Raw genomic sequence first — 121,896 nt, forward strand, 5'->3', positions numbered from 1 at the left:
ATCAAAGCCTCGCCTTTTTTTTTGTCCATTCAGACTGGGGTACATGGTGACCACGTAACGGCTGTGACATGGCGTTATTTATATTTCAGCATGCATGTTAAAGGGGACATATATATTTACCCTTTTGAGACAAGTTTATTTTGGTCTCAGAGGTCTCCAAAACATGCCTGTGAAGTTTGTTGCTGTAAAAACACTCCAGTATTGGATTTTTGCACGTCTAAAAACCCCTCTGTTTCAGCCCTGCTTAGAACGAGCTGTCTCTGTGTCTTTAAATGTTACTGAGCTGTCTGACTCCGCCCCTGACCACACCCCTCTCAGGAAATGGATATGGCTTAAGGGATGATCCTCCTCTCAGCTGACATCTGAGAGGAGGACCAGGAGAGGAGGGTGGAACTTTCTGCCAAAGGGGAAGGGCCAACTAAACTTTGGGGCGGGGCTTAATCCCCACATGACATCATGAGGGGAAAATCTGGGAATGGCTTGTTTCAGCACACATTTTCTGAAAGGTGGAGAAAGAGAGGGTGGAAGGTAACGGATTTTCTGGCATTTGAGGGGATTGTGGACAGACCAATGGGAACATTTTTTATTAGAAAAGCCTGAAAAGGTGATTTTTGCATTGTGTCTCCTGTAAAGACTTTCAGACTTCCTGTGTGAGCGACATCTCGACTCGCTTCAAGAGCTGATAATCTAGAAAGTTAAAGTCAACTTTTACCAGGAGCCATTCCTCTCTCAGCCAATCACAGACAGGAACTAGAGGCCATATTTACCCTGTTTAACAGATACAGCCATGGACGAAATGGTACCCCTGGAATTTTTTTCCAGAAAATACACCATTTCTCCTAGAAATTGTTGCAATTACAAATGTTTTTGGTATACACATGTTTATTTCCTTCATGTGCATTGGAGCAACACAAAAAAATCCGAAGAAAAAAGACAAAGTTGACATAATTTTACACAAAACTCAAAAAATGGGCCGGACAAAATGATTGTCCCCCTTTTAAAACTGTGGGTAAATCATTTTATTTCCAGCATGTGATGCTCATTTAAACTCACCTGTGGCAGTAACAGGTGCTGGTGATCTAGAAATCACACCTGAAGCCAGTTAGAATGAATAAAAGTTAAACTCAGCCTTTGTGTTGTGTGCCTGTGTGTGTCACACCAAGCATGGAGAAGAGAAAGAAGAGTCCAGAATTGTCTGAGGACTTAAGAAGCAAAATTGTGGAAAAATATGAACAATCTCAAGGTTTCAAGACCATCTCCAGAGATCTAGAAATTCCTTTGTCCACTGTGTGTAATATAATCAAGAAGTTTATAACCATGGAGCTGTGGCTAATCTCCCTGGATGTGGACAGAAGAGAAAAACTGACAAAAGAATGCAACGCAGGATAGTTGGAATGGTGGATAAACATCCTCAGTCAACTTCCACACAAATTCAGGCTGTCCTGCAGACTCAGGGTGCAAAAGTGTCAGCTGGGACCATACGTGGTCATCTGAATGAGATGAAGCGCTATGGCAGGAGACCCAGGAGAACCCCACTGCTGACAAAGAGACATAAAAAAGCCAGACTGGAGTTTGCAAAAATGTACCTGAGTAAGCCTCAATCCTTCTGGGAGAACATTTTGTGGACAGATGAGACTAAGGTAGAGCTTTTTGGAAAAGCACGTCATTCTAATGTTTACAGAAAACAGAATGAGGCCTACAACGAAAAGAACACAGTACCTACAGTCAGACATGGTGGAGCTTCAAGGATGTTTTGGGGTTGTTTTGCTGCCTCTGGCACTGGGTGCCTTGACTGTCTGCAAGGAATCATGAAATCTGGAGACTAGCAAAAAATTTTGGGCCGCAATGTAGGGCCTAGTGTCAGAAAGCTGGGTCTGTGTCAGAGGTCATGGGTGTTCCAGCAGGACAATGACCCCAAACATACCTCAAAATGCACCAAGAAATGGTTGGAGACAAAGCTGGAGAGTTCTGAAGTGGCCAGCAATGAGTCCGGATCTAAATCCCATTGAACACCTATGAAGAGATCTCAAAACTGCTGTTGAAGAAGGAACCCTTCAAATCTGAGAGACCTGGAGCAGTTTGCAAAAGAAGAGTGGTCCAAAAATCCAGTAGAGAGATGTAAGAAGCTTGTTGATGGTTATAGGAAGTGATTGGTTTCAGTTATTTTTTTACGAGGGTGTGCAACCAAATATTAAGTTGAGGGTGCCAATAATTTTGTCCAGCCCATTTTTTTTGAGTTTTGTGTAAAATTATGTCAATTTTGTCTTTTTTCTTCTGATTTTTTGTGTTGTTCCAATGAACATAAAGGAAATAAACACATGTATACCAAAAACATTTGTAATTGCAACAAATTCTGGGAGAAATGGTGTATTTTCTGGAAGAATTCCAGGGGTACCAATACTTTCGTCCATGACTGTATGTGTGTCTACATCAGTAGAGTATGTCACAGGGAGGATAAACACGGTACAGGGATGCTTCATGTTTGTGCTTTTCAAAGTAAAAGCCTCTTTTGGGATTTCTGTGGAGTAACTCTCCTCGTTTGTACACAATACTTTTATTTTGAAGTTCTCCAGCTCAGTTCAACCATGAATCAGGTCACCTGACTGAACGGGTGTCAGACTCGCACAACAGCCTTAAGAAGGGCAAAGCATTGTGGGTAATGTAGGCCTCAGGATTTCTCTGGTTCTGGATCTTTATTAAACCAAGATGTCTGATCCCTTCTGAAGCTTCCATACAACTGTACTAGAGGGCTATAAAGAGTTCAGCTGGATCATTTCCCCAACAAGTCCTGAGAATATTAACACAGGCTGATATCTGACGGTTAGAGAAAGGAGAGAAAACTCTGTAACATTTTCTCCACATGGGAAAGAAAAATATGGGAGTAAATTCAAGTTAAAAACAGATTTTAGTATGGAGTCAGTATTGTTACAAAACTCAACCCACCAATAGCAAACAGGAAGAGCATGGACCAATCATGTTAGTTCTGCCTGTTGTTGCTATGCTGTTCCCTTTTGATCTCCCCAACATAGTCCAAACATTCTATCACACACACACTCATGGTAAAAGCCCCGGAGCCAAAAATCATCATCAAACTTTAACAGGAATTATTAAAAACCTGTCAACGATAGAACAACAGTGAATCCAGTGTAAATATCTGAATAATAATTTTACTTTTTAAAGCCTAATTGAAGTCTGTAGGAGGAGCTGAGGTGGAGTTTTAGGGTTTGGCTGAGATAATGTGTGTGTATGTGACAGAATGTTGGGACTATCTTAGTTAGATCAAAGCTAATGCGTCTGTTAGAGCACAGAGGCAGGTTTGGAGAAAAATCAGTCTAAAATCAAAGAAAAGTAAAATGTTCTCTTGAGTTTTGTGGCAATCCTGACTCCATATATTTTCCCACAGGTGTTAAATAAAGATAGATTGGTTTATATTAAAGTTCATAATGGTTCGCTGTTACATATTCAGACATAACATCATGTTTTATCATCAGCTGACTCATCAGAATCCATCACCTCTAACCAATCAGCTGTTTGTTTAAAAGAAAAGCCGGTGCTGGAGGGCGTGTCTGTCAGAGTTCTGGTTCTCCATCAGATCAGCTCATCGACTCAGAAACAGGATAAATCTAGTCTGAAGGAGACCCTGGTCTCAGCCGTGTTGGTCTAGTATGACGTTTCACCACCAGAGGGCACCAAACAAACAACATAAGACACTGATCTGGTAGCCACACAGCAGAAAGTGTCCATGAGAAACTCTCAGTGGATTCTGACAGTTATGAGGAGTTCATGAGCTGATGTATCTCCACAGTCTCAGACTGACATGGTGAGGAACCCCTCAGTCACTGGAGGATGATTCACATTTCTTCTTCTTCAGAGTTAATCATTCCTGTCCTCTCAGACATCATATGGCCTCTCCTCCTCCTCCTGCCCCTCCTGGTTCTGCTCCCCCCCTGTCTCCCCCTCCTCCCCCTCCGTCCTCTTGTTAAAAGCAGACGACAGCTCCTGCAGCAGCAGCTCCTGTGACGGCGTGCAGACCACAGTCCTCCTCCTTGCCGCGAGCAGCTGTCGGTCTGCTCCACCATCACCTCCCCCTCCTCCTCCCCTCTGCTCCTCAGGATCCACGACGCCTGCCTCTGACCGAACCACATCGGGGACTATGATGTGATCTCCGTTTCCAGTTTCCACAGGAACCAGTCTGAGCGGCGGTTGATCCACGACTTCCTGCGTCTCGGCCGTGCTGCTGGACAGGAAGCTGGTCTCCAGAGACTTCAGCACCTGCAGGCCGAAGTCGCCGACCTCCTCGTAGAGCGGCTCGGGGAGGTCCAGGGACTCGGGGAGGTCTGGGGACTCAGGGCGCTCCTCTAGTGAGTCCTGCTGCACCTTCATGGGCTGGAGACAAAAATCAGAGGGACAGGTTTTTCTCCAGGGGAGTTAAAGTAGGGTTAGAGAAAGGAACGCTAGGACCATAACATTGTTTTCTGTCCCCATTAGTGTGACCTGGGGCAGGCATGAAATAAAGAATGTTATAGCCTACATTTTCTGTTCTGTAATTTGCCTTTTTTGATCTAAAAATAGAAACAATTAATGAAAGATAAACTGTTTTTTATTTTGGAAAACAAAAAAAAAAAAGAAAAATGAAAACCGGAAAACAAAGAACAGACTTTTATTTTTGATTTTCTTTTTCTTCATTCTCAGTTTAAAAGTAAAACGTAATGGATCTTATTTTCCATGTTTTATTTTCATACCATAAACAGAAATTTAAGAAAAATGCTTCTTGACTTTGATTTAAAATTTAAAATCTGTGGGACATTACACTGACCAGGCAGTTCATATCAAATTCACAATCAAAAAATGGAAAAAACAAACAGTTGTTTGCTTTTAATTTCCTTTTTTTTTTTCAAAAAGAAATGAAAAATGACTACGTAATGCACGCACCCCTTTGCTCTATTTATACCTGAAAATGGCGTGTTGAATGGAGAAGGCTGCTTCCGTGAGTAAACGACCGGCTAGCTCAGCCCAAACACCCACACAAAAGCCGTGAAAACATAAAAAACTAAGACAGTTTTATCTGCTGAAGCTCGTGAAGCTAAAAGAGAGTGAGACCGACGCAGGGGGAAATCAAGGATAAATATCGGTGGAGCGTTTGAGAAATGGAGGGAGCTTCGCTCAGGATAAATATCGATCCAGAGATCTTTCTGTTGAAAAGGTAAGGCATCACTACAGACCACGAAATACAATGTAGTGTTTTATGTTGTATAAACCATATGCTACATCACGTTAGCTTGCTAATGAAGATGCTATCCAAACAACGAGAATGTCATGTTGCTCATTTAGTGTTTTCCAGATAATACTGCATCTTTTTCTTGCTTCCTGGCACTGGACTCAACGTACTGAGTTTATTTTTTGATACTTAGTTCGTAAAATATCTTCAACACATAATGTCAGCTATCGAGGCACCATTATCAGAGCTAAGCAATGTTAGCCCTGTTGCTTCTGCTCTAAAACGCATCCCATTACACTTTTCACACTACACACGTAAAAAGACAATGAAATTGGTCAATGCTGCACTAAGTAGCGAAGCTGTTCATTCATAGAAATGCTTGCGAAAATATCGTCCTTTTTTAAGCGCCTCATATGAACCAATATCTAATTTTGTGCCATGTCTGCGCGGTTCAAATATACTTTATTCATTTTCGTTTTTAGTTTGTGGAACTTTTAAGCGTTACTTCACTCACCTCCTCTGTATACTTGATGCTGGTAAATCACCTTGGTCTGTGGATGTATCAGCAGATAAACTGGAGGCTCATTCATGGAGTGCGCCGTCGTGGACGAGCAACGCAATGTTGTTGAAGTTCGCCTAATGGCCAGCGGTGTTGCTACACTGATATTTTTCTAAATCTTGCACAGAGCCCCTTTAAAGTGTTTTTTTTTTTTTTGTTTAGTTTCAATTTCCCAGTTTAAAGTGGCCTGCCTGAATTAACAGAGTTTTTCCCTGTTGTTTTTTCCTTTTTCACTCAGAAGCTGAGGAACAGCTTGTTTCTTGAGTTCATAAATCCGTCGTCCATTTGTTGTACTGTTGTTTCTCTTGTCCCTCTTCCTGCCTCCCTCCAACCAAACAGTGAAATAAAATGAAGGTAAAAGTCCATCATACTCACAAAGTACATGGAGAGAGTCCTCCTGTCGTGTAACTTCCTCTGCAGACATGAAAAGATTTATTATTTAAATATTTACAGTATTATTTATATAAAAGTTGTTATTGAACAGCAGTTTTTGTGAGTTTTAGAGAGATTATTAGAACATCAGATGAATCAGACTGCTTTTCTTGGATGAATTAAATAAAAATCTCATAGGGTGGAGCCAAACGCCAGATAATATCCTACAGTGAACCATACCAGCGTCTGATTGGCTGACAGCAGGCTGCTATTGCTCTCGTCTCCTCTGATTGGTACGAGCGGCATCGTTCCAAATTTCTGCTTGGAGATATCGGCGGAGGAGTGGCGCCTCAGCACCGGAGGAGCCGGGTCGTCATTCTGCAAAACAACCACAGAAGAAGAGAGACTATGAGCAGGCGTCCTGCTGAGACTAGAGGATTCTGGGAACTGGAGTTTAACTGCTGTTTTCAATAATGGGCACTGATGAACCAGATTAGCATCAGTATCAGCTGGTGGGGTCAGGTCTAAAAGGGTCTAGTTCTGGTGGGTTGGGACCAGACTTTGTGCTGCAGAACTGTTTCAAGTAGATCAGAAAAAAACTATGGAAGCCCAGAGCTGACAAAACGAATTTTTTGCCATGGTAACAAGTACATTTTGGTTGTTTCCTTGAGAACTCAATTTAATTCTCCATCAGGATCATAAAACAGATTTTGACAGGATCATATATGAATTTATAGTTTTACAATAACAGTGAGTTCATGCACGTCTAAGGGCTTCAGTCATGATGGGCTTCTTTAATATGCTTTTTTAGTCTTCTCTCCATTTAAATAGATGTTCCATCTGAGGCCTAAAGGCCGACAGGTGAGCTCACCTGGGCTTTAAGGAAGCTGGTGATCCAGTCCCACAGGTCTGTCTCACAGCTGCAGCACAGAAAGCTGGAGACCAGGAGACATAACTGTTAGACAATAATAATAATAATAATAATAATAATAATAATAATAATTCTAATAATAATAATAATACACTGATGGGGCCTCCTCAGAGGGGCCCCATCAGTGTGATATTTCTGGGTATGTGGCCCTCAGTGAACAGGCTGGACCTTGCTGCTGTAAACATAAATAAAGAAAACAGACTCACAGCTGATGTTTGTCTGACATCACAGTGAAGCCCCACCTGCAGGAGGAGACAGGTATAGCACACATGGACTGTTGACTCAGCATTGACTCACATCATCTAGAATCTACCATCAGAGCTGTAGAAGCACACAGAGTAAGCACAGGTGTGCACAGGTGTTGATGTTACCTGGTGGGAGCTTTGAGCTTCCTACGGATGCCGATGTAAATCTTCATGGACTTCAGAGCCCACTCTTTCTCTGGTTTAATGCTCTGGATAAAGACACAGACCAGTTAGACACTGGGACCAGGACCAGCATGTTTACTAGTGTTATGGTGGATTTGGTTACCTTCTTGTCCTTAAACAGCAGCAGTCTAAACATTGAGTAATGCTGCGTTCCAGTTGTACTGGGAAGTCGGAATTTCCAAGTTCCCAGTCGGAAATTTCATCTGGAGCGCCCCCTGAAGTCGGGTTTCCGACTCAGAAAGTCGGACGACCCTCACCAACCCCGACTTGATCACAACGTCATAATCCAAGATGGCAGCGTCGTGCATCAACAGTAGTGAAAGCTCTCGTTGTGTATTATTTATTAGCACTTCTGTTTTGTTTTTGTGAAATTAACTAAGTGGTAAATGTAGAACTGTCCAACGTCTATCTGTGGACATGGTACTATGGTGTTTGTATGTGTAAAATATCGTGTTATGCGTTGTTTTCAACTGGTATAGCTAACAACAGCTAACAATGGCTAAACATTACAACAATAGCAACAACAACAGATTTTCTGACTTGTTTACTGGAACGCCATCAACTTGGGTGTGACATCATTCCCAGCTCCGACTTCCGACTTCCAAGGTAACTGGAACGCACCACTAACCTCTAGGTTTTAGAGTTTTTATGAGATGGTGTTATGGTGGATTTGGTTACCTTCTTGTCTTTGAGCAGCAGCAGTTTATGGTCTTTGATCTGGAACGTTCTCTCCTGAAATCTGTTCCCCTGAAGAAGCTTTGGAGGCTCCTCACGACATTTCAGCAGACCAACCTTCATGATCTCACACTTATAGGCTGAAAAATTACACAAGTCATTAAGAGACATCCAACATCCATCAGACATCAGTCCAGCATCCAACCATCTAAAATCCATCTATTCAACATCCATCCAAACATAAAACATCCATCTATCTATCCATCCATCCAACATACATTCATCAAACATCCATCCATCCCGCATCCATTACTCCATCCATTAAAAATCCATTCATCAGACAAACATCCATCCAACATCAATCCAACCATCAAACATCCAACATCCAGCCAAACATTAAACATCCATCTAGCCACTCATCCATCCATCCATCCATCCATACACCCTTCCAACATTCATTCTTCCAACATCAATCCAACATCCATCCACTTTTATTTCTGTTATTTTTATTTCAGATTACAGCCTTTCTCTGTGAATGAGGCTGTGCGTGTTTTTTTAGCGTGTGACCTACAGGTGAGGATGTTGATGCCCTCTCCTCTTGGAACCCTCTTCACTACCAGGTAGGCGGAGCTTGGGTCGGCCATCTTGCACCACTGCAGTGCCTGCTCCAGAACCTTCTCTTTGGGGTGTAACGGACGCTCTGAATCAACAACAACAGAGACATAGAGGTCACAGCCGTGGTCAGACCAAAGACTATCCCCACCATCATCCCAGCTGTGTCTGTCTCACCCAGCTGCCCCTCTTCAATGGCCTCAAATGTCATCCACACGTCTCTGTCTGTGGGTGGGACATTCCTCATGAACAGAACCTGATTGGTCAGCTCCTCGGCACACATGGTGGGAGACACCTGTACAGGTGAGACAAAGATCAGAACTGTCCTCCTGCTTCTCCCAGCATGCATCTGTGTTTTTCCCACTATTAAATGGATAATACATGAACTACTGTCTCTGAGGTAGAGAACACTAGAATGGCATAAAACAAAACCATAATCATGGAAGAACATGGATTAAATAGTTCATACATCTGTTGGTATGTTAAACATACAATACATTACAATTTTCTCTGGCATGATGGCTAAAACTCATATCTAAGAATAAGCAGAGAAGGTTGTGGCTGATTAGGGACAGTAGGATGTGGGCGGGTCTTATCCCGCCTCGCTCCAGCCATCATGACATCATCTTTGAATCAAACTCTGGCTTTAGTTACTCTACAAATCAAACTCTGGCTTTAGTTACTCTTCAAATCAAACTCTGGCTTTAGTTACTCTACAAATCAAACTCTGGCTTTAGTTACTCTTCAAATCAAACTCTGGCTTTAGCTACCCTTCAAATCAAACTCTGGCTTTAGTTACTCTTTAAATTAAACCCTGGCTTTATCTACTCTTTAAATCAAACTCTGGCTTAAGTTACTCTTCAAATCAAACTCTGGCTTTAGTAACTCTTAAGTCATCGGGCGTACCTTCAGAGTGATGCAGCAGTCAGGTATTTTCATCTCCAGGTAAACCTCGATGATCAGATCTCCAGCCTGAGACAGCTACAAACAGAGACACAGCTTTATCAGTCCGTAGTAAAAATTCTAATAATTAAAACATCATATGGACTTTCTCCAGCTGAATCCATGTTTATTTAGACAGGAACTATCAGGTGGCCTCAGTACCTGTGTGTCCTTCCAGGTGGTGATTAGGCTGATCTCCAGCTCTATCTGGGTCTGATGCTCCTCGTCGATCTGAAACACGACCACAGGTTTATCAAGGTTGATTAAGATTAGGATAAATTAACCAACGTGCCTGTCCTCAGAGTGATACTCACATCAAAGACGTACAGGTAGTTATCAATCAGATCCTCCATGATCTTCACCTCATGCTCTCCTTTCCCGTCCGTCTGAAAGAGACTGGGAGCGAACAGCAGCGACAGGTTCTTGGTGCACATCTGGTTCAGATCAGCACACTTCTGGACTCTGACACAGACGGAGGAAAACAACATAAACATCATGAAAGAAGGGTTCCAGGTAGGCAGGAGTCGATTTTAGAGAGTGACCAGGTGTGTCTGTGTACTTACCTGTACAGGTGACTAACCAGAGCAGCCAGAGTGGTTCTGTTGACTCTGGGAAGAGTCCGGATTATCTCTTTGTATCGGTCCAGCCTCTGACTCCTCTGAGGGATTTCTAAAAGACAAGGAGAGGGTTAAAGATCAGAAACATGCCAGAGATTAGACCCAAAATCACATTAACCACACCAAGGAATAGAGCTAACCCCAGATTAACCACACCTGAGATTAAACCTGCTCCCAGCATTAACTACACCAGGGATTAAACCCACCCAATCCCAGATTTATCAGACTTGAGATAAACACAATGCTACCCAATGTCACACCTGATGGTAAAGCCAACCCCAAATTAACAATAGCCAAGATTAAACCTAATCCCAAATTAACAACAGCTGAGATAAATCCCAATCCCAGATTAACCACACCTGAGAATAAACCCAAATCACATAAACCTCATCTGAGATTAAACCCAATCCCAAATGAACCACACCTCAAATAAAACCAAATCCCAGATTAACAACAACTGATAGTAAACCCAACCCAGATTAGCCACACCAGAGATTAAACCCTAACCCCAAAAAACCACACCAGAGATTTTACCTAATCTAAGATTAACCACACCTTAATTTTAAATTTATCTCAGATTAACCACATCTGAGATGAAACCAATCCCAGATAAACCACACCTGAGATTTAAACTAATCTCAGATTAACCTCACCTGAGATTAAACCCAATATACCAAACCTGAGATCAAACCCAACCCCAGATTAACCCGACCTGAGATTAAACCCAATCTCTGATTAATGACACGTGAGATTACAACCAATCCCAGATAAACCACACCTGAGATTGAAACTCATCTCAGATTAACCCAACCTGAGATTAAACCCATTAACTGATTTACCACAACTTTAGTTTCAACCCCACCCTGACCAGGACTGTGGTATCTGTTAAAGTGGACCTACTGGCGGCATCCTGCCACAGTGGGTGGAGCTCAGCCATGAAGATGGGGTCATCGACCTCTCTGAAGAACCTCTTCAAGACGTCGGTCACGTCCTCGATGAAGTGGTCTCCGATCCGTAGTTTGACATTCCGGGCATCTTTCCTGAACTCTTCCATCAGAAGTTTGATCCTGGACTTGGCTCCGTTCTTCCTGTAGATCCCCTCATGGCCCAGACCTATGGAGCATGCTCAGAACATCACTCAATCTGATCCAGGGTGATGTTGAATCAGCTGCCCCCCCCCCCAAATAAAATCTTCCACAAATATAAATATTTACTAATTATAATAAATCTGACTCCTCACCGTACTGAGTGATGAAGGCGATGCAGCTGTCCACGATGATGGGGATGTCGTTCCTGCTCAGCTGCTGCTCCCTCAGAGTGTTTCCCTTTCCGCCCGCAGCCCTCTGGATGTCCGAGTACCACAGAGAGAAGTCTGTGCGGCCAACACCCTGCAGGTGGAGCGTCCTGAAGAAGGGGGAGGAGTCAGAGTGAAGAGGCCGGACAGTAAAAATCCAAAGAGAAGAAAGTTTCACCCTCAAGTTCCACATATTCCGTCTGTGCAGCGTTCCAAACACGCTGCGATCACTGACGCGAATTTGCCAGTGTAGTTTATAACTAAGGGAATCATAATCTTAAATCAAAAATCAACAAAAGCTTTAAAGATATGAAAACAAAACATAAAAAGCCCGTCAGCTCATAGTGAAAGTTGTACACTGAATGCTGCAGACTGGGTTTACACCACGTTCCACATTATTATGCAAATGACATTTTTCCCCTTATTTCCTAAATATTAATGCAAATGAATATTTTTCAAGTCATCAGCAGTTAGAGCATGATTCAAATGTTTTTGAACAAACTTCATAATGATAACAATCTTTTTTTTTTTAATAAAAACCTAAAAAATGCACTGTTCCACATTATTAAGCACAACAGAGTTTTAAAATATTTTATAGGTTGTAAAGAACTGAAAATTGTAATTTTTTAATTCTGCAGTATTAGGAGGTTATATTTACTGGAATCAAAGCTATTTCAATCAAAAACATCTCAACAGGCAAACTTATATGGTTACATAGGACCCCTTCTTTATTATCACCTTCACAATTCTTGCATCCATTGAACTTGTGAGTTTTTGCAGAGTTTCTGCTTAAATTTCTTTGCAAGATGTCAGAATATCCTCCCAGAGCTGCTGTTTTGATGTGAACTGCCTCCCACCCTCATAGATCTTTAGCTTGAGGATGCTGCAAAGGTTCACAATAGGGTTGAAGTCAGGGGAGGATGGGGGCCACACCATGAGTTTCCCTCTTTTTATGCCTATAGCAGCCAATGACACAGAGGGATTCTTTGCAGCATGAGATGGTGCATTATCATGCATGAAGATCATGTTGCTGCAGAAGGCGCAGTTCTTTTTGTACCATGGAAGAAAGTGGTCAGTCAGAAACTCTATATACTTTGCTGAGATCATTTTCACACCTTCAGGGACCCTAAAGGGGCCTATCAGCTCTCCCTTCATGATTCTGGCCCTGAACATGATGCCGCCCCCTCCTTGCTGACATTACAGCCTTGTTGGGACATGGTGGTCATCCATTAACCATCCACTACTCCTCCATCTGAACCATCCAGGGTTGGACAGCACTCATCAATCAACAAGACTGTATGAAAATGAGTCTTCATGTATTTCTGGGCCCACTGCAACCGTTCCTGCTTGTGAGCATTGGTTAGGGGGGGCTGAATAGTAGGTTTATACACAACTGCAAGCCTGAGAGAGGTTTTTATTTAAAAAAAAAATAATGATTATGATTATGAAGTTTGTTCAAAAACATTTGAATTATACTCTAACGGCTGTTGACTTGAAAAATATTCTGTCATTTGCATTCATATTTAGGAAAATAAGAGAAAAATATCATTTGCATAATAATGTGGAACGCAGTGTAAAACAGGTCAAAGCTCACCTTCCTCTCTCCACTAGAACCAGGATGTCCTTCTTCTCGTGGTTCTCGGTCTCTGAGGTGATGCCTGAAACACAAACAGAGCGGTTAAATAAATAAATAATTATAAATCCATGATCCAGGTCTGCGGTCCAGGACTCACTGAGCTCCTGCAGGCGGTTCAGGTTGATGATGTCCTCGGCCGCGCCGTCGTTTCGTGGACAGATGAAGAGGTTGGACTTCTGCAGGACGAAGAATGCCTCCTTCCACTGCTGAGGGTCCAACATGGCTTTGTACCGCAGCAGACCCACACGCTCAAACTCCCGAGTCAGCAGGCAGTGACAGCTCAGGGGGGTGGCGGCCTGGCCCAGGACGATGACAGGTTAGTGGAGAAATATAGAGTTAGTACTCTGAATGTTTGGGCTGTGATCATTCTAGTAGTGCTGTTTTTAAAGCAGTCAAAGACCGTCTGACCTTCCCGATGGATCTGGTCCAGCTGTGCAGAGCGTCGGCCGTCTCCAGACCAAACTGATGAACTTTCTCTGAGCTCAGGTACAGCTCAAAGGTGTAACGAAACCTGGGAATGAAAGCACCTCGATGAAATTCTTAAGCATTTGTCCAGGCCCCTGAATAACCCAGAGAATAGGCCCCTTACTGTCTACAGAGCTGTGGGACTCTTGGACGTCCTGTCTTCACTACAGAGAAGTGTTTATCTGTGCTGTGGATCTATGACCCCCGGGTAAAAGGAAGCCTGATCTAACCTCACTCTGCTAAGTAAGCACAGTTTCAATCTTCATCCATGCTGTAAATGATGACGAGCTTACCTGTCGATGAAGCCGTTGTTGCTGCTGTGGGAGGAGTCAGGCCGACTGACACCCAAACAGACGATGTCTTTAACACTGATCGTCAAGCACGGATCGGCTGATCGGTCGGACTCATACAGGAGCAGAGAATGATCCACAGAGCACCAGAACTTCTGGAAGTCTGATCGAGAGAATGAGACACAATCAGACATGTTTGATTTAAAGGTTAGATTTTTTAAGAACCATCTGGAAGCCTTCTAGCTTTAAAGACCTGGAGCAGTCTCATGGAGAGAGTTTTCCCCTGAACATTTCTGTCTTATAAAGCATCTTTGTTTCTGGTTCCCTACTCACCTTCTCTGGTTTTCCTGGACAGTGTTCCCCGGTGGACTGAGCCGGACTTGTAGAGAAAACCAGAGTGAAGCACGGGCTGCATGATCTCATCGTACACGCCGGGATCTGACGGGACAGGGGATCACATCAAACACGTGTTAGGAGTCAAACACTTCAAAACAAAGGTCATAAATAAAAGCACAGACAGGATCAGAGCTGCTGTTTGCCTCCTTACACCATGTGGACTCGTTCAGTCCTTGTTCTCAAGTGAGTCTGTCTCTGACTGAAGAAACACAAAGAAACCTCCCTGCACTGATAACAGAGCTGACCTTGAGCTCCAACACTGCTGTTTCTGTTTTCATAGAACAAACACAGCCTCTCAAAGTCCCTACAACTGATCTCAGATCTGTTATTTAAAATCATCAGAGTAAATTAAAGCAGATGTTTCATGTCCATGTTGAGTGAAAGTCTATCTAACTTACAGATTTAAACTTTAATAGCTGGATCAGACTGCTATGATGCCTCCACTACTCAACAGAAATCCTGTTTGAAGACGAAGAGCTGCTTATGGATCCAGGAGTCATTACAGTAACACAGAGGGGGGTTAGATACCTAATTTAACATTGATAAGTCTGTTTTCTACAAATTAACCACAACTCAGCATATCTCAATATAAATACCAACATGTTGTGATTTTAGTGATACTGAAAAAAATAACTGAGGGGCTTAAATCAAACCTTGTGTTGTTGACATCAATAAGTTTATCATGGACTATCACATGAGGCTATTGCATAAGGAGTAACTGCTGTTAAATCTGTTATGTTTGACAGAAGATCACATTAGATCACAGCAGACCACAGTGGAACAAGCAGATCACCGTAGATCACAGTAGATCGCCACGTATCAAAGTAGACCACATTAGATCAGTGTGGATCACAGTTTATCTCTGTGGATCACTGTAGAACCCAGTAGATAACTATTGATCATATTAGATCCCAACAGTTCACTGTGGATCACAGTAGATCACAGTGGACTGCAGTTGACTGTAGTGGATCCCAGTAGATCACTATGGATCAGAGTGGTATATAGTAGAGCACAGTGGATCACAGTTAATCATAGTTGACCCCAGTAGAACAAAGTAGATCACAGTTGATAACAGTAGGTCACAGAAGACCAAAATAGGTCATAGTAGACCACAGTAGATCACCGTAGATCACAGTAGTTCATAGTAGACCACAGCAGACCACAGGTTACCAAAGTAGATCACAGTAGTTCATAGTAGACCACAGCAGACCACAGGTTACCAAAGTAGATCACAGTTGACCACAGTCAATCACAACAGATCACATGAGATTGCAGTGATTCGCTCTAGGTAACAGTACATCTTGCATACCTGATGGTGTGCAGTGATCCAGCTGCTGCTGATGTCGATGGCAGTCGTCTGAGTTGCTGGTGAGCCGAGCTGACTCCGCCTCCGAGAAGATCTGAGTGACTGTTTTCAGGAGGGTCTGCTCAGAAACTGCTGAGCACAAGACCTGAGAGAGAGAGAGAGAGAGAGAGAAAGAGGAGAGAGAGAGGGAGAGAGAGAGAAAGAGGAGAGAGAGAGGGAGAGAGAGAGAAAGAGGAGAGAGAGAGGCGAGAGAGGAGAGAGGGAGAGAAAGAGAAAGAGAGAGACACTGAATCTACATCAGGTAAAAACATCTATTTTGTTTGTTTATTATAAATGTTAAGAATAATGTTGTAATCACCTCTGACTTTATTTGTACATCTTAGTATTATTAATGAAGAGAATAATGTAATGTTCTCTGACCTTATTCATTTGTCTTAGTATTTTAAATGAAGAGAATAATGTTGTAATGTCCTCTGACCTTATTTGTACGCCTCAGTATTATTAATGTAGAGAATAATGTTGTGATGTTCTCTGACCTTATTAGTTTGTCTTAGTATTATAAATGAAGAGAATTATGTTGTGATACCCTCTGATCTTATTTGTATGTCTCAGTATTATTAATAAAGAGAATAATGTTGTGATGTCCTCTGATCTTATTTGTTTGTTTATTATAAATGTAGGAAATAATGTTTTAAAGTCCTCTGACCTTATTGGTTGTCTAAGTATTAGAAATGTAGAGAATAATGTTGTTTTGTCCTCTGATCTTATTTGTTTGTTTGAGTATTTTAAATGTAGAGAAAAGTGTTGTGATGTGTTCTGACCTTTTTTTGGCTTAGTATTATAAATGTAGAGAATAATGTTGTAATGTCCTCTGACCTTATTTGTTTGTTGTATTATTATAAATGTAGAGAATAATGTTGTGATGTCCTGTTGTTTCTTTTGGTATCTTTAATGTAGAGAATAATGTTGTGATGTCCTCTTGTTTCTTTTAGTATCATAAATGTAGAGAATAATGTTGTGATGTCCTCTTCTTTCTTTTAGTATCATAAATGTAGAGAATACTATTGTGATGTCCTCTTGTTTCTTTTAGTATCATAAATATAGAGAATAATGTTGTGTTGTCCTCTGACCTTATTTGTCTTAGTATCATAAATGTAGAGAATAATGTTGTGATGTCCTCTTCTTTCTTTTAGTATCATAAATGTAGAGAATAATATTGTGATGTCCTCTTGTTTCTTTTAGTATCAAAAATGTAGAGAAAAATGTTGTGATGTCCTCTTCTTTCTTTTAGTATCATAAATGTAGAGAATAATGTTGTGTTGTCCTCTTGTTTCTTTTAGTATCATAAATGTAGAGAATAATGTTGTGATGTCCTCTTGTTTCTTTTAGTATCATAAATGTAGAGAGTAATGTTGTGATGTCCTCTTGTTTCTTTTGGTATCTTTAATGTAGAGAATAATGTTGTGATGTCCTCTTGTTTCTTTTAGTATCATAAATGTAGAGAATAATGTTGTGTTGTCCTCTGACCTTATTTGTCTTAGTATTATAAATGTAGAGAATTATGTTGTGATGTCCTCTTGTTTCTTTTAGTATCATAAATGTAGAGAATAATGTTGTGATGTCCTCTTGTTTCTTTTAGTATCATAAATGTAGAGAATAATGTTGTGATGTCCTCTTGTTTCTTTTAGTATCATAAATGTAGAGAATAATGTTGTGATGTCCTCTTGTTTCTTTTAGTATCATAAATGTAGAGAATAATGTTGTGATGTCCTCTTGTTTCTTTTAGTATCATAAATGTAGAGAATAATGTTGTGATCTCCTCTGACCTTGAGCAGCTCCTCCTGGCTGCTGATGGTCGGGTGTTGCAGTCTGAATCGTCCCTCTCGGTATTTCTGGGTGATGAATTCTCGTCTCTGCTCGGGGTTGGCGTCACAGTCCAGCTCCTCTGTTGCTGACAGACTCGCCGCCCAGAAGTCGTTGGCCCGGTCGTTCCCCAGCATGATGAACAGCTGACACAAACAAACAAACAACTGAAGCTGAAATGCATCTTTGACATTCTAAAGTTTGTCTCATATCATGCTCTCTCATCTTCACATTTTCTGTTTCATGCTTCAGTCAGCTCTCACCTGGACGATCTCGTTGCTCCACACGCTGGTGTCCAGCTTCAGACTCTGAACCTTGGAGACCATTGTCCCCAGACCCCGGTGCTGCCCTGAACACATGAATACACATGCAAAGTTCAGTTCTGCACAAATACATTAGTAACATGGCACAGCTCAAACATTGCTCATGTATTATAAACTAAATCAGGAGAACTCTAGATCTTTAGCTGTACCAAACTCAACCAAACTGGACCTCTTAGTGGAGTCTAGGACTGAGACCAGAGTGTAGTGGAGTTTAGGATTGAGACCAGAGTCTAGAGGAGTCCAGGACTGAGCTCAGAGGCTACCCGAGACTCTTTAACAGCTTTTCTCCCTTGTTTAGTCATTAAAATGCTTCAATGGAAGCACTGTTAAGACAATACACGAGGAGAGTACTGGTTAGACTGGGATGAATGTTTAATGAGCTTTGATGACGTCATCTTTCTAGAGTCTGTTAAAGACTTCAAAGGATGATATCATCAAAGGCAGAGGATGGAATGCTGGTGAAGCTGGGGATGCTGGGCCCTTACATTCTGTCCAAATAGAAGACCATAGTTGGTAACTTTTGGAGAAGAGGGTGGAACTGGAAACAAGGAATGAGACTCGTTTCCAGTTCCACCCTCTTCTCCAAAAGTTACCAACACAAGACAGCCAACATGGGGGAAAGATTTCTGGTATGCAAATTAGTAAGTCTGAGTAACGCCGTGCTGGTCATAAATGAACCTTTTCTATGTGGGGGCAAAAAACCCCTGTCAGCTGCCATCTCTTTTGGCGAGCCAGCCAGGAGAACCACAGACCAGCCCTTACTTCTGATCAGAGCCGGATGATCTTTTGGGTTTTGATAGCCGTTCTCTATGCACAAACTGCTTCTTGCCCCCATCTGAGTTCTCAGCTGTGTTGTCATCTGCAAACAACCAATCAGATGCCAGCAAGTCATCTAATCCTCAGTACTGCAGAGCGTAAAACTTAGCATTCCCTATAACGTCTCGTTTAATGCAGAAGCTCTGGGTTAGGCCAGCAGGAGCCGTGTTGTTGATCATGTTTTTGTGCAATTTAGACAGCATAAAGGAGTTTTGCTTCAATTCCTGATCATTAAAAACTCTAAACTACCCAGTACTGGAAGTGTAGGGCTCGTGTTTTTGTTGCTGTGGTATCAAACAGGTTTGAGAATGGTTTGATCTTTAATAGCACCATACTAATGTTTATGCTTCTGGTGTTGTGAAATCTGTTTTTGAGAGCCATAACTCAAACTGTGATGAGGAAACATCCCTGAAAACGGCCAAATGTAAAAGAGTTATGTGTCAGGACATGCAGCCTGATTGGTTAACCTCCATCAGTTTCAGGGAAAGCAAAAACATCCATGGTGACGATGGCTCAAGGTGACAAAAACACCTTGAGGATGACATCACACTCACACACACCTCAAAATGTGGTCGAACCAGCAGGGTGAGAGTGGTGCAGTGGTTCGTGTCCCTGCAGGTGTTTTCACAGCGACACAGCTTACCTGTGCAGGTGTGTTCATGCTGTGATCAGCTGTGTTATAGATCTCCTCTGCCTCTGCAGGTTTCAGCATTTGTTTGTTTATTTGGTTTATAAAGCAAACTTCCTGCAGTAAAAGTCATGTTAATTTCAACACAGTGGATTTTATTATTCGCCGTGATGTCATAACCACCCCAGGTAGACTGACCACGAGCTACCTGTGTGTGAAACCGTGGTATATGAGCATGGGGAAGACACAGAATTATCTGATAGCAACCTCCTTCGAATAATATGGTTTATAAATAATCTCAGGGAAAAGAACTACACTACCCACAATCCTAGAGTCTCACAGAAACAGCTACATTGAGCTAAAAGCAGTTAAGATGTAGTATTTAGGAGATGTGCTTTGTTGGCAACTATGGGCTACTATTTGGCAAAAATGGAGGGGAAGAGATCCCAACAACCCAAGCTTCACCAACGTTCCATCCTCAGCCTGTGAAGAAGATGTCATCAGAACTTATCAAAGATTCCATCCTTGCAGACAAAAGCAGCAAAAATACCTGATGTTAAAGGTACAGTACGCCTTATTTTCTCACTTAAGTGTGTTAACTGATTAAAAAAAAAGACCAGCGACCTCAGGTGGGCGATGACACGTACCTGCACAGTTCTTACAGATGACCACGCACAGGTTGATGGACGCCCAGTCGGGGTTCAGGGCCTTGCAGTCGGCACACATCCTGTTGGAGCGGTTCGACCAGATCTTCTCGGCCACCTCATAGTCCGACAGAGTCTCAGCGATGGACTCCTGCAGAGCCTCCATCCAGTCCCGCTTCTCCCGCTCTGATTCAGCCGTGAAGCTGAGGGGGTTGAGCAAAAGTCCAGATTTATTACAGCTACCATGGTGACTTTTAACAAATAATTCTACATTACCAAAATGTTTTTTTAAGCTGATTTTACGTTGACCTTTGAACTTTCTAACAATAAGGTCATTCTTTGTCCCAGGAAAACTGAGACAACTTTAAAGAAAATAAATTAATAACTGTGAAAACTGGCAAAGAAAGGGTTAAGAGTAACACAAAAGGGAAGAAATAGATAAAAAATCCATCAGGGGCCATTCTCTTGGTTTTATCAGGGGCCATTCTCTGGGTTTAAAGGGACCCATTCTCTGGGTTTATCAGGGGCCATTCTCTGGGTTTAAAGGGACCCATTCTCTGGGTTTATCAGGGGCCCATTTCTGGGTTTTATCGGGGCCATGCTCTGGGTTTTTCAGGAGCCATTCTCTGGGATTATAAGGGGCCATTCTCTGGGTTTATCAGGGGCCATTCTCTGGGTTTATCAGGGGCCATTGTATGGGTTCATCAGTGCCCATTCTCTGGGTTTAAAGGGACCCATTCTCTGGGTTATTAGGGGCCATTCTCTGGGATTATTAGGGGCCATTCTCTGGGTTTATCAGGGGCCATTCTCTGGGTTCATCAGAGCCTATTCTTTGAGTTTATCAGGGGCCATTCTCTGGGTTCATCAGGGGCCATTCTCTGGGTTAAAAGGGACCCATTCTCTGGGTTATTAGGGGCCATTCTCTGGGATTATTAGGGGCCATTCTCTGGGTTTATCAGGGGCCATTCTCTGGGTTCATCAGAGCCTATTCTTTGAGTTTATCAGGGGCCATTCTCTGGGTTTATCAGGGGCCATTCGCTAGGTTTATCAGGGTCCATTCCCTGGGTTTATCAGGGTCCATTCTCGGGGTTATCAGGGTCCATTCTCGGGGTTATCAGGGGCCATTCACTGGGTTTATCAGGGGCCCATTCTTTGAGTTTTTCAGGGTCCATTTCTGGGTTCATGAGGGTCCATTCTCTGGGTTTATCAGGGGCCATTCTCTGGGTTCATCAGGGGCCCATTCTCTGGGTTTATCAGGGGCCCATTCTTTGGGTTTATCAGGGGCCATTTTCTGGGTTTATCAGGGGTCCATTCTCTTTGTTTATCAGGGGCCATTCTCTGGGTTTATCAGGGGCCATTCTCTGGGTTCATCAGGGGCCCATTCTCTGGGTTTATCGGGGGCCCATTCTTTGGGTTTATCAGGGGCCATTTTCTGGGATTATCAGGGGTCCCACTGATGCTGAGCGGGACTCCTGATAAAAAGAAGAAGCAGAGTACTATGAAGCACAGGTTTCATGTTCTAATGTAGACCTTGGGTCCATTTGTCACTGAGGGCCAATAAAATATGGACCACAGGCTGCTTTAGGCCCTTGGGCCACAGTTTGGACACCCCTGCTTTAGTGGATTTCGTTTTGCTGTTACCCCGTCACACTGATGGATCCTATTAAAAACCGGATTTCTTTAGATTTCAGCTGGTTGTAGGAACATCAATTCCTGTTTGACTTTAGACCATCAGATCAGGCCGAGCTGAGACTCAGTAGGAGGTCCCTGTAAGGAGCTTTATTCTGATGTGGTGACCTGATTTTAGGACCAAACAGAGTCACAGCGGATGATGGTTTGGTTTTAGTTTAATCTGCAGAGCTGAGCATGAAGAGTCTGATGTTAGCAGAGACAGTGGAGGAAGAACCAGACAGAACCACACCAGTACATCCACATCTCTAGAAACCACTGATATTTAGTCTGACTAAGGACAATCATAGTAAAGAAACCTGTATGGAGGTTACCTGAAGTTCTTATATGGCGTGATGAGCTCGAAGCTTTTGTGTTTCCCGTCTCTGATGGTCGATCCTCGAGCTTCGATCACCGTGATGCCGATCCCGTTACGGAAGCACTGCAGAGACACGGATTGGGAGGTGGAGCTGAGGATTTAGCTCATGATGTTTGAATTAATGATATTTGTGTTGGAAGAATCTAACACTATTCCTTTCTACCCTGAATCAGATTTATGTGATCTACTGTTTTCCTATTGGTGGGAGTGAAGTGGCTTCTGCAGACTGTGTTCATGCTTTTTTGGTCTCTATCTGTAGAGGCATAAAGCAGCTAGATGCAGAAACTTAGGACATAACATTTAATTTCTCCTTTACCTCTTTGGCTAGTGGAAACAATCCTGAAGGGCTTAGTAAAATAGACACGTGTCTTCTGAAGATATTCATGTTTGTTAGCAAGGACGAGTTGGTAAAGGCTGCAGACTGAGACTGGGAAGGCCAGCGGTGATTCTAGAGAAACTAACGCTGTCACTTCAACTGAGTTTAGTTTTCATTTTTAGACGTCAGTGGTCATTCACACTTGAACATGTCTGTAAAGGGTTAAAGCTCCTACCTGCTCGCTCTTATAGAGCCAGATCTGGTCGGTCATGATGGCAGCGTAAACTTTGGACTTGGTTCCTTTCAGCTCGAGGAGGCCATGTTTCTGACAGTGAGAACCCGGACCGAACCGCCGCCGTCCGAACACCAGCTGATCTCTGACATGTTCCTGCAGCGTACCCACCCACCGCCGCTTCAGGACTGAGAGGACGAAAACAAATCATTATCGGCACCTCCATAAATAAAACTTAATACATCACATAAAGCTGGAAATACAGCATCGATGGGTTGGATAGTTCACATAAAGAGGATTATTTCCCTATTAGTAGCTGTAAATATCAGACCAGAATATTGTATACCAGCAATCTTTCCTTTTTAAAAAATGTCCTCCTCACTCCTCAGTTTCCTCAGAGTTTCATGGAATGCAGATGGTTTTGATGACAGAAATATATTTGAGGAGCAAAACCTCGGTTTACAAATACCCCTCTCTGAGTAGACTAGGCCTGAATGTTTACAGACAGATCAGTCCATAGACTCTCTGAGAGGAAATGATCAGAACCTCACGTCTCTAGGGAAGGCCTGTTCTCATGTCCCATCTCTAACTGGTCTGGATGAGGGCTTACCTTCATTATCAGCCTTGAACACAAAGATCCTGTGACTCGTCACAATCTCAAACTTGTTGTCTTTGGCGGGGCGGGCCATCTGGATGGCAGCCAATGGGATCACTCCTTTGGGGTAAATATCCTGAAACACATGACAGGAAGTGATTTAAAGATCTGTCCTGTTTGTTCGTTAATGTGTCTGCTAATTATTGTCTTAATCATTATGATAAATAGACATGAGCTTGTGTCATTCTTTTCCAGTCATCTGTTTACTCAAAAGCTTTAACACCACAGGTCACAAAAACCGGTTCACACCGTTCGCTCCACATTCATACACTGACAGAGGAGAATTGGCTTTTCCCATTCAAATACACATGTACACACCACTGATGATGCAGTGGGAGCAAATTAGGGTTATGGTCTGCCAAGGACATGTGAACATGTGGCGGCAGGAGCTGGGGCTCAATCCCACGACCTTCTGACTCTGAGACAACCAACACCACCCACTGAACCACAGTCGCCTCAACATGACCTACTATACAGAGGAACAAAGCCCCCAGCATGCCCAGCTTAAGCAACATTCCATCCTTGCCTTTTGCACTGATGTCATCCTTTAAAGCCATTTAAACATTCCATCCTTGCCTTTCATACTTATGTCATCCTTTAAAGCCATTTAAACATTCCATCCTTGCCTTTCACACTGATGTCATCCTCTAAAGGTATTTAAACATTCCATCCTTGCCTTTCATACTGATGTCATCCTTTAAAGCCATTTAAACATTCCATCCTTGCCTTTCACACTGATGTCATCCTTTAAAGTCATTTAAACATTCCATCCTTGTCTTTTGTTCTGATGTCATCCTCTAAAGGCATTTTAACATTCTATCCTTGCCTATGAGGATGATGTCATCCTTAAAGTCTAAAAAATATTCCATCCTTGCCTCTGATGTTGAAGTCATCCTTTAAGACCTACCAACATTCCATCCTTGCCTCTGATGATGATGTCAGCTTTAAAAGCAGATAAAAATTTCATCCTTGCCTCTGAGGATGATGTCATCCATAAAGTCAATTAAACATTCAATCCTTACCTTTGAGGATGATGTCATCCTTAAAATCAATTAGTCATTCCAACCTTGCTCCTGAGGATGGCTTCCTTGATGCCAATTAGACATTCCACCCTTGCCTTTTAGGACAATGGCATCCTTAACACCAACTAGAAATTCCATCCTTGCCTTTGAGTACGATGGCATCCTAAACACCAATTAAACATTCCATCCTTGTCTTAGAGGATGATTTTTTCATCTAAAGATTTAAAAACATTCCATCCTTGCCTTGGAGGATGATCTTTTTCTCTAAAGTCTTTAAAACATTCCATCCTTGCCTTAGAGGATAATCTCTTTCTCTTAAGTCTTCAAAACATTCCATCCTTGCCCTCTGCATACATGCTTGCTGCAAATAATAGCAGCACGAGTTAAAGTCCTGATATTGAACACAGTCTCTGAACCAGCAGGTTTTTCTTCGTTTTTACCTTCTCACTGCCGAAGTACATCAGGTTTTTGCCGTCAAACTTCACGTAGCGCTTCTGAAAAACATAGTTCCTGAAAAATGGAAAATAAATCTGATAAAGACAGAGTTCATGGAATAAAACCAGGTTAAAACAAACAAACAAACAGCTTGGAGATTATTGATAATATAAATAAATCAGGGGTTAGTTGTTCACTGAGAATATTTCTCTGTGCTGTGATTGATTTTAACCCATGATGGTTAGGATTAAACTCAGTAAACCAATAAAAATCCTTATTTGAAAAAGGAAAAGGAGGAAAAAAGAGAAGACACACCGAGCAGAGGAAGGAGAAGAAGAGGAGGAGCATGAAGAGGAAGAGGAGAGGAAGGTGACGAGGCAGAGGCAGCTCCTCAGAAGGGAGGAGACGCAGGGAGGAGAGGAGAGGAGGAGACGCAGCAGAAGAGCCGCCACTGATCTCTGACTCCTACAGCACACAAATACACAAACACATAGATACAAAACACACAGATAAACAAACACACAAACACACAGATACACAAACACACAAACACACAGACAAACCAGGCGAGACTGTATTAACATGGACGTAGACTCAGTGATGTCATCAAAGAAATCTGAAGAGGAGAAAAGAAGCATAACGACTGTGGTGGCCATATTGACAGGGCTAAGTTACCTTAGATCACCATAGAAACACACACAGAGGCGGAGCAGAGGCAGGTCTGAAACCTGGTCTAAGAGATGTATGAATCAAACTCACCCCTGGAGTCAGAGGTGTATAAATCAAACTCACCCCTGGAGTCAGAGGTGTATAAATCAAACTCACCCCTGGAGTCAGAGCTGTATAAATCAAACTCACCCCTGGTGTCAGAGGTGTATAAAACAAACTCACCCCTGGTCTCAGAGGTGTATAAATCAAACTCACCCCTGGTCTCAGAGGTGTATAAATCAAACTCACCTCTGGCTTTAGAGGTGTATAAATCAAACTCACCCCTGTGGAGACAGCTTGTCCAGCCATCCACTGATGATAGGGGGCGCTCTCTCGGTCAGGGAGGTGTAACTGGCGTACGGGGAGATGGTCAGGTCCTCGTCGCCCTCAGAGGGGAAGGTGTGGGTGGGCAGGGAGAGATAGCGGAGGGCGGGTGGAGCTTCTCCTACGGTGCTGTAGCCCTGAGAGTCTCCAGGGTGGAGAGCCTGAGACAAGCGCTTGGTCCAGGAGAATTTCTGATTCCTGCAGGTTCAAATTAAACTTTATTGACACAGGATGGAGGCACAGTCATGTTGCCACACAGTTGGAAGCATAGCATTGTCCAGAATGTCTCGGTCTGCTGAAGCATTAAGATCGGCCTTCACTGGAGACAACCTAGACCCTGAACAACAGCCCCATACCATGATGTTGTTTATTCATGAAGATTAAAATAAACCAATAACTCAGGACTCGCTGCGTCTTACCCATGATCCTCCTCTGCCCTCCTCATCTCTGTTTCCTCCAGTCCGCTCCTCTCACCCTGTAGAAAAAACAACAGACTAAATAACCATATCAATATAATAAAAGTCACTACGTAAACACAAATAATACATTTATGATTATAATAAATAATTGGGGTGGCATGGCAGTGCAGGGGTTATCACTGTTGCCTCACAGCAAAAAGGTCTCTGGTTCGCTGCAGGGTTTGCATGTTCTCCCTGTGCACGCGTGGGTTCTCTCCAGGTACTCCGGCTTCCTCCCACCACCAAAAACATGCTCGTTAGGTTAATTGGTGACTCTAAATTGGCCGTAAGTGTGAGCGTGCCTGGTTGTCTGTCTCTATATGTCAGCCCTGCAATTGACTGGCGATCAGTCCAGGGTGTACCCCATCCCTCGCCCAATGACAGCTGGGATAGGCTCCAGACCCCCCACAACCCCAAACAAGATAAGCGGTATAGGAAATGGATGGATAAATAATTTTCATTCCTGCAGGACAGAGAAGGAGGGAAGAGAATGTTTTGAACATCTTTGAACTCTGACCTCGACAATGAGCGGATTTCTTCTGCCTTGGTAAACGGTCTCACAGTACGGACTGATCTCCTCCTCAGGGTCGTCTGTAGAAGCTGGTGATCAAAAATCTCTGAGTTAATGAGGTGGAGGAGTTTTCATGTACAGCAACAGTTCCAAAAAAAGTTGGGTCGCTGTGTAAAATGTAAATATAAACAACAATCTCATAAACCCATATTTGATTCACATTTCAGGAAAATATTGGCTCACTTTCAGTTTGATGGCAGCAACACATCCCAAAAAAGCAGAGACAGGGCCATGTTTACCATTGTGTAGCATTCTGTCTTCTTTTAACAACAGTCTGTAAACTTCTAACAACAGAACAGTTTTCCATGTCTCCTCAGTCCATGTTAGATGAGCTCTGGTCCAGAGAAGACGGCGGTGTCTCTGGATCCTGTTCACATATGGCTTCTTCTCTCCATGATCCAGCTTTAAGTGTCATTTGTGGATGGCACAGCCAACTGTGTTGACAGATGATGATTTCTGGAATGTTCCTGAGCCCATGCAGTGATTTCAGTACAGAATCATGCCTGTTTTTAATGCAGAGGCCCCTGAGGGCCCCTCCAGCTTTGTCTTTTACTCACAGAGATTTATCCAGATTCTCTGAATCTTTTGATGATATTATGGACTGTAGATGGGAGATTCAAAGTCTGAGCTATTTTCCGTTGAAGAACATTTTTCTGAAAGTGTTCTGCCATCAAATTCAAAACGAGCTAACATTTTCATGAAATGGTAAAACGTCTAAGTTTCAACATGTGATGTGGTGTTTATGTTCTATTGTGAATCAAATATGGGTTTACGAGATTTGACAATCAGTGCCCTAACTTTTTTGGAACAGTGGCTGTTTAAAAGACATTTGAGTGAGAAAATTCTCAGTATTGTATCTTTAAGTAAAGCAGGAATTGTTCTCACCTCTGGCTGATCCTGAAGAGTTGTTACTCAGAGTGCTGCCGCTGAAAACAGTAAAATATAAACACAAGTTACGACATTAATAATCGATCAAAAATTCAGAAAGAGTTTTACTCTATAAAAGCAGCAGGTGAACTTTTCAGGAACAAATTAGAAACTTTGGATCTGATGAAAAGTACTCCTCCTTTAGCCATATAACACATAAACTGAAATGTTCCAAGCAGAATAAAAATGAAGGATCATGTTTGATTTAGAACATCTGAGACCACTAAATCCTCACTGAGATCATACTAAACCCCCGATGCATAAAACCATCTACATGTAGTACACTAATCCTCCACCAGGGGGCAGAGGCCATGTTCATCCTATAGGAGCTCAAAGGAGCATCAGACTTGGTTTAAGTCAGAGCCTCAGATTTAACATCAACATTTTTATTTTATTATACAGTCAAATTTCATGTGTGTGCTTTTACTTCAGAAAACTCTCAGCCCCCCCTGTCCAAGGGCCTGAGTGTGGACCCTCAGAGACCTTCCCTGTTCCTCTCAGCCTCCCTGTCTAAGGACATGACCTGGACCCTCAAAGACCTCACCTGTTCCTCTCAGCCTCCATGTCTAAGGACCTGACCTGGACCCTCAAAGACCTCACCTGTTCCTCTCAGCCTCCATGTCTAAGGACCTGACCTGGACCCTCAAAGACCTCACCTGTTCCTCTCAGCCTCCCTGTCTATGGACATGACCTGGACCCTCAAAGACCTCACCTGTTCCTCTCAGCCTCCCTGTCTAAGGACCTGACCCAGACCCTCAAAGACCTCACCTGTTCCTCTCAGCCCTCTGTCCAAGGACCTGACCCTGGACCCTCAGAGACCTCACCTGTTCCTCTCAGCCTCCCTGTCAAAGGACCTGACCCTGGACCCTCAGAGACCTCACCTGTTCCTCTGAGCCTCCCTGTCTAAGGACCTGACCCTGACCGTCGTAGACCTTACCTGTTCCTGTCACCCTCCCTGTCTAATGACCTGACCTTGGACCCTCAGAGACCTCACCTGTTCCTCTCTGGCGTTTGCCTGTCTGTCTGTTTGGCGTTTCTGGGTGGTGTTGGCGGGGCAGTCTGCTGGCTGCAGTAACTCCTCCCTCCTCCAGGGGCAGTGGAACCAGGTAAAGTCCCCCAGTAGATCTCATTAGAAACCATCTCCAGCCCCCCTCTTTGAGGTGACTCTCCAGAGGACCCTGAGAGTCTGCTGCTTTCTGCACTGCCGGGACAGGAAGTCACCGGCGGCGTCTGTTCTGTCCTTAAAGGTCGAGAAGAAGAAGAGGGAGGGGAACCCAGGGGGCCTCCATGGGGGACCCCCTGGTTAAGCCTTGGGGGGACAGGTGGTAGCAGTCCTCCAGAGTCTGACAGAGAGAAGCTGCGACTCGGCTTCCTCCTCTGACTGCGCCCTGACGGCGTTGACTCGTGGTCAGGTGTAGTTGTGTCCCCAGAGGTTAGACCCTCTAACACAGTGAAACAGATGGACTCCTGGGACAACCTCCTGGGCGGGGCCGGCACAGGGTTTGGACAGAAATGGACGGGCGTGGTCCGGCGGCGGTTGAAGACGGTTCTTGGTTTGGGGACGGGCTTCAGGGTGGGGCGGGGGCTGTCGGCGTTGGTCAGCATTGCGTTCAGGTTTGGCGCTGAACTGTTCCTGAGAGCCTCAAAATTAACTGGACCTGACGACGCTGCGCTGTGACCTCGCTCTGAGGGGGAGGAGCCAGACACAGACTGACAGCGGTCACGTGGTAGATCTGCTCGCTGATCGGCTCTCTGAGCCTCTGTCCTCTGAATGTAACCGACCAGTCGGAGGATCCTCTTCCTGTGTCCTGTGGCGGTTATTCCCAGACTGACAAGGGCATCATGGTCCAGGTGAGTGAAGTCTCGAGCCAATAGGAGACCGGCGCCACGAAAGCTGTCCAGGTACCTGAAAAGAAACGCAGAGGTACACCTGAGAAACATGTGGACCAATCAGCTGAGGGGGCGGAGTTTTATCAGTTTAGGACAAATGAATTATATCCATCCATCCATCCATCATCCATCCGTTATCAATCCGTTATCCATCCATCCATCATCCATCCGTTATCAATCTGTTATCCATCCATCCATCATCCATCCTGTATCAATCTGTTATCCATCCATCTATCCATCCATCCATCCATCTATCCATCCATCCATCCATCTATCCATCCATCCATGCACCTTCACAATCATCTATCCATCCAACATCCATCCAACATCCATCTATCATCCATCTATCCTTTAACCATCCATCCATCATCCATCCAACATCCATCTATCATCCATCCATCCTTTAACCATCCATCCATCATCCATCCATCTATCATGCATCCAACATCCATCCATCCATCATCCATCCATCAAACATCCAACCATCTTTCCATCCATCCTTCTATCCATCCATCCATCCATCCATCCTTTAACCATCCATCATCCATCCATTCATCTATCCATCCATTGATCATCTATACAGCCAACATCCATCCAACATCCATCCATCCATCCATCCATCCTTTAACCATCCATCCATTATCATCCATCCATCCATCCATCCATCCATCCATCCAACATCCATCCATCCATCCTTTAACCATCCATCATCCATCCATTCATCTATCCACCTATCGATCATTGATCAACTGTTATTGTTAGGAGTGAAAACATACCATGGCCTTATTTATCTGCTCTATCGGCTGTTTCATCCTGTTAAAGCTCATTCTTTATATCTGATCTGTGGTTTTTCTCTCACCTCTCCAGGTGGATCACTGACAGAAGCTTCTCAATAGGTGTGCTTCCATCCAGCATTGCCATGACGACCAACATGGAGCCTGGATGTTACTCCTCCCCGTGTAGGAAAGATGGTGGCCATCACTGACCTACAGCGAGGATAAAGGATGTCGGTCCATCTGGAGGAGACAAGGACAGACGAAGGTTTGACTGGTTATGATATTAAGCTCTCATTTATACAGCAGCATCAGTCTGAGAGCAGCACTGGGTAGAAACATGCAGGTAAACATGGTCTAAAGCTGGAGAGGACAGAGGGGGACCTTACTTCCCTCTCATAACCCAGGGGTTTAGTCATCCTGTTTCAGCATCTAAGACTAAAGCTCGGCTGGTTTAAAGTTCTGATAGGATTGTCAGCATTGAAATATCAGATTCTATGGTTTTAGAAGGTTAAGGACCACTGCTGTACAGAGCTAAAACTAAAGTCTACGGTTCTGTCCATTTCTGAGAAACATCATCATACACACCACGACTCCTGAACTCGAAGCTTTCAGAAATATCTGTCCCACGAAAATATCATGAAGGGGGCGTTCAGACAGCCCCCAACCTTTGGAGCCAGAACTTTAGGTAACCATAGCAACAGATCTGATGCTTCAGCTTCAATCCCTAGATTGGCGGAGGGTCTAACGAATGATAACAGAGACATGGCGAGCGTCTATCTGTCTGATTCTACTGCACACAGACAGCATCGCTGTGACCCGACAGCTCTCAGCCAACAAAACATGATGTCAGCACGGGGACAGCAGCAGGATTGTTCCATAGCGTCTGCAGCAGGATGACCATTGACCTCTATACAGACCACACCAGAGATTACGAGGGGGAAGAGGGGAATGACCTGCAATAAGACATCGCCAAAGGTCAACTGACCCATAGACAGACAAAGTTTACTGTAAATCAATCAATCAATTAATCAGTCAGTCATTCTGATGACCATCAACAGTCACAGAGTCACTCTGATGGCCATCAACAGTCAGAGTCAGTCTGATGACCATCAACAGTCAGAGTCACTCTGATGACCAGCAACCATCAACAGTCACAGAGTGCAAGAAAGCTAAAATTAAAAAAGTTCTAACCAGTATTAATATTAACATAGCAGCTTTTAAGCAGGTGTATTAATAAGCCTACGGCAGTCCTATCTAGTAGAGGCTCCATACCTCCCTGGCTCTAACTGAAAGCTTTATCTAAACAAAAGTGTTAAGGCTCCTGTTAAAGCTAGAGGGTCTGTATTTCTCCTGGACTCTAGCTAGATGATTTCCCATAATGACCATAAAACTGAAGATTTCTCTGTTTTTAAACTGTTTGTAATATCTAATAAACTAAAATAAATCTGTCAGTCATATTTGACTGATGTAGACACTTTCTCAGTTAGTGGTTTTATTCAGGCTGGAGCTTAGATGTTAAAAGAGGACATCACAGTGATACCCCCCCCCCCCCACACACACACAGAGTGACCCCTCCCCAGTGTGTCCTTGTTCAGAGGAAACTCACCAGCATACTTTAAATACCAGTTACACCTTTTTAACAACAGAGACTGGGTGAACAAAGGCTGCTGGGCTCAGACAGGATGTAGGGAGTGTCTGCAGCCGTCAGCCCAGGGTTAGGGCTGTGGGGGCGAGGCCTGTTTGGGGGGGGGGACTTTCAAAGAATGACTGATTGTGTATCTGTAGGTTTCCTGAAAAAAGGCGGGAATGTGGTCACTTTGAATCCCAGCTGATGCTGGTGAGAGTATGCAGGCCTGCTGGAGTGACTCAACAGTTATATAGCCTACGTTTGAATCTGAACAATGTTGACTTCATGGAAAGATTCATAAAAACATCACAGAGCAGGCTATTACTCCTGTTTTCAATCTAACAAACACAAACGCTGGTTCACTGAAGGTCAAAAACCCAGCCTTCAAGGAGTTAAAACCAACAAAGATTTAATTCTTTTTTAAAAATGTATTCTTTGGCCTTCAATGACAGAAGAGGACAGCGGACACAATGTGGAACAGGGATGAGAGAGACAAAACATCAGAAACACGAGCAAAAGAGCTCCAGCAGTGATGTCAGCATCTAAAATCGCCTGAACACATTTAAACCCTCTGCCCCAGGGCATCATGGGAAATTATCCTCAGATTTGAAATAAAGCAATCAGATCTATTATCATTGCCATGCCTTTAGTCAACAATTCAGCTTTGACTGTTAGAAAAGCTCTTTGTCACTAATTTAAAACTACCCACAATGCACCACAGGAGGAGTTGATTTGTGGGTAATGTCTAACTCTGATCGTATTTGTAGTTTCATAAATAAAAACAGACACAGTGGAGCTCTAAAGGTCAAAGAGAGAGGATAGAGGAGGAATCTATGAACAGACTTCCTTTATGAAACAATGACAGTCCACCTTTCTCTGTTCAGGATCAGAGCTCAGGCACACCAGGACGAAGAAGAGAAGGAAAACTACAAACATGGCCGACACCGAGCGGACACTGAATGTCAGCACAGAATAAAAATAACTGCTGGACACAAAGGTCAGAGCGTGAAGACAAAGAGGAGGAAGTGAGTCACAACAGCTTCCTCCTCCTTCAGACCCAAGGCCTTCAGAGAGACCAAAAAGGGTTCTAACGTAGTCTCAGGACTCTGACAGCTCTGCTATAGACCAGAGAGGAGGTGGGATCACTGGGGTCATTGTACATCCTTAATGCTCTTTAACATGACATCCCCGGTCATTGATATCATCTCCTTTACCCAAATGTGCTCAATTTGGTCCCAAAGATGGACCAAATAGTTGTAAGACGTCAAAGGCCAAGGTCATGTAATCTCGTGGCCAGCCATGTCGTATAACATAACAAGATAAGACAAAAACAAGGATGTAGACGAGGAAACAAGGATGCAAAGGAGGAAACATGGATACAGAGGAAGAAACAAGGATGCAGAGGTGGAAACAAGGAGACAAGAAGCTCCTATAAACCTCCACACACTTCTTTAAATGTTGCTGATGTACCTGTGTGACTTAGATCTCTCCGTGTGCTCTTGTAAATCTTCAGGATCATGAAGATTCTGTAACTTCCATACCTGAGCATGGTTTGACTACACATCCCTAGACTGTGACTCATAAATCACACTAGAGGGCACTCAGACCAGTGAGTACAATCTGCCTGTGTTTGAATGAGCCAGGCTTTGGGGCATTGCTCAGATCCAGGGCCTTGGGCCCCTGATGTGAGTGCAGCCTTAATCTCTACAAACAGAGAGTTAAATAAAGGGACTGATGGACTTACATGATAGGCTGACAGAGCTGTCAATCAAAGCCAGGGCCCCCCTGAAAGGAGAGAGAGAGTGGGACGAAGAGAGGAAGGACAAGAGGAAAAGAGTGACCTTCATTCTTCACCTCCACTGAGAAGAGAGGAAGGGGGGAGGAGGGGAGGGAGGGAGAGAGAGAGAGAGAGAGAGAGAGAGAGAGAGAGAGAGGAAGGGGCAGGAGGGAGGAAAAAGGAAGGGGGAGGAGAGGTGAGGCAGAGAGAGAGCAGGGAGAGAAGTGGGGAGAGGGAGTTTAAATAAAGTAACAGAGAGAGAGTAGAGCGACAGTAAAGCTGGGACAGAGAGAGAGAGAGGGTGGGCGAGTGAGCTGTATAATAACAGTGAGGCTCTATTGTGATGAACAGAGGGCTGATTGTTCCTGAGCTGTGACTGGAGCCACACACTCAGCCTCACTGGGAACACTGGGAATGCTGGGATGCTACAGCCAACACGTGAATGCAACACTGATACATAAGAAGGTCCTGTGCTGCATTCAGGCTCTGCAGGAGAGCCAGAATTCAGAAACACAGTGCCATTAGCATTTTCAAAAAGACGAGAACGTCTGAACTAGAAGAGACAGACTTAAGTCTCTACAGGATCTCCCCAGGTTATCAGAGGAGGGTCAGAGACACTGGAAAAGGTGTCATGATTCTAATAGTTCTTAAAAATCACAGTAAAACAGGCACAACTGTTTTTCAGATCTCAGAGTTCTGACTTTTTTCAACATTCTTATGTTTTTCCTCAGAATATGACCAAAAAGTCTCAGAAACATATTTTCAGTGCCCTGATACTGATGTTTGAAACAATAGCACACTTTCATTATGTTGACCATCCATAGAGAGAAAGAGAGAGAGAGAGAGAGAGAGAGGAAAGGAGAGTCCAGAATGATGAATTATGTTGCCAATGTTTGATAAAGAAGTTGACAGGAGAGAGGAGGGAAACCCTCTCTCTCTCTCCCGCTCCTTTAAGTCGAGCTGATGACATCACAGCAGTTTGTTTCTGAGAGGAAGTCGTGCTGGCCCCACTTCCTGTTCAGGAAAGCTCTGACAGGATGGAGATGGAGTGTTTGTGATGTAACATCAGGAGGAGATCAGGCAGTGTTGTTAAACTGTTTAACTGTTTAACTAAACAAGATATTTCTGCACTAGTGAGAAGATTAACCATCTCTGTTATTACCCTATAAACTCTGTTCAACCTCTGTAATCTCAGCTATACCGCTTTAATCCCAGTTATCCCTCTATAATCTCAGTTCTATCTCTATAATCTCAGTTATACCTCTATAATCTCAGTTATACCTCTATAATCTCAGGTCTATCTCTAAAATCCCAGTTATACCTCTATAATCTCAGGTCTACCTCTAAAATCTCTGTTAAACCTCTATAATCTCAGTTATACCTCTATAATCTTAGCTATACCTCTGTAATCTCAGTTATACCTCTATAATCTCAGTTATACCTCTATAATCTTAGCTATACCTCTGTAATCTCAGTTATACCTCTGTAATCTCAGTTATACCTCTATAATCTCAGTTATACCTCTATAATCTCAAGTCTACCTCTAAAATCTTTGTTAAACCTCTATAATCTCAGCTATACCGCTTTAATCCCAGTTATACCTCTATAATCTCAGTTATACCTCTATAATCTTAGCTATACCTCTGTAATCTCAGTTATACCTCTATAATCTCAGTTATACCTCTATAATCTCAAGTCTACCTCTAAAATCTTTGTTAAACCTCTATAATCTCAGTTATACCTCTATAATCTCAGGTCTACTTCTATAATCTCAGTTATACTTCTATAATCTAAGGTCTACCTCTAAAATCCCAATTATACCTCTATAATCTCAGTTATACCTCTGTAATCTCAGTTATACCTCTATACTTTCAGTTATACCTCTTTAATCTCAGTTATACCTCTACAATCTCAGTTATACCTCTATAATGTCAGTTCTACCTCTAAAAATCTCAGGTCTACCGCTATAATCTCAGTTATACCTCTTTAATCTCAGTTATACCTCTGTAATCTCAGTTATACCTCTGTAATCTCAGTTATACCACTACAATCTCAGTTCTACCTCTATAATCTCTTATAACTCTGTAATCCCAGTTATACCTCTATAATCTCAGTTATACCTCTATGATCTTAGTTCTACCTCAATAATCTCAGTTTTACTACTAAAATCTCAGTTTAACCTCTATAATCTCAGGTCAACCTCTAAAATCTCTGTTATACCTCTATAATCTCAGTTCTACCTCTGTAATCTCTGTTAAACCTCTACAATCTCAGTTCTACCTCTATAATCTCTCATACCTCTGTAATCCCAGTTATACCTCTATAATCTCAGTTATACCTATATACTCTCAGTTATACTTCTATAATCTCTTATACCTCTGAAATCTCAGTTATATCTCTATAATCTCTTATATACCTCTATAATCTCAGTAATACCTCTGTAATCTCAGTTATATCTCTATAATCTAGGTTAAATCTCTATAATCTCAGTCCTACCTCTGTGATCTCAGTTCTAACTCTATATATTCAGTTATATCTCTAAAATCTCAGTTATACCTCTACAATCTCAGTTCTACCTCTGTAATCTCATTTATATCTCTATAATCTCAGTTCTACCTCTGTAATATCAGTTATATCTCTATAATCTAGGTATACCTCTCTAATCTCAAAAAATCTCCAAAATCTGTTATACCTCTACAATCTCAGTTATACCTGGATAATCTCAGTTATACCTTATAAACTCAGTTCTATCTCTATAATCTCAGTTCTACCTCTGTAATCTCAGTTATACCTCTATAATCTCAGTTATATTTCTATTATCTTAGTTGTACCTCTATAATCTTAGGTATACCTCTGTAATCTCAAAAATCTCCAAAATCTGTTATACCTCTACAATCTCAGTTATACCTGGATAATCTCAGTTATACCTTATAAACTCAATTCTATCTCTATAATCTCAGTTCTACCTCTATAATCTCAGTTATACCTCTATAATCTCAGTTATACCTCTATAATCTCAGTTATACCACTACAATCTCAGTTATACCTCGGCAATCTCAGTTATACCTCGATAATCTCAGTTATACCTCTATCTCTATAATCTCAGTTATACCTCTGTAATCTCAGTTATACCTCCATAATCTCAGTCATACCTCTATAACCTCATTTTTACCTCTATAATCTCAGTTATACCACTACAATCTCAGTTATACCTCAATAATCTCAGTTATACCTCTATAATCTCAGTTCTGCTTCTATAATCTCAGTTATACCTCTGTAATCTCAGTCATACCTCTATAATCTCAGTTATACCTCTATAATCTCAGTTATACCTCCATTTTCTCAGTTATGCCTCTATAATCTCAGTTCTACCTCTTTAATCTTAGTGGAACCTCTATAATCTCAGTTCTACCTCTGGAAACTCAGTTATATCGTTGAAATCTCAGTTGTACCTCTAAAATCTCAGTTAAAACACTACAATCTCAGTTATACTTCTGTAATCTCAGTTATACCTCTATAATCTCAGTGATTCCTCTAGAATGTCAGTTATTCCTCTATAATCTCAGTTCTACCACAACAATCTCAGTTATACATCTATAATCTCAGTTATACCTCTATAATCTCAGTAATACCCCTTTATCTCTGTTGTACTTTTATAATCTCAGTTATTCATCATCCAACACACATGACTGGACAGTACCAATACATCACAACTCGAGAGGGGCCACTCTCTGGGCTAGTGAGGGGCCACTCTCTGGGCTAGTGAGGGGCCACTCTCTGGGCTAGTGAGGAGCCACTCTCTGGGTTTGTTAGGGGCCACTTTCTGGGCTAGTGAGGGGCCACTCTTTGGGTTAATGAGGGGCCACTCTCTGGGTTAGGGAGGGGCCATTCTCTGGGTTTGTTAGGGGCCACTCTCTGGGTTAGTTTGGGGCGACTCTCTGGGTTAGTGAGGAGCCACTCTTTGGGTTAGTTGGGGGCCACTCTCTGGGTTAGTGAGGGGCCACTCTCTGGGAAAGTGAGGGGAAATTCTCTGGGTTAGTAAGGGAAAATTCACTGGGCTAGTGAGGGGCCACTCTCTGGGTTTGTTCACTAGCCCAGAGAATGGCTCCTCACTAACCCAGAGAATATTCCCACATTTACCCATTCTCTGGGCATTCAATGGCCCCTCACTTATCCAGAGAGTGGCCCCAAACAAACCCAAAGAATGGCCCATCACTAACCCAACGAATGGACCCTTCCTAACCCAGAGAGCGGCCCCCAACTAACCCAGAGAGTGGCCCCTTACTAACAATGAAAATAGCCCCGCACTAACCCAGAGAGTGGCCCCTCACTAACCCAGAGAATGTTCCTCATTAACCTAGAGAATGGCCCCTCACTAACCCAGAGAGTGGCCCAAAAATCAACCACAGAATGGCCCCTCACTAACCCAGAGAATTGCCCCGCACTAACCCAGAGAGTGGGCCCGAAATAGCCCAGAGAGTGGCCCCTCACTAACCCAGAGAATGTTCCTCATTAACCTAGAGAATGGCCCCTCACTAACCCAGAGAGTGGCCCAAAAATCAACCACAGAATGGCCCCTCACTAACCCAGAGAATTGCCCTGCACTAACCCAGAGAGTGGGCCCGAAATAGCCCAGAGAGTGGCCCCTCACTTACCCAGAGAATGGCCCCTCACTAACCCAGAGAGTGTCTCCTAACTAGACCAGAGAGTGGCTCCTCACTAACCCAGAGAGTGGCCCCCAACTAACCCAGAGTGTGGCCCCTCTCTAAGCCAGAGAATGGCCCCTCACTAACCCAGAGAATTGCCCCGCACTAACCCAGAGAGTGGGCCCGAACTAGCACAGAGAGTGGCCCCTCACTAACCCAGAGAATGGCCCCTCACTAACCCAGAGAGTGTCCCCGCACTAACCCAGAGAGTGGGCCTGAACTAGCCCAGAGAGTGGCCCCTCACTAACCCAGAGAAGGGCCCCTCACTAACCCAGAGAGTGGCCCCTAACTAGACCAAAGAGTGGCTCCTCACTAACCCAGAGAATAGCCCCTCACTAACCCAGAGAGTGGCCCCTCCCTGAGCCAGAGAATGGCCCCTCACTAACCCAGAGAGTGGCCCCTCCCTATCCCAGAGAGTGGCCCCTCACTAACCCAGAGAATGGCCCCTCACTAACCCAGAGAATTGCCCCGCACTAACCCAGAGAGTGGGCCCGAACTAGCCCAGAGAGTGGCCCCTCACTAACCCAGAGAATGGCCCCTCCCTAACCCAGAGAGTGTCCCCGCACTAACCCAGAGAGTGGGCCTGAACTAGCCAAGAGAGTGGCCCCTCACTAACCCAGAGAAGGGCCCCTCCCTAACCCAGAGAGTGGCCCCTAACTAGACCAAAGAGTGGCTCCTCACTAACCCAGAGAATAGCCCTGCACTAACCCAGAGAGTGGCCTCAAATTAGCCCACAGAGTGGCCCAAAACTAACCCAGAGAATGGCCCCTCACTAACCAAGAGAGTGGCCCCTAAATAGCCCACAGAATGACTCCTCACTAACCCAGAGAATAGCCCCTCACTAACTCAGAGAGTGGCCCCCAACTAGCCCAGAGAGTGGCCCCCAACTAACCCAGAGATTGGCCCCTCACTAACCCAAAGAGTGGCCCCTTACTAACCCAGAGAATAGCCCTGCACTAACCCAGAGAGTGGCCTCAAATTAGCCCACAGATTTGCCCAAAACTAACCCAGAGATTGGCCCCTCACTAACCCGAAGAGTGGCCCCTTACTAACCCAGAGAATAACCCTGCACTAACCCAGAGAGTGGCCTCAAATTAGCCCACAGAGTGGCCCAAAACTAACCCAGAGAATGACTCCTCACTAACCCAGAGAATAGCCCCTCACTAACTCAGAGAGTGGCCCCTAACTAGCCCAATGAATGGATCTTCACTAACCCTGAGAATCGCCCCCAACTAACCCTAAGAGTGGCCCCTCACTAACCTGGAGAGTGGCCCCTTACTAACCCGGAGAATAGCCCCACACAAACCCAGAGAGTGGCCCCAAACTAGCCCAGAGAGTGGCCCCTCATTAGCCCAGAGAATGGCCCCTAACTAACCCAGGGAGTGGCCCCTCTCTAGCCCAGAGAATGGCCCCTCACAAACCTAGAGAGTGGCCCCAAACGCTTCCAGAGAGTGGCCAAAACTAACCCAGAGAATAGCTCCTCACTAACTCAGAGAGTGGCCCCTCCCTAACCCAGAGAATTGGGCCCTCACTAACCCAGAGAGTGGCCCCTCCCTAACCCAGAGAACTGCCCCTAAATAACCCAGAGAATGGCCCCGAACTAAACCTGAGAGTGGCCCCTCACTATTCCAGAGAATGGCCCCCTACTAACCAAGGAAGTGGCCCCTCACTAGCCCAGAGAATGGCCCCTCACGAACCCAGAGAGTGTCCCAAAACTCACCCAGAGAGTGGCCAAAAACAAACCCACAGAATGGCCCCTCACTAACCCAGAGAGTGGCCCCTCCCTAACCCAGAGAGTGGCCCCCAACTAACCCAGAGAGTGGCCCCTCCCTAACCCAGAGAGTAGCCCCCAACTAACCCAGAGAATGGCCCCGAACTAAACCTGAGAGTGGCCCCTCACTATTCCAGAGAATGGCCCCCTACTAACCAAGGAAGTGGCCCTTCACTAGCCCAGAGAATGGCCCCTCACGAACCCAGAGAGTGGGCCTGAACTAGCCCAGAGAGTGGCCCCTCACTAACCCAGAGAGTGGTTGGCTAGACATAATGGAGGATGGTGACAAATCATTCCCTAAATAATTCCAATGAATTTGAACAATCTACACAGTCTGTGTTATTCTAAGCAACCAATAAACAGAGATTATCCAGTACTGTGTGTTTGTGAGTACTATTTCTGTCGATGTGTTGATAATAATAATAAGTCAGGTCATGTCTCCCTTGAGAAAGAAATCTTTTATCGTAATGGGACTAATATTATTTTTATTATTATCATTATTATTATTATTATTATTATTATTTATAAGGCACTTTTAATCCCATTGCAGTAAATAGAATTAAAAGAATAAACATTATCTACAAACATACAAAAACATACTAAAAGCTTAAAAAAGGACATCAGAGAAACAGACTCATATTCACCAGTAAATAGGTGGGTGTTCACCTTTGCTTTAAATAAATCAATAGAGGATATCTGCCTGACATCAACAGGTAGTTCTGCTGGTGCACACTCAGCAACCATTAAGGTTATACAGTTATAAAATTTCTATTACACCATGTTCTAAATCATTATAATGATATTTTTCACTGATTTTCCTAAATAGTCAATGCAAATGGAAGTCAGTCATCAACTGTTAGAGCATAATTCTAATATTTCTGAACAAACCTCCGAATGATAACTATTTAAAAAATAAAAATTACAAAACGTAAAATGCACTGTTCCAAATTATTAAGCACAACAGAGTTAAAAATATGTTATCAGTTGTAAAAAACTGAATATGGTCATTTGTTGAATCTGCAGCATTAGGAGGTCATATTTACTCAAAGCTATTTCAATCAAAAACATCTTAACAGGCCAAGTTCCATGTTGACATAGGAGCCCTTCTTTGATATCACCTTCACTAAATTTGCATCCATTGAACTTGTGAGTTTTTGGAGAATTTCTGCTTGAATTTCTCTGCAGGATGTCAGAATATCCTCCCAGAACTGCTGTTTTGATGTGAACTGCCTCCCACCCTCATAGATCTTTAGCTTGAGGATGCTCCAAAGGTTCTCAATACGGTTGAGGAGGATGGGGGCCACACCATGAGTTTTTCTCCTTTTATGCCCATAGCAGCCAATGACACAGAGGGATTCTTTGCAGCAGGAGATGGTGCATTGTCATGTATTTACATAATTTTGCTACAGAAGGCACAGTTCTTCTTTTTGTACCATGGAAGAAAGTGGTAAGTCAGAAACTCCATGTACATAAGGAGCCTACCAGCTCTCTCCCCATGATTCCGACCCAAAACATGACTCCGCCCCCTCCTCGCTGACATCACAGCCTTGTTGAGACATGGTGGCCATCCACCAACCATCCACTACTCCTCCATCTGGACCATCCAGGGTTGCACAGCATTCACCAGTAAACAAGACTGTTTGAAAATGAGTCTTCATGTAATTCTGGACCCACTGCAACTGTTTCTGCTTGTGAGCATTGGTTTGGGGGGGTGGGGGGGGGGGGGCCTGAATACTAGGTTTATACATGAGTCTGGAGGATCCTACACCTTGAGGTTGGTTTATTTAGCCTTTATCTGCATGAACCCGTCTGTGCTCTGAATCAGCCACAAATTTCTTCACAGTACGATGATCACACTAAAGTCATGAAATATCTCGTGTTTTCATTCCTCGTCCAAGGCGTTGCACTATCTGAGGCTTTTCAGCAGAGAGATCCTTCTTCTTTCCCATATTTCTGAAACCTGTGGCTTGCTTAATAATGTGGAACGTCCTTCTGAAGTAGTGTTACTTTAATTGGCTCACCTGGCAAACTTATGACCACAGGTGTCTGAGATTGATTTCAGTGATCCAAAGAGCCCTGAGACACAACACCATCCATGAGTTTAACTAAAAAAACAAAAAATTAAATGTTTATGACACTAAAATCCATTTTGCATAATAATGTGGAACCTGGTGTATATTAGCTACATAAAAAGACATGAGGAAAACAGCTGCTGCAGAACAACAGAAGAAAGAAAAAAATCCATACGGAGAATTCCTCACAGAGCTGATCAGCCTTGTTAGAGCAGAAACAGGATGTCGAGTTTCCTTTTTACAGGATGTTTGTGTTGCCTGTGAACGCCACGCCTGCTGCTGCAACAGAGTCAAGACTGAGGGCTGAAAACTACTGTTACTCTTCATCATCATTATCACCATCATCATCATCACTACCATCATCATCATCATCATCACTACCCTCATCATCATCACTACCATCATCATAGCCATTATCATCATCATCATCACTACCATCATCATAGCCATTATCATCATCATCATCACTACCATCATCATCATCACTACCATCATTATCATCGTCATCACTACCATCATCATGACCATCATCATCATCATCATCATCATCATCACTACCCTCATCATCATCACTACCATCATCATAGCCATTATCATCATCATCATCACTACCATCATCATAGCCATTATCATCATCATCATCACTACCATCATCATCATCACTACCATCATCATTATCATCATCATCATCACTACCATCATCATTGCTATTATCATCATCATCATCACTACCATCATCATAGCCATTATCATCATCATCATCACTACCATCATCATCATCACCACCATCATCATAGCCATTATCATCATCATCATCACTACCATCATCATCATCACTACCATCATCATTATCATCATCATCATCATCACTACCATCATTATCATCGTCATCACTACCATCATCATGACCATCATCATCATCATCATCATCATCATCACTACCCTCATCATCATCACTACCATCATCAAAGCCATTATCATCATCGTCATCACTACCATCATCATCATCACTACCATCATCATAGCCATTATCATCATCATCATCACTACCATCATCATCATCACTACCATCATCATAGCCATTATCATCATCATCATCACTACCATCATCATCATCACTACCATCATCATAGCCATTATCATCATCATCATCATCATCATTATCATCATCATCACTACCATCATCATTATCACTACCATCATCATAGCCATCATCATCATCATCATCATCATCATCACTACCATCATCATCACTACCATCATCATGGCCATTATCATCATCATCATCATTATCATCATCATCACTACCATCATCCTGGCCATCATCATCATCATCATCATCACTATCATCATCATCATCACAACCATCATCATGACCATCATCATCATCTTCTACATTTATTTTTATCTATTTAACCTTTTTTTAACCAGGATTTGTTCCCATTGAGATACAAAAAACTCTTTTACAAGGGAGTCCTGGCCAAGACAGCAGCATGATAAGTTTCACATATATGACATTAGAACAGGACATAGAACATAGGTTACATCCATCAACAAATCCACAGCTTTCAGCAGAAAAACAAAACTAACACAACGCTCTAGTTTTAGATGACCCTGTAACTCTGACCAAGACGATGGAGCAAAAACATTAAAAGCTCTTTGACCAAAGACAGAGCGGGAGTGAGGAATCTCATACATGATGAGTCCATGAGAATGAAGATTAAAGCTACCGACAGCTTTTGGATACAGTAAAGTACAAAGATAAGAAGGTAATTCATGTAAAATAGCCTTACAAAGAAAGATATACCAATGTTCCATCCTTCTATTATATAAGGACAACCAACCAAGTTTCTCATATAAAACACAATGATGGGTCCGAAATCCCAGATCAGTGATATATCGCAAGGCAGCATGGTAGACTGAGTCCAACATTTTCAGAGAGGATCAGGTAGCATGCATGTGAAGAACATCACCATAATCCATTACAGACAAAAATGTTGCTTGAATGAGTTTCTTTCTTGCAACAAAAGAAAACAGCGTTTGTTTCCATAGAAGAAACCCAATGTCACCCCTTAGTTTCTTTGCCAGACAATCAATATGATGGTTAAGAGACAGATTTTTTTCTAAAAAAAAAGCCGAGGTACTTGTATGTTTCAACACATTCAATTGCCTCATCGTTTAAGGTAAAAATCTGAACACTGCCTTGAACTTGTGATTTAAACTGTGAAAAGCACATCATTTTGGTCTTGTTGGCATTAAGAACAAGTCTTAGGTCATAGAGGTTTCTCTGGACAACATTAAAGGACGCCTATAGTTTGTTAGTCACACTTTCTAGGGAAGAGGACGATGCATACATGACTGTATCGTCCGCATAGAAATGAAACTGTGCCTCCGTAACATTCATACACAACTTGTTTATGTAAATAATAAATAAATTGGGCCCAATATGGAGTCTTGTGGGACACCATTTTAAACATTTAAAAAGATGGATAACTGACCATCAACTTTAACACTTTACTGTCTGCCACTTAATTAATTTGCAAACCATTTTAGTGCTGCTGTGGAAAATCCCATATCAGCCAGCTTCTGTAACAGGACAGAGTGGTTAACGGTATCAAAGGCCTTCGATAATTCTAGGAAAGGTGCAACACAGTGTTTTTTAGAGTCAATGGCATTTATAATAAAATTTATAATAATCATCATCACTACCATCATCATCACCATCAACATCATCATCATCATCATCATCATGACCATCATGACCATAATCATCATCATCATCACTACAAACATTATGATCATCATCATCATCATCATCACTACCATCATCATGACCATCATCATCATCATCATCATCACTACCATCATCATGACCATCATCATCATCATCATCAGTACCATCATCATGAATACCACTTTCATCATCATCATCACCATCATCATCATGACCATCATCAACATCATCATCATCATAACTACCATCTTCATCATCATCATCATCATCATCACCATCATCACCATCATCACTACCATCATCATGATCATCATCACCATCATCATTAACATCATCATCATCATAACAAACCATTATCATCAGCATAATCATTATCATTATTGCTATCATTATCATCATCCTCATCTTCATCATCATCATCATCATCATAACTACAATCGTCATCATCACCATTATCAACACCATCATCAGCATCATCACCATCATCATCATAACTACATCATCATCATCAATACCACTTTCATCAACATCATCATCATCATCATCATCACCATCATCATCATCATCATCATTATGATCATCATTGCTATTATCATCATCATCCTCATCATCATCCTCATCATCATCCTCATCATCATCCTCATCATAACTACCATCACAATCAATCAATCAAAGGCCTTGACTATTTCAGACAGTGCTAAACCACATACCACATCCATTACAACAGCATGGCTTCACAGGAGAAGAGTCCGGGTCCTGAACTGGTCTGCCTGCAGTCCAGAGCTTTCACCACACAAATCATTTGGAGCATCAGAAAAGGAAGAAGACCCAGAACTGTTGAGCAGCTAGAATGGAACAACATTCTTCTCCATAAACTCCATAAATTGGTCTCCTCACTTCCCAGATGATTACAGGCTGTTGCTAAAAGAAGAGGTGACGCTACACTTGGCACTTTTTTCAGATTGGGACTGTTTATATTCATGGATCTTTTCTCCATCTTATGGAAGAATACACAGAGATCATTGTAGGTTTCTCTGACTCACAGCAACATCTGTTGATTATCAGCCTGGCCGACTATCACGGCGGACATTTGACATTAGGATGATTATGATGATTATATTTACTAATGTCTGACTGAATCAACTCATTTTTAATTAGACTTTTCTGTGAGTTGCACCTTCACTTAAAGGATGAACACATTAATGCTAATTTAATCTGGATTGTGATTATTCTGTTATTCTATTAAGCTGGTTTACCATTTAGGGCCCAGGCCGGTACCCCGGTGTAAACAACCCCCAGATCCAGTTCCATTTGAACACAAGTGTACTGTAGCACGGTGGATAGAGATGTGACTGTGCTTAAGTGTGGAATAGAAGTCAGTGAGCAAAGTTTCAGAAGTCTCCTGTCTCTTTAAAAAGAAGCACAGGTCCAGTATATCCTCTGAGCTGTAGCTAGATGTGGATGTAGGAAGAGGGTCGGTGCTGGAGTCTCTGAATAATAAAAACATCCATGTTACCATCCACCACTGTTCCCCAGCCCTGCCCAACCAGAGTTACCTGTCCATCATTTTTCTTTATCTATAGTCAATTAAGATCATTATTTGGGTTAAGCTTGTTTAAGGCAGATAAAATACAGATAAACCTCAATTTAAATCCTATACTAGAACAATAATCCCATGGTGGCTCAATAATCCTAAACTAGATTAACCCTCAGACATCACTAGGGACATTTTTGTCCATTTGGGCAAATTTTTACCCATATGGACAAATCTCATTATCTGCTCACCATTTTGGCTGTGTTAGTCCATATGGTCTGAGAAAACTAATGAAGACGCTTTTAATTGCATAAGCCTATAATGGGGAAATGGATAATTTTAGTGATGAACATTAAAAATTACAAATTTTACTATTTTTCTCAATAATGAAACCGTAACATTACAGAATGCGTGATTATATCATGCAATGGCAATGAGATCAAAAAATGGGGTTTGAATGGGAGTCAATGGGACGTTTTTGTCCAACAGCTACTCGAGAGGGTCATAAATTTTAAATCGGATGCTACACAAAAACTAAAAATGCATCAAAGTCAACATTTTGGCTAATGTTGGACATACCCAGGAATGATTTAAAAAAAACACCCCCCACCCCCTCAACATTGATTTTCCGGAAAATAATGAATGTTTTGTGGGGGGTTTTAGAAACATATTACCATCCTGTAATCAAACTGGCATTTAAAGGGTTAAAATCCTCAAAATGATTGAATGTTTGGTAGTTTTGAGCACAGCTAAAGTTGTTTAAGAGATTTATGCAAAAAAAAATAAATAAAAAAAACAGAAAAAAAAAATCACTCTGTTAAGTTTTTATAGCAGTTTTTTTGGAAGTGGACATTTTTGTCTTTAATGGCTTCAAAGGGTAGGAAATCAAAGTGATGCCTGAGGGTTAACAATCCCATGCTGGATCAATAATCCTCTGCTATATAAATAAACTTATGCCAGATCAATAATCCTATGGTGAATCAAGTATCTTATGCTAGATTATCAATCCTATGGTGGATCAATAATCCTGTGGTAGATTAATAATTCCATGCTGGATCAATAATCCTAAAGTAGTTCAATAATCCTATGGCGAATCAATAATCTTACACTAGATTAACAACCCCACTGTGGATCAATAATCCTGGTAGATTAATAATCCTATGGTGGATCAATAATCCTGTGTGAGATTAGTAATTCTATGGTGGATCAATAATCCTGTGTGAGATTAGTAATTCTATGGTGGATCAATAATCCTGTGTGAGATTAGTAATTCTATGGTGGATCAATAATCCTATCCCAGATTAATAACCTGGTGCTAGATTAATAATCCAGGGTGTGATATTGACAGCAGCAGACTCAGTCCCGTTCGGACCGACGTGAGGACGTCCTGCTTCCTTCTGTCAGACCGAATCAAACTCTGCGTTAGTCGTAAACTCTTCATCAGGCTCACCTCGGCTCGTCTTCGGTCCTCTTCGGTCCTGCTCGGTTAGGATCCGGTAAATGTTCGGTGCTCGGTCTGGTCCCGGTTTCTGTCCCGGTAAATAATCTCGTAAAGTCCCGGAGCGGCTCTGTCTCTCGCTGGGAGGATTCACTCTGATTTACTGTCAAGTATCACATGTTCACTAAAGCTGCAACTTCCGGCTACCGCCTTCAAAATAAAAGTTTGACAGCCAGAAACACACACCACTTCCGTTTTTATTCTCTGTGTGGTCTGGTTGTCTGAATGTGGATTTATTTAGCCTGCTCACCACACTTTTGGTACCTACAGTGCTGAAGTTCTATTTGAAAACTGAAATACTGTTTAAATTCTGTTTAAGAGTGGAGAGTGAGGCTGGCAGGTAAAGGACCAGCATGCACCTGGGCAGACCTGTGGTTGTTTTTAACCATTTCTAAATGCTTCATTGTTTTATGGAGATTAATAATTTAAAATAGGATATTACCATAATGGCTCAATGACTACTTCACCCTCAATCCACCACCTTCCCATGATGCATCAGTGAAACTTTGGTCATGTTTGATATAAACGTATTTCAAACAGCCACTACAGTACAGAACAATAGACTTATGTTCACCTAAATCTAAATCATCTGTATAATTATGGCATTAGATCTATCGTTTATAATCACAGACATATTCATCTGATTTATCTTTCTGAAATTAGTGTTTGTTTTAAAATTGTTCGTTTATTTAAATGGGACAGAGCTGATTAATGAACATGAGTATAAAATACACATGAAAACATGTCAGATACTAAAAACAATACAACAAAACTCAAAATAAACTGACCAAGCCTGTGTCTCATTATGTCCTGATTACTCTCACCTGTGTCTCATTATCACTTGATTACCCTCACCTGTGTGTAACTATCTCCTGATTACCCTCACCTGTGTGTAACTATCTCCTGATTACCCTCACCTGTGTCTCATTATCACTTGATTACCCTCACTTGTGTAAGGTGATCTCCTGAATACCCTCATCTGTGTCTTACTCTCTCTTGATTACCCTCACCTGTGTGTAACTATCTCCTGATTACCCTCACCTGTGTGTAACTATCTCCTGATTACCCTCACCTGTGTCTCATTATCACTTGATTACCCTCACCTGTGTCTCATTATCTCTTGAATACCCTCACCTGTGTAAGGTGATCTCCTGAATACCCTCATCTGTGTCTTACTCTCTCTTGATTACCCTCACCTGTGTCTCATTATCACTTGATTACCCTCAGCTGTGTCTAATTATCTTTTGAATACCCTCACCTGTGTAAGGTGATCTCCTGAATACCCTCATCTGTGTCTTACTCTCTCTTGATTACCCTCATCTGTGTCTCATTATCTCCTGATTACCCTCACCTGTGTCTCATTATCACTTGATTACCCTCAGCTGTGTCTAATTATCTTTTGAATACCCTCACCTGTGTAAGGTGATCTCCTGAATTCCTTCACCTGTGTCTCATTGTCTCCTGATTACCCTCACCTGTGTGACATTCTGCCCTGATTACCCACACCTGTGTCACATTTGCCCTTTTTATTGTGTTTGTATCATGTGTTTAATCTGCACATCATGGTGCTGAAAGTAGAATTAACTCCTCTGTTGGTGTTATTAGGAGAAGAACTACCTCTACCATAAAGACTATCAATCTATGAGGATACAGTTTATTTTAATGGGGAGCTTACTGATAGCTTGCTTTTTCTCTTCTCACTCTTGCATTTCGTCTGTGTTTGCACACTGCCCTGCAGTCTTATGCCCTTATATGGGCATTAAAAGGCGTGTCTCTATTCTAATTAGTAGAAATATGCATGGGCGTCCAGCTTAGAGCATTTATCAGTTTATCTCTTTATAATCTGTGGGCCCACAGGTGAGATATCTTTCCACCACCTTGGATCTGCCTCTGTGACTTATTTTTATCAGGATTTCTAAGAGATTTCAAAAACACCTCAGCAGTTTAAGGTGTCATGAATCCCAGGGAAGTTTTTCTGAGGAACTTTAAGAATAGGTGTTGGTGGATGAGGCTCTTTGAGTGTTTAGAGGACTGTTTCCTTCATGTTACTGTTGCTGGATTTCTGACCATTGTTTCCTGTTACTGCAGCGTGCATCATCGACATGTGACACGTGTCTGCATGCATGTGCACCAGTGTTATCTGCTCTCTAGTGCACATTTCACTATTTATACGTGCTCCATGAAGGCAACGGTGTCCCACTGACTCACCGACTGATGCACCGTTTTAGCAGGCGTAAAAGTCGTGCAATCCTTTAATGAATCAGCGCTCTGATTCTACAAACATCATGTGATGTTAAACCACAACCTGGCTGAAAAAGAATCTGCAGGCCTGCTCCTTCTATTTGCCAATTTAAACCCATTTTTATGCATCTTTTACACATTGTCTCCACTTCCCCCCCCCCCCTACTTTTCACCACTATTTTTCCAGTTTTCACCATTATCTCCACTGACGGTGCCTCCTAGGTTGGATAACATGGTGAGAGTCCTGAGAATCGGAGCTTTGTGGTGATGTTTAACAGTGGCATCCTGATTAAAAGTCAGTTTGGAAAGAGCTGATTGGTTGAAAAAAAAAACCCTGCCGGTCTGGTATTTTAAAGAAGATAATTTTATGATTGTCACATGCACGTTTCTCCTAGATATTCTCCTTTTATGCCCATATAAGGGCATGAGACTGCATGGCAGTGTGCAAACACAGAAGAAACACAGGAGTGAGAAAAGACATTAGTAGAGTCCAAAGTAAAGTAAAAACAATGAGAATACTGGCCCGCTGATGTGTTTTTAAGGGTTAAAAATCTGCTGTTATCTGGTTCCATTATAGTCTGATTGATTATTGATTGGGATTATTTGACCTCCTGCAGAAACGGTGAAACTTGCAGGATTTGCTGCAAGGTCACTTATTAGACCCTTTAAGACAATTTATATTGTTCTCAAAACATGCCGGTGAATTTTCTTGCTGAAAAAAACACTCCAGTATTGGATTTTTGTGTGTCTAAAAACTCCCCTGTTTCAGCCCTGCTCAGAACGAGCTGTTTCTGTGTCTGTAGCTTTAAATCTTACTGAGCTGTCTGACTCCACCCCTCTCTCTGGAATTGGTGTGGCTTTACTCTTTAAACGCCAAAGTCGCAAAATAGTGACAAGCGACATTGCTGAATTAAACAGGCTGTAGCTGCAAATATGGTGGCTGATGTTGTTACTACTTTAGACCAGGAGATGGCAGACATGAGTAACTTCAATCCCAGCAGCATTTGTGGGCGTGTTTCTATTCAAAGTTTTGGAGAGAGAGAGTTTGAAGTTACACTCCCGGTCAAGGATATGAGGAAGTGGTAGAAGTGGTTGTAGTCTTTGCGTAAAAGAAAGCGAATTGTAGCAAGAATACTCACAATGCCGGGAGGAATAGAGGAATATTCACCCCTCTGACGATAACTATCAGTTGTCTGGTTAGACCGAGACTGCCAGTGCATCGGAGCCACCATGACTCCCTGCACCATGAGGGTCCATAAGCAGCACATACCGAAGCCGATGCTTTTCCTCACAGTTGCTAGGTTGGGGACATTTTGGGGGTTGCAGGGGTGGTCAAAACACAAATAGTGACAGAGGTAGGTAGCGGCAGATGTGGTAGAAGCCGTGGCGGAGGAGGCCGCCTGGTGACATCAGAGTATGCAAATTAGATGAGTGAATTTACGCCCATCACAAACTTTGGGTCATACTGAAGATTTTTGTCTTTTACAGTATGCCGTTATCTCTAACCTCTCTCAAGCTTTCAGCCTTTTGAAATCTTGACATCACAATTGAATATTTTCATGAAAAAACTCTGGCGCCCAAAGAGTTAATGGATGTGGCTCTCCTGATCCTCCTCCCAGCTGAGAGGAAGATCAGGAGAAGAGGGCGTAACTTTCCTCCAAGCAGGGAGGGCCAACTGTACTTGGAGGCGGGGCTAACTCCTCACATGACATCATGAGGGGAAATCTGAGAACGGGTTGTTTCAGCACACTTTTTCTGAAAGGTGGAAAAAGAGAAGAAGGGAATGGATTTTTCTGGTACTTGAGGGGATTGTGGACAGGTCAGGGGCACATAGTTTTGTTAGAAAAGCTTGAAAAAGTGATTTTTTTTAATGATACGTGACCTTTAAAAAATTAACAGGAAACTACAAAAATTTCACTTTTTAGAGAAGAATATGCCTTCTACGCGTAGGCAGACTACAAATGAGCAAACATTCATTTTTATGTATTTTCATGCTCAGAGTGCCTGTTTTCCTCCTTTGTTGGGTGTTTTTTATTTCCTGGTTTTAATTATTTTTCCTTTAGTGCTCAATCGAGAATCTGTGACATTAAAAAGCTCGGTGAAAGCGTGAACTTTCCTCTGACTTTATAGTTGAAAAAATCTCTGAGGATGTCAGAAAAAATGGCCGCCACGTGTGTACAGTGAGTTACATAAGGAGGAGGAAGTGAAGTTAAACAGGAAGTGACGTCAAAGGCCGCTCCTGTAAACAACGACAGGATAAAAATGAGTTTAATAGGATGGAAGTGGGCTCAGAGTCAGCTCAGACCGTCTCAACAGTCAGAATAAAGATCAGCTGTTCTAATATCTCCTCTCCATTCATGGTCTGTGGTCTCAGGGTTCTGGTCTGGTGCTCAGTTAGCGCTGAGGAAGTGGCGGTGAACGCTGCGTCCTGTAAGGAGCTGGACACGCTGCGTTTCCTCCAAACAACAATCAGAGACAGGAAACAGGAAGAGCCTGAGACAATAGAGCTGAGAGAGAGGATCCGGAGCGAGGCCGAGGTCCGAGGACCAGGAAAACACAAAAAAGGAGGATAGGCTCGTAAAGTTTTTCTTATCGGAGCAGAGGGACAGGAAGTGAGACATTCACACAGTCTGACGTCTTCTTCTTCTACTGTTAAAGTTTCAGTTTCTGACTGACGGAGAGTTTCTTGTTCTCTACATCCAACCAGACAGCCTCATCAATACTCAGTAACCAATAATCAGTCAACATGACCATCCACCATGACCATCCTCCAAAGTTTAAAAGGTTTTAACCTCTATCATTTTAAAATACAAGGAAATTTCCAAAAAAGTTGGGACACTGTGTAAGATGTAAACAAAATCAATGATGGTCAAATCTCATAAACCCATTTGATCCACAATAGAACATAAATAACATATCAAATGTTGAGACTGACACTTTGAATCTCCCTCCATCTACAGTCCATAATATCATCAGAAGATTCAGAGAATCTGGAGGAATCTCTGTGAAAAGGTACAAGGCTGCAGGGACCCTCAGGGGCCCTCAGGGGCCACTGCATTAAAAACAGGCATGATTCTGGACTGAAATCACTGCATGGGCTCAGGAACATTCCAGAAATCATTGTCTGTCAACACAGTTGGCCGTGCCATCCACCAATGACAGTTAAATCTGGATCATGGAGAGAAGAAGCCATATGTGAACAGGATCCAGAAACACCGGACCAGAGCTCATCTAACATGGACTGAGGAAACATGGAAAACTGTTCTGTGATCGGTTGTCAAACAGCTGGAATTCTACATTAGACAAGAATGGGACAACATTCCACTCCCATCAGCTGGTCTCGTCACCTCCCAGATGTTTACAGACTGTTGTTAAAAGAAGAGAGAATGCTTCACAATGGTAAACATGGCCATGTCCCAACTTTTTTGAGACGTGTTGCTGCTATCAAATTCAACGTATCGTTTATGTTCTATAGTGAATCAAACATGGGTTTATGAGATTTTACTATCATCGACTTATGTTTTTATTTACATTTTTCACAGTGTCCCAGCTTTTTTGGAACTGGGGTTTTACTTGTTTCCCTTTCTAGTCATCTACATATTTCCCTTATAAAGGTTCTAAAGACAGACTCTTTCATTTCTAACAGTAATGTTATGTGTGAATGTGACTTTGTCTTCTTCCTGCTCCTCTGCAGACATGGACGTTTACCAACAGCGCCCCCATGTGGTCTGATGACGGAGTTTAAATGAGCCAGGAGGAGAAGACTGCGGTCACGAGAGTTCAGATGAGGGGGTACTGTGGTCATTCTGTTCCCAGTGCCAAGAGGCCAAAGGGTGAAAACCTGAAGAAGAGTCTAACCTGGATTAATGAGAATAAAACAAAATGATCTAAACCGGATTAAGATCAACATTCACATTTTTAAACAATAATCCTTCATTTCATCAGAGAGAGCCGATTCAGGCTTTTACAGCAATGAACAGAATATTTAAACAATTTTATCATATTTGACTAAAACTTCCATATTTTCTTCATACAGTCAGTAAACTTCACAAAACAGTTTTACAAAAACTGTCATACTTCTAACTTCCTTTAGAAAAGGTCAAACACCAGAAAATGAAGTTTTTATTACAGGAAAACTTTAGATTTTCAGGTTTTTACCTCATATTTTTATGATCAGTATTTCCTCATATTTAGAAAAGGGGGCCACATGTGGCTCCGAAAGACCACCTCAGAGCAGCTGCTTCAAAAACCGCTCTGTGGTGAATAAAAAACACAGACGAAAAACAAGAAAAAAATCATTTGAGCGTTATTGAAAACTGCGCTCTAAGTTTTCTACTTTACAGAAGTAAAACCAGCTGAGGGTTTAGTTTGAGAGAAAGCTAAGAAACTTGAAGAGGATTCAAATATTTAAAATAATTAAGGTATTTCAGGTATTAAAAGATATTAAAGATACTTCAAGATTTTTAAGATACTATAAAATCTTAAAGATGTTTACGATAATCTAAGATGTTTAAGACAAATTAAGATAATTTAAGATATTTAGAGATTTTAAAGATAATTCAAGATATTTAAGATATTAAAGACAAATTAAGATAATTAAAGATATTAAAGATAACTCAAGATATTTAGGATAATATTAGATAATTCAAGATATCTAAGACAAATTAAGAGAATTTGAAATATTTAAAGATATTTAAGATAATTCAAGATATTTAAGATATATATGATAATTTAAGATAATTTAAGATATTTAAGATGTATATGATAATTTAAGATAATTTAAGATATTTAAGATAATTCAAGGTATTTAAGATATATATGATAATTTAAGATAATTTAAGATATTTTAAGAAAATTCAAGATATATATAAAACAAATTAAGATAATTCAAGATATTTAAGATAATTTAAGACAATTCAAGATATTCCAGATAATTTAAGATGTTTAAAGATAATCTTAGATGATTTAAGATAAATTAAGATAATAACTAATAATTAAGATAAGATATTTAAGATCACTTAAAATGTTCAAGACAAGTTAGATATTTTTTTTTAGATATTTTTAAGATATTTGAAAGTATTTTTTTAGCTTTCTTTCTTGAATTTCCCTTGATATTTATAAAGTATCTGAAAGATAAAACAAAAAGAACAATTAAATTTAATTTCTGCCCACCAGAAGGAGAAAATAAAAGTCCTTTGTTCCTCATTGAGGTCAGCAACATTAAACTTCTGTCAGTGAACTACGGTGGCCCTGAAGGACAACTACAAACTGATTTTAAAAATTTGTAAATGAATGAAAATAATTCATAAAACCACAGAAAGCACAGATGTTTGAAACAACACAGAAAAGTTCCATTAGATGAAAAAATATTTTGTAGAACATAAAAGTGTTTGTCAGAATATTGCACAAAACCTGGAAATATTCTAGAAAATCTGATAATATATCAATGATGCACAAAAGTCAATGAAATGGAAAAAGCTGAGGCTACAAAATATTCAAAAATTTTCAAAAACATAATGAAATGTAAAAATATTTCAAAAACTATCTGATCAGTCAAACAGCAATACAATGCAAACATTTTCCAAAAGTGGAAAAATATTTAAAACAAAACTAAAATAAATAAAAAAATTCAAATAACAAAAAATGATATATAAATGGAAAATATCTTTGATGATAAAAATATTCAGGTAGCTGTGTACATATTTAAAATATTTAAAAATAATGCATGACATGTTAAACGACACAAAAATGATTTAAAATAACAAGAAATTTGAGTAAAAAAATTAAACATTCTACATAAAAAAAATCCATTTGATAAACATTTTGTTTTCTTTTTTTCTCACCTTTATTGGTTGTGGCATATTGCTTTCCTCATCTGTGTTGTTTGTTTTATTTTTGTGTAACTAACTGTCAAGATACTTTGTAATATGTCATAATCTTGAAAAAAGCAAATAATAATAATAAAAAAAATTTCATAAAATCTTAAAATATATTTAAATGTGAGGCAAATATCCAACAAAATTTTAAATTATCTTAAATAACAAAAATATTCCAAAGATGCAAAAATATATTTATCAATCAAATATATTTTTAATTAAAATGCAATGATGGTTTAAGTAATATAAAAGTTAAAATGTTAGAAGATTTTAAGCTCTACAAAATGTATCAAAAGTAACTCAAAATATTCTGAAAACTATGAAAATTTAGAAAAATCATTAAGAAAATGTAAAATATATTTGGTGGGCTCAAATTTAAAAAAAAAAAAAAAAAAAAAAAAAAGATGCAAAAAGATTTCAGCTACCAAAAAAGGTCAAAATATGTGAAAGTATTTGTAAACTTATAAACACATAAACAAGTAAATAAATACATAAATAAATAAACTTCTTTTTTTAATTTGTCACAACATGCATTTTTTATGAAGTGCAATTTACAAACATGTTTAGAAGATATTTTTAAAATTTAACTTTTCTCAGGGTTTAGTTAAATATTTTTACTTTTTTTGGATTTTTTTTTTTTTTTTTTGGATTTTACAGCTTTCAGTAGAATCCTGTTTTTGTTGTTGAATGTTTTAGTATTTAATAAACTTTATTTTTATTAAAATGTTTAATTAGGTAGAATCAAGAAAAGAACAGGTGAATGTCTATCAGGATATAATTATTATTAAAGATCAATAAAAGACATCAGAGCCTCAGTGAGAGAATAATAAAAACTTTATTGACAAAGCAGTAGAACAGAACAAAGATAGTTTGAGAAGACGAGATGTTCCACTCTTCCTTCTAGGTTTTGTTTCAGTCAAAGACATTCAGATCTGCTGCTGTCATGTTTGATTTAAAATCATTTTAATAAACGTTAAAGAGAATCAAATCCATGTTTGTATCAAACATCGTCCACATACTCATCAAACACAATACAAACTGTTAGGAATAATTAAGTGAAATCTTTATTTAAAGACAAACAACAGGTTTGTTCAGGATGTTCTCTCACGCCAAGAAGCTCTGTGTCCACAGGGGGGCGCTGCAGGCACAAAGACAGGGAGGCTGCAGTCTACCCAGTACAGAGATAAAACACAGAAAGATAAAAACTACAGACATGGAGGATCTTAAAGAGCCCCTTACTCAGATGTAAAACTCCGTATCTGTGGATTCAGTAGTCCTGTGGACCAGTTAGGGTCCAGATCTTCAAATTTAAGCACAGACTATTAAAATGTGACATTATAACTAAAAATCAAATCTAAAAGCAGCAAAGACTGAATGATGTTGTGGCTGATTAGGGACAGTAGGAAGGAGGGAGTGGGCGTGTCTTAACCCCCTTCCTCCAGCCTCTATGACATCATAAAGACGTGATGTTTGGATGGCTTTCTTTCTCTCTCAGTGAAAAATTACAGGTGTAGATCTGTCAGGTGAGGAGTCCATCAAATTTTTCAAGAAACTCACAAATATTGTCTAAATTGTGTAAAAGCAGTTGGCAACATTTCTGGGCCTTTATGTTGCCGACGCAGTTGTACAACTGAAACAGTGTGAGGGATTCTGCCTGCAACTTCTGCAATAAAAGCAGCAGAGACTGAATGATGGAACTCTGGCTTTGAATTATCTCCTGGAGAGAACAAATGTGGATTTAGAAATCTGAATGATCAGGATTAAACTGTAAATCTGATTAATCTGAAGTTTAAAGAAGAGAAGAACAAAGAGATTAAAAAGGTCAGTAGAGTGGAGCAGCTCTCTGTGCAGTCAAACAAACAAACAAACAAACAAACAAACATTAAATAAGAGATAAACGTGCATGTTTCTCAGCGGTCTAGGTCTCGTCATCATCGCTGTGCTGCTTCTCCTCGCTCAGCCCACTCTCGTCGATGTTCTCCAGTGAATCAGCTCGCTGCACCGTCAGCTCTGCCACGTTGATGCATGGCAGTGTGTTCTGCTCCGGAAACATCCACGGCTTCAGGTTGGGATTGTGCTTCCTCTTCCACTCGGGATATTTCAGACTCGCCTTGTAGATCTTCCTCATGGCCTGTAGAGGAGGAGGAGGATGTTAGACAGGTCACATGATTCATATTTAAGCTGCTGGTGGAAGTTTTTTACCTTTGGAGCCACAAACTGAGACACTCTGTTGACCACCCACTTTGGTAACGAACCTGCAGAAACGAGCGGAGAGAGTTATCCCGACACCAGCGCTGCTATCATCGGAACATCAGTCTGAATATCTGAGGAGAGGACAGAGCGTCTGACAGGGGTAAATAAAGTTAAAGAAGTTAAACAGGTCCCTCTGAAGAGCTCAGTGAGTTCCAGCCACCTTTGCAACAAGGCGGTTGGTGAAATTTCATTCCTGCTGGATATTATTAGAAAGTGGAAGAGTTTAGGAACAACAGCAACTCAGCCATGAAGAAAAAGAAGAAGGCATTTTTTGATTGCATTGATTGTTGTCCTGATCTCAGTGTCCCGTGTTCTCCTCACCTCGGGGGTCCACTTGGGTCAGGTAGTAGAGTGTGGAGCAGTTGGCCCCATTGGACTGGATCAGGTATCCGGTCAGCAGAGACACAGCTCTGACATAGTCCTTCTTAGGAGGGTGTTGCTGAGGAAACAGAGAGAGGAGAATGTTATAGTGTGTTACATAACTTTACTTCTTCTTTCTTTGTTGTCGTTAACAAAGCAGATGGGTTCGGTTTCAGAGACCAGACGACAAACAGCATCAGTCTGAATTTTAGAGAGCTTGGTCCATACCAAAGGGTTACTTCTCTGTTATCAAAATAACCCCGTCCACACATGCTACATTTTCAGAAGACATCGACCACAGGAAAATGCTGTTACGTCCTGTAAAGATCAGCAGTACTCTGTCCTTCACTGTGATGGTGAGGTACAGAGTACTGCTCACAGACACCAATGACGTCTTTGACATGAGAACATTTCCTCGCCATCCCTCTGTTCCTCTCAGAACTCTGACCCCAATTCCAAAACCCTGACCCCAATCTCAAAACTCCAACCCCAGTCCCAAAATTGACTTCCATCCCAAAACCATGACCCCAATCCCAGAACTCAGACGTCGATCTCAGAACTGTGACCACATTTCCAAAACCCTGACCCTAATGCCAATACTGCGACTTCCATCCTAGAACTCTGAGCCCATACAAAAACCCTGACCCCAAATGCAGAACTTTGACCCCTACCCCAGAACTCTGAGCGCAAACCAGAACTCCAAAGAAAAAGACAGAACTTGGCCAAAAATGAAATGTTGAGAGAACCTCTTCAAAAGCCAGACCTTGACCTGCATCCCAGCAAAATCTACATATGGGGGTCTGGTCCCAAACTGCTGACGTTGGGTAGAGGTAAACCAAAAGTTGCCAACAAAGGACAGTCAAAACAAGGGAAAGACTGCTGGTTAATCTGTGATCTAAGTTCTAAAATCTCCACTCTGAAAGGAGTTTAACAAAAGGCTGCTTTTAAGTAACCTAAAAGGTTGTTTGTGTTTGGATGAAGGAGGGAACACAGAAGGACCTCTGTAGAGTACCAGCCACAGTAGGCCTTAGACATCTTAACCTCGGGTTCTATGGGGAGCCGCTCCCTGCAGGAACCACACCATAAATACAACTGATGGTCAGAGCTCACCGGGTGTTTGACGGAGTAGTTGATGATCAGGTAGTCGTTGCCCAGAGGAAGCCAGGACCTCATGGTGACAAAGTCTCTGTTCTTCAGTGGGGTCGGACACCTCCCTTCAAACGACAGAGAAACCATCAGTTTAGACGTGAAAACAGAGATGAATGAAGGATTGATCAGTTCAAACATGAAACCAGAGATCACTGAAGGATTGATCAGTTCAAACATGAAAACAGAGATCAATGAAGGATTGATTTGTGGTTTATGGACTGACAGGAATAATATCCGATGTCAGCGTTGACAGTCAGACGGCCGATGTCGTATGTGTCGATCATGTTTGTGTCCCACTTCCGTCGGTAGCTGGTGTCATGGAGGACATCGTAGAGTGTCTCTGCTGTCACATCCTTACACACGATCCTCATCTGAGACAAAGACAGAGACAAAGTCAACAACAACTGAGACAATGGAGACAACAACAATGGAGACAGAGTCAACAACAACAATAGAGACAATGTCAACAACAACAACAATGGAGACAAAGTCGACAGCAACAACAACAATGGAGACAAAGTCAACAACAACAACAACAATGGAGATAAAGTCAACAACAACAACAATGAAGACAAAGGCGACAACAACAACAATGGAGATAAAGTCAACAACAACAACAATGGAGACAGTCAACAACAACAACAACAATGGACACAAAGTTGTCAACAACAACAACAATGGAGACAAAGTCGACAACAACAATAACAATGGAGACAAAGTCAACAACAACAACTGAGACAATGATAATAACAACAACCAAGGAGACAAAGTCGCCAACAACAACAATGGAGACAAAGCCAACAACAACAATGGAGACAAAGTCAACAACAACAACAATGGAGACAAAGTCAACAACAACAACAACAATGGAGACAAAGTTGTCAACAACAACAACAATGGAGACAAAGTCGACAACAACAATAACAATGGAGACAAAGTCAACAACAACAACTGAGACAATGATAATAACAACAACCAAGGAGACAAAGTCGCCAACAACAACAATGATGACAAAGTCAACAACAACAACCATGGAGACAAAGTCAACAACAACAACAATGGAGACAAAGTCAACAACAACAACAAAAACAATAGAGACAAAGTCGACAACAACAACAATGGAGACAAAGTCAACAACAACAACAATGGAGACAAAGTCAACAACAACAATAACAATGGAGACGAAGTCATCAACAACAACAACAAAGGCAGAGACAAAGTCAACAACAACAACAACAACAATGGAGACAAAGTCGTCAACAACAACAACAACAATGGAGACAAAGTTGTCAACAACAACAACAATGGAGACAAAGTCAACAACAACAACTGAGACAATGTCAACAACAACAATGGAGACAAAGTCAAAAACAACAACCATGGAGACAAAGTTGACAACAACAACAATGGAGACAAAGTCAAAAACAACAACCATGGAGACAAAGTTGACAACAACTCCATGGAGACAAAGTCGACAGCAACAAAAATTGAGTCAATGATTTTAATAATTTTAGACCTATTTCAAAGCTTCCATTTTTATCCAAGGTTTTTGAGAAGGTGGTTTCTTCACAACTTTTATCTTTTATGTCTCAGAACAACCTCTTTGAGAAATTCTAGTGTGGTTTCAGAGCAGAGGCCTGTACGACGAAGCTGGATTTTCTCTTATCCAGATAACTTCAGGATTAACCCTGGATTTTCTGTACGATGAACCTGGCTCACTTCTAACCGGGATAAATCACGGTTATGTTCTGGATAAGAGATCAGCGAGTATAAAAGCACCGCCTCCTGACAAATCAGCTCTCTTGGAAAATAGCCTGTCCATTCTTAGAAGATCCTGGTTGAGGCATGGAAGAAGAGAAGATTATTTAGGGATGGATGACAGATAATTCTGGTGATTTCATACAACAGAGACAGTGTGGAGAAACAAAGCCTTGTCCCTCACTGCTTTGATGTATGTTTTTATATCTGATCTTCACTTGTTCCCAAGTCCTTTTAGCTCCACTGGGGGTTCATCTGAAATAATGGGGTTATAATAATGGTCACGCTGAAATTTTCATTCCTCATTTTTTTCGGAACAGGTTCGATTTTATGTGAAATTTCGCATCAGTCCAAGTTATTTAAATGGGTGAGTGATGATTCAAAACAGTGTCCACTGCTTCCTCCTTGCTTGCTCACCCTCACCGGACCCCTCCTCCCTCTCTCTTGCCCTGAACCCTCACTTTAAACACCAAAGTTTGCTCAATTATTATGTGGATATAAACCATGGAAATGTAACTGATAGATGGGTGATAGGTGACTCAGACCTGTTGCTTTCTCTCTCGCTCACTCACCCCTGTCCAACTCCTCCCTCTCTCCCACTCCCGAAACCTCACTTAAAACACCGTAGTTTGCAGGTGTGTCATGTGGATATCAGCTATGGAAATATAACAGATAAAGGCACAGGCTACATTTGCAGCCTACTCAGAGACAGAATTAAAAAGTTGCCCTTCATCTCTCCAACTTGTCTCAGCGCTATGACACATGAATGGGTGCTGAATGAAGCTCTGTGTCAGGATGGATCAGCAGGATTATAAAGGAATGACAGAGACGCAGTCTCGCAGTACGAAACTATTTACACCTTTTACGAATTTTCACAGTGAAGGCAAATTAAAACGTATCAGACTCAGTGTGCAAGGTCCGAGTGTGTGAAGTTTTTTCGGATTAATCCGGAAAAAAAAAATGCTTCCGAAAATCACGGACCCAGTGTGTAGAGACCTTTACTGCAGAAACATGGATTAATGGAATGCACAACTACTCGTGCCGTCACGGTGATGAATTAATATTAAAACACAAAACTCTCTGAAAAAGCTTTGCCCCAAACATCTGTGCCATAATAATGTGAAACTGAGTGATCAGAGAGCTGTCCGTTCATATTGTCCCATGAATTAATATCGTATAATCTGACGAATTTACGCATTAACAGAGTCGGCAGTTTTCTGCCAGCATTCCTTCCTGGCGTTTGCTGCAGTGACAGCATTGCTCCTGGCCTGGATGATTGATTTAAATTCCTCATATTTTTTTACGAATGATTCTGTTCCTCCACTGAGAAATAAGCTGCTCTGCAGGGTTTTTCCATGTTTGCGATAGGTCAGACGCTGCAAACACCACCCCTTTTATGTGAGCGTGCACTGATCCAGATCGGAAAACCCTGGCTGCAGTTAGCAAGTTGATAACCAGTTTCGTTGTACAGCTGATCCGGATTGCTAATGTCTTGATAAGTCAATCCCGCTAATGGAGAGATATTCTGGATTTCTTAATCCAGCTTTGTCGTACAGGCCTAACGTCGACAAGAACTACTGAGACAATGTCGTCAACAACAACAACAGACACAAAGTCAACAACAACAATGGAGACAAAGTCAACAACAACAACAATGGAGACAAAGTCAACAACAACAATGGAGACAAAGTCAACAACAACAACAATGGAGACAAAGTCAACAACAACAATGGAGACAAAGTCAACAACAACAACAATGGAGACAAAGTCAACAACAACAACAATGGAGACAAAGGTGACAACAACAACAGACACAAAGTAAACAATAACAGTGGAGACAAAGTCAACAACAACAACAATGGAGACAACATCAACAAGAACTACTGAGACAAAGTCAACAACAACAACAATGGACACAACGTCGACATCAAGCTTGTAAACATTCTGTCCTTTGCTGTTGAAGAGGATTTCATCAACATTCCATCCTTTCTTTTTCATGCAGGCCAGTCTAGGCCCTACCTGGTTTGACTAATATTGGGACCCTTCTTGTTCTAGTCTGCCTACAGGGATCTATCAGCTATCATAGATTGATATGAAGAGATTTGTGGTCTTCTTGAGGGACTTGGACCTTCATGTTGGGGTTTCTGGGAAATCTAAATCTTGTGTGATGCTGTTTTATTTACTCTTGGTACCTTATTTACATTTACACTCTCTTCATTTTCATTAAATGTAATTCTGAATCAATATTTCATGGAGCCCTGTTCTGACTAAATACTGCAGCCCCTTAAAACATGTCCCAGGCCGCTGCCTTCCTTAGTACAATAGTAATGATGGCCATGAGGATGAGAGAGGATGTGGGGAGGTGTGATTTAGAGCTGTTCTATAAAACCTACAGATCTAACTCAGTGTGTTTAAGCTGGTTAGGCTCTTGATCAGGATGTAAGAGTTAAAGCACAGAGCTCTGAGATTCAGACACTGAATAAAAGGAGTGATGAGAAAATCATAATGCAAACCCTGCAGGAGTCTGAGTGTGAGACCTTAAGCTTCAGATGTCACCCTGATTCCCCTTTGAGACTATACTGACCATAGACAGTTCAGTACTCCCCCGAAACAAACATTTAAACCTTGGGAAACTATAAAAACCACAGCTGCTTTGACATTTAATCCTCTGCTGATTATAAACACCATAGAAACAAAACCTACAGACACCAAACATTCAGTCCCTTTCTTATGTAGTGTTCTTAAACATTTCTGGTGCTGAGGCTCATCTTCTCTGATGAAACGCTCTGCTGCTGTAAATTCCTGTTCAAGGTCCCTCACACAAAGACTCTTTAGAAACACTCCAGCTCTTTAAAAGACCTTCAGTCCTTTTAAAACATGCCTCTTACTTTTTCATTAAAACACTCTGGGTACAGATTTAGCTCAGCTGGTAGCTGGCATTTACGTGGAGCCCTGGCTCTCAGGGGCCTCAGGATAGAGTCAATATAGGAGTTCACGAAATATGCATTCAGAATGACATTTAATGATATAGATGTGTCTTTGAATGTAAATAAGAGGCCAAAAGTGAAAAAAATAGTTTTAAATTAGATTTTGATTTTCCAAAAAAGTCCCCGATGACTTGATTGGACCCAACAGCATTTTTAAGTTCCCCCAAAAGGCCCCAAAGGTCTTCATATTAAGCTAATACGTCAGGCTGCTCTCTGACTTTGCTACCTGGAAAGAGCTCCTTCAGAAGATATGCTTCACTCCCATGACTGATTTTAGATCAGTGGGGAAGGGCCCCATATGGGTCTTTGCCTCAGGGCCTACATGTTACTAAACCAGAGGGGGGCAAGACTGCTCCATAAAAGGCAGAGGACTGAATGTTTTCTATGTAAGTATAAATTTATCTTCAAAGTCAGAGGATGGAATGTTTTATTAAGTTTTGATGACATCATCTTCAAAGTCAGAAGAAAGAATGTTTTATAGGCTTTGATAAAATCATCTTCAAAGTCAGAGGATGGAATGATTTCTGTGTTAGATGACATCATCTTCGAAGTCACAGGACAGAATGTTTTTTAAGTTTTGATGACATCATCTTCAAAGTCAGAGAACAGAATCGTTTCTGTGTTTTGATGACATCATCTTCAAAATCAGAGGACAGAGTGTTTTATAGGCTTTGATGACATCATCTTTAAAGTAGGAGGATGGAATGTTTTGTAAGTTTTGATGAAATCATCTTCAAAGTCATAGGAGGGAATGGTTTATAAGTTTTGATGAAATCACCTTCAAAGTCAGAGGACGGAATGTTTTATAAGTTTTGATGACATCTTCAAAGTCACAGAGTGGAATGTTTCGTTTTGATGACATCATCTTCAAAGTCAGAAGATGGAATGTTTTGCAAGCTTTGATGACATCATCTTCAAAGTCAGAGGATGGAATGCTTGATAAGTTTTGATAACATAATCTTCTAAGTCAAAGGGTGGAATGTTTCTGTTTTGATGACATCTTCAAAGTCAGAGGACGGAATGTTTTCTAGGTAATGATGACATCATCTTCAAAGTCAGAGGATGGAATATTTTACAAGCTTTGATGAAATCATCTTTAAAGTCAGAGGATGGAATGCTTGATATGTTTTGATAACATTATCTTCAACAGCAGAGGACAGAATTTTGGTGAAGCTGGGGATGTTTGGGGCTTTTTTTTTACCTCTGTGGCAGGCCATAGATGGCAACCTTTGTAAAAAAAAATGGACAGAAGTGTTGTGTAGCTAGGGATTCTGACCCACTTTTCCAGAATTGTCCACAAAGGTCAGTCAGCATGAGGACAGATTGTTGGTGTACCTGTGTTATAACAGTGATAGACAGATGAAGTATGCTGCTGTTTTTATCATCTGTCTGTTTTGGTTGGTTGCTGGTATGGCACAGGCCTGGAGGCCCTAAACTACCATCACTGATTCCATGGGTCCTGCTGTCTGTGACATATGTCCTTTAGTTCTCTGGCTTCAGAGCTGCTTTAAAATGTTTGGTCCACTCACTATTATTGATTTTGGATAGATGGGGTGGGGCCTCATATTGATCTTTGCCTCTGGGCCCTAAGTTTATTGAAACCATCCCTGCTCAGCCAATAATGTTTAACTTATTTACCATCATTGAAGTTCCTTTAACTCTGGGACATCCAAACGTTTCCACTGGGGGCCACATCCAGTAAAATATCAGGCTGATGGGGCTACGTTCAATACTTCACCTCTAGTGTAATAAAATCCAAGCTAGTGGAGGTTAAGATCTGATAAATGATTAAAGAAATAACAGCCAGGATTCACTTTATTTCTATCTTTGACAGATTTTTAATAATTACTGTAAATTGGATGGTGATTTTTGGCTCTCAGACTTTTACCACGTGTGTGTGTGTGTGGGTGTGTGTGTGTGGGTGTGTGTGTGTGTGTGTGTGTGATAGAACACTGGGACTCTTAGTGAGATTAAAGCAAATGTCTCCTGAACAGCACAGCAACAACCGGCAGAGCTAACATGATTAGCCCATCCTCCGCCTGTTTCCTATTGGTCAGTTCATCAAAGAATCAAAGAGATGAGCACACAGAAAAATCAGAGTGTGAGTTTGGCAGAAGCAGGATTAACCTGAATGAGAAGAGAATGTTTGAAATCTGTTTGCCAACTTAAGATCTGGGATTCAGATCACAAAGAAAGGTTTACTGTATGTGGAAAAACTGAAGAAAAAAAAACGGAGCCCAGAATCTAGTCATGGTCCCGACACGTTACAATGAGCTCTTGAAATTTGTAACCATACTGACTCCATAGCTCACCGTCTAAGACAGTGGTTTTCAAACTTTTTTCGCCCAAGGCACACCAAAAGTTACGCCAAATCTCAAGGCACACCATATTTATATCGATACAAAACAGACTTTTTAAATATTGTTATAGTCAAGGTGGACTATAAGGGGAGATAAAGGGGAGAGCTTTCTGGGACCCAACCAACCGGGGGATCATGGAGATGGCAAAAGTTGGCAAAAATGGGTTAAAAATGATGCAAAAACATGGCAAATTAGGCAAAAAGGGGCAAAACAAAGTCAGAAATGGGTGAAAATTGGTAAAAAAAATTAAAAAAAAAAAAGTGGCCAAACTGTGGGTTGAAATTGGTAAAAGATTGTTGAAAGTCTCAAAATAGTGGCAAAAATGGGTTACAAGTGGCCTAAAAGGATTAAATTGTAAAAAGGTAGTAAAAATGGGTTAGAAATTATTTTTAAAAAAATAGGGCAGAAAAGTGGTCAAACAGAGGCAAAAGGAGGCAAAAATTGGCAAAAAGGTGGCATAAATGGGTTAAAGTGTGAAAAGGGTGGCAAAATAAATCACATGTGGCAGAAAAGTGGCAAAAAGGGTTAAAGTTGCTAAAAGGTCGTAAAAAGTGGTTAAAGGTGATGGGGAAAATGGCTAGAAATGGCCAAACAATAGCTAAATTGTGTGAAAAGTGGCAAAAAAGGTAGCAAAAATTGGTTAAATGTGGCAAAAAGTTCCAAAAAAGTGGCAAAAATGGGTCAAAAGCAGCAATAAGAAGTGGCAAAAATGCTAAGTGAAGCAGCAACATGGTTTAAGTTGTCAAAAGAAGTGGCAAAAATGGGTAGAAATTTGGTCAACTTGGTTAAAAATAGCATGAATTAATAATTTCAACACCAATTTCAACCCAGTAATAGCTTGCCATATTTTTGAGCTCTTAATGAGGTAACTGTTAGCCAGGATGCTAGCACCAATTCTACTGATCCAACACACACACACTGATATTATCAATAAATCCCAACTGGGGTGGTCCCATTCTCTGGGGTTTTTCAGGGGTCCAGTCAGATCTGTGGGCAGGCCTGGTTACAGTACTTGACATAAAGTTGTAGTAACAACGGATGGTGCAAATTCCCACGGCACACCTAGACTTGCCTTGAGGCACATTCGTGTGCTTTGGCACACCATTTGAGAACCACTGGTCTACGGAAACTCAGTCATAACCTGCTGCTAAGCTCATGTCTTGAATTCAGAAGTCTTCTGAATCAAATCAGCTCTGAATGTTTAGTGACTAAATGTGACAAATATTTTCTTTAATATATTTTTGTGAGTGCTTTCTACATTTTTTGTATTTTGCCCAGAACAACAGATTATTTCTACACGACATATAACAATAATAACAAAAGAATGTTTGCTCACTGAATTTCTCCTCTATAAAAGCTTTCTTTAAAGGTCTTTGCTCCATTCCCAACCTAAACTCCTCCATCCTTCTCCCTCATTTATAGGTTTTCTTTTCCTCTTCCTGAATGAGCAGGGCTGCTCCCCTCGCCTCTCTCAGTTTTTGGACGTCATGTGAGACGTCTGCTTACTGTATAACGTCACGTTTTTCCACTGCTGTAATCTTACAGGAGCGTGGGGCTCGACAGCGCGCCGGTCATCAGATATTGTGCAGGTCGGCGTTAAAAAAAGGCTCCGTGTAACTCAATCAGCACGGCTCTGCTGCAGCGTTAATCATTCATAAAGACCTGAGCTTCACGTCTTTGTGTGTCCGTCATTCTGCTCCGCTCTCTGCGTCTGCTGCTCCCACCGAGACCCTTCAGATCTGTGGGAAATATTCACCGGAAGAACGGCAACCGCACCTAAACCGCTAAAGCTGGGACAGCCTCCCTACTGTCCCTAATCAGCCACAACACCATCCAGTCTATGCTGCTTTTTGATCTGAAAATTAGCCATAATGTCAGAACCATTCAAGGTAGACTTACCATGAGGTAGCTGAGGGAGAAACCAGGATAGAGGAAGGCACTATTTAGAATGGAATCAACCTCGTTTTAAGAAAACATCATTTATTTATTGTCCTGGCCAAAAGGACAGAGTCCTAGGGGTCACAGCATCGTCTCTGATTGGCTAAAAGCTAGAAACTTCCACGTTTGATCCAGTTTCAGCCCAAAAAGCAAATGTAATGGCTGTTTTTCAATAAAAGGCAGTTTAATCTGGGTAACACGTTTACCTCAGGCCGTGTGGACACTGCAAATGTGCAAAATGAGCATGGCCTGCATAGCCAATCAGCATCGAGATCCTCCAGTCATATATCTCTGAAGAAGCAGCCGGGGGGAGCTTCATTTAACCTGAAAAACGGAGGAGAAACTAGTGGAGTCTGCCTGTGGCTACCCCGGGCTGCACGACACAACGATGTCCACGGCAGATGCAGCAGCGATCCTCTCAGTGTAGTCGAGCTCAGTCGTGTTTGTTAACAGCTTACTGACATACGCATGTGGGAGAAGGAAGCCTCTCCACCCTCACGACTTTTGAGCAATGACATATAGGCGGTTTGAAGCAGGAGAAAAAAGAATGAAGTGAGCGAACTGCCTACATTCATACGCTGAGATCCACTAGAATAGGAGATGATGTGAAGAAAATATAAGCCCTCTGGAAAAACTCCTCCATAGTCCCTCCTCACTGAGGTCAGAGGGCAAAGGTCAGGGGTCAGGGCTGCTACAGATGCTTCTAAACATCACGGTCACAGCCTCTACTCCTGCATGGCAGCACCTCAGACTTGAAGCTCTTACTGATGTTGATTAGTCCTGTCTTTGCTTGGTGGCTCAGGTCAAGAAGAATGAGGTCCAATGACCTTGCCCTTTGACCTTTGACCTCCAAATCCTATTAAAATCAAAGTGGACGTTTGTGCAAAATTTGAAGAGAATCCCTCAAAGTGTTCTTGAGATATAACACAAAGAAGACTAACCCGGACAGACGGACCAAAAACCTAACATGAGCCAAAGACCAATAGATGGACCCCCGAGGACCTGACATGACCCCCATCCTCAGGCTCAGACACAGCAGCATAACTCTATTTTACCCTGATTTTGTAGATTTGGTCTATTTCTCTTAAAATAACTTCAGAACATCTTCTCTGCAGACCCAGCTCTGTGTTCAGTGACGTCTGCGCATCTGCTCCTCATCGTCACTAATCTGATCATCATTAACAATAAATACGACACACTTCATTAAGATCTCATGGAGTTATTTAAAGAGTTAAAGATAGATATTTTAAATCGACTTGCAGGCTGTGATGATGAGGAGAAGGGCCATGTGTGGCCAGATCTAACATGTATTATCCTCATGAATTTCTACGTCTCTGCTGGACTCTCTGAGGTCGTCTGAATTATTAACGTGAGAGGAGAAATGCCTCGCTGCTCCACAAAGACCTCCTGAATTATTCACACAGGAGCCTTCATCATCATCATCATCATCATCATCATCATCATCACCTTTCAGTAACACTCTCTCTCCTCGGTGACGTCCTGCGGTTCACTTCCTGTGGTCAGCGCTGGGTCAAAGCGAGGAGGCGGAGCTTAATGAGCTTCCTGAATAAACCATCAGAGAGCTGGTTAGCTCCTCTGTCTGCTCCTTCCTCCAACTATTACTCCTCTTCATCATCTCCTCCCCTTGAGTCAGCACCACTGGGATATTTAGAGCTTCATTTAATAAAGGTCATAAATCAGATCCTCCACAGTCCTGGAGAGCAGCACAAACCAGACCCAGACCAAGAGCAGCATGGCAGACTTTAACCAGGGCTACAGACCAGGACAGGGAGGGGACCTGGGTCAGAGTTTAGCCTAGAGATGTACTGACTGGCCCGATCCAGATTCAGATAGCTGCTGGAAATCTGTGATCTACAGGGCTGATACTTTAGGTGGATCTACACCAGGACTGAATTCTGAAATACATAAAAAAAACACAGACCATACCAGCTGGATGGTGACACTTTTTAACGACTTTTCCCCTTCAATAGGTCATTATAGTGAATTCAAAGAAAACCGAGTTAGGCCGGGAGATTAATCCAGATTTAGATGAAATCATGATTAGTCCTTCATAGAAGGTTCAATATTTCTTTAACCTGAAATGTATCAAACTAAAAGTTTAATACAGATTTTTTTTGTAAATTCAGCATAGTTTATAAAAATCCTACTTTCCCTTTTTTTATGTAAATTGTTCTAGAGTAGAAAATAAAATATGTTCTCTTTAATACAACAGTTCATATCACATATGCCATGTGAATCAAAATAATCACAATTAGATATTTTCTGAAAGCATTCAGCTCTAATGGGGAGTGTACTGTTAGACACATAAAGTATTGGTCTGCAGTCACAACAGTCCCTGGTTCAGATCTGTATCAAAGTGAACTGGTTTTAAACTTCTGGCAGACTGGACTCTCTCCAGTAGAGAAACAGAACCTAGGACTCAGACCTGAGCAGGTTCAGGTCTCTCTGCTGGACTGAGTCTGAACGTGTCTCCTCCTCGCCGCTTCCTCCTCGAGTTTCAGCCGTTACTCCTTCATTTCCACTCTGAATTTTTCAGCAAGCTAATAAGAGCCCTGGGTTGATTTCCTCTAAAGAAGGAGGTTACTGATAGGCCTCCAATCAGCTGTTAATGACCTCAGATCAGCTGTTTATATCAATGATCAGCTGTTAATGACCTCAGATCAGCTGTTTATATCAATGATCAGCTGTTAATGACCTCAGATCAGCTGTTGATATCAATGATCAGCTGTTTCTGACCTCAGATAGACTATTTATATCAATGATCAGCTGTTAATGACCTCAGATCAGCTGTTTATATCAATGATCAGCTGTTAAGGACCTCAGATCAGCTGTTTCTGACCTCTGATCAGCTGTTTCTGACCTCTGAACAGCTGTTTATGACGTAGGTCCTCAACTGGTCTACCCCACCAACTCCTTCATGAAAACTTATGGCCAAAATTTCTATTTAGTTCCAGCCAATCATATTGATTTGATTACATGATGTTACAGCAGATGGTGTGACCCATGACCCAACATACTGTCTTAACCACCTGAAAACAGCTCCAAGGCCCTTTTCTGCGTCCCAGTCCACCAGTTGAGAACCACCTCAGTGTGTTATCTCTGTCCTCTCCTTCAGCCATCTTTTTGTCAGCAGCTGGTGTTGCTAACTGTTGCCATGGTGACAGGTACTGCAGATCAGCCTATTATATATTTATTTACTCTGCAGGTATCATAAATCCTCTCAGGAGGAGCTGAACAGGAGCTTAAGTCCTCCTGAGACGGGTCCTTACATGACACAGCTGTGTCAAACGCTTATGACTGGTCAGTTATGATATCTTAATTTATTCTAGTTGTGCATTTAAGGATGCTTTCATATTAGGGACCTAGCCCTGAGTGCAAGTACTCGAGACCCCAAAGTCTGGTTCATCAACCAGTGAGAAGACAAGGCACAATTAATACATACTCTGGCAAGAAACGCAGGAGATGGAAATGAAACCATGCTCGAGTACGGAGGACTCTCCTGAACATATGGAGCATAACATAATGTTAACCCGAGTGGATGTCTCTTCTTCTTTCTTCTTCTTGGTGGAATTTCAAACCAACAATAATACTTCATCTTTCTGTCATCATTAGAACACAGATAAACCAACAATCTTTTCCTTATGTTGACTGTCCTTTGGTGGCAACTTTTGGAAAAGTGGGTGGAGTGAGTGAAACCCTTCACTAGTCTCCACTTCCACCCAGTTTTCAAAAAGTTGCCAACAAAGGTGTACTATCTGGACAAATGGAGGAAAAGGGGCAGGCCCTAACATCCCTGGCTTCATCAACATTCCGTCCAATGCCTCTGAAGATGATGTCATCCTTTAATCTCTATAAAACATTCCTGTTCTCTCTCTTTGATGATGTCATCTTTTTATCTCTATAAAACATTCCATTCTCTATCTTTGTTAATGCCATCATTTAATGTCTATAAAACATTCTGTTCTCTACCTTTGATGATGTCATCTTTTTATCTCTATAAAACATTCTGTTTTCTTCTTCCTCTGATGTCATCCTTTTATCTCTATAAAACATTCCGTTCTCAACTTGATACTGTCATCCTTTAATGTCTAAAAAACATTCTCGTTCTCTCCCTTTGATGATGTCATCTTTTTATCTCTATAAAACATTCCGTTCTCTTCTTCCTCTGATGTCATCCTTTTATCTCTATAAAACATTCCGTTCTCTTCTTCCTCTGATGTCATCCTTTTATCTCTATAAAACATTCCGTTCTCTATCTTTGTTAATGCCATCCTTCAATGTCTATAAAACATTCTCTACTTTTGATATTGTCATACACTTTATATCTATAAAACATTCTCTTCTACCTTTGATGAATCTTTTCTTCTAATCTCTATAAAACATTCTGTTCTCAACTTGATACTTTCATCCTTTAATTCCTAAAAACATTCTCATCCTGCCATCCTTTAAAGCACTGGTTCCCAATCTGGGGTCAGGGACCCTTTAGGGGGCTGCCAAAGATCTTAGGAGGGGTGTGAGGCTTTGTCTGGATAAAAGCTGCAAAAATTAGATTTGCAAATGCTGACTAAAACCATGAAAAAGCAGTTATTAAGTAGTTTACCAAAGGTCTTTTGATAAGAAAAGGATGCATGGGCCTTTTTAGAATTTTATCAGTGAAACAATTTAAATCTATGTAGATTTTCAGTGGCAGTGTGTCACTTTTTCTTTTCTCTTGGGTCCTGGGGGGAGCGCTTTACTTAGGTTCATGTGGGGGGGGCGGGGGTCCTATAACCAGTCTGTTCTTCAAACCAGCAACATTCATAGTTGCTCTATCAGACTCAGACTCAGTAGGTTCTCTACTGTGCTCGGGCACAGAGTGATGTTACTGATGTGAACGCAGACCAGCGGGGGGAGAGGAGACACAGATGCACCCAGGGAAGAGTTAGGAGCAACATGTCAGGTTTAAGTTTCATGACAATTGTGACTATGACATACAATTTTTTATAAACTGATTAAAAATTTCTAACACTGAGAAGAGAAGAAAAATTAACACGGTAATACCTGCTCAGGCAGACATGATAAACTCTTGATTTTTAACCTGGTAATAACTAAGTTATTACCCTTGTTTCCCGTCATCTGCCTCGGCTCATTCAGCCACCTTACTTCCATCTCCTCTGATCTCTCTCTTAGCCACTCATCAATAACTGCACGATCAACTGGTGATCAATATGTATCAGGTTTAACCCCAGAAGGATACACTTGCTTTCAGTTGTCATGGTTGCCTCTGTGCAAACATGCAGGAAAAGTAACGGCAGGAAAAGGAACTGGCATAAAATCACACTGCTGAGAAGCATTTGAGCGGAATATTGCAGAGGGAAACTGAACACAAGTCTAACCCAGGTTAAATACCCCGGCTTGTTTGTGATTGGAGGACTCCATGGTGTTGTAATTAGCCACCTGTTACAGTTGCTCCTGGTCTCCCCTAATCACTGATTCATTGACTAATCTCCTCAAACAGCCACCGTGGACTTTTCTTTTTACGTATTTAGTTTTAAATTTGATCTGGAACCATGAATACCCAAAATAGAGACTTTTATTTTGAAAAGACACTCGTTGGCAGAACATTTTCAGACTTTTTTCAGAGTTTTACGGATAAAGATATTTTTTAACCTGGTGATAATCAGGTGTTTGATGTCCAGGTGTGCCCAGGTGTGCTAATGTCTCACCTTGAGTTTCTGCACGCCCTTGCTCTCCTCCTCTCGGCACCACACGGTCACTCCTCCCTTATTGTAGCGGCTGACCCATCCATCCGGACTCAGGCACTGATCCTTAAAGGAAGAGAAATCCGAATCATCCGGGATCTGTACCGGCATTTCAACCAGAAACCGGAAAGGAGATTTTAAAAGGAGAGACGAAGAAGAGCTGGAGTCCGCGTTCACATCAGTCTCCAGAACAACAGGGGGGCCGATGGTGTTCCGGGTCTAGAGCTGATGGTCTAACTGGGTTTAAACTGGTTTAAAATGGGTTAAACTGGGCCAAATAAAGAGATTAAGTCAAATAAAATAAAGATATAAATGTCTGATATCAGAGATGGTGTGTGGCTTCTGTCAGCAGCAGCTCTGAACTGATGTCTGGGGTTCTCTGCCTCTCCGATCACTGCACAGATAGGACACACGCCATGACCTCTCACTCCGACGACAATTTCAGGACACAAAAAAATAAAGTCAGAGGTAGTGGTTTGAGAATGCTGATATGATAAGTGTGTATAAGTGTGTATGCAAAAAGCAAGGGTGGAATGTTTTCTAGGGTGAAATTATCAAAGGAAGAGGGTAAAATATTTTTATAGACTTTAAAGGATGACATCATCTTCAGAAGCAAGAACAGACTTTTTAATAGACTTTAAATGATGGCATCATTTTCAAGGAAAGGATGGAATGTTTTCTAGATTTTAAAGGATGACATCATCTTCAAGGCAAAGATGGAGTGTTCTGTAAAGAATGGCATAATCTTTCTAAAGTCAGTTAAAGGCTTTAAAGGATGACATCATCTTCAGAGGCAAGGATGGAATGTTTTCTATACTTTAAAGGATGACATTATCAAAAGAAGAGCATGGGATGCATTTAAAAGTTTAAAGGATGACACCATCTTTACAGGCAAGGATGGAATGTTTTGTTGACCTGAAATGATGACATCAACTTCAGAGGCAAGGGTAGAATGTTTTCCTGAATTAAAGGATGACATCATCTTCAAAGGCAAGGATGGAATGTTTTCTAGATTTTAAAGGATGACAACATCTTCAACAGCAAGGATGGAATGTTTTGTAGACATGAAATGATGACATTATCAAAGGAAGAGGATAGAATTTTTTCTAGACTGTAGAGAATGATATAATCTTTCCAAAGTTAGTTAAAGGCTTCAAACAACACATCCCAGCTCAATGATAACTCCTCGTTTTAATTTGAGTTATTATATAAGTATAATCAGTATTTTATTTCTGTATCAGTAATAGAACTTTACATTATTACAGTCATTATTTTATTTCAGACTTTCAGTGAAGCTCTTGCTGATGTGAAATTCCTGTCTAATATTTACTGTAGTCTAGCTTTCATCTCACTCACTCTCTTTTTCTGGTCTCAGCTTCATCTATTACGTCCTCTTCTTGTCTTGGGCTCAGAGGTTTTATCAGCCAGACCTAAAACAGGCTAATTGGCTTCTTTTTAGCTGAAAGCTGGTGTCTGAACTTGTCCTTTAAAGCTGTGCATACTTCTTATAAGAGAGCTACTGTAATCTGGCCGCCAGAGGGGGCCACTGTATTCTAGTTACCTAAGTTGGTAACAGAGTGAGTTATCTTCTAATAGACGATCTCTGCAGGCTTTAATTTAAGCATGCCTTCAGGTACTCCTGGAAATACGATGGTCAGGCTTTTAGGAAGAACCTAGAAGTAAGCTGTTGAAATTTTATGTTGTTAAGCTGTCTGAAAAAAACATTCCTGATGAAGTGATGAGCACACAAATATCACAAACACAACAGCCAGAACGATTTTGAGCCACGTACTGGCATTTCAGATGGTCCCTGAATGCCTCAGAGTCTGAAATGGATACCTGTTGTTCAGGTGGACAGTGGGTGGAGCTTAAAGAAAGAGATCAGGTAACAGCAGCTGGTTGTTTCCATCACTGACACTCTGATAAAGCCACGCTGAAGAGGAAGAAGAAGAGAAGCTTCCAGAAACACAGTAATGGTGAGATCACATATCAGAAAGGTCAAAGGTCAAGGAGTCGGTGTAATTGTTTTCAAGCAGATTTAATTTCAGCTGTAGATCTTTAAATCTGAATGGTTTATAAATTCTGACTTATATGACTCTTATATGACTCCTGTAATCTGACGTTAATTGTTGGGTCTGACTTTTACCTTAAAGACTGACTTTAATCTTAAACTCTGGCTTCAATCTAAAACTCTGACTTTGATCTTAAACTCTGACTTTGATCTTAAACGCTGGCTTTAATTCTAAACTCTTATTTTGATCTTTAACTCAACCATTGATCTTAACTCTGACTTTGATCTTTAATCCTGGCTTTAATGCTAAACTCTGACTTTGATCTTAAACTCTGACTTTGATCTTAAACCCTGGCTTTAATCCTAAACTCTGACTTTGATCTTAAACTCTGACTTTGATCTTAAATCCTGGCTTTAATCCTAAACTCTAACTTTGACCTTAAACTCTGACTTGGATCTTTAACTCTGACTTTGATCTTTAACTCTGACTTTTATCTTAAACTCCGACTTAGATCTTAAACTCTGGCTTCTGTCTATCTCTATCTTTCTTCTATAGCCAGTACTTTTTCTTTGAGCCAGCAGGGGGAGACCTGACCTCGGAAACCAGCCTGAGAGTGAGCCCGACTTTCTGTTTTCTGATGTGTATGTGTTTGGCTCTACGCTGACTTTTGACCTCTGAGAACATCTGCTAGAAACCTGACCTGATGGTGAACATAGAGACAGTCACATTCCTCTGCTCCTGCAGAGAGCTTTACCGTCTCTTTTTTTTTCTCATTAACATTTGTTTTGTTAGGGTCACCCTCTTGTCCTCACTCTGCACATGCTCAGTGCATCTGAATAAGGACTGCATTTCTTCTTTCCTCTTCTTCATGGATTTGCAAATGAGCCACAGTACTTTCTTGTTCTGGAATTATTAAGATACAGATATATCAACACTCTCTCCCTTCTGTTGTCTGTCCTTTGTTGGCAACTTTTGGGAAAGTGGATGGAGCCGGATAGGAGCAAATGTTCCATCCATTTTTTTCCATGCCAACTACAGCATGTTTGGCAGCAATTGGAGGGAAAAAGCTCCCAACATCCCCCTCCTCACCAACATTCTATCCTCTTCCTTTGATGACATCATCTTTCAAAGCCCTGAAAGATGATGTCACGAAAGTTTATGAACATCGCGTCCTTTGCCTTTGATGACTTCATCCTTTAAAGCCTTTAAAGAAGATGTCATCTAAAGTCATAAACACTCCGTCCTCTGCCTTTGATGATGTCATCCTTTAAAATCTATAAAGATTATGTCATCAAAGTTCATTAATTTTCTGTTCTCTGCCTTTTGATGACATCATCCTTTAAAGCATTTGAAGATGTCATCTAAAGTCATAAACATTCCGTACTTTGCTTTTGATGACGTCATCCTTTAAAGTCTTTAAAGAAAATGTCATTAAAGTTCATGAACATTCTGTACTTTGCCTTTGATGACATCATCCTTTAAAGCCTTTAAAGATGATGTCATTAAAGTTCATAGAACATTCCATCCTTTACACCAGTTATTTTTACATTCTAGGATGTAGAGGGTTTGTAGTGGGTTGGTTTTAGAACTAGCGGGACTTTCCATCCTGCCCAGACCTGGAGCAGAGCTCTGAACATTCCTACCTTCACATGTCAGTCTGTCGTCCATGCTACCTGATTCAGATCAAACTTTCAAACTGAGTTTGAAGCTTGGTGTCTGAGAGAGGACTTTACACCCTTCATTATCAGTCTTAACACTGTAACTTCTCCGTCCTGTTGTTGGATGCAGAGAAATTTCCAGTAGGTCTCAACTCATCAGGCCCAAAGCTGCTGGAGGTCAAAGGTCAGGTAGAGGGCCGAGCCGCAGGATGGAGGTTAAAGTGATCCTTTAAAGATGAATTTCTTTAAAATCAGGGAATGTCTGATTATTCCAGTGCTGAGGTAGGATGGATGGATGGATGGGAGAATATTCTGAAATAAAACATGAGCAGTCACCACTCTCTCTGCTGTCAAGCTGTGGGATGTTCAGGAGAGTAAACATGAAATATTTTCCTCCTCTTAAAGGTTTTACTGGTGGAAAAGGTCACAGGGGTCAGAGGGGGAAGAATCCAGGTCACATACATTCAGGTCACACCGAGCTGTTAGCGGTTAGCGGTTAGCTTACATAACTGCGCATCAACTCTGAGGATTCATGAAAGGACCAGGCTGATTCAGCTCCTAAAATACCTGATAATTAAAAAATATGAAAAACACAAAGGGATAAATAATTCCTCTCTCTTCTGCTGTTAGAGTGGATTAAAAGGATCCATCGAACAGTTATTTAGGAAAGAGGATCCTTTTATTTATGTGGAAATTATCCTCTTTTTCAATGGGGGAATGATCGTTTTATTTGGGGGAAAATTCGTGATGAGACATCAGTCATAAAGAGCACACAACAACTCCTTCATTTCTCTAAACAGAACTGTTGATGCTGATCAGATAATAAGTATCAATATTTATTTTATAAAGTTGAAGCTGAGTCGGATGGCCAAGTGTAGAGTAGTTAGGGTGACATATTGGGTAATTTATTGTTTTTCAATGATTAGTCAAACTTCATCCACATGTGTGGAGACATTACCATTACTTTTTTTCTTTAGCTTCATTTATTACAGCCGTGTTGGAGAGTCTGTTATTTTTATAGTAAAACAAAAGCGTGACACATTTTCTGATAATAATGTCATGGCCTTTTTACTGTTTGATAAGTTTTTTTTTTTAATAAAAATTTTTAAGTTAGAAAAATTACATTTAAAAAATGCAATAATTTATCATTTGCCAGTCAAAAAAAGTTGTAAATCCAAAAGAAAAATATCTTACAACTTTTCCCATTTTAAAAGTTAGAAATTTAAGAGTTAAAAAAAAACAAAATTTGAGTTGGAGTAATTTACAAAATAGTAAAACTTTTCCAGTACGAGACGTACATTTTTGAAAGAAAAACCCTCACAGTTCTTTTTGTTTGAAAAGGTTGGAAATCTAAAGGAACAAAAAAAAAAAGAAAAAAAAATCAAAATTTTCTGGTTAAAAAAATGTAAATTCACAAGAAAAAGACTTTTTTTTCAGTTTAAAAAGTCAAAAATTTCAAAGTTCTTCTGATTTAAAGTTGTAATTAAAAAAAAAAAATAATCTCCAAATTTTCAGGTTGAAACAGTAAGTTATTAAAGAGAAAATGACTTAAAAGTTTTTCCGGTTTAAAAAGTTGTGAATTAATGAGAAACAAAATGTAGAATTTCTGAGATTATAAAATCCAAAATGGTCCAGTGCATGGAAAAAACTCAGACCAGATGAAGCAGTTTAGTTTAGAGGCAACCAGATCACCGTTTACCGACTGATGATAAAGTTCTTCTGTCCACTCCAGAATGTTTGGCATGATCTGCAGCTAGAGAGGTTGGTGAGTTATTGAGACTCCAGCTGTTGGTTCATGCTGATAAAGATGTTTAAATGTTTTCAGACTAAATGTTAGACTTGATCCTGTTCCAGCCTCTGTCGGTGTGTTAGCGTTGTGTGACTCAGCACCTCCATGTGAAAAAGGTAAAAGTGTCTGTAAAGTGCAGCCTCCACACCGTTGTTAAACTCTGACAGATTCCTCACCTCCACCATCGCTCCACTTCACACTCAGGAAGAGAGGAGACGGAGTGCCTCACAGGGTTTAACACCAGGTGCTAACTGAGCATGTGCAGAACGCAGGAGTAGACCTGTGAGACATATCCAGTTTCAAAAGATTGTTCTGTGCTGTTTTCTCTCTCCTGTCCCGTGCCTTTACGGTTTATAAAACATTCCATCCTTGCCTTCGAAGATGATGTCATCCTTCAAACTTTATAAACATTCCATCCTTGCCTTTGAAGATGATGTCCTCCTTTAAAGTGTACAAAACATTCCATCCTTGCCTTTAAAGATGATGTCCTCCTTTAAAGTTTATAAAAAAACTCCATCCTTGCCTTTGACAATGATATCATCCTTTTTAGTTTAAAAACATTCCATCCTTGCCTTTTAAGATGATGTCATCCTTTCAAGTTCATAAAACATTCCATTCTGGCCTTTTAAGAGGATGTAATTCTTTGAAGTTTATAAAACATTCCATCCTGGCCATTGAAGAGGATGTCATCCTTTAAAGTTAATGAAACATTCCTTCCTTGCCTTTGAAAATGATTTCATCCTTTTTAGTTTATAAACATTTCATCCTTGCCTTTGAAGATGATGTCATTCTCTCTGCAGGTACTGACCAGTCTCACCTGAAGAGAATCGGCAGTCCACACCTGCAGCATGAGGGCCAGGTCTGGACCAGGTCTAGACCAGGTCTGTCTCTGCTGAGAGTGCTGATCCATCATCAGTTATCAATCATCCTGCTGAGTGATTTCTTTCAGACTTGTCCTTTAGTGTAGGGGTGGGTTTTCTTTAGTGTGATGCTTTTTTTTCAAAATTAATTAAAGAAATTGTTTCTATTTTCTTCTGCTGGTGTCAGAAGTGAAAGTTTAGGCTGGATTGTTACTTAAAAAGGAGAATAAAAGCTTTCTCCATGAACAGGAGCCAGCACATCCATAGATCCTGAAGTCTCACAGAGACAGACTGCTGCTGTGTTTGTTCAGAGGAAATGTTCCTTCAGGCTGCTCAGAGTTCATGTTTGGAGGATCTGTTTACAGTAAAGTCCGTTTACATGCTGCAGGTCAGACATCAGATTTATCCTCACGCTGAGGTCAGAACAGCTGGAAATGAGTCAGGATTACATCAGGACAAACATTTAGACCTACAGAGGCTTTACATTCAGGGGTTATCCATAATCTCAGTTAGAAAGAGTCTCAATGGAGCACAGAGAAAGGCTGGGATATTATCATGATGAAACAAAGGAAAAGTACAGTTTAAAACAGCTGGTTAATTACAATAGACAGAAAATATCAACAGTACAAATGAAGTTTACAACAGAACAGATCTCTATGAAAACATGGAGCCATGAGAGTCTGACTGTCATGAACGACTGAGGAGCAGAGAGTTCTCAGGTAGACGGACAGATCTGATACACCTGAGACCCTGAGCACGGCCTCACAGGTACGAAAAACAGATAACTAAAAACCTGAAGGAACACAGATCCATCCATTATCCATCATTCATTCATCCATCCATCATCCATCCATCCATCCATCCATCCATCCATCCATCCATCATCCATCCACCCATCCATCCATCCATCATCCATCCATCCATCCATCCACCCATCCATCCATCTATCATCCATCCACCCATCCATCCATCCATCCATCCATCATCCATCCACCCATCCATCCATCTATCATCCATCCACCCATCCACCCATCCATCCATCCATCCATCCATCAATCCATCCATCCATCCATTCCCCAGCATCAGTTCCCATCTCCTCCAGGAGGATCCTTTAGAGACCACATGGTTTACATAATCCCTTTAGTGAGTTCTCCGCCCATCCTGAGGTCTTCTTCCTCCGATCTTCCCATCCTCTGATCGTGTCCAAGTAGTTTTCCGACAGAGTGTGGTGCTCCGCCCACCTTCATTACCCACTATCTGTTTGAGTGTCAGAGTGTCTTCGTTAAAGGTCATGCTTGATTATGTGCTTTTATGAATACTGTTGTCAGTTCATGACTGAATCTCTGACACTGATGGAGAAAAGCTGTTAAAAAGGCACGTTATAGACGCACCACCAGCAGACATAAGCTACATGCAAAGCATTATGGGAGCCCCGTGGTTATGTCCATGTTCCCATGCAGACCTGCTGTCCTCTGAGCAGACCATCAAGGTTCAGATCTGATCTGTGGCTCCTTCATGCGTGTCATTCCTCTCTCTCTCTCTCTCTCTCTCTCTCTCTCTCTGTCTCTGTCTGCTGACCTATCAAAATAAAAGCACAAGATCCCAAAATAAACTGTTAAAAAGAATACTTTGACTTTTATCCTTGAATGCAGCGCTGTGTGACAGCTGGCTGTGATTTATCAGATTTCTGATTTCATCAGTGGCACATGAAGACAGCGGGTCAATAACCCCTCTCTTTGGAGAAATCCAGAATAAAAATGAATAAAAGTCTCAGAGCTGTTTGTTCATGACGAGGAGAGAAGACAGGAAACTGACGGATCAAATCAGAAAAACAGTTTATCCATCAGCGCTTAAATGTTCCTCATCTCTGGAATAATAAAGACAGACAGGGATTCATCTGGGTCTGCTTAAAGTTAGAGGGACCAGCTGAGACCAGCTGAGTCCTCAGAGTCAGAAAAGTTAGAATGTGATGGTAAGAATTAGAATTGTTAGTGACGCAGAGAAAGTTAAAACCAAGAGGTCAATGAGGAACACCAAACACGCTATGATTGGCTGGTTTTCTGAAAAGCTGTGCAGGAGGGAATTTTGCAGATTTTTTAATGTTTATATCTGAAGTTCCCTGAAGTCCCTTTCCCAGAGGACCTGCACATGCCAGCATCCCCACATCCAGACTGATGAGCAATGAGGCTATCGGTGAAAACCTCTGATGAGTCCAGGACCTGTCTCTGATCCAGCACTCAGTAAGAAAGAAGAGCTGTTAAAGCCATAAAAATCAGGATTTTCTCTGATTACACAGAAACCATGGAAATACAGAGGAGAAGACAGCTGCATGAGCTCAGAGTTAACGTTGGCCTTACCAAACAACCCTGATCATCGTTGGAGCTAAAGGATCCAGGGGTGGTGGTAGGACCTGAAAACTCTGGACTTAAACACAACAGTGCGTGAATATTTCTGTAGTTAAAAGTGTTTAATCTCAAAAAATGCACATTTAAGAAACCTTACAAAACTTATGAAACATATATTTTGAATTTAAGTAATTAACAACAACACAGTTTAAACTGGTCATTAGCTTCTGGGTTTTCAGTTGGGAAGTTCTCGTTTTTCCAGGATGTCCCTGAAGTGTTCACAGTGAGGTCATGAATCTACCCGTTGGGTACGGAGAAGAAGAATCCACGGTGGAAAAATGAACCCTAGGTGGCAGTAGAACAAAGCTACAGGTCGGCTTGTATGAATGAGGAAAGGATGGAATGTTCAAGCAGCTTTGATGACGTCATCTTTCTAGAGCTCCTTTTAAAGGATGATGTCACCAAAGGCAGTGGACAGAATGTTGGTGAAGCTGGGGATGTTGGGGAACATTCCCTCCACTGTTGCCAAAAAGTTCACAACTTTAGAAAAAGGGGTGGAGCTGGTGAGGAATTTTGCGCCATTCTTCCCACTTTTCTACAAGTCAAAATAAAACCCAGAAATTTTTTAAAGTTGTTCAGATTTTCTTGAGGTCACTTGACCTTCAATGCATGAGCCTCCATCATTGCAAAGTCTCTACCTAATTTATATAGGAGATTTTCAAAATAAAAGACTAACTTTTTCAAATGAAATTCTTTAGATTGTCTCAGGTGGAACTGACGTCATATAAAAGCCTCAATAATATCAAAATAACTTTATTTGAATCATTTTTATAAAAGTGGATTTTCAGAATAAAAGCCTCAGTTTTTCAAATATTTAAGCAGACTGGTTTTGCTTTACAAAAATCATATAATTTCAAAGTAACTCTCTTACTCTCTAAAGGGGGTTTTCAAAATAAAAGGCTAATTCTTTTCCAAACAATCCTTTAGAATATTTTCTTAACTGGACTGGAATTTCTACAGAGAAGGATGTAACATTTTGAAATTACTTTTATGACTCTTTTTTCTCTTTAACATTAATTTTAGAAATAAAAAACGTAATTTCTCAAATGAAATTTTAGATGCTCTAAAGTCAGTTCTTTGGAACTGGTCATAATAATAAATATAACAATATATAAAGTAATAAAAAAATAAATAGTAATAATAATAATAATAATAATAATAACTGTATTCTTATTATTAGCATTATTTTAATCTATATCATTATAACACTGCTATTCTAAATGTTAATCTTAATTTCCCATCTGTTTTACCACAAACTCCTTTTTGTGGGTGTCTCGTGTCTGGCCCCTCCCCATTCCTCCCTCCTCCTCCCCCTCTGGTTTATATGGGAGTCCCCTCCTGGATCCTGGAGGGTCGGCGGGCTGCAGAGAGAGAGGAAGGACGAGCTGTGAACAGAGTTAAAACTAAAGAAGAAGAAAGAGAAACTCAGTCCCGGAGAAGATGAAGCCTCTGATCCTGATCCTGATCCCGGCTCTGGCCCTGCTGATCACGGTCTGCGTGGCCCGGTCTCCGTACCAGGCGGTCCTACAGCACAGCCGGATCAGAGGACGGCTGCAGGGGTGAGTCCGAACCAAACTGAACCGAGTTTAGAGTCTTAAATCTGCAGGAGGTCCTGGTCTGGGTTCTGGTGGGACTTTATCAAAGTCTGTGATTGGTTTCTACCTGATTGCGTCACAGGCTGATCAGTGACGTAACATTTTAATGTTTTATTTCATGCAGTGAAACCAGTGTGGCTCGGTTTTTGCTGGGACTGAATCAGACTTTAAAGTTCTGATCCTGCAGCCTTACATGCAACTAAACATTGGCAACGTTTTTGTGCAATTCCCACAAAGAGAAACGAGTCAAAAACTGCAAACCAACAGCTGAACAGAGTCTGGACTGTTCATATACTTTTGGACCAGAGGGTTTCCCTCACTCCCCTCCAGTCTCACTTTCTTCTCCAAAGGTTGCCAACTTATGTTTGCAATTTAGATATTGTTTTTTCATTTTTCAACAACCTCTTTGAGTCTTTATGTTTGTTTATTAGCTGGTAAACTCAGAAGAGATGTGAAATTTTCTTTTTCTTTTTTTTTTTTTTTTTTTTGGATATTCAATAGTTGCAGACCAACTACTGCTCATGTACATATGGAAACATTGCCAATGCTTTTATGCAATTTCCATGATGAGGGATGAGTCCTTAAAAACTGCAGGCCAACAGTTTTCCATTGTCAGGGTTCAGGGTTTCCCTCCTTTTGTGGGAGCTGACACACAGAGTGAAGATGTGAAGTCGTCTTGCTTTTGATTCCCAAGAATTGCAGATAAACTTTTGCTTATCTGGAAATGTTGCCAACGTTTCCTCAACAACAGATGGGTCCTTAAAAACTGCAAACACATACTTTTCCATAGTCTGAATTAAAGAAAACTCTGGCAATATTAGGACTCGAGGGTTTCCCTCACACCTCTCCAGTTACAATCTCCTGTCCAAAGGTTGCCAACATATTTGTGCAATTTAGTCTTCTGTCTTTTTTATCTCCATCTTTTTATGTTCAGCTTTCTGAGGGTAAAGCAGAGTAAAGAGATGAAGTCTTCCTTGGTTTTTAATTCTGAAGTATTGCAGATAAAATTCTGCTCATTGACTTATGGAAACATTGCCAATGTTTTTGTGCAATTTCCACAGTGAGGAATGAGTCCCTGAAAAAATGTTACAGTTTCAGAACTTTGGAAATATTTTGGCAACATTTTTAAAAAGAGTTTCTTTCACTGTTTTCCAGTTTTACTGTTTTCTCCAACAGTTGCCAACATATTTGTACAATTTAGACATTGCTCTATTACCATGATATTCAGTTGGAGGCCCTGGGGCCAGATCAGGCCCCCAAGGCCATTTTTAGGGGCCCTTTAGAGATCCAGTATGTAGAATTTCTGCCCCTAAAAATCTATATTAATTTAAAAAGCGACCATTCCTTTATTATATAATTTCTAACTGAGGTCTTACAGTATCTCAGATATCTCCTAAACCTTCCTCTCTATTCTAGTTCTGAGCGTTGCTCCTTTAACCCAGGACTCGCTGTACCCATCTGTTACCAGCGTAACAGATGGATACAGTTTCTCCCTGGAATTGAGCGAGTTTTTGGTAAAAATGTGCCACAAAATAATGTTGCCTGTCAACCTCATCTTCACCTCTAACGGAGGGGAAAAAAAGGAATATTGATGATAAATGATTTTGAGATAAAAAAAAAGTCAAAATTTAAAATCATGATATTTAACAGTTAAAGTACTAAAATCACAGGTTTAAAAGGTCAAAAGATGAGATAAAAAATTTGAATGGAAAATATTAAAATTTTGGATTAAAAATTATATTTAGAAGTTGAAAAGGTCAACATCCTAGAAAAAAATTCTAAATCACAAGTTTTTAATGTCAAAATATGAGATCAAATTAAAAATACTGAGTTATAAAGGTCCAAAGATGAGATAAAAATGTAAGATTTTAAATCAAAAAGGTTACTATTTGGGATTAAAATTTAAAGTTAGGAGTTGAAAATGGCAAAATGTAAGATAAAATTTGAATTCATGAGTTTAAAATGTCACTTAAAATTAAAATCGTGAATCTAAATGATCAAAATATGAGATAAAAGTCAAAATTACAATTTTAAAAGGTCAAAATAAAAAAAGAATTAAAACCAAAACTTTAAGTCAGAATTGCAGGATGCAATTAAAAAATATGAAACGAAAACACAAATTTCTATTCCCACATTCCTGACTTTTATCAAATAATTTTTAACTTTTTACTATTTCTAATTCCTAAAAGTGATATTTTCAGTCATCAAGTTTAGGTTTATGTTGTTATACTGGAGGAAATCTGCAGACCTCATACTGGTGGGCCGGGTATACCTGTGCCACGGGCCGGATTTGGTCCCCCGGCCTTGAGTTTGACACCCCAGATTTACAGGACCAGCTCCCCGTCAGTCCACCTTAAATTCCTTACAAGTTTCATATGTTGATGTAAAGGTGGAATGCGTGGCCTTCAGGTGTAAACCGAGAATCCTGAAAGCGTTTAAAGCATGTTTGTGGTTGCTAAATGAGCGGGATGAGATCGATGTCAGACCACAGAGCAGGAATGTTGGGCCAGTCGTTCTGCTCCGTTTGACTCTAAAACATCGATACTCAATGTGGAGCCACATGTGGCTCTTTCGTTCTGATATGTGGCTCTTTTATGTCTTAATTTGAAATATTATTCCCCCAGGAAACCTTTAGAAAGGAAAACTTTGACCTCAGAAATTATCCATTTCAAGTCACATTAATCAGTTTGGTTCCCTACAGTAGGCTTTCATTGTCAAACTTAACTGTCAACCTTTATTTTTTTGTCTTTGTCTCAATTGCCCTTCTTTGCAATTTTTGCCACTTTTAATCATTTATGCTGCTTTAAGCCAATTTTTGGCATTTTCACCACTTTTTGCCTCTTTTATCCTGCTGCTTCTTGCCATTAAAATCACTTTTTCCCATTTTTTGCCCACTTTTTCCACCTTTTTGCTGTTTCTGCCCATTTTTAACACTTTTCACTCATTTTTTTTTGCCGCCTTTTTTACTGCTTTATGACCATTTTTTCCACCTGTAACATATTTTTTGCCACTTCTCACCCATTTCTCCCACTTTTCTCTCCATTTTTGTGACTTTTCACCAGTTTTTTCCCTTCTATGCCTATTTTACCCTGTTACCCATTTTTAGCCACATTTTTGCTGCTCTCTGATCTTTTTTTTTTACCAGCCTTAAACTATTTTTATTGCCACTTTAACCCATTTTTCACTGCTTTGATTGCGGCTCTTGCAAAGGTATTTTTCAACAGTTAGGCTCTTTGGCTGAGCGGTGTTGAGTAACACTGCTCTAGAAGGTTCTAAAGATGCAGTCTTTAAAGTAGGGCCGAACGACTAAGGGAAATAATCCAATTGCGATTTTTTTCCCCAATATTGCAATTGTGATATGATATGCGATTTTTTCTTCAGTTCTTGATCTTTTGTTGTTTTTTTTGCAACAAACACAAACAATAAATCATTTTATAGTACAAGCAACACAATATTAGATAAAACTAGGGCTCAACAATTTAGAAAAATATCTAATTGTGATGTTTTTGACTCGTGTTGCAAATCAGATAGGAACTGTTGTATTGGAGGGAGTCATCATTTTTATGGCATTCTCATATTTAGTAAGAAAACGTATAAAAAAGTAGGATTTTTGTCGACTATTCTAAAAAACTGCCAGCTGGAGGATTGCATGATAAGTCATTTATAACATCTCTGCTGCTAAAGAGTTTTAAAATCGGTATTTTGACAGAAATTTCAGGTAAAAGACATGCTGCACCTTCTGCGATTTGAAAATTAATTTCCCAGCCCTGCTTTAAAGTGATGCTGCACAGGGAAGGTCTGAGGTTTTCTACATGTCCCACTTTACTGTAGAGCACTGTTCATCAACTGGAGGCCTGGGGGCTATATCTGGCCCCCCATGGCATCCTATCTGGCCCCCAGAGAATTATAATATTCCAAAAATTTGAGAAGGAAAAATATGGTATTCTGTTTGTTTTGTTTTTTTAACTCAAAGGTCCATTAATTTTGGAGGGAAATAAACAATATTTTTGCAAGAATATGTTAATTAGACCAAAATATTTTTATTGATGTCAATAAATAGAAAAAAAGGTGGACTGATCAGTGTTAAACTGTTAATTTAAACGTTAACAGAGATTTAAATAAAGTTTAGATTTAGAGTGACTAACACTGATAAAGCTGAGTGAACTGTGATCGTTTCAGGTCTCTCTATCTGAATGAAGACTGGTTTTAAAGTTTGCTTTGTGTCTCTCTCTTCCAGGCCGAACGTGTGCGCGATGCAGCAGATTAAAGGCACCGACAAGAAATACTTCACCAACTGCAAACAGTGGTACCATCGCAAGATCTGTGGGAAACCCACGTGAGTCTCACTCAAACCGTCTGCCGTCTTTGAAAGGTTTTGTTGCCAAAGATTTTGGACTTGTGGATTTTCATTTCCTGTCAGATTTGATTTGTCCTCCTGAAAACTGGTCTGAGCTCAGCGACTCGTTTCGAGTGTTCAGAGTTTGTGTTTAGAGGACAGAGGAATGTCCCTCTCTGGAGGTGTCCTCGCCTCTTATATAACCCAGAAGAAGAAAAATCTGCAGCCTTGCAGAGCCATCAGTGTCAGTTTACCTAAAAGAGCAGCAGAGAGACCTGGAGGTTCAGAGAGAGGACGAGTAGCACTCGTTCTCTAGTCTTTTATGGCTTTCAGGTACAGACATGATGCACAGTCTTTCTGAGGTGATACAGGCCAGCTAAGAGGATGATTGTGACCAGTGGGGGCGCTGCTGAGCACAGCTGCAGCATCATTATGATTATAGAGAATCATCAGAGCAGATTTATTCATCCTGGCCTCTTCATGCTGCAGGAACAGAGGCCTATTGATCACCTTTCCTTTTCCAGCTCCACCTTCTTAACCAAATATGGTCACTTCCTGCTCCATTTACACATGATCCCAGACTTAAGGCTTCATAAAGATCGCAGACAAATCCACGAGTGATATTATGGCTGCACCATTATTTTACATCCTTTTAAATCACCCGTCCACCAATGCCTGGAGAAGAGAGAGAGAAGGATGAGTGTTGTTAGAGCCGGCTGCTCTCCAGGTGGACAGAGAAGAAGAGTTTAAACAGAGAAATGTAAACAGAGCAGGATTTTAACTCCAGGGAGTTTGAAATGTTTAGAGGAATTAAAGGCTTCAACATGAGTGAGCCTGAGGATACACACCGTGTGTGTGTGAATAATGAAACGATGTAAACACAAAGTTAAACTCTCGCTCGGACGCTCAAGACGAACTCTGAAATGTCTTACAATCACAGTCCTCTGGAGTGCAGAAATCTAGAGCATATGTCTGCTCTAATGTCTGCTTGATCGCAGATCTTTAGTTTAGGAGTCACTTTTTATCTCTCTTTTACAGATTTTTAATAATTACTGGTAAAGTCTGGATGATGGTTTTGGCTCTCAGACTTTTACCATGAGAGTGTGTGTGATAGAATGTTGGGACTATGTCTGATGGAGAACAGCACAGCAGCAGCATTCATCAGTATATGCCAACATTTCCCTCTCTCTAAAGCCAATCAGAGGCTGGATGACATCATCAAAGGCAGAGGATGGAATGTTCATGAAAAAAATGCACGGACATTTGTTCTGATGTCACGAAGAGAGTCCCAACATTCTGTCACACACAGACGGTAAAACTCTGAGAGCCAAAAATCATCATCAAACTTTAACATTAATTATTAAAAATCTGTCTGATAGTAAAACAGTCAAACAGTTTATCAGAAAGGTTAAGAGCAGATATGAGTTTAGAGCAGTGGTTCTCAATGTGGGGGTCGGACCCCCTTGGGGGTCACGAGAAACTGACAGGGGGTCTCCATATGCATTAAAAAACTATGAATATTTTTAAAAATTAAGACATTTGCCATTTTAAACAAATTTTGCCAGATTTGAACCGTTTTTGTTCGTTTCTCTCACCAATTTTGCCCATTTTAACCCATTTTTGCCATTTAATCCCACTTTTGTTGATTTTAAACTCTTTCCACCCCTTTATTGCATGGTTTTAACTACATTTCACTACTAGTAAGGCCCTTTTTTGCCAGTTTTACCTATTCCTGCCAATTTCTGCCTATGTATCTTCCTCAGTTGACCCATTTTTTGCCAGTTTCAACCAGTTTTTCTAACCATTTCACCAAATTTTCCACCTATTTTTGCCACTTTAAACCCATGTTGGCCACTTTTTAATCCCCTTTCACCATTTTTTATGCACATTTTTGTCACTCTAACCCATTTTTTGCTTTCTTTTTGGCACTTTTGTCTAATTTTTGCCACTTCTAACCCATTTCCGCTACTTTCAAAATCCCTTTTCACCACCTTTTCCACCTGGTTTTGCCATTTTAACCCACTTTAATTCTGTTTGTAAGGGATTTACATTTTTAAGAAGGCTATGTACTATAGCACCAAAGAATAACAAAAATAATTTGATAAGAGTGGTTATTATTCAGGTTAAATATAAATATGGTACAGCTTTACAGTGGACCAGGATTTTGCTGACCTCCATGGTCCCCCAGTTTGACTGGGCCCCAGAAAGCTCTCCCCTTTCTCCCCCCCTTATAGACGGCCCTGTCTGCACGACTATTCTTGAATGTTCATGGCTGTGTTCGACCACCTTCAGGTGCAGTGGGGGTCCCCTGTCTCTGTATTTTGGAGGTTGCAGGCTGAAAAGGTTGAGAACCACTGGTTTCAGTCTTAGTCTTAGGGTTTAGATGAAATTTATTTTAAGTTTTAGTCACAATTTAGTAATTTCTGTCCTTTTTAGTTTTAGTCTAGTTTTAGTCAGTGAAGACTCAAAAACATTTTAGTCTAGTTTTAGTCCATAAAAAGTCCTCACATTTTAGTCTTTACTTTTAGTCCAAGCATTTATTTTCTTGTCTAAATCTGGTACCAGATCATGGTAGTGTGTTCTCTGCACCCTGCCAAACCTGGGGTTCCTGCTTTCTACAGCGGAAAAGATACAGATGCATTGGTTTTTTTTGACAGATTTACCCACAGCGGAGAGAAATCATGGGTTTTGAATGTCCAACAAAAACTACATTACATTTTATTCTACTGTTAGTCATCTTGACAAAAACTAAATTTAGTTTTTGTCAGTTTTAGTCATCACAGATCTATTTTTGTTAGTCTTTGTGTAGTTTTTGTCTTGGAAAAGAAGGCTGCCAATGAACATTTTAAGTCATATTTGCAGTGGACAAAATTAACACTGCTCAACTGTTTGCACAACTTTGGGTCTCAAGGTTGTCCAGTTTGTGTTTTAAAAATCTGGAGTCAATCAGATGAAATCCCTCGGACAAGTTCGTTCAAATGTGCAAAGTGTCCGTCAGTGGAAAAGGGCAAAATGCCAAATTTTGATATTTTGCTGTTTGTAGTTTGGTTCCTGTACGTTTGGAGGATGGTCATAATGCAGTTTTTTTCCTCTAATCGTGATACATATGTGTACTGACTTTCATACATGTAGGTGTCACCCAGGGGCCTACCCCACTTTTGGCGACCGTGTGATTGACTTGCACCATTCCACCACCAGATGGCTGATTCTGACAGGGGACAATTTTTAAAAAAACTTGGCTTTTTACATATAAGGCCCCCCAAAACAGGCCTTGAATTGCCTGGACAACGAAATACAATAGGGTCCTCACTGACCCTTAGTCGGTGTTCGGGCCCTAAATATAAATCTGGCTTAGCTGGCTTCTTTTTAGCTGCAGGCTGGTGTGTGAACCAGTGCTGTAAAGCTAGCTGGACTCTCCTGTTAAACATTTCTCTACTGTTAGATCGACTATAATCGTCTCTTTTCAGGCTGAAAAATTAAAGGTTGCCATTCCAAAGGACCATTAATGCTCCGCGTTCATTTCGTCCATATTTCTGCACGTTTCCATAAAGCTTACGGGCCAAACGGAGCAGTACTGCCAGAAGTGGGGGCAGTGTTGCTGTCACTACCCGATACGTAGCTCTAGTGAGACATGAAGAAGAAATAACAATTACGGAACTTTCTGAGGAAAAGTTGTGCAAGTTGGTTAGAAACGGTGCCTCCGTCTTTGTCTTTTATGCATGAAGTACACTATCAATACCTCCTCCACAGTCGCCATGTTTGTTTTTGAGTTTGTTGTTGTCATAAACTTTTGACTCTGGGCTGACCCCCTGGTGGATGTATTGGTTAACATCCATGCCAATGTAAAGGACGCATGGAAGTGTGTGAGCAGTGACAGTAACATCGTTTGAAAAGGACGTATACATTTTCGTACGTAAAGGGAGTATAATGGGCCTTAACTCAGGATACTGAGTTATGAGTACTCATACTGGAGTTGTACTGTTCTCTGCTCTTGAGGAATCAGACGAGTGTTTTTCTCACACACGTTATTAATGAGGCTGTGCAGCAGAGGGCCAGCTGTGGAGCAGATCTGTCTCTGCATGAGCTGAACAGGATTAAAGCTCCGTCTGTGGCTCTCTGTGAATGTGTGTTGCTCTCGTAAATGTGATAATCAGCTAAAATCTTCCTCTCTTAAATGTTCCAGTTGTCGGCAGGAAGCGTTCTGGTGAAACGCCGCGTTGTGCGTTTGCGGCGAGCGTCTACATCCTGAAACACTCGCGGTCTTTGTGTAAACACAGCGCTCAGTAAATCACACGGTGGCCCCCTCCTCCCCCGTCTCCCTGCAGAGCTGTGAACATGAAGAGGAGGAGGATGAAGGTCACTGACATCAGGAAGATTTAAGACTTTTTGATTCACTGAGAAAAACAGTTTAAAAGAAGCATTCAGAGTTTCACTGTAGAGGCGTTTATTAAAGACAGACGCACCTAACGGCGCCCTGAAGTAGGGACGTGTTCATGAGAGAGACCATGAACTAACTCTTATGGTCATCACGACACTGGAGGTCAGAGTCGTCTAAAAGTTCACGAGTTCAGAAACACCTTCATTTCTCTGTGAAGACGTAACGTCATGTTGGAATTTCTCTATAATAATCCAGGTCTGGAATATTGACTGGGGCACTAGAATGGACTACGTGCAAAAGGCAAGGATGGAACGTTTATACACTTTGATGACATCATCTTTTAAAGCCTGCGGGAGCGTTTAGAAGGATGACATCATCAAAGCAAAAGGAAAGAATATCAGGCTGGACCTACAATAGGAAACAGGCAGATGGACCAATCAAATTCTCTCTGCCCGTTGTTGCTATGCTGTTCTTCAGCAGACATTTGCTTTGATCTCACTAAGAGAATCCCAACATTCTATCACATACACACACGGTAAAAGTCTGAGAGCCAAAAATAATCATCAGACTTTAACAGTAATCATTAAAAATCTGTAAAAGACAGAAAAAACGTGAGTCCAGCATAAATAACTGAATAATTATTTCACTTTTTAAAGCCTAAATGAAGTCTGTAGGAGGAACTGAGTTGGAGTTTTAGGGCTTGAACTGAGATAATGTGTGTGTGTGTGTGTGTGTGTGTATGTTGTGATTCTAGAGGGCTAACTTGATTGGTCCATCCTAAATCTGTTTTCTATTGGTTGCTTCAGATGATGCAGAGAGAGGTTTTGTAAATATGTGTGCAAACACAGTAAATATGCATTCTAGTAACACGTTTTGTAACAAAACTGACTCCATACACTCCTGGTGTCTGCAGACTTTAAGCTACCTGATGGCTTTAGACCCCGTCCCTTTCCTGTCCCCCTCCCTGTGTCTCTGACTGTAAATGTTCATGTTTGTATATTTGTTCACATTTCAGAGCTTTTATGAGTCTGTTATTGAGTGTTCAGGATGTCAGATGTTGCTCAGAGTTCAGATGAATTTTCTCACAAACGGATTCTTTCAGCTCCGAACGGGAAACTGGAAAAAAAAGGGGAAGTGAGAGTTTCTAAGGACGTTTGTTTGAGGACTCTCACCCCCCCACGGAGCGGTCTGTGGAAACACTCGGCTCTTATCTGACTGCTTCATTAGATTTATGGGGGGTGTTTGAAGTGTTTGTGTGTCAGTGGGTCTCTGTGGACCAGGATCAGGAGGTCAGAGGTCAACAGAAGGAAGACTCATAACTCCTCATAACTCACAGACCCCTGACTCCCCCCCACGGCTCCCTTTCCTCCCCCTGGGACTCCCCCCTCTCTGCCCTCCTCTCCTGAAAAACTGACCAGTCAGCAGAAATCTTACACTGAATAACACTGGTTCTTTGACTCAGAACTGAGACCAGTTTCAGACTGGATCTAACCAGGACTTCAACTCTTTATCATTATTAAAATAAAAGTTATACCAGCATCCTTTATGTGGACGGTCCTCTGTTGGCTTTCACTAAACATGCCAACTATGGTCTACTATTTAACGAAAAAAATAAAAGAAATAGCGCCCAACATCCCCAGCTTCGCCAACATTCTGTCTTTGCCTTTAAAGATTATGCAAGCCTTGAAAGTCTACCATTCCTCCCTTGCCTTTAAATGATGACATAATCTTTAAAGGCAAGGATGGAATGTTTTAAAGAAGGATAACCTCAGCTTCAAAGTCTATAAAACATTTCATCAATGCCTTGAAAGGAGTACATCATCTTCAAGGTCAAGGATGGAATGTTCAATAGACTTTAAAGGGTAACATCATCTTCAAAGCCTATAAACCATTCCATCCTTGTCTAAATGGATGACATCATCTTCAAAAACAGGTATTGAACATTTCATAGACTTTAAATGATGACATCATTTTGAAAGTGTGAGAACCATTTCTTTCTTGCCTTTGAAGTTGATGCATCCTATAAGGTGTGTAAAGCATTCCATCCTTGCCTTTGAAGATGATATCATCCTTTTAAGTTTATAAACCATTCCCTCTTTCTTTTTTGAAGATTATGTCATCCTTTAAAGTATATAAAACATTTTATCCTTGCCTTTGAAGATGATGTCATCCTTTAAAGTATATAAAACATTCCATCCTTGCCTTTGAAGATGATATCATCCTTTAAAGTGTATAAACCATTCCCTCTTTGTTTTTGAAGATGATATCATCCTTTAAAGTGTATAAACCATTCCGTCTTTGTTTTTGAAGATGATGTCATCCATTTAAGTATATAAAACATTCCATCCTTGCCTTTGAAGATGATATCATCCTTTAAAGTGTTGTTAGGTTAGGCTTTTTTGTGACTCGCTGTACACATCAGCTGTGATCAGACCAGTGTAGTCCAAACTCTGAACCTTCGATGTCCTCAGTCATTTTCTATTATTTTTAATCATCATTTTCTTTTTTTAAGATTGTTTTATTAGCAATTGCAAAATACACAAACAGTATCCACTTCTGGCATATACAGTTTTTGCATGTTTCAAAAAAACAAAAAACAAAACAAAAACAAAACAAGATAAGTAAACATATAAGAAGTTAAAGGAAAAGGACAATTGTAATGCTTTTAAAGCTTAAATAAATTAATTCAAATGACCAAAATAATTAAATAAATAAATAAATAATAGATAGAATAAAAATAAAGAAAGAAATAATAAAAAATAAAAATAAATTAACAAAATTAAATTCACCATATGACCATTATTACACCATATAGGCTATATTATATTAAATAATAATAATAAAATAATAATTGTGTATACTATTAACTAGTTATAAAAGTGCACCTATAAAAAGTGAACCATTTTATCCATTTATAAGAAAATGAAAATAATAAACAAAGAGAAAGATTAAATAGAAGAAAACTGAACGTATCCCGCCCACCCCACTTCCCAGTTCCACACACATATTTATATTTTCTATTTATTTGTTCTTATGTCAGTGACAGACATTAGTATTGTTGTAAAGATCCCCATGACCTGAGTGCAGTGAGAGTGAGTGCTGTCAGATGGGGTCCCCTTGGGGGGCTTTGTACTGTCATTGCAGAAATTCCACATTAAGAGCCACTTTGTCTGCCCTATGAGGCCCTTAATTGACCTTGGACCTCTAGCAACTGCCTGTTGACAATCTTACCCTCAATAAAACGGTGCAACCCCTCCTCAGATTATGTCCTGCTGTCATAAATCTGGTTCTGTCTCTGACTTTAGAAACGTTCTGGGTTTATTTTGGAGTGTTCTCAGCTCTCTCTGAATCTCAGACACGCCTGCACACTGAACCTGAACAACCATTTTTCTCTGCTGGAAGTTTCCGGAACGTTTCCCTGGAGCGCCTCAACCCCACCGCCTGAATTACTGCGACCTCGCTCTGTTTGTTTAGTCAGAAATCCACGGCGGCCATCTTTGTTTATGTGCAGACCAAACGGGAGTCGAGTTTCCATCTGGTTTGATAATCAGTCCCACATTAGACAGACACGGGGCCGTTCTCCATCTATTTAGGTTCTAGTCAGTGTGATACCGGGCTGAGGTTTCTCCTCCACTCATCAACAGCACATTAAAATGGTTTTATAAAATAGGAAGCATCATTAGGATTCAGTGGTGACTCCAGCCTGCAGCCTTCATCTGCAGCTAGATTTATATCCCTGAAACATGAGCCAATTTAAAGCTACCATATGTAGAATCTTCTCTGAAATGTCTACATTAATTAAAAATGAATACCCCTGCTCCATAATTACAGGAAGCTGCTGTTCTGTTGCTGTACCTCGGTGGGGGGCTCCTCCTAAAGTCCACTGTCATCTCCACAGTCTTGGTTCAGCTCCAGGTGGTTCTGACCACATCAGAGGATCAGCAGTTCCACCTCCTGTCTGTATGCAGACTCATCACAGTCACAGACTGATGATAGTGGTGTCGTCTGCAAACTTCAGGAGTTTCACTGAGGAGTCCACTGAGGTGCAGTCATTGGAGTAGCGGGAGGAGAGCAGTGAGGAGATGACACACCCTGGGGGGTGCTGGTTCTGGTGGTCCGGGTGCTGGATGTGATGCTGCCCATCCTGACCCGCTGCCTCCTGTCAGTCACTTAGCTTTGACTGTGCAAGGCTGTTTTATTTTGTAGAGGACAGGAAGTGGAAGCTGGTGGAGTTGGTGGTGTTATTCCTGGCAGTTGGTGCCCCCCCACCTCCCCCCGTCAGTGCCTGGCAGCAGATTCTTCTTCTCTCACAGGAAATGAGCTTTATGAGCCCAGACGGCTCACACACTTTTATTATGGAAATCTCTACAGGAAGTCACAAAGGGCTCTTCTCTCAGCCTGCACGCTTCGATTCCACACATACACGTGTGTCAGTAAACACACATTTCAGCAGCGACACGTGTGAGAGCAGAAAGAGAGGGATCATGGGTAACTCATCAATGACAGAGCACCAAAAAAAGCAGCACAGAAACTGATGCTTCATTTTGGTACCCCTCTACCCCGATAAGTCCCTCGACCACTAAAACCATTAGTTATACCGCACAACTTAAGTCAGACTAAATCTGCAGACACAATCACTGCACTTAAAGTGATTTCTGTAACTCATCGTCAGACTTCTGCACCTGTCCCAGGTATTTTGGCCTACTCCAGGTGATCAAACTGCCCCCGCTGTCTCAGGGTTGAAGGGTTCCTTCTCCAGACTGCATGTTTCAGCTCCTTCCACAGATGTTCACTAGGATTTAGATCAGGACTTAGAGTCCACTGTTTGGTTCTTAGCTGTTCTTGGCTGTTTTTAGCTCTGTATTTGGGCTCATCCTGTTGGAGGATAACCTTGCAAAGCAGATGGATATGCCCGTTTCCTGGCAAATCCATCTTGCAAAGCTCCTGTCTGAACCGTTTGGTCACGGCAGTCTTTGAGTCTACAGTGAGTCCAGATCTACCCGTTCCTGTTTTTAAACCTGATGAATCTCTGCTGTTCATAACATTACAACAGTATTTTTGTTATATCGGCATTTTAGCTCTTCTCTATTCTGCTAAACACTCAGAGGTCAGTTCCTGATTCTTGTTCCATTTCCATGTTGCAATCTGGTCCATGAATCATCACATAACTTTATTTAAAAAGACACACCATGGCTGTAAAGAGGCATTATTATCTGTTTCTGTGAGCAGCACCACTATTGTTTACACCAACAGTCTCTCCCTCATGTTAACTGTCCTTTGTTGGAAACTTCTAGAAAAGTAAGGGATACCCTCACTCCTTGCCTGTTCCACTCACTTTCCAGAAGTTTCCAACTATAGTTGACTATTTGGTAAAAAAAATCTGCAAAAATTCGTCCTCTGGCTTTGATGATGATGTCATCAAGGGTTATAAAACAGTCCACCTAGACCTTTGAGGATCTTTAGATGTTGTTCTGGGCTCTAACTCCTGGATGAGCTGTCCATTGCAGCAACTTTCGCTCTTGGAGTCATTTTGGTAGGCCGACCTTTCCTGGGAAGGCCCACCACTGTTCACAGTTTTCTCCTTTTGTGGGTAATGGCGCTAGGGACGTCTTCTTTTGTTATTGTTTTGGTTGAGAGCCCCCTGCTGGCTGAATGTCACAGAAGGTCAAATATGATAAATATGAGCCGATGTGAGTCCAGCAATGTCCTAAGAATGATCTGGCCCAGAGCTGAAGGAATGTTGGGACTGTAAACATTTCTGTGGATCATGAAACAAAAACTCTTTATACAAACACTCGTCATGGAAACGATACCTGCAGATCCTCCTGTCCCGCTCTTATTGTGCACATAACTTTATTAGCATCATTACATGCAGACAGGAATTTATGAGTCTGCTGCTGCAGAAATATTATGAGCTGTTCAGGTGGAAACTCAGAGTTTTATAGACAGAACGGTTTTTGCTCCTGGGGCTGAAACGTGTGGATCATGACAGAGCTGAGAGGGTTGGTCTGACGGGGTTTCTGTTTTCCTACAGACAGGAAGACGGCGAGTGGGGGGGGTTAGAGGACTTTATGATGATGGTTTAATAAAAACAGGAAGTAGAAAATGATCCTCATGTGTCCTCTCCTGCTGCAGGGTGATCACCTACGAGTGCTGTCCCGGCTATGAGAAGGTTCCTGGAGAGAAAGGCTGTCCTGCTGGTATGAGCCCCACAACAATAACACTGTACACAACAAACACAGACTATCTACCAACCAGAGACCATCTAGACTGTCTCAGACATGTGGTCCCTCACAGATGCATTGTGGGTGTTCTGCCTGGTCTGTTTGTTGTTGATGAAGCTGCAGACAAACACGGATTGGCTCTGGTTTATTTTAGCAGCAGCAGACTCATCAGTATCATCGTTTCTGTGTTTGTCTGCAGCGCTGCCTCTGGTCAACATCTACAACACTCTTGGCGTGGTCGGAGCCTCCACCACGCAGATGTACTCAGAACGAGCAAAACTGAAGGACGAAATTGAAGGGCCGGGGAGCTTCACGTTCTTCGCCCCCAGTAATGAGGCCTGGGCTGCCCTGCCGACCGTGAGTACCAAAACACCTGAAGAAGAACTGGCTCCAAACCTCTCACTCACTGGGATCCATGTTTTTAACGTTACAGGAGATCCTGGATGCTCTGGTCAGCAACGTGAACATCGAGCTGCTCAATGCTCTTCATTACCACATGGTAAACCGGCGCCTGACCTCCGAGGAGCTCAGACACGGGTCATCCTTCGCCTCCATGTACCAGGATTTCCACGTCCACATCCACCACTACTCCAATGGAGTCAGTACCTCTCTAACCATGTTTATTCAGCAGCGCTGTCACATGATTCACTCTCATAGTCTCTGCTGTAAATCACAGTTAATCACAGCCTTTCATGGTTTTTCAAAATTCCTCTTTTTTGCATCATGAAGCTGTTCTGGTTTCATTTTCTCCTGTCTTAAATTAAGGATAACTGACTTCCTGTCTGGATCAGACCTGCTTTTACTGGTAGAGATTCTAACATGGATTTAACCACAGAAAAAATAAACCTGTTCTGGATCCTAAAGGAAATAAGGGGACTATAAAAAGGTCCATGTTTGATGGTGCTCTTCTCCTCTCTCCTCAGATTGTGACGGTGAACTGTGCCCGTCTCATCAAACCTGACCAACACGCCACCAACGGCATCGTACATGTGGTTGACCGTGTCATCACTGCCATCTCCAACAACGTGAACACGCTCTTGGACATCGACGATGACCTGGAGACGCTGAGAGTGAGTGTCCCTGTCAAACAATAAGTCCATTCTGAACATTTCCTGTTACCACGCCCCTTCACTTCCTGCTCCATGTTTGTGTCCAGACGGCGATGGCAGCCGCAGGACTGACCGCCCTGTTGGAGAACGAGGGTCAGTACACCATCTTCGCTCCGACCAATGAGGCCTTTGAGAAGATCCCTAAGGAGACCCTGAACAGGATCCTGGGAGACCCTGTAGCTCTGAGAGGTGAGCAGCAGGGGGCGCCATGACTCGTTCTTTCTGTTGTTACACTGATGATGCAACTCTGATGTCTCCGCCCCCCAGATCTGCTCAACTACCACATCCTGAGGACCATGCACTGTGCCGAGTCCATCGTGTCAGGGACTCCAATGGAGACGCTGCAGGGGACCACACTGGAGGTCGGCTGTGACGGCGACCAGATGACCCTGAACGGAAGGGCCATCATCACCAAGAGGGACCAGCTGGGAACCAACGGGGTGGTCCACTACATCAACGAGCTGCTGATCCCAGACTCAGGTAATAATTACTGTCATGGTTACTCTGATGACCATCAACAGTCACAGAGTCACTCCGATGACCATCAGCAGTCACAGAGTCACTCTGATGACCATCAGCAGTCACAGAGTCACTCTAATGACCATCAGCAGTCACAGAGTCACTCTGATGACCATCAACAGTCACAGAGTCACTCTGATGACCATCAACAGTCACAGAGTCACTCTGATGACCATCCACAGTCAAAGAGTCACTCTGATGACCATCAGCAGTCACAGAGCTACTCTGATGACCATCAACAGTCATAGAGTCACTCTGATGACCATCAACAGTCACAGAGTCACTCTGATGACCATCAACAGTCATAGAGTCACTCTGATGACCATCAACAGTCACAGAGTCACTCTGATGACCATCAGCAGTCACAGAGTCACTCTGATGACCATCAACAGTCATAGAGTCACTCTGATGACCATCAACAGTCACAGAGTCATTCTGATGGCCATCAACAGTCACAGAGTCACTCTAAGAAGTCATTTATTCTGTTATTGACTGGGGTGCCTCTTTTAAATTTAACAATACCTGGACTGTTAGTTTATAAAGAAGCAGCAGATTTAAACATCTCATTCTTGTTGCTGTTTTGTTTCTTCAGCTAAAGTTCTCCTGGAGCTGGCTGAAGGATCCTCTCTTGCCACAGCAGCCAGGCTGTTTGTGGAGGCGGGCCTGACCCCCCACCTGACGGGCTCCGAGGCTCTGACCCTGATGGCTCCTCTGGATGAAGCCTTTAAAGGTAACACCTCACCTCAGACCTCCAGGACCTCAGCACCAGACCTCACAGCAGCTTCCGACTTTAAAGGGACAGTTTGTGTTTTTTAAAGGGTATTTTTATGGAGGGTTGTCATGACACCAGATTTCTAGTCTTCCTCTGACTGTGGTGAAAATCGGATGATATAAATACCCTAACTTTTAGTCTGAATGGACCACAGCTACTCTTTGTCTCTTTGTTGCAGCAGCTTTTCTTGAACTTGTAAAAATGGATGCATATTTAACATGTTTCACATTGACACAAAAGTTGAACACAAATAGATACATCACATTTACGTGTAGCCACAACTGCAGCGTACATGCAAGTAGCTGCAAACCAACATAAGTAGCTACAACAACACAGCAATATCAGAAAGACCACAGCAACATCTGAAACACCACAGTAATATCTGAAAAGTAATGCAATAAAACATAAATGCAAGTTGCTGCAACATGAATGCAAGTAGCTGCAACATGAATGAAAGTTGCTGCAACATGAATGAAAGTTGCTGCAGCAACACAAGAAACCAGAACTTGAACACACGTAGCTACAACATAAATGAAAGTTGTTGCAACATGAATAAAAGTTGCTGCAATATGAATGGAAGTTTCTGCAACAACACAAGAAAACAGAACTTGAACACAAGTAGCTACAATATGTTTAAAAGTTGCTGCAACATGAATAAAAGTTGTTGCGACACGAATGAAAGTAGCTACAACATGAATGAAAGTTGTTGCAACATGAATGGAACTTGCTGCAACATGAATGAAAGTTGTTGCAACATGAATGAAAATTGCTGTTACAACAAAGGAAACCAGAACTTGAACACATGTAGCTACAACATATATGGAAGTTGCTGCAACATGAATGAAAACTGTTGCATTATAAATAAAGGTTGCTGCAACATGAATGGAAGTTGCTGCAACATGAATGAAAGTTGCTGTTATACGAATGATAGTTGACGCAACATGAATGAAAGTTGCTGCAATGTGAATGGAAGTTCCTGCAACATGAACGAAAGTTGCTGCAACATGAATGAAAGCTGCTGCATCATGAATTAAAGTTTCTGCAACATGAATTACAGGTGCTGCAACATGAACGAAAGTTGCTGCAACTTCAATGAAAGTTACTGCAACATGAATGGAAGTTGCTGCAACTTAAATGAAAGCTGCTGCAACATGAATGAAAGTTGCTGCAACATAAATCTAGGACACTAAAACCTGATCAAAAGTTGCTGCAGCATGGAGGCAAGCAATAGTATCATGTATGAACCTCTAAAGTTTTTTCATTGTGACAACCCCACCCATGTATGTGTGTTTGTGTAACAGGAAGCCTGTCCATGACCCCTGACCTGAGGAAGCTGATGACCAATCACATCCTGAAGGAGCAGCTGTCGTCTAACTCTCTGTACCACGGTCAGGAGCTGGAGACGCTCGGAGGACTCCGACTCCGAGTGTTTGTCTACAGAAATGTGAGAAGATGCCTGTGTTTCTTTTTGTTTTATTTGCTTTAAGATGAACAAACATTAGAATTGTTCTCCAACCAAACAGCTGCATGAATCTGAGACTGCTCTGCTGCAGAGCTGCTCTGCTCTGGTGGTTTTCAAGTCTTTAATTTTGGTTTTATTCTTGTGGTTTCTAAAGCAGAAGCTGTTTGTTCCCGTAAAATCAAACCAGATTTAGTTTGTTAGAAAGGCGGCCATTATCTGCTTCCTGGAATAAAAATCCTCTAATAGCCATCATCATAGATATTTTCCCAATGACTGTCAGATGGTTTTTAGTCTGATTCTCATGTTTTTATGTCAGTTTTCTGCATGAGACAATTTCATAAACTTAACTGATGTTGGACTGTGGCAGACCACAGACATGAGGACGGTTAGAATCCTCTGAATCCACACCAGACCAGCTTTCACAACATCAGACGTTCCTAAACTGTCTGAGGGATATTAAACAGAAGGCTGAAACATCCATGATGACTGCACAAATAAAAGCCACTGTAGAGTTGACTGTTGCTTCAGTCACCATTGTTTTATGATCATAGTGAGTAGTAGAGGTAGTGACATCTCTCTCTGCACAATTTTCGTGTTTATGAGCTTACTTGTTCTTTTTTATATAGATTCATCACCAAACAGATCTGCAATTGAAATATTCCACAGAGAGAGAGAGCTGTCTATGTAGAACGGAATCAACCTGGTTTCGCTGAAGCCGCCTGTAGGCGTGAAACTTCCAAATTTGATCCAGTACTGATGCTGGAAGTGTATTCATTTTTATTGTCAACAATGGACTGGTTAACTTTGGTAATAAAAATATGTTGAAGATTGTATAGAAAACAAGTTTGCATATTTTTCAATTCATTCTAGAAAAACCCACATTAAATATAATACACTACTGCTTGAGAAATACTAAGAAACACAAGGATAATGGGAACATAGGGGTTGAAATGAAAATATGATAAAAGAAAACCCTAGAGCTAACTGTGGGAATATAATACAAAAACACACAAGGAGGGGAAGATGACAAGAAGATTAGAGGAGACAATAGTGGCAAAAATGACGATTTCAAAACATACACAGAGTTAGAAACAGAAGAGAGGATGAAAACACGAACAAACAACTCAAAAACAAGGAACCATGACAGTGTCAGCATTTGAGTTTCTTTATCAACATAAGTAGGAAGTCTGTCATCAATGTAGTTATCTGTGCTTTCTACTGCTGGTCTACATGCTACTGCAGAAAGGGGAGGGGGAGTTGATGTTTCTGGTGAACCTTCAAAGGTGGAATGTTGTATAAGCTATGAGTACATCATCTTTATATGCAGAGAATGGAATGTTGTATGAGCTATGAGGAGATCATGTCCAAAGGCAGTGGATGGAATGTTTCAAATGCTTTGATGACATCATCTTTATATGCAGAGGACAGAATGTTGTATAAGCTTCAATGACATCTTTATTTGCAGTGCACAGAATGTTTTATAAGCTATGATGACATCATCTTTATATGCAGGGGTGGAATGTTGTATAAGCTTTGATGATGCCATCGTTACATGCAGAGGATGGAATGTTGTAGAAGCTATGAGGACATCATCTTTATATGCAGAGGATGGAATGTTGTATAAGCTTAAATGACGTCATCTTTATATGCAGAGGATGGAATGTTGTATAAGCCTTGGTGGCATCATCTTTATAGTAAGAGGAGAGAGTGCGGGTGAAGCTGGGTGTGTTGGGGGCTTTATTCCCTTCATTTTGGTAAACAGAAGGTTAGTTTGCAACTTTTGGAAAGGTTGGTAGATCTGGTGAAGACTAAGGGTTTCTCTTTCATCCTTTTATGCTGGATTCTTTTTTGCTTTCTTTATTTGATTTTTTTTTTTTTTTAATAATCACTGTTAAAGTTCTATGATGATTTTTGGCTCTCAGACTTTTACCATGTATGTGTATGTGATAGAATGCTGGGACTCTCTTAGTGAGATCAAAGCCAGTGTCTCCTGGAGAACAGCACAGCAACAATGGGCAGAGCTAATGTGATTGGTCCATCCTCTGCCTGTTTCCTATTGGTCGGTTCATCAGCAGAAACACGTTTCGAGCTCAGAGGAAGTTTTGTACGTGTTCAGAGAATATGCTGTTTCTCCTCTCTGGTGGTATTTTCAGTAAATATTTTCCAACTAATGTGACAGATTTTAAACCCTCTGCTCGTCTCTGCAGGCGTTTCTGATTCACGTCCCTACAGGATGATCTGATGACATCATCTGATGACATCATGTGGTCGCTGTAACTATCCTCCTGGTCATTCAGTCACATCTCCAGCTGTCTCTTTGTTAAAAACAAATCTTCTTAAATGTAAAAGTCTGATGTTTTTTTCATAAAGTCAGAACTCAGAAATCATCCTCATTCATTCATGTTAAAGTCATTAACTACAAACAGACCTCAAACAAACTCTCTGACCTCATGAGGTCACCACTAATGAGACAGAGACCATGTTTATGACCAGTGAAGACGGATCGTCTTCATGATCCACCCGGCAACAGACGACACAAAGAGAGGAACTGATGTCTTCTCACACAGCAGACCAACAGCTGTGTTAGGCTGTTTTCACATCAGGGACCAAGTCCTGGATCAGAGTACACAAAGACTGGTTCTTTAAACAGTGACAACTTAAGCCTATGTACTCAGGCCCAATCTGCTTGTAGAGGTGGTGTCAGATATTCATGGTACAGAGGACATGTGGACACAACCGTGCTTGAGTATGGTGTTCTCATCAGTGAGTAGAGTCCTAAAGTAGGATGTGGACATAGGACGAGGATCAATGTTTGAGTCTTTGATATAAAAATAAAAACATCCATAGTTGCAGGATGGACTCTACTGTCCACACGGAGCAGAGACCAATATTGACCCAAGTTACACAAACCCAACAACAGCACTTCATCTCTCTCTATCATAATTAGAACACAGATACAACAGTCTCTCCTCATGTTGACTGACCTTTGTTGGCAATTTGAGAAAAATTGACAAATATGGCTTACTATATGGCAAAAAAGGAAAGAAAAAGCCAGAGCTTTGCCAGCGTTCCAACCTCTACCTTGAAGATGATGTTATCCTTTAAAGCATAAAAGAAACATGCCATTCTTGGCTTTAAAATATGTCATCCATAACAGCCTATAAAACATTCAATTCTTGCCTTTGACATAAAATGTCATCCATAAAAGCATGTACAGTTTTCCATCCTTACCTTTGAAATATAATGTCATACTTTAAAGCCTTTAAATCATTCCATCCTTGCCTGTGAAATATAATATCATCTGTTAAAGTCTATTAAACATTACATCCTTGCCTTTGAAAGATTATGATATTGGTGGAAGCCTATAAAACATTCCATCCTTGTCTTTGAAATATTGTTATACAGTACAGCCTATAAAACATTCCATCCTTGCCTTTGAAATATTGTTATACGGTACAGCCTATAAAACATTCCACCCTTGCTTTTGAAATTTTGTTATACAGTAAAGCCTATGAAACATTCCATCCTTGCCTTTTAAAAGATGATGCCATCAGATAAAGTCTATAAAACATTCCATTCTTGCCTTTGAAATATTGGGATACAGTACAGCCTATAAAACATTCCATCCTAGCCTTTGAAATATTGTTATACAGTAAAGCCTGTAAAAAATTCCACCCTTGCTTTTAAAATTTAGTTATACAGTAAAGCCTATAAAACATTCCATCCTTGCCTTTTAAAAGATGATGCCATCAATTAAAGTCTATAAAACATCCCATTCCTGCCTTTAAAATATTGTTATACAGTTAAGCCTATAAACATTCAATTCTTGCCTTTAAAAATACTATTATACAGTAAAGCCTATAAAACATTCCATTCTTGCCTTTGAAATTTTGTTATACAGTACAGCCTATAAAACATTCCACCCTTGCTTTTGAAATTTGGTTATACAGTAAAGCCTATGAAACATTCCATCCTTGCCTTTTAAAAGATGATGCCATCAGATAAAGTCTATAAAACATTCAGTTCTTGCCTTTGAAATATTGGGATACAGTTAAGCCTATAAACATTCAATTCTTGCCTTTGAAAACATGTTATACAGTAAAGTCTAAAAAACATTCCATTCTTGCCTTTGATATTTTTGTTATACAGTAAAGCCTATAAAACATTCCATCCTTGCCTTTTAAAAGATGATGCCATCAATTAAAGTCTATAAAACATCCCATTCCTGCCTTTGAAATATTGTTATACAGTAAAGCCTATAAAACATTCCATTCTTGCCTTTGAAATATTGTTATACAGTACAGCCTATAAAACATTCCATACTTGCCTTTGAAATATTGTTATACAGTAAAGCCTATAAAACATTCTCTCCTTGCCTTTGAAATACTATGTCATATGTTAAAACTGTTAATCTTGTCCGGGATAGTAGAAAACATTCATGCGTGATGTGGAAACAGATTTTGGGCTGAATTTGCCTTTTAATTTCCATATTGGACAATTGTCACAGTGCATTATTTATTTGATTATGTAGCAACAACTATTTCATGCTCTCAGAAATGCAAATGTCTTTTTTATTTCAGGCCATGTCTGATCATTGCTGCATGCAGTTTGAAGTTATTGCAGTCAACACTTGAAGAACAGAGAAGAACGTTCTGATAATCAGAGCAAATAAAAAAGCAGCTTCATTATGTGCATAGAGATCACATGACGTTATGTCCCCACCCTGCCTTGCATATGCTAAATGCTGCTGAATATTTTCTCACATCGGCTCTCTGGCTTCACGTGGAACTTTAACTCTGTCAGGAAGAAGTCCAGGAACAGTGGCTGTGAAATCCATCAGCTGTTTGCATCCACACATGCAGCTCACCTCCAATATTCCAGGGAATCATTCAGAAGTTTTGTGCACGTTTCAAACCCCTCCTGGTCTTTGTTGGCCTCCCTGTGTCTCCACATGTCTCAGGTCTTGGACTCGGACTCGTGGGTGGTTCACGTTTCTGCTCAGTAATGAACTCTGCAGACCACAAGAGGCTTCCTGCTTCCCACGCCTGTTAAATCTTTCCAGACTCTGGCTGTGTCACATCGTTATGTCGTTGTGATGATCTCTTTGTTCCGTCTCTCATGACTTCATGATGTTTTCCATTCAAGCAGACACACTCCCTCTGTGTTTGAGATTTTAGTTAAAAAATAGAAAGTTTGATCTCCATCATTGCTCAGAAATGTGCTGTCATGACACCAAAGTTTAAACTTCCATAGAAACAGAAGATAATACCAATAATACCAATACCTGATTGATACTACACCAGCAAAACAGAAGATCTAGACACCCGAATACGATCATTTATAGATTTATTCTTCTAAAACTGGCATGTCTTTGTCTTCATTTATGTAAACAGCACAACTCAGTCATGTGATGAGTACCTGTTACAGTTTAAAGATGGATCGATTGTATTTAGAGGTATGGCTGATATGACTACAGGCAAGCTTGAATGCAAAAGGCAAGGATAGAACGGTTAAAAGTTTTACAGGATGACATTCTGTTTCAAAGGCAGGGATGGAATGTTTTGCAGGAATTTAAAGATGACATCATCTTTCAAAGCAATGATGGAATGTTTTGTGTTCTTTACAGGATGAAATTATCTATCCAATTCAAGGATGGAATGTTTTATAGACTTTGAATGCTGACATTTGCAGAAGGAAAGGTAGAATGTTTTATAGACTTTGGATGCTAACATTTCTAAAAGGCAAAGATGGAATGTTTTATAGACTTTGAATGATGACATCATATTTAAAAGGCAAGGATGGAATGTTTTCTAGACTTTGAATGCTGACATTTTTAAAAGGCAAGAATGAAATGTTTTATAGACTTTGAATGATGACATCATTTTTAAAATGCAAGGAGGGAATGTTTTACATGATATACATGATGACATCAACTTTCCAATTCAAGGATGGAATGTTTTATAAACTTTAGAGAATGGTATCATCTCCCAATGGCAAGAATGGGATGTTCTATATGCTTTTTAAGGACAACATTATCTTTCATAGGCAAGAATGGAATGTTTTATATGCTTCAAAGGATGACATGATCCTTCAATGGCAAGGATGGAATGTTTTAATGACTCTAAATGATTACAATATATCCTAAAGGCAAGAATAGAATGTTTTATATGCTTTAAAGGATGGCATCGTCTTTTAAAGGCAAGGATGGATTTTTTTTTTTTTTTTTTTTTTTTGCTTCAATGGATGATGTTATCATTTTAATTCAGGGATGGGAGGTTTTATGTGGTTCTAAGGATGACATCATTTTTCATAGGCAAGGATGAAATGTTTTATAGGCCTTTACGGATGACATCATCAATGGCAGAGGAAGGAATGTTTGTGCAGCCAGGTATTTTTGGGGCTTTTCCTTCCAGTTTTGCCAAATAGTAGACCTTAGTTGGAAACCCTTGCTCCTCACCAGTTCCACCCACTTTTCTGCTCAGTCTGTCTATGTTTGAACACAACCAATTCAGTCCAGATGAAGGCGTCCTAGACCTCAGATGCTAGACCGTCTTTAGTATTACCTGAGTTGCATCGACACAATCTACACATTAATGATTCCCACATGTTTCTGATTTATGCAGCCTGGATGTTGATGTTTGGTGTAAACTGGGTCTCAGCTGTCCTCTCCTCCTCTCCCTCATTTAATGTTCTCCTTCCTCTCTGTGTTCTTAGAACATCTGCATCGAGAACGCCTGCATCGCTGCCCATGATAAGACAGGACGATATGCCACCATGTTCACTGTGGACAAAGTGCTGACTCCACCGATGGGGACGGTGATGGACGTGCTGAAGGCTGACGATCGCTTCAGGTGAGTCCATGTTGGTCTGAGAAAACTGGGCAAACAAAGAAAGATGATGCAAGTCAACCAAGGCCGAGTCAAAGGTGTGTGTTTGAGAGTTTTTGAAACCATGTAGAGGCTCCCAAAAGTCAGCACGTAGGTGTGGGGCACAGAGAGCAGATCAGTGTCCAAGGCCTGGAGGGTTAAGGAATGAGTACAGAAGAGGAGGCTCGAAAGGTACAGGACAGCGAGGCCGTGCAGAGATTTATGAGTGGAGGATTATGTGAGTGATATGGAATGACCAGGAACCTGTGGAGCTGGAGAAGAACCATTACCAGAGAACAGGACTTAAGCTCTGGTCTGCACAAACTGTAGCCTGTCCAGGGCTGTGCTGGGTACCCCACCTAGAACACTTTAAATAATGCAGACAAGAAGTGATAAAGGCATGAATGAGCATTTCTGCAACAGGAACAGTGAGTACTAGTCAATGTCTGTGGAAGTTCCTGACATGATAGAAAGCATATTTGTGTTATGTTTAAATTGACGTGTCTAAAATGAACCCTAGGCTGAGTCTAGAACATAGCTTAGTTGTTTATAGAACAGAAAGTTGTGTCTGGTACGTATAGTTGTTTATATGGATTATAGTGTTGTTTATAGAGCAGAATGTTGTGTCTGGACAATAGAGTTGTGTATAGAACAGAATGTCGTCTCTGGAACATATAGTTGTTGTAGAACAGAAGGTTGTGACTAGAATGATGCCAGCTCTTGTTGTCAGATGTCAGACTGTTATCAGGACAGACTGAGGTGAGTCCACATGGAGAATTCAGGATTCCTGCCCTGTAGCTGAATGACTGAAACAGCTAAATCCTGTTAATGTGTATAGATGGTGATGCCTCCACAACATCAGGGGGTCTCTGGTTGGTGGATGTAGTTCCATGCGATGAGTCAGCGTGTTCAGAGGCGTTTTAATGATTTAATTATGAGACTGTAGAGATCAGCTATGATGGTTTTACCAGACTCCTCCTCCTCCTCCTCCTGCAGGAGTTCACCATCAGCTCCAGCTGTCTGAGTTTAATGACTGAATCAGAAAAAAGGTTGATGTCTGTGAAGTCCTCTGAGTCTCCTGAATCGTCTTAGATTTGTTTTAGCAGCTCGGTTTATGATCCTCTATGAGTCTGGACATGCTCCTGCTCACATATCCATCACATTAACATCTGTATAAACTACACGTGTTCTCTAACATGTGTATTTTACTACCTCTGATGGTGACAGCTGGGCTCTGAGGCCTGAGCTCATGGAGGCTTGTTTTTTCATCCTAAATGAATAACTCTGTTTGCACACTGACTCTTAAACTCTATTATTATTATTTTTGGGGACATGTTGGGTTTTCTGCATTTTTTTAATCTGTCAGCGTGAATTCAAGGGTTTTTGACTATTGAAGAACTGGATCTAACTTGGCACTAAGTTCTTGCTGGTTCAGGGGAAGAACCAGTTATTTTCAGGACCTGGTCCATATGCTGGGGGCTACAATGGCATGGCTCTCTTGTTAGCTGCAGCCCGCGTAACCAAACCAGCAGAAGACCTAGCTGGAGCTCTAGCAGAATCCCAGGAACTCTCCTGGTCGATATCACATTTCTGATCCAGTCCATAGGACGACATTTATAACCTGGACCACTTTCATCAGAGGCAGATCTTCAGTGTACATTCTGGTCTATAGTTTAAGGAAGGAAGCGTTTTTTTGGTGTTTTAAATCAAACCCTTCCCTTCTTTCAGCCTCTTGGTCGGAGCCATCCAGACCGCAGGGATGACCGAGCTCCTGAACCAGCAGGGGGCGCTCACCTTCTTTGCTCCCACTAACGATGCCTTCAGTGCCATGCCTCCACCTGAGCTCAACAAGCTGATGCGTGAGTTCATGTTTGTCTGTTCAGGTTTTCATCAGCTGATGTCTGATCTGAACATTCCCGCCCACAGACCCCTACTCTTAAAATACCCACAGACCCCTACTCTTAACCTACCCACAGTTCCCTATCTTAACCCACCCACAGACCCCTACTATTGACCCACCCACAGACCCCTACTCTTAAACTACCCACAGTTCCCTATCTTAACCCACCCACAGACCCCTACTATTGACCCACCCACAGACCCCTACTCTTACACTACCCACAGTTCCCTATCTTAACCCACCCACAGACCCCTACTATTGACCCACCAACAGACCCCTACTATTGACCCACCCACAGACCCCTAGTCTGAACCCACCCACAGACCCCTACTCTGAACCCACCCACAGACCCCTACTCTGAACCCACCCACAGACCTCTACTCTTGACCCACCCACAGACCCCTGTCCTTAACCGACCCACAGCCCCCTATCCTTAAACCACCTACAGCCCTCTATTCCCTTAACCCACCCACAGACCCCTATCCTTAACCCACCCTAAGACCCCTACTCTTTACCCACCCACAGACCCCTATCCTTAACCCACCCACAGCCCTCTTCTCCCTTAACCTACCCACAGCCCTCTTCTCCCTTTACTCACCCACAGCCCCCTACTTTTAACCCAACCACAATCCCCTACTTTTAACTTTCCCACAGCCCCCTACTCATTACCTGCCCACAGACCCCTACTCTGAACCCAACCACAGACCCCTACTCTTAGCCCAGCAACAGACCCCTACTCTGAACCCACCCACAGACCCCTACTCTTAGCCCAGCAACAGACTCCTCCTCTTAACCCACCCACAGACCCCTACTCTGTACCCACCCACAGACCCCTACTCTTAGCCCAGCAACAGACCCCTACTCTGAACCCACCCACAGACCTCTACTCTTAACCCAGCCACAGACCCCTACTCTTAGCCCAGCAACAGACCTCTACTCTTAACCCACCCACAGACCTCTACTCTTATCCCAGCCACAGACCCCTACTCTTAGCCCAGCCACAGACCCCTACTCTTAACCCACCCACAGACCCCTACTCTTAGCCCAGCAACAGACCTCTACTCTTAACCAGCCCACAGACACCTACTTTTAACCAGCCCACAGCCCTCTACTACCTTAACCCACCCACAGACCCCTTCCCTGTGTTTTTCTGCTGTTCTCAGTGATTCTCATGCAGGTCCTGGTTTTGCTGATTCCACAGAAACATTTATTTAGTGACTCAGAGTTAATTATTGAATCAAGTTTTTATAAAGTGTGAGCAGAGTGAAAGATACTTTGAGGACTTATAAAAGCACAAAGCTGTGAAAGAGGTGAGAGGAACACCACAGGAGAGACTAAATTTAGACAATAGCACCACTACAATAAACTTTATGAGTAAACAGAATCTGAACACACACTGAGGAATAAAATCACACTTTGGTTCATTTAAAATAAGGACTACAGAGTCAGAGGGAGGGTTCATCAGTACTGAAGACTTCATAATTACTCATCCATCCATTCTTCTTCCTCTTATCCAGGCCGGTAGCTCTGTAATGACGTTCAGATCAGTAATACAGAAAGATGTTTACCTGTTCATGTCTCTGTCTCCTAGGTAACCGTGCGGAGCTGTCCTCCTTGCTCAGGTATCACCTGGGGGAGGGCATGCTGGTCAGTGGGGGGGTCAGCTCTCATACCAGACTGAAGCCTCTGCAGGGAGAAAGGCTGGAGCTGGGCATGGTCAGTACTCTGATATAAACAAGTCTCTACCTAACCTGATCTTGGTCCCTATCTCACCTGTCCTCTGTCCTGGGTCCGTATCTCACCTGTCCTCTGAACTGGGTCTATATCTCACCTGTCTTCTGTTCTGGGTCTATATCTCACCTGTCCTCTGTTCTGGGTCCATATCTCACCTGTCCTCTGTTCTGGGTCCTAATCTCACCTGTCCTCTGTTCTGGGTCCTAATCTCACCTGTCCTTTGCTCTAGGTCCATATCTCACCTGTCCTCTGTTCTGGGTCCCTATCTCACCTGTCCTCTGTTCTGGGTCCTAATCTCACCTGTCCTTTGCTCTAGGTCCATATCTCACCTGTCCTCTGTTCTGGGTCTATATCTCACCTGTCCTCTGTTCTGGGTCCATATCTCACCTGTCCTCTGTTCTGGGTCTATATCTCACCTGTCCTTTGCTCTAGGTCCATATCTCACCTGTCCTCTGTTCTGGGTCTATATCTCACCTGTCCTCTGTTCTGGGTCCATATCTCACCTGTCCTCTGTTCTGGGTCTATATCTCACCTGTCCTTTTCTCTGTTCTGGGTCCATATCTCACCTGTCCTCTGTTCTGGGTCTATATCTCACCTGTCCTCTGAACTGGGTCTATATCTCACCTGTCCTCTGTTCTGGGTCCATATCTCACCTGTCCTCTGTTCTGGGTTCATATCTCACCTGTCCTCTGTCCTGGGTCCCTATCTCACCTGTCCTTTGTTCTGGGTTCCTATCTCACCTGTCCTCTGTCCTGGGTCTTTATCTCACCTGTCCTCTGTCCTGGGTCCATATCTCACCTGTCCTCTGTCCTGGGTCCCTATCTCACCTGTCCTTTGTTCTGGGTCCATATCTCACCTGTCCTCTGTCCTGGGTCCATATCTCACCTGTCCTCTAATCTGGGTCCATATCTCACCTGTCCTCTGTCCTGGGTCCCTATCTCACCTGTCCTCTAATCTGGGTCTATATCTCACCTGTCCTCTGTCCTGGGTCCATATCTCACCTGTCCTCTGTCCTGGGTCTATATCTCACCTGTCCTCTGTCCTGGGTCCCTATCTCACCTGTCCTCTAATCTGGGTCTATATCTCACCTGTCCTCTAATCTGGGTTCATATCTCACCTGTCCTCTGTCCTGGGTCCATATCTCACCTGTCCTCTAATCTGGGTCCATATCTCACCTGTCCTCTAATCTGGGTCCCTATCTCACCTGTCCTCTGTCCTGGGTCCATATCTCACCTGTCCTCTAATCTGGGTCCATATCTCACCTGTCCTCTAATCTGGGTCCCTATCTCACCTGTCCTCTGTCCTGGGTCCCTATCTCACCTGTCCTCTAATCTGGGTCCATATCTCACCTGTCCTCTAATCTGGGTCCCTATCTCACCTGTCCTCTATCCTGGGTCCACATATCTCACCTGTTCTCTGTCCTGGGTCCATATTTCACCTGTCCTTTGTTCTGGGTTCATATCTCACCTGTCCTCTGTCCTGGGTCCATATCTCACCTGTCCTCTGTCCTGAGTCCATATCTCACCTGTCCTGGGTCCATATCTCACCTGTCCTCTAATCTGGGTTCATATCTCACCTGTCCTCTGTTCTGGGTCCCTATCTCACCTGTCCTCTGTTCTGGGTCCATATCTCACCTGTCCTCTGTTCTGGGTCCATATCTCACCTGTCCTCTGTTCTGGGTCTTTATCTCACCTGTCCTCTGTTCTGGGTCCATATCTCACCTGTCTTCTGAACAGGGTCCATTTCTCACCTGTCCTTTGCTCTGGGTCCATATCTCACCTGTCTTCTGTCCTGGGTCCATTTCTCATCTGTTATCTGTTCTGAGTCCATATCTCACCTGTCCTGGGTCCATATCTTGCCTGTCCTTTGTTCTGGGTTCATATCTCACCTGTCCTCTGTCCTGGGTCCATATCTCACCTGTCCTCTAATCTGGGTTCATATCTCACCTGTCCTCTGTCCTGGGTCCCTATCTCACCTGTCCTCTAATCTGGGTCTATATCTCACCTGTCCTCTAATCTGGGTTCATATCTCACCTGTCCTCTGTCCTGGGTCCATATCTCACCTGTCCTCTAATCTGGGTCCCTATCTCACCTGTCCTCTGTCCTGGGTCCATATCTCACCTGTTCTCTGTCCTGGGTCCATATCTCACCTGTCCTTTGTTCTGGGTTCATATCTCACCTGTCCTCTGTCCTGGGTCCATATCTCACCTGTCCTCTGTCCTGAGTCCATATCTCACCTGTCCTGGGTCCATATCTCACCTGTCCTCTAATCTGGGTTCATATCTCACCTGTCCTCTGTTCTGGGTCCCTATCTCACCTGTCCTCTGTTCTGGGTCCATATCTCACCTGTCCTCTGTTCTGGGTCCATATCTCACCTGTCCTCTGTTCTGGGTCTTTATCTCACCTGTCCTCTGTTCTGGGTCCATATCTCACCTGTCTTCTGAACAGGGTCCATTTCTCACCTGTCCTTTGCTCTGGGTCCATATCTCACCTGTCTTCTGTCCTGGGTCCATTTCTCATCTGTTATCTGTTCTGAGTCCATATCTCACCTGTCCTGGGTCCATATCTTGCCTGTCCTTTGTTCTGGGTTCATATCTCACCTGTCCTCTGTCCTGGGTCCATATCTCACCTGTCCTCTAATCTGGGTTCATATCTCACCTGTCCTCTGTCCTGGGTCCCTATCTCACCTGTCCTCTAATCTGGGTCTATATCTCACCTGTCCTCTGTTCTGGGTCCCTATCTCACCTGTCCTCTGTCCTGGGTCCATATCTCACCTGTCCTCTAATCTGGGTCCCTATCTCACCTGTCCTCTGTCCTGGGTCCATATCTCACCTGTTCTCTGTCCTGGGTCCATATCTCACCTGTCCTTTGTTCTGGGTTCATATCTCACCTGTCCTCTGTCCTGGGTCCATATCTCACCTGTCCTCTGTCCTGAGTCCATATCTCACCTGTCCTGGGTCCATATCTCACCTGTCCTCTAATCTGGGTTCATATCTCACCTGTCCTCTGTTCTGGGTCCCTATCTCACCTGTCCTCTGTTCTGGGTCCATATCTCACCTGTCCTCTGTTCTGGGTCCATATCTCACCTGTCCTCTGTTCTGGGTCTTTATCTCACCTGTCCTCTGTTCTGGGTCCATATCTCACCTGTCTTCTGAACAGGGTCCATTTCTCACCTGTCCTTTGCTCTGGGTCCATATCTCACCTGTCTTCTGTCCTGGGTCCATTTCTCATCTGTTATCTGTTCTGAGTCCATATCTCACCTGTCCTGGGTCCATATCTCACCTGTCCTCTGTCCTGGGTCCATATCTCACCTGTCCTCTAATCTGGGTTCATATCTCACCTGTCCTCTGTCCTGGGTCCATATCTCACCTGTCCTCTAATCTGGGTTCATATCTCACCTGTCCTCTGTCCTGGGTCCATATCTCACCTGTCCCCTCCGTTTCAGAGGAACTACACTGTCTACATCAACAGGATCCCCGTGGCTGAAGCTGACCTGATGGCCACCAATGGAGTTGTCCATGCCATCAACAGCATCGTCAGACCTCTGCGTGAGTCACAGTACCACTTAGTGTCTGGATGAAATCTTCCTTTTTTACCTTTATGTGTGGTGTTGGGAAAGTAATGTTACATCACCAGCGTTCTGTTCATTGAGCTTCCTCCTTGATTAGGACACAAAACCAAAAAGATGAAAAACTTTTTTGGCCCTTTGTGGAAATGAACAAAGAGAAACAGAAAACTAGAAACTGCCCCTTTTTTGTTTTTTTATTTTCCAAAACAAATCAGAACTTTCTGACAGGTCCAAGGGCAGGTTTTATTTCCATGTTTATTTCTGTGTTTATTTCCGTGCTTTGTTTTATTTTTCTTTTATGTCTGCTGCTAAACTCTGATTGGTCAGATGTGAGCTTGTCAGGGATGAAACTTTTGAAAAAATGTCTGTGATACAAAGAAATAGAAGCTGTAAATTTGCCCTGTTAAATGACATTCATGGTCTGAAAGCTTGCATTGGAAAAAAAAACCCTGCAAACACATCATACACATAAACACATCTGGTGTGTAAAAGCCTGAATGCATGACTTCTCTCAGCATGTACCCCAGAAACAGACGCTCCTTTAGAAGGATGCTACCTCACACTGGAGGAGACAGAGACGCTGCAGAACACAGACTGATAGTTTGTGTTTTTATAACTGTGTATTTGTGTTTGTGCGTCTGCAGCTCCTAAGGTGGAGCGAGAACAGGCCGATGGACCTGCAGCTCCACTCTGGACAGCGGCTTTAACCAGGGTAAGAAATCAGATCTGAACTCTAAATATGACAATGATCCGCTTCTATTCCTGACCTCTGATTAACTCTATCCTGTTATTGTCGCAGCAGGCCAACTCCAGGGGCTTCAGGAATGGTGAGTCTAAGAACATTTTTATTATTTTTTTAATTTAACCTTTATTTAACCAGGAAAAGACTCATAGATTAGAAATCTCTTTTCCAAGAGTGTCCTGGCCAAGAAGGCAGCAACACAGTAACATAATTACAACAGACATAAAAACACATATCCCAACTCAAAACAACAAGTAGGCTATACATAACAACTATTTCCAGGGTTCAGAACATCATACATCAGACAAAACATCTGCAGACACATGCATCTGCCCCAAATCATTTAGGATCCATTTAAAGGATCCAGTGAGCACAGATCACCAAGTTTTAAATCTTTCTGTAGGTCGTTCCAGCTAGAGGGAGCAGCAAACTAGAGAGCCTTCTTCCCAAGCTCAGACCTGACCCTCAGGACAGATAGTAATATGATAATTATAGTAGTCCTGGTCTTAGTCCTAGTCTTAGTTCTGGTCTGAGTTCTGGTTTTAGTCCTGGATTAATTCTGGTCTTACTCCTGGTCTCGGTCCTTGTCTTAGTCCCATGACTATAACCTGTTTTCTTCAGAGCGGGTCACCCATGTTTGGCCATGTTCAGATCCAGCGTGTGGCTTCTTTCCTGCATGTCATTCTCCCCTTCCCACCATTCTCCTCTGTATTTCCTTCATCTCCTCCTCCTCTGTCTCTTCTTCATCTCCTCCTCTGTATCTCCTTCATGTCCTCCTCATCTCCTCCTCTTTCTCTCCTTCATCTCCTCCTCTTTCTCTCCTTCATCTCCTCCTCTTTCTCTCCTTCATCTCCTCCTCTTTCTCTCCTTCATCTCTTCCTCTGTATCTCCTTCATCTCCTCCTCTGTCTCTCCTTCATCTCCTCCTCTGTCTCTCCTTCATCTCCTCCTCTTTCTCTCCTTCATCCCCTCCTCTGTCTCTCCTTCATCTCCTCCTCTGTCTCTCCTTCATCTCCTCTGTCTCTCCTTCATCTCCTCCCCTGTCTCTCCTTCATCTCCTCCTCTGTCTCTCCTTCATCTCCTCCTCTGTCTCTCCTTCATCTCCTCTCCTGTCCTCTCTGAATGGGGAGAAAAGCCAAATTAAATTTTAGAAATAAAGCAGGAGAGACATTCTGATAAATCTGTGTAAACGTCTGCTGGACTGACACTTCAGTATTTCATAAGCTATGATGTTCAAATACATCAGAGTGGCAGATGTAGTTAGACTATGTCATAAAGGGTTCCAGGACTTTCTCTGATGTTTGTGGTCTTTTCTCTAGATGATCTTTTCCAGAAGGTGGTCCGGAGTCATTCCAGAGGGACAATGAGCAAAAGTCAGTGAAACTACAGAGAAAGAAGAAGAAGACGTGGAACGGAACATCCGAGGAACCAAAGAACACATGTTCTCATCACAAGAGTCAAACATTCCAGATAGAAGAGGAAAAATCCCCTGAAGTCCTCCAACACTGTCAACTGTGAGCTGAGATTAGAGGAATGTTTCAATCAGGAACTTTAGATAAAAACAGCAGAGATTCAAGGAGGGAACAAAAAAAAAACCACACTCATTAGTATTAGTGCGTTAACGGTGCATTTCAGTCATTCAGAGACCAAGCTGATGACACTGAGTGTTCTAACAACCAGTCTGATATCAAAACTCTGATTCTAATCACAGACCATCCATCATCTCTTTATTAGCTACATGCTAACAGGCTAGCTGTGCCTCTTTCACTGCTTTTCTCCCTCATGTTTCATAAACTATTAAAGGACAGACTGATCCACTATTTACACAAAAAATCTAGTGGGTACTGTTAGACTGGGATGAAAACTGGGGTCCTAGACAGGCCTGTATGTGAAAGGCAGAGGATGGAATGTTAGTTGGGGGTTTTCTCCCTCCATTTTTGCAGAAAGATGAGGAATAGTTGGAAAAAGGCAAGACTGGAATGTTTTATAAGCTTTGATGACATCATTTTAGAGGATGATGTCATCAAAGGCAGAGGATGGAATGTTTGTGAAGCTGGGGATGTTGGGCACTTTTTCCCTCCATTTTTGCCAAAGTACGATGGCAGTTGGTGGACATGGCGAGGAGGGAGGATGATTTTTATTTATGTCCGCCTTTTATGGACATAAATAAAACTATGATTCTAGTTTACTAGCAGGAAACAGCTGATCACGTCTGTTAAAGGGGCGGTCTATAATGAGAGCCAGTACGTGTAGTATCAGCAGGACCAGTCCAGTTCAGATGAAGACTCCAGACCCCATCTGAGTCAGGCTGATATCAGACCGTGTTGAAATGCGTTTGATTTCTGAATGACTGAATGTTAAATAAACGTCCCCTCAGTGTAACTTTTAGCCCTCCGTTTTGTCTGTCAGGCTCAGTCAGTGTGAGCGTGAGTGAAATGCACCCTTATCATCATCATCATCATCATCATCATTATCATATAAAGTTTGTTAAAGCCGTATTCACGTTTCTATAAAACACATCTAGGCGTGTTTCACATTTTAACTGCAGGAAAATAAAATCCATGTATGAGTTTTGACTGCTTTTACATTTTTATAGCATCTTTGAGTCTGTTGAAATGCATTCTGGGAAGTGTAGTTTGCTCACCAGTGTGGGAGGATGTGAGGAGGATTTTTCAGCTTGTGGAGTAAAAAGAAAAAATCCCATTTTTATAAATACTTTTGTATGTTTTTACTGTAAAAATCATCTAGATCTGACCTGCAGTTGTGTAAAGTGTGTGTTTGTGTTGTTGTGTACTCTGTTTGTGTGTCCCTGCAGCATGTCGCAGGCCTGAGCTCCAAAATAAAACCTGAGTGGAGATTTTTGAGGATTTTTGTAAAAAATAAAGCTGAGCATTAGCTCTGAAACCACCACCAGTCTCCTTTGTGTCTGTGGTCCAGGTCCCGGGGTTCAGACCGGGGTCAGGGCCCCTCTCTGTGGGTCTGTAAAAAGGCTGCAGAGCGTCCACGCGTCACAGCCGTCACGCCGACTTAAATCACGCCTGATCCGTGCACGTTTCCTTCACATGCACGCTCCCTCTGTGCTCCTTAGCGTTATGAAATATTAATGTGGTCCAGGTGAGCCCAGCAGCAGAGCAGGCCAACAGAAACAAAGCTGCTTTTTACACAGTGAATGTGGTCAGTGAATGCCTCA

General features: G+C 41.6%; 3 protein-coding genes and 1 long non-coding RNA gene across 5 annotated transcripts; 2 read left to right on the forward strand and 2 right to left on the reverse strand.

Annotated features, from left to right (window-relative positions):
* Nucleotides 1-3,891: 3,891 nt before the first annotated feature.
* Nucleotides 3,892-48,183, reverse strand: arap3 (ArfGAP with RhoGAP domain, ankyrin repeat and PH domain 3). Its single transcript, XM_041797259.1, has 35 exons — nt 48,048-48,183; nt 30,460-30,616; nt 28,705-29,616; nt 27,669-27,709; nt 26,730-26,812; nt 26,174-26,229; nt 25,713-25,952; nt 24,728-24,797; nt 23,221-23,341; nt 22,614-22,798; nt 22,019-22,125; nt 20,019-20,218; nt 17,868-17,953; nt 17,568-17,750; nt 15,745-15,886; nt 14,373-14,477; nt 14,043-14,202; nt 13,693-13,795; nt 13,382-13,580; nt 13,243-13,306; nt 11,595-11,758; nt 11,255-11,467; nt 10,301-10,406; nt 10,052-10,199; nt 9,900-9,968; nt 9,702-9,776; nt 8,973-9,090; nt 8,755-8,883; nt 8,187-8,323; nt 7,452-7,534; nt 7,287-7,322; nt 7,021-7,084; nt 6,390-6,527; nt 6,153-6,191; nt 3,892-4,386 (listed from the first exon to the last, which is right to left on the reverse strand). Exons 2-35 carry the CDS (start codon nt 30,531-30,533, stop codon nt 3,892-3,894), a joined length of 5,145 nt encoding a protein of 1,714 aa, XP_041653193.1. The 5' UTR covers nt 30,534-30,616; nt 48,048-48,183.
* A 4,644-nt stretch (nt 48,184-52,827) lies between these two features.
* LOC121516844 lies at nt 52,828-54,226 on the forward strand. The gene is made up of 3 exons (XR_005992514.1): nt 52,828-52,948; nt 53,044-53,120; nt 54,031-54,226. It is a non-coding gene; the product is annotated as an uncharacterized LOC121516844 (long non-coding RNA).
* Nucleotides 54,227-57,028: 2,802 nt separating this feature from the next.
* stard15 (StAR-related lipid transfer (START) domain containing 15) lies at nt 57,029-75,102 on the reverse strand. The gene is made up of 6 exons (XM_041797019.1): nt 74,744-75,102; nt 60,198-60,345; nt 59,936-60,039; nt 58,787-58,904; nt 58,415-58,467; nt 57,029-58,343 (listed from the first exon to the last, which is right to left on the reverse strand). Exons 1-6 carry the CDS (start codon nt 74,888-74,890, stop codon nt 58,131-58,133), a joined length of 783 nt encoding a protein of 260 aa, XP_041652953.1. The 5' UTR covers nt 74,891-75,102; the 3' UTR covers nt 57,029-58,130.
* A 9,744-nt stretch (nt 75,103-84,846) lies between these two features.
* On the forward strand, nt 84,847-121,616 carry tgfbi (transforming growth factor, beta-induced). 2 transcript variants are annotated; one of them, XM_041797612.1, is made up of 17 exons: nt 84,847-85,062; nt 89,336-89,434; nt 99,948-100,012; nt 100,236-100,393; nt 100,470-100,634; nt 100,960-101,106; nt 101,193-101,334; nt 101,413-101,625; nt 102,257-102,394; nt 103,738-103,880; nt 110,613-110,749; nt 112,493-112,623; nt 114,256-114,380; nt 117,843-117,945; nt 118,610-118,677; nt 118,765-118,792; nt 120,026-121,616. In XM_041797612.1, the coding sequence occupies exons 1-17, from the start codon at nt 84,944-84,946 to the stop codon at nt 120,085-120,087; spliced, it is 2,043 nt and encodes a 680-aa protein (XP_041653546.1). In that variant the 5' UTR covers nt 84,847-84,943; the 3' UTR covers nt 120,088-121,616. The 2 variants fall into 2 exon arrangements, with proteins under 2 accessions (XP_041653546.1, XP_041653548.1); XM_041797614.1 differs by having other exon boundaries at nt 118,768-118,792.
* Nucleotides 121,617-121,896: the final 280 nt, after the last annotated feature.

The sequence above is a fragment of the Cheilinus undulatus genome, linkage group 10 (assembly GCF_018320785.1).
Source record: "Cheilinus undulatus linkage group 10, ASM1832078v1, whole genome shotgun sequence".
In the NCBI taxonomy this organism is placed as follows: Eukaryota; Metazoa; Chordata; class Actinopteri; order Labriformes; family Labridae; genus Cheilinus; species Cheilinus undulatus.

Bases quoted from the DNA above. Each gene is read 5' to 3' on its own strand.
- stard15 (XM_041797019.1), bottom strand. From the start codon at position 74,890: ATGCCGGTACAGATCCCGGATGATTCGGATTTCTCTTCCTTTAAGGAT. The intron at 58,905-59,935 runs GTGAGCTCTGAC...CTGTTTCCTCAG, and splicing joins ACTACTCCGTCAAACACCCG to CAACACCCTCCTAAGAAGGA. The intron at 58,344-58,414 runs GTAAAAAACTTC...CCTCCTCTACAG, and splicing joins CTCAGTTTGTGGCTCCAAAG to GCCATGAGGAAGATCTACAA.
- arap3 (XM_041797259.1), bottom strand. From the start codon at position 30,533: ATGTTGGTCGTCATGGCAATGCTGGATGGAAGCACACCTATTGAGAAG. The intron at 23,342-24,727 runs GTAAAAACGAAG...CATGTGTTTCAG, and splicing joins TGTACTTCGGCAGTGAGAAG to GATATTTACCCCAAAGGAGT. The intron at 11,759-13,242 runs GTGAGCTTTGAC...CCCCTTCTTCAG, and splicing joins GTTCTAGTGGAGAGAGGAAG to GACGCTCCACCTGCAGGGTG.
- tgfbi (XM_041797612.1), top strand. From the start codon at position 84,944: ATGAAGCCTCTGATCCTGATCCTGATCCCGGCTCTGGCCCTGCTGATC. The intron at 100,013-100,235 runs GTATGAGCCCCA...GTTTGTCTGCAG, and splicing joins AGAGAAAGGCTGTCCTGCTG to CGCTGCCTCTGGTCAACATC. The intron at 103,881-110,612 runs GTGAGAAGATGC...CTGTGTTCTTAG, and splicing joins GAGTGTTTGTCTACAGAAAT to AACATCTGCATCGAGAACGC.